This window comes from Haliotis rufescens, unplaced genomic scaffold, assembly GCF_023055435.1.
Source record: "Haliotis rufescens isolate VD_foot unplaced genomic scaffold, xgHalRufe1.0.p SCAF_3, whole genome shotgun sequence".
NCBI classification, from domain to species: Eukaryota; Metazoa; Mollusca; class Gastropoda; order Lepetellida; family Haliotidae; genus Haliotis; species Haliotis rufescens.
Window position 1 is genome coordinate 30,529,094 of NW_025964001.1, and position 124,473 is coordinate 30,653,566.

General features: G+C 39.8%; 3 protein-coding genes across 6 annotated transcripts in view; 1 reads left to right on the forward strand and 2 right to left on the reverse strand.

Annotated features, from left to right (window-relative positions):
- Nucleotides 1-17,830, reverse strand: part of LOC124145708 (potassium channel subfamily K member 1-like) — a 20,553-nt gene extending 2,723 nt beyond the window's left edge. The window contains exons 1-4 of one of the 2 annotated variants that reach the window (XM_046515611.2): nt 17,396-17,830; nt 1,452-1,595; nt 372-770; nt 1-116 (exon numbers count right to left, since the gene is read on the reverse strand). The exon at nt 1-116 is cut by the window's left edge and continues 2,723 nt beyond it. In XM_046515611.2, the coding sequence (XP_046371567.1) occupies nt 1-116; nt 372-770; nt 1,452-1,595; nt 17,396-17,579 (843 nt within the window). In that variant the 5' untranslated portion in view covers nt 17,580-17,830. Of the gene's footprint in view, nt 117-371; nt 771-1,451; nt 1,596-11,452; nt 11,654-17,395 lie in introns of those variants that run through there. The other variant, XM_046515603.2, reaches the window with a different exon arrangement.
- Nucleotides 17,831-31,426: 13,596 nt separating this feature from the next.
- On the forward strand, nt 31,427-38,397 carry LOC124145726 (leucine-rich repeat protein 1-like). The gene is made up of 5 exons (XM_046515623.2): nt 31,427-31,561; nt 33,348-33,560; nt 35,015-35,113; nt 36,520-37,247; nt 37,862-38,397. Exons 2-5 carry the CDS (start codon nt 33,372-33,374, stop codon nt 38,112-38,114), a joined length of 1,269 nt encoding a protein of 422 aa, XP_046371579.2. The 5' UTR covers nt 31,427-31,561; nt 33,348-33,371; the 3' UTR covers nt 38,115-38,397.
- Nucleotides 38,398-44,590: 6,193 nt separating this feature from the next.
- Nucleotides 44,591-121,664, reverse strand: LOC124145737 (baculoviral IAP repeat-containing protein 6-like). 3 transcript variants are annotated; one of them, XM_046515648.2, is made up of 59 exons: nt 121,471-121,664; nt 114,130-114,314; nt 106,031-106,165; nt 101,590-101,840; nt 100,822-100,950; nt 99,812-99,885; nt 98,435-98,484; nt 96,141-96,236; nt 95,221-95,336; nt 94,829-94,935; nt 92,083-93,387; nt 91,368-91,568; nt 90,567-90,786; nt 89,301-89,760; nt 88,321-88,730; nt 87,389-87,514; nt 86,813-87,067; nt 85,233-85,932; nt 83,940-84,150; nt 83,541-83,755; nt 81,945-82,735; nt 81,330-81,478; nt 81,010-81,132; nt 79,889-80,169; nt 77,864-78,040; nt 77,265-77,448; nt 76,466-76,603; nt 75,921-76,173; nt 75,576-75,741; nt 75,327-75,482; nt 74,740-75,174; nt 73,591-73,718; nt 71,764-72,713; nt 70,636-70,818; nt 68,862-69,062; nt 66,651-66,924; nt 65,620-65,870; nt 64,583-64,685; nt 63,334-63,561; nt 62,059-62,594; nt 61,509-61,708; nt 61,121-61,265; nt 60,720-60,956; nt 59,010-59,138; nt 58,586-58,747; nt 56,375-56,545; nt 55,029-55,297; nt 54,191-54,401; nt 53,843-54,057; nt 53,394-53,564; nt 52,867-53,225; nt 51,713-51,867; nt 51,010-51,114; nt 50,377-50,591; nt 50,093-50,254; nt 49,316-49,393; nt 48,899-49,087; nt 48,119-48,253; nt 44,591-47,341 (listed from the first exon to the last, which is right to left on the reverse strand). In XM_046515648.2, exons 1-59 carry the CDS (start codon nt 121,649-121,651, stop codon nt 47,084-47,086), a joined length of 14,700 nt encoding a protein of 4,899 aa, XP_046371604.2. In that variant the 5' UTR covers nt 121,652-121,664; the 3' UTR covers nt 44,591-47,083. The 3 variants fall into 3 exon arrangements, with proteins under 3 accessions (XP_046371604.2, XP_046371597.2, XP_046371590.2); XM_046515641.2 differs by having other exon boundaries at nt 59,055-59,138; nt 77,864-78,091; XM_046515634.2 differs by having other exon boundaries at nt 77,864-78,091.
- Nucleotides 121,665-124,473: the final 2,809 nt, after the last annotated feature.

A 124,473-nucleotide genomic window follows, 5' to 3' on the forward strand; every position in this document is an offset into this window, starting at 1 on the left:
CTCAGATTCAATGCCGTCGCTCTTCAGGTAAAAATGAAAGCCTATATTGAGTTCTGGGATGTCGTAAATAACCGCAACTAGCAGCATCATCATTATAAGTCCAAGGAGGAGGTACCCTGAAACAGCAACACGTGCAGTGTAACATTGACAGTGTGTGTCAATTTCCAGTGGCTTCAGTAACATCAAACTACGGTTATAACGAACTCAAAGGGCCACTAATTTTAGTTCGTCATAACCGTAGTTCGTTATTAGCATACATACAGGATAAACACAGCAAATGCCCGGGAACAAAAAACAGAACGTTATATCCGCCAGTTCGTTATAAGCGTTCTCGTTATAAACGTAGTTTACTGTATATAAGGTGTACCTACCTGTGGTGGCAACTTTGTACAGCGCCCTGTAGTGTTGTTGCCAGTTGTCGCCGGGGATGTAGTCGCCCAGACCGACGGTAGTGAGGGAGATGAAGCAGTAGTAGAAGGCGTCCAGGTAGTTCCAGTCGGGTTCAAGTGCAGTGTAAATACCAGCGGGGATGAGGAAGAAAAACGTGAAGATGAAGGAGAAGACGATGAAGAGGTGGAGGAGCTGGATGTGGAAGACCTTGTAGATGTGCCCCAGCTGCCGGAACAGGAAGTACAGGAACATCTTGGTGGGGAGCATGAGCCGCTCCACCACAGCCGTGAACAGAATGAGTGTCAGGGGAATGCCTATCACAGCGTACACGATACAGAACGCCTTGCCGGCGTCAGAGAGTGGAGTCACTCGACCGTAACCTACAATAGAATACTCATCAGTAACTTATTTGGCAATAAAATTGTATTGTAAGAATCCTTCAAGATGTCACTTGTAGAAATTCAACAGAATGGCAATATATATGTTCAGCTGGCATGAACTGCAAGACAGTTGAAATACCAGTAATCTCCTGGAAACAGCAGATATACTCAGCCAGTAACTGTAGGGTCATCATCGGCACACAGTTGAGATACTCAACCAGCAATTATGAGATCAACATCTAAACACAGTTGAGATACTCAACCAGTAATTATAGGGTAATTACCGTATTTAATATTTTGGCAAGGTGACAATCCCAATTTGCACCCCTTCCGATTGATTAATGTACCCAAGACTGTATAATACGCACTCGCATTTTATATGCACCCATAAATATATATTATGGGCAATTAAATTATGGAAAAATACATCTGTCGTATATAAACATTTCAGGATGTCAGCATAAACCACGAAATGTACGATCTTTCACCAAAATAATTTTCTAATGAGAGCCCCAATTTCTAATTTTGAGAGCGCCCTGGGCGTTTATTACGTCGAATACGGTATATCATATTTTTCTCAACTCTGAGGTAATAACAATTAGCAACACGTCGCTTGTCTGAGTAAAGCACAATCCTTTTAGCACATTGTCTCCAAAGCACTTGAGAGGAGTCAAGTCTTACCTATGGTCGTGAGCACAGTCCCAGCAAAGAACATTGATTGGCCGAAACTCCAGTTGGGTTCAGACATGGACACATTGCGAGCTGCCGAGACTCCCCTGTTAGCAGCCTCAACGACCTCAACAATGAAGGCCTCTAGAGCTTGCTCTGAAACAACAATACAGACAAGTGCTGAAGAACCTTGACGTCACTGTCGCCGTCAACAAAGGCGGGTGATGTTTGTGCGGGGGATGGTGCCACCACCACAACCACCTTTTGACATTTTTTTTACATTTTAAGTTATCAAGTTACTCGCTGAAGCGGGAGATATTGTTGTTCAAAGGGATAAAGCGACGTATGTGGTGAAACAGTTCAGAGTATGTCAAGTGTTTTCGTTTAGGACGTAAAACGAGTGCTAGGTATATATATATTCAACTACATGGGAAATGGCAATATGTACCTGGCATTCATACTCGATTCTAAGTTAGACGATCTTTTTGGCGTCTGCATCACTGTGTTGCGAATATTCATCGCCTTTATTACGATAAGTTCAGCAGGATGTAGACTCGATCATGTCTGTTGTTTGTAGGGAACCTATTTAATGTTGTGTTATCTTATTTTGTATGACCTTTGTTCAAAGCTCAATGTATGCAGTCAAACCATACATTTCAATCACGTGTACAACTAAGTTCAATATCGATGACATGCATGAACCAAGTCAGCGAGCCTGACCACCCGATCCCGTTACGACAAGCATAGTCGCCTTTTATGGAAAGCATGGGTTGCTGAAGACCTATTCTACCCCGGATCTTCACGGGCCAGAGAGACAGATGAGAACTACTTGCTGGAAAGTCATTGTCAGAAGCATCTAATATCCCTGATGCTAAAGATGAGGTACAACGTCGCGTTCAGTATGGTTGCTAGATATATGGCGACGTGCTCAAAGGTCATATCAGGGTGCTATGGTGAGACAAGTGGTGTTGGAGGTGTGGTAGGCTTGCTTAGGGTTAGGTGAATGATGTTTAGGGTGAGGTAAGTGGTGTGTATGGGAAGGTAGGTGGTGCTGGGTGTGAGGTAAGTGGTGTGTATGGGAAGGTGGGTGGTGCTGGGGTTGAGGTAAGTGGTGTGTATGGGAAGGTAGGTGGTGCTGGGGTTGAGGTAAGTGTTGTGTATGGGAAGGTAGGTGGTGCTGGGGGTGAGGTAAGTGGTGTGTATGGGAAGGTAGGTGGTGCTGGGGGTGAGGTAAGTGGTGTGTATGGGAAGGTAGGTGGTGCTGGGGGTGAGGTAAGTGGTGTGTATGGGAAGGTAGGTGGTGCTGGGGTTGAGGTAAGTGGTGTGTATTGGAAGGTAGGTGGTGGTGGGGCTGAGGTAAGTGGTGTTTTTGATGAGGTAGGTGGTGCTGGGGGTGAGGTAAGTGTTGTGTATTGGAAGGTAGGTGGTGCTGGGGGTGAGGTAAGTGGTGTTTTTGATGAGGTAGGTGGTGCTGGGGGTGAGGTAAGTGGTGTGTATGGGAAGGTAGGTGGTGCTGGGGGTGAGGTAAGTGGTGAGTATGGGAAGGTAGGTGGTGCTGGGGTTGAGGTAAGTGGTGTGTATGGGAAGGTAGGTGGTGCTGGGGGTGAGGTAAGTGGTGTGTATGGGAAGGTAGGTGGTGCTGGGGGTGAGGTAAGTGGTGTGTATGGGAAGGTAGGTGGTGCTTGGGGTGAGGTAAGTGGTGTGTATGGGAAGGTAGGTGGTGCTGGGGTTGAGGTAAGTGGTGTGTATGGGAAGGTAGGTGGTGCTAGGGGTGAGGTAAGTGTTGTGTATGGGAAGGTAGGTGGTGCTTGGGTTTGACGTAAGTGGTGTGTATGGGAAGGTAGGTGGTGTTGGGTGTGTAGTAGGTTATGCTTGGTGAGAGGTAGTTGGTATTGGGTGTCGGGTAAGTGGTGTTGGGTGTGGGGGTGGTAGGTGATGCTGGGTTAGGGATAGGTGGGTTGGGTGGGAAGTAGGTGGTGTTGGGCGTGTGGGGGGCCGGTGCTTGGTGTGTAGTAGGTGACGCTGGGTGGGGGATAGGTGGTGTTTGGTGTGATGTATTTGTTGCTGGGGGTGAGGTTGGTTCCGTTCGAGGGAAGAAGGTGATACCGTTATGGATACCGAAAAGGACATTAAACTACATAAACTACAGAAAAATATGTCGAGCTCACTTCCTATTTATCATGTTTTTTCTAAAACAATTTTCAACAAATCGCGAAAAAAACACCGTCAGTTGACTCACGGTCATTCAACTCAGTTGTGACCTTTCAAGCCAGAAATCAGTTGCCCTTTGGTTACATGAACGTCAGCTAATACTAGTTGTCTAACAGAGTAAATTGTCAATTAACACATTTTGTTATAATTGCGTATACATATGATTTGTTTGTTTGTTGACGCCGCGCTCAGCAGTATTCCAGCTATATGACGGCGGTCTGTAAATAATTGAATCTCGACCAGACAATCCAGTGATTGATATCATAAGCATCGATGCACGTTATTATAATACGATGACATGTATCAACCAAGTCAGCGAGCCTGACCACCCAATCCCGTTAGTCGCCTCTTACGACAAGTATGGGTTGCTGAAGACCTATTCTAACCCGGATCTTCAAGGGGCGTATAAGTATGGTGACGAGTTGCATTCAAAATGTCTTCCATAGTCTCCAACCTGAACAAAATCGGTGGCAGAAGTCACACGGGATACAAAAACCGACACTATTATGGCTATTGGACTGTTTCCTTCTCTACCGCATGCACCTTTCGTAAGGATAACATGGTGACATGCATCTAATGTGGGCGCATCGACCTATGTAAGGAAACAGTTGCACAAATACAGCTGAATTTTCAATAAGCATATGTTGTTCTATACACTACCGATTACAAAGCCAGGCCGTTACAACACAGATGTCAGCGAACGGCTACAACAAATCAATTGATTTCATCTGTGCGAGTTAATTCAGGGTCTCCTCTCACTGTAATGCTACAGTCACTAACCGTGAGTAATCAAAATATAAATTGTCAATGCAAGAGAATAACCAGCCTTAGATTTTCTGCAGAAACAGATTCCACTTGGTGTAAAGGGAAAAAAATGTGGAAATTATACGAATGAACCACTGAAAATCAGTGATGAAACCAGGTGTTCGCGAAAAGGGTAAGCATGTCCTAAGCTGAGGGTTAGCCTTCCTTCTTTCGTCTCTAGGAGAAAGCTTATAATAGCCACGGAGTCATATACACTTACCGACGAAAAACGATACATGTTGGTTAATATATAAAGATATACTCATATTCTAGATATATTAGATTAGTTCGACGAACTAACGAACATACTGGTTTTTCGCGAAAAGGGTTAACATGTCCTTCCCTCCCGGTAGCACCCGCCATTAATACAATTTGCATAAAAAACGTAGGTATTTATTGCCTGACGCAGCACAACAGTAATCCTGCCATGCGTCGTCAGCCTGTAAACAAACCAGGAAATCAAGTGATCTATGTCACAGAAAATCCTGTGACCCGAGAGTACCGTTACTGATTTTGTTGGAACCAATACAAACGGTACGTTAATTTTGAATTACGTCTGTTGTGTACAAGACCTGAGAGTTTGCTGCTTATAAGTAAAGGAAAGCGCTAAGAAATTTATTCTTTATTTAAAGTCTCGGTTGATTTGTTTGTCTTAACGACAGAAGCTGTTTCAGTTTGGACATGGTCCCACGAGGTTCATATTTGCCTTGCAACCAGTCCTGCTTGCACCCATCCACATAGTCAGTCCTGCTTGCACCCGCCCACATAGTCAGTCCTGCTTGCACCCACCCACATAGTCAGTCCTGCTTGCACCCACCCACATAGTCAGTCCTGCTTGCACCCACCAACATAGTCAGTCCTGCTTGCACCCACCCACATAGTCAGTCCTGCTTGCACCCACCAACATAGTCAGTCCTGCTTGCACCCATCCACATAGTCAGTCCTGCTTGCAACCACCCACATAGTCAGTCCTGCTTGCAACCACCAACATAGTCAGTCCTGCTTGCAACCACCCACATAGTCAGTCCTGCTTGCACCCACCCACATAGTCAGTCCTGCTTGCACCCACCAACATAGTCAGTCCTGCCTGCACACACCAACATAGTCAGTCCTGCTTGCAACCACCCACATAGTCAGTCCTGCTTGCAACCACCAACATAGTCAGTCCTGCTTGCAACCACCGACATAGTCAGTCATGCTTGCAACCAACCACATAGTCAGTCCTGCTTGCAACGAACCACATAGTCAGTCCTGCTTGCAACCAACCAACATAGTCAGTCCTGCACCCACCCACATAGTCAGTCCTTCTAGCAACCACCGACATAGTCAGTCTTGCTTGCAACCACCCACATAGTCAGTCCTGCTTGCACCTACCAACATAGTCAGTCCTGCTTGCAACCACCTACATAGTCAGTCTTGCTTGCAACCACCCACATAGTCAGTCCTGCTTGCAACCACCAACATAGTCAGTCCTGCTTGCACCCACCAACATAGTCAGTCCTGCTTGCACCCACCAACATAGTCAGTCCTGCTTGCAACCACCAACATAGTCAGTCCTGCTTGCACCTACCAACATAGTCAGTCCTGCTTGCACCCACCAACATAGTCAGTCCTGCTTGCACCCACCAACATAGTCAGTCCTGCTTGCAACCACCAACATAGTCAGTCCTGCTTGCACCCACCAACATAGTCAGTCCTGCTTGCAACCACCCACATAGTCAGTCCTGCTTGCACCCACCAACATAGTCAGTCCTGCTTGCAACCACCGACATAGTCAGTCCTGCTTGCAACCACCAACATAGTCAGTCCTGCTTGCAACCACCAACATAGTCAGTCCTGCTTGCACCCAGCAACATAGTCAGTCCTGCTTGCAACCACCTACATAGTCAGTCCTGCTTGCAACCACCCACATAGTCAGTCCTGCTTGCACCCACCAACATAGTCAGTCCTGCTTGCAACCACCATCATAGTCAGTCCTGCTTGCAACCACCCACATAGTCAGTCCTGCTTGCACCCACCAACATAGTCAGTCCTGCTTGCACCCACCAACATAGTCAGTCCTGCTTGCAACCACCAACATAGTCAGTCCTGCCTGCAGCCACCGACATAGTCAGTCCTGCTTGCAACCACCAACATAGTCAGTCCTGCTTGCAACCACCAACATAGTCAGTCCTGCTTGCAACCACCAACATAGTCAGTCCTGCCTGCAGCCACCGACATAGTCAGTCCTGCTTGCAACCACCAACATAGTCAGTCCTGCTTGCAACCACCCACATAGTTAGTCCTGCTTGAGTATTACACTCTCAATAACCAGTTGACAATTATCTGCACCCCATAGTACCTATAAAACAACGGGTTAGAGACAACACGACAAAGACCCAAAGTGTATGACAAGAACATTGCGTATGATGTTCTCGACCTGTTATTTTGGCCAATTGGTGGAAAGATATCAAATTGAACAAGGCACATATAATTTACCCTCACTGATACAGTGGACATATTCCTTGGGACAGACATTTCATTTCATGGGGCGGGATGGTCTCGGTGGCCGGGGAGTCCTTTTCAAAGTTTTTTCCACAAAAAGAAGAAATTCTATGTTTTTCTTAACAGATGTGTGTTCTGTCTCACACCGGACATAATGGGTGTTCTTAACAGATGTGTATCCTGTCTCACACCGGACATAATGGGTGTTCTTAACAGATGTGTATCCTGTCTCACACGGGACATAATGGGTTTTCTTAACAGATGTGTATCCTGTCTCACACCGGACATAATGGGTGTTCTTAACAGATATGTATTCTGTCTCACAAGGGACATAATGGGTGTTCTTAACAGATGTGTTTTCTATCTCACACCGGACATAATGGGTGTTCTTGACAGATTGTATTCTGTCTCACAAGGGACATAATGGGTGTTCTTAACAGATGTGTATTCTGTCTCACACGGGACATAATGGGTGTTCTTAACAGATATGTATTCTATCTCACACAGGACATAATGGGTGTTCTTCACAGATTGTATTCTATCTCACACGGGACATAATGGGTGTTCTTGACAGATGTGTATTCTGTCTCACACCGGACATAATGGTGTTCTTAACAGATGTGTATCCTATCTCTCACGGGACATAATGGGTGTTCTTAACAGATGTGTATTCTGTCTCACACGGGACATAATGGGTGTTCTTGACAGATGTGTATTCTGTCCCACACGGGACATAATGGGTGTTCTTAACAGATGTGTGTTCTGTCTCACACCGGACATAATGGGTGTTCTTAACAGATGTGTATCCTGTCTCACACGGGACATAATGGGTTTTCTTAACAGATGTGTATCCTGTCTCACACCGGACATAATGGGTGTTCTTAACAGATATGTATTCTGTCTCACAAGGGACATAAAGGGTGTTCTTTACAGATGTGTATTCTGTCTCACACAGGACATAATGGGTGTTCTTAACAGATGTTTATTCTGTCTCACACCGGACATAATGGGTGTTCTTAACAGATGTGTATCCTGTCTCACACCGGGCAAAATGGTGTTCTTAACAGATGTGTATTCTATCTCACACAGGACATAATGGGTGTTCTTGACAGATTGTATTCTGTCCCACACCGGACATAATGGGTGTTCTTAACAGATATGTATTCTGTCCCACACCGGACATAATGGGTGTTCTTAACAGATATGTATTCTGTCTCACACCGTACATAATGGGTGTTCTTAACAGATGTGTATCCTGTCTCACACCGGGCAAAATGGTGTTCTTAACAGATGTGTATTCTGTCTCACACAGGACATAATGGGTGTTCTTAACAGATATGTATTCTGTCTCACACCGGACATAATGGGTGTTCTTAACAGATGTGTATCCTGTCTCACACCGGACATAATGGGTGTTCTTAACAGATGTGTATCCTGTCTCACACCGGACATAATGGGTGTTCTTAACAGATTGTATTCTGTCTTACACAGGACAAAATGGGTGTTCTTCTCAGTGAGAACATACGTTGCCAAAAAGATATTATCAGATATACATCACATGATGAACATGTGTCATATTGGATAACACGACCGTATTGATATTCAAAACAAATTATGAATTGGGAATATTATGAATGTCTACAAGCATCTCATGAAAGTATAATGTCATTATTTTGTAATGTGATGTAAACGTACACATGCGTTATGCAGTATGCTGGTACCAGTCGCCATGGTAATTATCACTATGGCAGTTTTCAATATAAGGAAAGAGTGTCCGTCATGAAATATTAGAATGTTTTTTGCATCACTGACTGTACGTAATGTTCATTATATTGCATATGAAATTACATTCATTCAATCAAACAGCTTGAATTCCGAAGCAAAAACCTATTTTTATTAATTCAGGAACTAAACACCCATATATACAGTGAGGTTTCAAGTCTGTCTCCATCTGATATAGGTTTCAGTGTTCTGCTGGGTATTCCTAACATGTCGGTCGGGTTACAGTACTGTTACGGTTTTGTTACCATCTACAGTACAGTACAGTACAATATTCCCATCTGCCTTATAGGCTATGAATGTTGCAGCAATATTCCCATCTGCCTTATAGTCTATGAATGTTGCAAAAATATTCCAATCTGCTATATAGTCTATGAATGTTGCAACAATATTCCCATCTGCCTTATAGTCTATGAATGTTGCAGCAATATCCCCATCTGCCTTATAATCTATGAATGTTTCAGCAATATTCCCATCTGCCTTATAGTCTATGAATGTTTCAACAATATTCTCATCTGCCTTATAATCTATGAATGTTGCAACAATATTCCCATCTGCCTTATAGTCTATGAATGTTTCAGCAATATTCCCATCTGCCTTTTAGTCTATGAATGTTGCAACAATATTCCCATCTGCATTATCGTCTATGAATGTTTCAGCAAAATTCCCATCTGCCTAATAGTCTATGAATATTTCAGCAATATTCCCATCTGCCTTATAGGCTATGAATGTTGCAACAATATTCTCATCTGCCTTATAGTCTATGAATGTTTCAGCAATATTCCCATCTGCCTGATAATCTATAAATGTTTCAGAAATATTCCCATCTGCTATAAGGTATATGAACGTATCAGTGTACGTATCTGCCATATAGTCCATGTGTGCTGCGGCAATGTACCCATCTGCTATATAATCATCTGTTATATAGTCTATGAATGTTGCAACAATATTCCCATCTGCCTTATAGTCTATGAATGTTTCAGCAATATTCCCATCTGCCTTTTAGTCTATGAATGTTGCAACAATATTCCCATCTGCATTATCGTCTATGAATGTTTCAGCAAAATTCCCATCTGCCTTATAGTCTATGAATATTTCAGCAATATTCCCATCTGCCTTATAGGCTATGAATGTTGCAACAATATTCTCATCTGCCTTATAGTCTATGAATGTTTCAGCAATATTCCCATCTGCCTGATAATCTATAAATGTTTCAGAAATATTCCCATCTGCTATAAGGTATATGAACGTATCAGTGTACGTATCTGCCATATAGTCCATGTGTGCTGCGGCAATGTACCCATCTGCTATATAATCATCTGTTATATAGTCTATGAATGTTTCAGCAATATTACCATCTGCCTTATAATCTATAAATGTTTCAGAAATATTCCCATCTGCTGTATAGTCTATGAATGTTGCAGCAATATTCCCATCTGCCTTATAATCTATGAATGTTGCAGCAATATTCCCATCTGCCTTATAGTCCATGAATGTTTAAGCAATATTCCCATCTGCTATAAGGTATATGAACGTATCAGTGTACGTATCTGCCATATAGTTCATGTGCCCACCTGCTATATACCACTTCACTTCCACAGTTTTAAAGAGACGTCATCTTTGAATACTATAGTTGAAAGCACTTAAACTCAAGCTCAAAGATGATCCTACATGATCTGTATTTCATGTCTATGTATTGTATTCCCCACACCCCTATTGGATAAGTACTATCCAAGAGAAACCATCGAGTCAGTGAAATACATTTCCTCATTCGCAATCGCATAAACCTTGTTGTACATTAGCCTTGACGTGAATGTCCTCCTATATCCTCCCGCTCCTTTGATGACGGAGTGTAAAGATGCGTTAATAACGCACTGCTGATACGTGTGGATTGTAAGTGTTAATTATATGTCTCCTGGTATTGTTTATGAATCTGTGTTGGTTCCGACCGACTAGACTTGCACATCTGTCTCCTGTACTTCCCTAGCTGTGCACAACGCTAATACACTACACTAGGTCAAACAAGTTCCGTAGCGTCATCATATAAGCATCAACATGTTTTCTACTCGTACATCGAAATATGATCCGTGGTTGTCTGCATGGATGGGATCACCTTCATGTATGGATTAACTGCGCTTTGTGAAGCATGGTTGATTCAGATTGAACTTAAATAAAGGATCTAGTGATGAGTAAAATTGATTTATTCATCAGCAGTCATTAAAACGGTATAACGCGTTAGAGAAAGAGATTGATATTACCATTGAGGAACAGTTATTCATTATTTCGCTGGTTATATTTCACAGCAAAGGATTCAAATATAACTTCATCATTTCAGATACATTCATGTCACGTTTTAAGTCGATGCAACAGTAAAGATTATCTACAGGCGGTAAATGATTCGGATAATTCACATCCTTATCCTGACTAAATGCTCAACAAAGGCATTATCTCAGTTGGAAACGAGAGCACATTATCACAGTTGTGTGACAAAAACAAAATCACGCATTTATACTGATAATCGTAAACAAACCCCAAAGCAGTTTCTCCCGAAAGCTCCTCGTTGCAACTAACCAATGCGTTATCTGCTGTTGCTTCGACCTGACAATTGACCACGAAGCTACAGGATTAATTACAGTTTATATTCACAACACCTTTATGCGCGACATATGGTGAACCGCCTCTCCAGAATTGTCAGTTATGTACATATGTTGTTTAAATCCCATGCTGATACTTACCAGATAAACAGGAATTTTCCTTAAGAAACTTTTTCCTCTCAAATTTCAGGTTTTTGACTATGTCATCTTCCAGCGGACGCTCTAGCACTTGGAAGATTGCTGCCCCAAAGCAGATGTAAAGTACGAGAAACAGACAGAGTGAAATAAACTTGATAGTCGGTATGGCACAGCGGCGCTGCAAGCTGTCATCCATGTTGGAGTGCATACCATATGAAATGTCACCAGATATAATCACCAACAACTACATCATTTCGGAGAGTCTACTCAGTAGAAGGGGCGTCAGGTTGTAATCGATGCTAGGTTATTTATTATAACACCTGTTTCTCCATTAACAAGAGACTGTCATGTGACACATATTGAGGAGAGGGTGTGATCTATTGCAGTTTACCTGCCATTGTCGATGTTAATGGAACATGAATGCAAAATTTTAGCTGAGGCATACTGTTGTAATTACTCAGTCGGCCGAGTGCATCTATTATCTGACACACACCACGTAAATAACAGAGAGAAAAAGGAATTCCAAAATCAGTTGATTTTCGCGTTTACCGTCGTTTAGCAACTGTTCCATTGGAGATTCATCATGCCTTCTCACGTTCAGGTTTACTAGCTAAATGAAAGTGTCCCGCACACCCGTGTCATGCTACACAATAACACTGTCCCACACACTCGTGTCATGCTACACAATAACACTGTCCCACACACTCGTGTCATGCTATGCAATAACACTGTCCCACACACTCGTGTCATGCTATGCAATAACACTGTCCCACACACTCGTGGCATGCTACACAATAACACTGTCCCACACACATGTGTCATGCTATGGAATAACACTGTCCCACACACTCGTGTCATGCTACACAATAACACTGTCCCACACACTCGTGTCATGCTATGCAATAACACTGTACCACACACTCGTGTCATGCTACACAATAACACTGTCCCACACACTCGTGTCATGCTATACAATAACACTGTCTCACACACCCGTGTCATGCTACACAATAACACTGTCTCACACACTCGTGCCATGCTATACAATAACACTGTCTCACACACCCGTGTCATGCTACACAATAACACTGTACCAAACACTCGTGTCATAATACACAATAACACCGTCTGTCACACTCGTTTCATGCTATACAATAACAATGCCTCACACACTCGTGTCATGCTACACAATAACACCGTACCACACACTCGTGTCATAATACACAATAACACTGTCTCACACTTGTGTCATGTTATACAACAACGCGGTCTCACACACTCGTGTCATGCTACACAATAACACTGTACCACACACTCGTGTCATGCTATACAATAACGCGGTCTCACACACTCGTGTCATACTACACAATAACTCTATCTCACACATTCGTGTCATGCCATACAAAAACACTGTCTCAAACAATCGTGCCATGCTATACAATAACACTGCCCCACACACTCGTGTCATGCTATGCAATAAGACTGTTCCACACACTCGTGGCATGCTATGCAATAACACTGTACCACACACTCGTGTCAAGCTATACAATAACACTGTCTCACACACTCGTGTCATGCTACACAATAACACTGTACCACACACTCGTATCATAATACACAATAACACCGTCTCACACACTCGTGTCATGCTATACAATAACACTGTCCCACACATTCGTGACATGCTATACAGTAACACTGTCTCACACACTCGTGTCATGCTATACAATAACACTGTCTCACACGCTCGTGTCATGCTATACAATAACACTGTCTCACACACTCGTGTCATGCTATGCAATAACACTGTCCCACACACTCGTGTCATGCTATATAATAACACTGTCTCACACACCCGTGTCATGCTATGCAATAAGACTGTTCCACAAACTCGTGGCATGCTATGCAATAACACTGTACCACACACTCGTGCCATGCTATACAATAACACTGTCTCACACACTCGTGTCATGCTATGCAATAAGACTGTCCCACACACTCGTGGCATGCTATGCAATAACAATATCCCACAAACTCGTGTCATGCTATGAAATAACAATGTCCCACACACTCGTGTCATGCTATACAATAACACTGTCTCACACACTCGTGCCATGCTATACAAAAACACTGTCTCACACATTCGTATCATGCTATACAATAACACTGTCTCACACATTTGTGTATGCTACACAATAACACTGTCTCATACACTCGTGTCATACTATACAATAACAATGTCCCACACACTCGTGTCATGCTATACAATAACAATGTCCCATACACTCGTGTCATGCTACACAATAACACTGTCTCACACACTCGTGTCATGCTACACAATAACACTGTCTCATACACTCGTGTCATGCTACTCAATGGTACTGTCCCACAAACTCGAGTGAAACTGCACCACGCAGTTAAGTAGTGCTTCACAGTCGTATTGACAGGGGCTAGATGACTCCGTTGCAGGGATGTTTAGTGCACATATAGACAGATGCTAGATGCCAGACTTGCTGGGATATATAGTGCACATATTGACAGGGGATATTCAGCTGGGCAGAAGGCTGATTTACTCCACATATTGACCAGAGATAGATGCCTCGGTTGCTGGGAGATCTAGTGCATATAGTGACAGGGGATAGATATCTGGCCTGCTGGGTGATCAAGTTCACATATTGACAAGGGCTAGATGCCAGACTTGCTGGGAGATCTAGTGCATATAGTGACAGGGGCTAGATATCCGGCCTGCTAGGTGATCAAGTTCACATATTGACAAGGGCTGGATGCCAGACTTGCTGGGAGATCTAGTGCATATAGTGACAGGGGCTAGATATCCGGCCTGCTGAGTGATCAACTTCACATAATGACAAGGGCTAGATGCCAGACTTGCTGGGAGATCTAGTGCATATAGTGACAGGGGCTAGATATCCGGCCTGCTGAGTGATCAAGTTCACATATTGACAAGGGCTAGATGCCAGACTTGCTGGGAGATCTAGTGCATATAGTGACAGGGGCTAGATATCCGGCCTGCTAGGTGATCAAGTTCACATATTGACAAGGGCTGGATGCCAGACTTGCTGGGAGATCTAGTGCATATAGTGACAGGGGCTAGATATCCGGCCTGTTGGGTGATCAAGTTCACATATTGACAAGGGCTAGATGCCAGACTTGCTGGGAGATCTAGTGCATATAGTGACAGGGGCTAGATATCCGGCCTGCTGAGTGATCAAGTTCACATATTGACAAGGGCTAGATGCCAGACTTGCTGGGAGATCTAGTGCATATAGTGATAGGGGCTAGATATCTGATCTGCTGGGTGATCAAGTTCACATTATGACAAGGGCTCTCACAGACTAGACAGACAGGTCCATGCAGCCACGAGGCCACTCTCACAGACTAGACAGACAGGTCCATGCAGCCACGAGGCCACTCTCACAGACTAGACAGACAGGTCCATGCAGCCACGAGGCCACTCTCACAGACTAGACAGACAGGTCCATGCACCTACGAGGCCACTCTCACAGACTAGACAGACAGGTCCATGCAGCCACGAGGCCACTCTCACAGACTAGACAGACAGGTCCATGCACCTACGAGGCCACTCTCACAGACTAGACAGACAGGTCCATGCAGCCACGAGGCCACTCTCACAGACTAGACAGACAGGTCCATGCACCTACGAGGCCACTCTCACAGACTAGACAGACAGGTCCATGCAGCCACGAGGCCACTCTCACAGACTAGACAGACAGGTCCATGCACCTACGAGGCCACTCTCACAGACTAGACAGACAGGTCCATGCAGCCACGAGGCCACTCTCACAGAGAAGACAGACAGGTCCATGCAGCCACGAGGCCACTCTCACAGACTAGACAGACAGGTCCATGCAGCCACGAGGCCACTCTCACAGACTAGACAGACAGGTCCATGCAGCTATGAGGCCATTCTCACAGACAAGACAGACAGGTCCACGCAGCTATGAGGCCACCCTTACAGACAAGACAGAGAGTTCAATGCAGCCACGAGGCCACCCTTACAAACAAGACAGACAGGTCCATGCACCTACGAGGTCACTCACATACACAAGACAAACGTCGATTAGTCGTTCCTTTTCCCTTGTCTCTGTCTTAGCATAGACGTATCTTGATGGCTTACCTTAGATCTGTTGCCATCCCCAAATTCTTCAGTCAAATTGCAGTCTCTCAGTCAAAATATTCAGCGAAACCATACAATACTAACTAGTTATTATGCTCAGCTGGACCTTTCACGGCCAAGTAGTTCAGCAAAGAAGTAAGTCAAACGAAATTTAACATTTTATGAACGCATCTACAAGAAGATGAACAGAAGTACACATCCTGGTACCATTAACATGTATCTGAAATAGCGGATACCGGTATGTGCGAGCGTACATGTTCCTTCATTGCCTGGTATCATACATGTATATGTTACACCCAATGTGTGCAACTGCCCATTGCGTGTCATGGGCAGGCCCTTTGCCCAGCTTGCCCAATGCTTTCAATTGACAGTGACGTGTATGAGTTTTAAACTCTTATTCACAAAAGTCAAAAGGACAAAGTTATTTTATAAGGATCTATTCACCGAGTCTTAAGATCACATATTTGTTTGGATGTTATTTATTACAGTTTATTCACTTAATAACAGAGTTTACTTTATTTAAAACCAAACATGTAAAACAATACCAATTTCAATTGCTGCTTTGGACAGAACAATTACCTGCCTATTGCGTGAAATGAGCAAGCTGGTTGCCCATATTGTGAACTATTTGGATAATTACTTTTCATTCACAGCTATTGCTCATTGCATGCAATACGCAGATAATTGTTTGCCCATTGCACGCATTGGGCAAACGGCCTGCCCAATGCACGCAATGTGCAGTTGCACAGATTAGGTGTAACATATACATATGAACAATATGATTCGTGTTGTATATGTATCTGATATCAGATGGTATCGTATATAACATCATAGTGTAGGATTCAAATGTATCGCGCATTTCCTGAAAATACTTTCATTGTCAGTATGTGGCTAATATTAATAATAACAATTTGCGCGGTTCAAACATGACTGTGGCAAGGATACCCTGGAGAATACAAACGGAACACAGGCCGGGGTGGAATACAACCCCATCGGCCACGCCCGTCCCTTCCTCGCGCCACAGTTACCCTTGGCATTAACTAAATCGATTGTTCCCATGCAATAACACAAATCTCTTTGACATGAGAATAAATCGTCTTTTTTATGATAACGCCATTGTGAACTTTAGACTCGTTTCTATTGAATCATTACCAATTGGTACAACAATTGGTAAATACCCCGGGGACACAGAGAATGGATGACTGCTACAGAAAACTGTTAATCCCGGGACATCACAGCTACAGCTGATATCGGTAATTCGGTAATTACCTAACCATAAACTATATACTTCAATGAGTCGGGGACATTTAGCCGACACCTTCCACAGTTTGACGTCTGCGCCAGAAGCTGGTGAATATACTTTCCGTCTGTTATTTTACCATTGATTATGAAATGACCGAATAATGACTGCCTAATCGCTACGAATATAGTGCTGACATTTCTCCAACATAAAAAGGAGAGCCAGCTAGTTTGATAGTCTAGGAAACAGTGTTTCGCCATAGTAAGTGTTGCCACGGCCTTACAGATGCCCACAAATGTCCAATAAACAAGATAATGCAAACAGAAGCTGACACAAGTCATGCAGAGACAGGCACCGTCAGACTGAATCACCAATCACCAGTCTGCTAGACCTGGTCGAGGACTGCTGCTGGCCGTTCTCATTGACCTTCCACCAGCCCACCATATGGTAGCATCATGTGCCGCTGTTTTCAAGCGTAACCTCTTTTGGAGGTGTCTGTGTTGTGTGAGAATGATTTAATAACATGGAATCTGAAATGAGAGAGTGTTACCTGACAGGCAGTGTTGATAGGACGCACGGAATGTGTTTCTGACAGTCTGGAGATGCTTGACCAGGCTTGATTCTCGAGGGCCTTCTATTGCTGCGAATATCGCTGCTCCGATGATAAGGAACAGAACATAGAATACGCACAAGGCAATCAGTCGCACGTTACTACGTCTCAGTTCGGTGAGCATGTTGCTTACTGTATGTCGGGTCCGTTCCCTCTCAGCACCGACGTGCACAACACGAGCAGACGACGCTAGCGGGATCAGTGTAGTGTTCCTGCAAGGAAACTGGGTGCTGTATTGATCGCGAAAGACAGGCCTTGACGCAGCTACGTCCAGTGATCAGGGATTCCTTCAAGGTCAAGCTTTGGGAAATCCCACTAATGGCGTCATACAATATCTGTCAGCGTACTATTGAGTTGTGCATGTGGACTAGTGTTTGGGATGGTATCACCGTCTGGGGAGGTCGATGGTGGCAGTAGGGATTGGGCGAAGACACCGGCGGTATAGTGTTGGTCTGGTGACACTGGCAGTATAGTGTTGGTCTAGTGACACTGGCAGTATAGTGTTGGTCTGGTGACACTGGCAGTATAGTGTTGCTCTAGTGACACTGGCAGTATAGTGTTGGTCTGGTGACACTGGCAGTATAGTGTTGGTCTAGTGACACTGGCAGTATAGTGTTGGTCTGGTGACACTGGCAGTATAGTGTTGGTCTAGTGACACCGGCGGTATAGTGTTGGTCTGGTGACACTTGCAGTATAGTGTTGCTCTAGTGACACTGGCAGTATAGTGTTGGTCCAGTGACACTGGCAGTATAGTGTTGGTCTGGTGACACTGGCAGTATAGTGTTGGTCTAGTGACATCGGCGGTATAGTGTTGGTCTGGTGACACTGGTAGTATAGTGTTGGTCTAGTGACACTGGCAGTATAGTGTTGGTCTGGTGACACTGGCAGTATAGTGTTGGCCTGGTGACACTGGCAGTATAGTGTTGGTCTGGTGACACTGGCAGTATAGTGTTGGTCTGGTGACACTGGCAGTATAGTGTTGGTCTAGTGACACTGGCAGTATAGTGTTGGTCTGGTGACACTGGCAGTATAGTGTTGCTCTAGTGACACTGGCAGTATAGTGTTGGTCTGGTGACGCTGGCAGTATAGTGTTGGTCTAGTGACGCTGGCAGTATAGTGTTGGTCTGGTGACGCTGGCAGTATAGTGTTGGTCTGGTGACGCTGGCAGTATAGTGTTGGTCTGGTGACGCAGGCAGTATAGTGTTGGTCTGGTGACGCTGGCAGTATAGTGTTGGTCTAGTGACACTGGCAGTATAGTATTGGTATAGTGACACTGGCAGTATAGTGTTGGTCTAGTGACGCTGGCAGTATAGTGTTGGTCTGGTGACACTGGCAGTATAGTATTGGTATAGTGACACTGGCAGTATAGTGTTGGTCTAGTGACACTGGCAGTATAGTGTTGGTCTGGTGACACTGGCAGTATAGTGTTGGTCTGGTGACACTGGCAGTATAGTATTGGTATAATGACACTGGCAGTATAGTGTTGGTCTAGTGACACTGGCAGTATAGTGTTGGTCTGGTGACACTGGCAGTATAGTGTTGGTCTGGTGACACTGGCAGTATAGTGTTGGTCTGGTGACACTGGCAGTATAGTGTTGGTCTGGTGACACTGGCAGTAAAGTGTTGGTCTAGTGACACTGGCAGTATAGTGTTGGTCTAGTGACACTGGCAGTATGGTGTTAGTCTAGTGACACTGGCAGTATAGTGTTGGTCCAGTGACAATGGCAGTATAGTGTTGGTCAAATGACACTGGCAGTATAGTGTTGGTCCAGTGACACTGGCAGTATAGTGTTGGTCCAGTGACACTGGCAGTATAGTGTTGGTCTTGTGACACTGGCAGTATAGTATTGGTCTAGTGACACTGGCAGTATAGTATTGGTCTAGTGACACTGGCAGTATAGTGTTGGTCTGGTGACACTGGCAGTATAGTGTTGGTCTAGTGACACTGGCAGTATAGTGTGGGTCTAGTGACACTGGCAGTATAGTGTTAGTCTAGTGACACTGGCAGTATAGTGTTGGTCCAGTGACAATGGCAGTATAGTGTTAGTCTAGTGACACTGGCAGTATAGTGTTGGTCTTGTGACACTAGCAGTATAGTATTGGTCTAGTGACACTGGCAGTATAGTATTGGTCTAGTGACACTGACAGTATAGTATTAGTCTAGTGACACTGGCAGTATAGTGTTAGTCTAGTGACACTGGCAGTATAGTGTTAGTCTTGTGACACTGGCAGTATAGTATTGGTCTAGTGACACTGGCAGTATAGTGTTGGTCTAGTGACACTGGCAGTATAGTATTGGTCTAGTGACACTGGCAGTATAGTATTAGTCTAGTGACACTGGCAGTATAGTGTTGGTCTAGTGACACTGGCAGTATAGTGTTTGTCTAGTGACACTGGCAGTATAGTGTTGGTCTAGTGACACTGGCAGTATAGTGTTGGTCTAGTGACACTGGCAGTATAGTGTTAGTCTAGTGACACTGGCAGTATAGTGTTGGTCTGGTGACACTGGCAGTATAGTGTTGGTCTAGTGACACCGGCGGTATAGGGTTGGTCTGGTGACACTGGCAGTATAGTGTTGGTCTAGTGACACTGGCAGTATAGTGTTGGTCTTGTGACACTGGCAGTATAGTATTGGTCTAGTGACACTGGCAGTATAGTGTTGGTCTAGTGACACTGACAGTATAGTGTTGGTCTGGTTACAATGGCAGTATAGTGTTAGTCTGGTGACACTGGCAGTATAGTGTTGGTCTAGTGACACTGGCAGTATAGTATTGGTCTAGTGACACTGGCAGTATAGTGTTGGTCTAGTGACACTGGCAGTATAGTATTGGTCTAGTGACACTGGCAGTATAGTATTGGTCCAGTGACACTGGCAGTATAGTATTGGTCAGGTGACACTGGCAGTATAGTGTTGGTCTAATGACACTGGCTCGTTAAACATGTTATTTTATACATCGTCGGAATAGATATAAATTTTCAGAAACATCCCAACATGTATTTGTTTACGTCTTTTTAAAATCGATTTTGAAGTCGGGTATTGCATTTGTTCAGCCTCTTCCCCGTTAGGAGCATATTTCGTACTTTATACCAGTTATCGCTAGTTTCAGAAAACCTTAGACACTAATCAATGAAGGTGAGTATTCGTGTCTTTTTGCTAATTAATACTTAATATATTTTCTATTATAAGCGCTTTCCATGGAAACGTGATTAACTTGAATATGTGTAAGGGTGTTCTTGTCTGGGATTATATCTTCTAAACTATACTTTCTAGTTTACTTTACTTTACTTTATAATCACCAGTTAGTGTTGAGTACTGATTACTTCGCTATAAAATGATTTTCCACGGTATTTCCCACAAATTTTCACGGATGTGTCAGTCTGATGGCTCTTCATTAAGACAGTGGCATCGAAGATCTTTTTTTTAATTTAGTAAAAATTAATGTTTTAGCCATCAAAATCTTGTAACACCGAAATTGCTGATATCCTTAATAATGTCATTTTACCCGTTCTGAAATTGGATGTCATTTTAAAGAAAGAATAACAGTTAACAAAACTAACATGGCAAAAATAAACTAGCCGAGGGCATCTTTGACAAATACCACAGGGGTATTCCCGACATGCAAATCCTTATCTGGATTTGTTGGCGAAGTGTTCATCAAAGTTTTCCCAATCACCTAAAATGTTTAACATATTTGGATGCATTTCCTTTGCATACGCTTCCATTCCTCTGATCATGTAGGGGACCAGTGAACCGTGTTACCAGTGTCCTGTTGAATGATCCGTTTTGTTCAAGAATAGCCTCGTCGTGGTGGTTGTCAAGAAGTGCAGCGTCTAGTGTTCCAGGTGAAACCAGATTCCTGTACGTACAAGGAACGTAAGTGCTCCTGGATTCGGAGGTATGGTTTTCGACCGAAAGAAGCGATCTTTGCACTCCGATTTGAAGTTCTGGCTCGAAATGAGAATACGGATTCTGGATGTACAGTAAACTACGGTTATAACGAACTCAAAGGGACCACTGAGTTTAATTCGTTATAACCGTAGTTCGTTAAAAGCATATTTTCAACATAAAAACAGCGAATGGACGGGACCAAAAACCAGTTCGTTATATCCCTCAGTTCGTCATAAGCGTGTTCGTTATAAACGTAGTTTACTGTAAATGCATTAATCTGAGTCATGACTGGGTGATTGTAGCAGCTTGTTTAAAGCCATGGAAGCTGCAAATATCCAGGTTGGTTTTCGCCGTGGGTGGCAAGATTGGATGTATTTCGGGGAACACAGAGGAAAAACCTACCAGCTCTGTGCTGTAAATTGCTGCTTCACGATGACCGTATATCCCCCATGTAGAGTCACAATATAGAAGGACAGCTTGTACGCAGCGCTCCTACAGTTTTATGTAAACATTATAGGTCATGTCACCATTCTGTATTTGACGTTTAAAAGGTGACAACGCTCTACTTGCACTTTTTGCAAATTCCCCTACATATTTAATATGTAATGTTAAATGAACCAGTGTTCTAGGTACTTGTAGGATTCTACAAAGTTAAGGTCACATTGCTACAGACGAACTGTACATATGAACGATCAGTACCCTCCTTTCTCAAGTGCACAAGTCACGATATGGCTGCAATACTGCCGATGTGACTTTAAATATTAACTCACTCACTCAAGTGCACAATACTGGACTTGTCAGCGTTAAGGCAAAGTTGTCATTTATTCATTGAGCTTTTCTTCTGATCGAGCAATTAAAACAATGACATCAATGTCACGATGACATCAACTGGACAGGGCGAGAGCCTTGACATTGACAAACCAACTGATTGATTAAGGATTTATTAACACGAGGCAAACAATCAAGGTAATACTTATGACAAGGTAAAAGAGTAATACTCAATCAAGGCGATGATGAGCATACAACTGACCAAAGTCGGACACAAATACTGTTATCAGTATTAAGGATTTAAGTAAACAATTAACAGTAAGACTTGTCAGTTCTAATACACGGATGACCTGAGCTAAAGAGGGTATTGAATCAAAAGGGGGTATTAATAATCTACAGAGGTATAAGTTGCCGAGACTAAATAATTTTAGTAAACATCGGAACGCCACCACCTGTCTGTAACCAGTTGACTGTAGGTGCGACTGGACGCCCTCGAATGAGGCCTGGTCTAAAAGTTCTAAGCCTGACTAACTATCAAATAAACAAAGTGAACTAGTCAATGTAGTACATTGTTTGTGTAGTTCATTGCAAGTATATTTAGTCTGTTGACGCCGTTTGTATTTTAGTGACAGCCAGTTGAATGTAATAGGGGTCCAAATAGACACAGAAATGGAAAAGAATGAGTACCGTGCAGAGTACCGTACTCCCCAAGAAATTCATGACCGCATGTCAAAAGTGTATGGGTATAAGTGCTCTACCTATTCCACTGTTAAACGCTGGGTAGCTATGTTTAAGGCTGGGAGAACAAGCCTTGATGATGACCCTAGGTCTGGACGTCCCTCAACTTCCATCAATGAAGATTCAGTCACGATGATAGAAACATGTATACTGTCAGATAGACGTATTACCATTGCTTGAGCTGAGGAGGACACAGGTCTAAGCCATGAAACTATTGAAACTATTGTTCATGACTACTTACAGATGAATAACATAGTTGCTAGTTGGGTACCAAAGTTTCTAAATTCTGATCTTAAGGAAAAAGGAACTGACATTGCCAGAGAAAATGTAGAGCTAAGTGAGGAGGATTTCGTCAAAATCATAAAAAGATTAGTAACGGGTGATGACGAATGGGTCTACCACAATGCTTCCGAGTTAAAACGTCAATCCATGCAATGGCACCATTCCACTTCTCCGGCACGAAAGAAATTTAAGTCTTTAAGATAAGTGAAGAAAGTTGTGGCCACTGTATTCAGGGATGCAAAGGGTGTTACTTGTTGATTACTTACAAAGATTACTTACAAGGTAAAAGACGATTACCGGTGCCAGCTATGCTGATTTGCTTCATCGCCTGAGAAATTCTATAAAAGAAAAGTGGTGAGGAATTGTGATTACTAATTATGACAATGCCTCTCCTCACACCTCTCGACAAAGGCTGTTGTGCAACAATGTGGGTTCGAAAAGCTTCCTCACCCTCCATATAATCATAATAATAATAAGTGCATTTATATGCGCCAGATTCCGTCATGCACATAGCGCTACGCTATTATTACCCCGGTCAATGGATCAGTGAGCACTCTTACATTCCCTGGTGAGTATACAACCAAAGCTGCCTGTGAGGCGCTAGAAGATTAACAGACACCGGGTACCCACGTAACAAAGTCACTTGCCAAAGGAGACACCACATGTTGTATGTGCTTAGGTGTGGGTCAGGACCGAAGCCCCAGATACTGTGGTTTCGAAGCTGGAGTCAAGCTGCTTAACGTGGTCACCCATCCAACTACTCTCCGAGGCCGGCGTTGCTTAACTTCACCTGATTTATGATCTGTACGCTGTGCACAGGACCACGTGCCACCACGTAAGCCAGACGTGGCACCAAGTCATTTCGACCCGTTTCCTAAGCTGAAAGAACACCATGGAAAGGGCTAAGACGACAACGATGACCTCAATTGCCAAGCTGCCTTGAATGGGTTTTTCAGGGGGGCTTCAGAAATCTTCTTCCTGACTGGAATTGAAAACCTTCTTCACTATCGATATGAGGAGTTTATTAAAAAACAGGGAGATTATGTTGAAAAATAAAAATATAAACACTTTCACAATTGTTGGTTTTGTTTGTTAGCCTTGGAACTTTTTGACCATCTCTCCTAGAGGGTTGTTTTTGTTGTTGATTTAAATGTTTCAGAGGTCGCCTTCTTTGTCAGCAACTTCGGCTGACCTGTCCCTCTTTGGGACTCATGTGTTTGAGTAGGGTACACATATCTATTGTGAGTTTTAGTATTGATAAAATTTCTGTTTTTGTATTGATAATTATTTTTTTCGTATGGATATGTTTTCATTCTTTATTTTTAGAAATTGATAGAATTTCTTTGGCTACTCAGTGAATATATATAAAAAATAGACTTCGTTTGGCCTTCGCTATTGAATCTCTTGGCCCCGGGCTGAGGCATGATCTTGACATTCCAGTAACAGGTTCAGTAATGGATTCAGGTTGATTGCAAGATGGGTATACCTTGTCTTTGTGCTTTTTGTGATGGAGTCTGAGGCGTGAGATGGCTGCTTCAACTTTCTTTTCATTTGAGTATGAGTATTGCTTTTTGTGGGGTTTTTTTTGGTTGAAATTTGTGTAGCCATCTACTGTTCTTACTTGCGTCCCATTGGGCTTGCTATGGAGACTTTGATTTTGCCTTTTATCTCTAGTTGGCTGAACTTGTCCTACACTAGAGATGTAACATGCTAAAGGAGATTATAAAAAATTGAATTTGAGAGATTCTTTACTTTCTCTAGATTTCAGACCGAAGATTACAAACGCAATCTTTACAAATTTACAAATATACAAACACATACTAAGAGCATCAGTGAAGCGTAACATTGAGATCAGGTTTAAATATAGAACACTGAGGTAGAAATAATAATCCAGTTGTGGTTTGAGAGAAAACAAGTAGTCAGCAAAGTTGAGAAATACTTCAGATTTGGTTTACCCATCAATTGTTTGACTATATGTGGTACTACCCCCGAGCAAGAATGACACCTGTCCTCTTCAACAAGTTTACCATCGTACTCATATCAAGAGCATCACTATGTATTGAAAAGAAACTGTAGAGAAATCCACAATGTAATATGGCACGTTTGTCATAGGCCTTTGTAGAATAGGTCTGCAGCAACCCATGCTTGCCGTAAAAGGCGACTATGCTTGTCGTAAAAGGCGATTAAAAGGCTGGCTTACTTGGTTGATGAATGTCATCATATCCCAATTGCATGGATCGATGCTAATGATGTCAATCACTGGACTGTCTGGTCCAGACTCGATTATTTACAGACCGGCGTCATAAAGCTGGAATATTGCTGAGTGCGGCGTTAAAAACCAACCAAACAAACAAACATAGGCCTTAGCGTGCTTGTGACAGAAGTTACTCTCTGTAAACTGTTTGGGTCGCGAGGGGAGTTTCACAAACAGTTGAAGTTTTGTTCGATATTTGGGATAGTCAAAAGCCAGAAGCCAGTACACATGAAAGGTTAGCCTTGTATGAATATTTTTGTAGCGGGACAACTTAAATTAACTGAAACATTGTGAGCCCATTGCTTTTCTTCGCAGCTAAAGGCTCCTCTGTTAACTATAGTTCCCCACGTTGATTTGTTTGGAAACACTCCACAAGTAAGATAAGAACACAAGTAGTTATTTAGATTACATCTGACATAAGATCTACAGCAATGTTTTTATTTTTATGGGTAGCAGATGCAGTTAGTGCACAAAATATGTTCAGTTGGGCTAGAACGCAGCTCATTCTGAGCAGTCGGCCGAGAAACTTAAGTTTGCGTGTATAAATATAACCCATCATTGTAATTAATCCAAGGTTAGCAAAATTGTGCATTCTCTCGAAGATCTTTTTTTCAAATTCTTGAATAGTTCTAACCAAATACCTTTGGGTCGTTTCTGATAAGACGAGGTCTTTTCGTATGACATTGTTGATAGTTCACAGCCATAGAAAAGAATCAAGAAATTGAATAAAAAGGCAGTACGAACTAATAGGAATCAAGATATGTTGACATATCGTAAACAGAGAAATAAAGTAAATAATATAGAAGTATTATGCAAAATTTATATATTTATTATGTGTAAGGAAAACAAGCCCTATAAGTGGAAAATCTTAGGTCATCTTGTTAAAAGTTCTGGAACATCAAACTCTTTTCTTTCACTTAATCTAGTGAACACAATGATCACCCGACGGTGTTTTCGGATATAGGCAAGGGGAAAACAGGTATCGTTAAACGAATATGCTGCCTCTATCTGTAATACAAATGTAGATAAGGAAACGTGACCTTACTTTGAGCCATGTACACCTTGCTTCTGATATACAATTACAGTTACGGAAACAGATATACTGATGTAACTAAGAGTCTCCATGCATGTGAGCCAGACAGAATAAGTCACAGTCTATCAAAATACATGTATATTGCAGATTCAATTATCAAACCACTTTGTCTATTGTTTAATAAATCACGGTCAACTTGCCGGTACCCTACTTGTGGACTGAGGCACATATCACGCCGCTTTACAAGAAAGGCAATAGAATGATTGCATCAAATATCACTAATTAGTTGTGTTGGCAACATTTTTGAAAGGGTAATTTTTAAGTAAAAACTATATGTCTAATTATTTTTTTGATAATAAAATATCAGTCAGGCTTCCAAATTGGACTTTCAGCTGTTCATCAACTTATTGAAATCTACCAAGGCCGTTGTTATGATTTAGATAAGCAGAGGTTTATTGTATTATATGTTGCGATGTGTCAAAGACCTCTGAACGTGTTTGGCACAGAGGACAGTTGTGAAAACTTAAAAGATATGGATAACTTGTTCAACTGGCTAGAACGTTATTTGGGTAATTGACATGGAAACATATATTTAAATGGGACATTGTCCAGTAAGAGGCAGCTCCAATAGCTACCAAGTCATCATAATATGCTCCCCGAGAGGCTGTCTATTTCGAACCTGGTTGGAATACACTGGAAACAGAAACTTGAAGTTAACACACTTACACACAAAGAAAAATATATAACATTAACAACAATGTAACCCCTCCCTTCTTGCGTGTTACCAAATAATGTTAATGATATTCGTACAACTTAAGGAATGCACGAAATATATCAATAACATTCAGCAGAACACGATTATTTTATGTTTGTCGCTTAATTCCGCACTCAGCAATATTCCAGCTATATGACGGCGGTCTGTAAATAACTTAGTCTGGACAAGACAATCCAGTGATTGGCATCATGAGCATCGATCTACACAATTATGATACGATGACATGCATCAACCAAGTCAGCGAGCCTGACCACCCGATCCCGTTAGTCGCAAGCATGGGTTGCTGAAGACATATTCTCTTCCCGGACCTTCACGGGTCTTCTGATGAAAAGAACTAGTGTAGACGAATAACTTGATATGTAAAAAAATGTCCCAACATGTATACTTTTTGTTGTTGCGTGTATACTATTTGTCTTTGAAAATCCCTCAATAGATTAGTTCGATGTGGTTGTCTTTTCTCATGCAACACCTAACACCCGTCTATCAAACATGGCGCAAAGTTTACAGCAAGGTGACAAAGTGTATTCTAAATTCTGCCGCTAATTTTCAAAAGATGTCACAGCCTCATGTTCGTGAGGCAGCTCTGCTGTGTATTTGCTCTGGGAGTGGTAGCCATTGCGATATTTTACTGCAGCTTCAAACACTAGGATTCGGTAACTCGACTGAGAAATATGCGCTCAGAATCCTCAGATGATTGTTAACTTATGAATGAAGGAACTACCTGGTCACAATTTAATGTAGAACTACCGAGTGACGAAGAATTTTGACTCCTCGTCGCTGACTCCACGCCAGTAAGACCAGGGCGTTCACTCAAACACAGTGCACTGAAACACGGTGAATGATACCAAGCTCCTCACAGCGACAGTCCGTTCGCGGAGCTCTCTATATCACAAACGAGTGACGACTGCCGTGAAGCCGATACTCTTACCCCTGCTTAATAATTTTCTTTGTTTGTCAATTTCTATTTCTATTTTATTTCAGTAAGAATGAAAGGGGGAAGTTGTCATTCGATCGAGTGTCATGGTGAATCGGGGTACAGGGTATCCGAGCACGCCAACCGTACTATCGAATGACATTGACGCCACAACACCCATATAAGACGTTGATATGGGCCGGGCAGGTTCGGCGTTGGCGGGTTCGAGACTGGAGACGAGTCCAGTTCGAGTTGATGGTCAGTGGCGTATTAAAGACGTCAAGGTTGATGCCTAGGGCTGACCTGTGTCATTAAGTTCAGCAATTTGGAGGCGGAGTCGTGATCTGGAGAGGAATATCTGTGTAGGTTTGAAGACGAAGCTGGTTATCTTTCAAAGCAACATTACTGCACAGAGCTATCGGAATGAAGTTTTGCGATCCGCAAACAGACACGCAGTATTGTCTTTCAGCATAATAATGCTAGACCCGTTACTGCAAGGATGACACGGAACTTCCTCAACAAAATGAACGTTCATGTGTTTCCATGGCTGGCATGTTCTCCTGACATGAACCCCATCGATCATTTGAGGGATCATCTTGACAGGTCTTGCCAGTCTACCTTCAGGACCTGGAGCTATGTCTCATCGACCACAGGGGCTTGTAACGCAAAAAATAGCAGCTACAAGATATATGGTCATATATGATATATGCTATATGAAAGGATATGGTATACTGACACTGGGTGTGACCATATATCTTGCAGCTGCTATTGTTTGTGTTACAGCCCCTGTGTCACGAGGTGGACATACTCAATATTACACCTGTGATTTATGACTTTGCAGTGACTTGTCTGTTGTCACACACATGTTTTGACAATGACGAAGTGAATGATCTTGACCCCCTGTATCTTTGTGCCATTGTCATGATTGTCATGAGACAGTATCTCAATGAACAGACAAAATGGCGAATTGTGGACACGGTAGAGGGGGAAGGGACATCAATGTCCCAAGTTGCCCGAATGTTTGACAAATCAAAAGGTTTAGTTTCTCGACTGTGGGACATATACTGTCAGAGGACTGGGGTTGCAGTGACACCTGGGAGTGGCAGGCCTAAAAAGGATACCGAGACAAGATCGTCTCATTACATTAATTACACTATGTAATAGATTCAAATCTGCTCCTGTTATCAATGGAGAACTCCATACAATAACAGGAAAGTGAATGTCAACATCTACCGTTAAAAACCAGTTCTATGCAGCCAGCCTGAAAGCATGGGGTCCTGTGAAGGGTGTGACCCCAACAGCATACCATAGGTGGCAATAATTGGGGTGGGCTAGGCAACATCAGGGACGGGCTTTGTGCCAATGGCGTTTTACCTTCAATTCACAGATGGCAGAAAACGTTGTGGGCGAGGTAGCAGTGAGCCGGTATACCAGGGCAACCATTCTTGACCATGATCGGTATGGGGGCGGTAGTGTCATGGTGTGGGGTGGTATTACACATGACGGGCGAACTGATTTGGTTATGTGAATGGACATTTGTCTGGTCAGCGATGTGATGTCGACATTTTGCGTCATGTCACTGTTCTATTCACTAGAATTATTGGCAGAAAATTTGGACTGCAAGATGTCAATGCCAGACCACATAGTGGCCAGGTCATCAATGATTATCTCTGACGAGAAGACATACGGACATTGGACTGGCCCGCTAAGCACCCTGACATGTGCCCAGTAGACCCAGTGTAGGATGTTTCCGAGAACGGCCGAGATTTATTTCACAGATATTTTACCTTCATACTATCATTTCATCAGCTCCCTTATTTTTTGTCGGTAGTATATGTAAGTATGTTTTAACTTCCAAGATGCTTGTTTCATTCGTCTCTCGGTGTCTTGGTGTACTGCGGGAAGGGGAGGTCGGAAGACTAATATGGGAACGTTGTTTAGGAACTGAAGGGTTAGTTTGGCTCATGGTATAGCTGTACAATGACGTCACTCAGGGTACCAAGTCGGTTCTTCTTTCATCAGACCGTAGTCATGTAAGTGAGTGAGTTGGGTTTAAACAGTATTCCAGTTATATCACGGCGTGTCAGCTTAATGTGGGAGGAAAGCCCGAGGTGATGCAGGTCTCAGACGTTTACCACTTCAGTGAAACCCACTAGCACGGGTATGGTGCTGACAAACCTAGAAACATAATCGGGGCGAACCCGGATTCGAACCAACAGTCATAGGTTTCTGGCGTGCCCAAGAGACGCAACTCTGCAAAGCAAATTGCGGCGCCTTAGACGACTGGCCCCCGTAGTCCTGTAATTTCCCCTTGGTAGCTGGTAGGTACTGGTCCCTTCCCTAACACGGGTCTTCAGATGGACAAGGAACTTGTTTAATTGGAAGTTTGCATCTTCAGCAACATGTTTATGGGCGGTCTTATAGGTTGGTGTTGAGTGATGCATGGCAGGTCCTCTTACAACAGCTGCAGTACATCCGGAATTTATATCCTCCATACACTAAATTCTCTCTGCCTAATGAACTTATTTATGCATTACCATGGCTAAACCGTAATTAAAATCCTCTGTCAGGCAATACTGAGATTATTTTCTTATCACCTACACCATGAATTTAAAATTACTCATAGGCAAATATTCTCTTTTGATCATATAAATTTTCTCCAGGATTATTCATGCACACGAAAAATTACATGTGTATACCATCCATTTCATGTTTGAAAAATCTATCATTTAGATAAACGTAAATTTATATGTCAGGAAATAGTTAACTTTTATTTTTTTAAATTATATATATATAATTATTTTACTGATGTATCCTTTGTTTAAAATGGCTGTACTGAACCATGTTGTTCACGTGGCACAGAAGTTTAAAATAAGACAGATACTCAGTCAATTATTAGCATACAAAATCGCTTTTTCAAACATAACATTAATTGCACCCGCCATTATCACACTGACCTTTTCAAACCCTTTTCTGTTTCACATCGCGAAAACGCACCCCCGCTGCTTTCATTCGGGATGTATCGGCCTATTCCGATGTTTCCAATGGCGCTCCTTTGTTCCGTTCATAACTCCGAGATATGCGAATCGTTGTCTTGAAATCTGAATTCATTGACAACATAGTTCGTTGAAACATATTGGAAATATTTATCATTAGATTTTGTAAATAAATCTAAAACGTGTCAGCATATTTTCAATACCATATATAGGTTACCAATCAATCCAGGTACTTGGTTTTCTCAAGGACGCTATAATAATATGCTGTAGACTGGTATCCTGTACAGCGGCGATGAGCGCAAGCGCTCTAAGGCAGGCAAACCAGTCTATACATATAGTGCTGCGTAGTGATATTGGTATTTTAAAGTGACAGGTTGCCGCGGAATTTGACTGCACTTCCGCTGTAAACACAGCTGTGCACACTTGATCATTGAGACATTTGAGTTTAATTACAACAGGTAACACTTACCTTCATCTCCCCTTACCCCTTCAATACACTTAATTTATCATGTCCCTTTATTCCGACCAGATTACATACACTTGCTCGGACCACAGGACCATGTAACTAATAATAATAATCAACAAATTCGCAGAAGAGGCCGAATGTAGTTACGACTTACGTTGCTCCCAATACAGATTTAAATCGATTTAAAGCTCTACTTAAGTTAAAATAATAGGAAAGGAAAAAAAATATCTATATGTCTACGTCAATTGGTGGTGTTGGTATATGTGATGGACAACAAAACTTGATAGTTCCTAAATACATGTAATATACCTTTGTGAATGAAAATCGGTGTACATGTCACTTTTAATTTGGAAAAGAATTATGAAGTAGGTAGATAAAAAATAATTGAATGATCTCAATGCAAATAGCTTCTTATTATATTTGTGTCTGTTGATTAGTGACGAAAGATATTGGATGACATTTTGACACTTGTGGGTGTGCTGTTTCCTGAACAATTTTTGTTTTGTGTGTTTTCGAGTAACCTATAATGTTGGTGTTTTCACCACTAGACCACTAACAAAACAAACTTAACAGCTTGACATTTTGACACATGTGGGTGTGCTGTTTCCTGAACAATTTTTGTTTTTTTTGTTTTCGAGTATAATGTTGTTGTTTTCACCACTAGACCACATAGGCGGTCTCAGTATACATAAGACTTGAACACATATCTTGAATGCTGAATGTCTGCTGTTCGATCAAAGGTATCATAATTTTCATTGGAATAACGTCCCATACTTTTGCTCTTCCTTGACTTTGTGCGTGGTGTTTGCCCAAAGTCACTGTGTGTTTGCGAGAGGATTTAAAGGGAAAATAGTGAAGGATCTTTTGGCACATTTTTTCAGTTCTAGGAGCAATAGTGTGGTAACATTACACTTATTAATTATGACATTTCTTGGGTTTGAGAAATGGGAAACACCCCACTTGTTCTATCTCAACACAAATGAGTTCTGTCAGAGCTACGATAGCTATCATAGCTCTGACGATCTGTGATAGGTTTAAGATAGTTTGGAAACTTAAGATATATCTGTACCTAAATTGTTAAGACTAAGTTGTTTAGAAAATCTGGACCAAAAATGTTTTCTGTAAAAGCAGCACTAACCATTGTGTGAGCTCAGAGGAATTCTCTGAGAAGGCTTTACGAAAAAGTTGAGATTACCTATAAGTGTCATATACTACCAAAGTGTGCTAGATATATTCAGATTTTTTTTTAGATGTTGACTCTAGCACACACAGGAAAGAAGTGAGGTTTTCCTGCCTTGCACATGCACTAAAGCACTGATGGAGGAAAACACAACTAATTAGAGTCAGCTGACGGTGAAGAGGACTTCTGTTGAAATTCTAAAAGATTTTTATAGTGTGATGACAGCCAAAATACAGGATTATTGCAATGATGTTATAGTGGTAGTATTCTTAGAATTATTCATTATGATATCTGTTGTTTGATGTTTCTGATGGGAAAGTTTTGGGACATTCAGATTGGGATTGGGCGGTTCCGTTTTTGCATGTAACAAACACTCTTTACAGTTATTGAGTTACCCTTAATCAGTTTATGAGAAAATGACGACAATTGAGTTCAGTGTTGCAATCTATCTGTCACGTTAAATTTCAAATGGGTCCAGCAAAGGCATTAATGGAGCTGGCCCTATTTTGCAATTACCTTTCTTGCTGTTCACATTCTCTTACTGAACATCGAGTCACAGATTATTTGACTTATGCCATCACTGATTTGTGTGTTGCAGCATGTGTGTGACTGGGTGGCCAGCATGAGACTGTCCTGTGAGGTGGATGTCGTTAACAGACTGCTACCCTCGCACAATGTCCGTAAGGCCAAGAGGGGGTGTCATGCCCAGGTGTCTCTTGGGCGAAAGCCAGCTGCCAGTGCCTCTCGATCTGGCAGTCAACTGTTCCTTATGGTGTGTACCGCAAAAGACAGGAATGGTGCAAAGTATGTGGTAGGTATTGCTCAAGTGTGAAAGGCATGGTGTTGTTTTAATCATTGGTTGAACTTTACAGGTCTGTTGTTTTCATATCCTGATACAACATAGTGCAAATGACCTTCTATCTTCAATACTTAAACACACAACCAGAGATGCCAACCATTACACTTTGGTGTAATAATCATGCTTCTCAGCCTACAATTACGCTATTATGCTTATGCTTGTTCTCCCAAATAACCCTTTTTGACAATTCAGTCACAAATAATTTACATTCGTTAAATATCACCGGTCCCATGGTCTATACAAACCAGTCTATTAGTGAAGTGTTTTTTGATGATTTGGGATATTTTTTTTATATTTCATGTTTTTATGACTTGATGAAACCTTTAAATGTTTCTTTGAATAATGTCTTGCTGAAACTTGCTATGCAGATCAGGCTGGTGGTGAACTGGTGCGTTTTGATGATTTGGGAATTGTACTTTTTTTATTTATTCTTTTCATGACGACAAGTTGGACTTCTACTGAAAACAAAGGGAACTCCAAAACCTTTAAATGTTTCTTTGAATATTTCTCAATGAAAGTTGCTAGGCAGATCAGTCTAGTGGTGCGATGATTTGGGTCTTGTATTTTTATATTCTTTCAGGACGACAAGTAGGACTTATACTAAAAATGAGGGTAGTGCTCGTTTCCAGAGCAGAACTCCCAAACCGATGAATAGTTCCTTTTGGATCTTGCTAGGTAGATCAGTCTAGTGATGAACTGGTGCCTTTTGATGATTTGGGATTTTTTTTAAACTGGACAGCATAATTATTTTTTCCACTTAACTTGGCATGTAGGCAAATAAGGCAGCTTGCACTTTGCCCAGTCAATTTGTTTAAATAATTCACTTGTAGAAAATATATATGTGTATAAGACTGGAACTGGAATACCGTCTGATCACAAGATAATCTGGATATCTGAGAGGCAGTAACGTAAACATTGACGTCCCTTTATAATTTACATGATAGATACTATAATTATGCAGAGAAGAAAAAATTGTAATAAAAGTACTATTCTTTAATCCTTAGCGAACCATTTCAATGCAGTGTCTCAATACGTATGTTGTCTTGTAGCTGAGTCATGTTGCTTTATTTGCCCCAACTCTATCAAGAGCCTGGGTACTATGTGTGAAGCCCATTTCTGGTGTCTTCCACCGTGAGCTTGCTGGAATATCGCTAAAAGCGGTGTAAAACCATTCTCACTCACTATCAAGGACATGTTGAACAAAGGTATGCAACGGCAATCTCCTAATTGTAGATTGATGGCTCTGAGTGTAGAGTAAAACATTGGTGCATCAAATTATACAGGTTTTCCCCTATCAAACTGTAACACATCCACAAAATAGTGTGCAAAACAGTTATTATGATGCATATCATGACTTAAAAGTGTTTAGTTACTAAGTTACTATCCACTTGCTTTTGTTTCCACAGATAAAGAATAATGTCAGTCAGGTGTTTGCAAAATTTGTGAATGAAGGAAAGGCAACCATTCGATTCAGGGAGCCAGAAGAAGATCTGTGTTTAAGCAGGGTAAGTTCCTCTATGCAATATGCTTAACACATCTTCCCGAGGCAAGCGGGTTAACTGACTCTAAAAGTCCTGTTTCCACCCTTGCTGAACTTGGCTGGAATTATGGAGTTATATTTTCACTAGATTTGTAAGTCTATGCATAGTCCAATCAAAATCCCCATCACGAAATCAAATCTGGTTCGTAAACAACATGGCAACCGCCGTTCCGAATTTGTTCAACTGCAGGACTTGCAGAGCATGTGTACCGTTAATTGGGCGTTGACAGATATTTTCCAAATCTTTTAATGTTTTTAATCAAGGTGCTCAAGTGATTTAATGCACTTCACCAGGTAAACCCCGCTTTATTACAATAAAGAGCTATATTATGGTTTAAAATTGTCTTGACTGGGCACAGCCATTTAGTTTGAAGCAAGTGCAAGAAATATGAGAGGTGGAATCTGGTTGGTCAGTAGTGGGGACATAACTCGTAATAGTAACTGGTCACACTACAATCAAGCCCAGAAATTCGTGCCTAGTTCAGCAAGGGTGGCAAGTTAACTCCCTTGTCTCGGGAAGATGGCTTTAACATGAATTGATATACATTTTCTCAAACCTCAGTCACCTTTGGACGGTGGCTGAAGCTGGCAAAGGCACAGGTTCGATTCCCCACAGAGTACAGTGTGTGAAGCCCATATCTGGTGTCCTCTGCTGTGATATTACTGCAATATTGCTATACTCATCATCTTTGGTTTGGTTTTGGTTTGGTTTGTTGTTTAACGCCGCACTCAGCAATATTCCAGCTTTATTACGGCGATCTGTAAATAATCGAGCCTCAACCAGACAATCCAGTCATTAATATCATGAGCATCGATCCACCCAATTGGGATCGATGACATGCATCAACCAAGTCAGCGAGCCTGACCACCCGATCCTGTTAGTCGCCTTTTACGACAAGCATAGTCGCCTTTTACGGCAAGCATGGGTTTCTGAAGACCAATTCTACCCCGGCATTTTCACAGGTCACTCATCATCACTCTCAACACAACACAAGTGATTTTGTTCTTGATGTCCAGCGATGGTACTTACTTCCATCATTTATGTTATGTTAATCAAACAATAACGACAACTGTAAAAAGACAATACACTTCCATCCCTAGACGTGAAGTGGCTATGTTGTGCATGTTGGAAAACAGTTTTCAAAGGATTATCTGATAAAACTAATCATAGTTATCTACACTTTTCCACCAGTATTCGGAAAGCAAACTTGGCAACCATCAAATGGCTCTTCAATGCGCCAAATCATTTGTTGAATAAAATAAACTTATACTTTTAGTATAAATGGTGCAGCAGATTCTCAGCATTATTATTTGTAGATAATGTTTAAACTTGTTGAAAGCTTGCAGTTTAGCATTACATGTGTGTTACAGGCTGACCCCTTACAACTGAAGAGTTTGTTGTCACTGGTGCGAGCAGGTGCCCAGGGCCAGGATCTAGATAGAGTCACCTTGTCCTCACTTGCACCAGCGTCCACTAAGCAGGTGGAGAAACCAAGGACTGAGCTGACTGTGACGTCCAGGAAGGAGTACCCAGTGACCAGCCGATTCCCGGCCAGCCTGGAGGTGCTCACTGTCCACTCCTGTGGCATGAAGCGCCTCGACCCCCGCATCTTGCATCTGTCCAGAATACACACACTTGACCTGAGTCTGAATGCTCTCACATCCCTCCCAGATGACTGGGGTAGACTCAGCTGTGTGAGCACACTCATCCTCACTGACAACCAACTGTCAGAGATACCCTCTGCTCTGTGGAAGAGCCAGTTGTGTGAGACCATTGCCGTGTTGGATGTTCGTAACAACCATATAGCAACCATTCCCCTTCAGATATGTGAGCTCCACAAACTGGCCTGTCTCAGACTTGATAACAATGGTTTTGATTCACTGCCACCGACTATTGGCAAGCTTACCAACTTGAAAGAACTGGCCGTTGCGCAAAATAAGATAAAGGTCCTTCCAGCAGGATTTGCCCAACTCCGACTTGAAAATCTGGATGTGTCAGACAATCCATTTGACCTGAGTGTGGAAGGTGTGACAGGAGAAGAGCGACTTGTGTTCCCCACCTTGATGGAGTGTGTGGCAAGAGCCATCAGAAAATACAGGTTTGCCACACAGCTTTGTCTTCAGCTCAACCATTTCATGTCCCTACCATTTCAGCCATTTGAATTTTGTTTTGTTTTATAGATGACTTATGTATTCCTTGAGGAGACATTAGAACTTGTGTAATATCAATAGATATTATTGAGATCTAGCTGTTACCTTTTTTTCGTTTGTTGGAAATTTGGATTAAAAAAGTTCTTCGTGAAAGGCACGCACATTAGATAGACAATAATACTCATACATATAAGTAAGCTCAGTGTCGCATGTGGAAAAGTGAAACATGCCTCAGACTTGTTTCTGGATGATGACTTGCACAATATCGGAAGAGGTATTATTGTACCTGAAGCCATTATAAACTTTCTTGTTATGGTAACTGGATGCATAGGACGTTCACCAGAGGCAATGATATCACACTTGAAATGTATGCATATATATTATAAAACATTTTTATTTGGCATGCACTTGGGGGACATTGGTCCAACAATTGTTTTTGTTTTCAGCATAAGAGCAGTTTGACATTAAGGCATTGTCTTAGGTCACTCATAACAGGTGTTATTAGCAATCACTACTAATGTGTTGGAAATAAGTTGAGTATAATGGACTGCTGTTGTTTCAGGATCCCCTACACTGAAGAAGACTTGTTCCCCCAACTGTTCCACTACCTGGCTGCAGCCCGCCAGTGCTGGTGTGGCAACTTCTGTTTCACCTGCAGTGCTCGTTACTTCAGTCATGTCAGTCTGCGTCACTTAGTGAGCAACAGTTACAGTGCCAGCCCAGGAATCACTACTGCTCCAATAGAGGGCTTTCTCTGTTCCCAACATTGTCTGACACGCTTCAAGAACAACCCAAGGGCATACTGGAGGAATTAAAATTAACACTTACATCTTTTATTCGTCAATGTCAAGGTGCTGCTAAGATGCTTCTATCAATAATGTCATTGAAACCTTCATATTTGGTGAGTTGTCAGGCAACATCAGTGAAAGATTTGTTAAACCTCATCATGAAAACCAGAATTTTTTTTAAAAGGACAAACAGATTGCAATTCAAGGTTGTTCAATATTGGCACTCACTTGTAGCATTGTAGGAATTTTTGTTCTTGCAGCAAAATCACAAAAGGGACACAAGCTATAAATAAACAAAAGACTTCCAAAATATTTGTCTTCGCTTCTTTGTTGGAATAATTCAATTCAAATTTGACACGCAGTGGCTGTGGCCTTAGCAATCTTAGCAGCAGTCATGAATTCGGAACCCAGATGTTGGTTTTGTAAAAGATTCTCTGATTGGACTCCACCCGTGAAAATCCAGGTTAGAAGAGGTCTTCAACATGCATGCTGTAAAAGGCGACTTTGCTTGTCGTAAGAGGCGACGAATGAGATCAGGTGGTCAGGCTCTCTGACTTATTTAATTTATGTCATCGTATCCAACTTACATAGAACGATGCTAATGATGTCAATCACTGGATTGTTTGGTCCAGACTCGATTATTTACAGACCACCATCATATTGCTGGAATATTGCTGAGTACGGTGTTAAACAATGAACAAACAAACAAACAAATCTCATATGTGGGCTAGACCTCTCCTAAGCATGCCTGCTTTAGCACATAAAGATGGCTTGAAAGGGCAAGGGTGAAAACTATCCTTTGATATTGGCTCGTTGACATTCTTGCCTTGGGGAAGACATTTGGAGATATGAAGGCTAGAATGCAAACTACAACTGCAAATACCCTACCAATGCAGTTAAGCTGTAATTTGGCTGACATCAGACTATAAAAGTCTTTAGATTTTCAAGAGAAGTTCTCTTCACTGGCAGCTATCCATTATTGGAAGTGTGTATAATCCTCTTCTACTGCCCAATGCTTCAGTACCTGCACAAGGTGGGAACCCTCACTTCTTTCTTGCAATCAATCATGAACCTATAGTTGGACAGGTTGCTGGGATTACTTCTGATGCAGTATTCTTGTAACAATGATAACTATTATTTGCTAATTCCTGTCTCGAGGGCAAAGTAGATTGCTCTCATCCCGAAGCAATTGATATGAAGATCCCTCTCATGAGACTGCCAACTCCACTGAACTGTCAGGCCACCCATGTGATCATGCACAGGGTCTTTAGGTACTTATCCTCTGGAGAACATAAGATTCCCTTTTGGAGCTGGAATCTAGACTTGGTCGGATGAACTAGTATGCCAAGATGCGGCTGTAGTTAGATCAGTAAAGGTGTATGCTCCTTGAGAGTTATTCCTGTCCAGATAAGCTGATAGGAGAGCATCTATACTCACATGCAAAAGAAACGCAAGTGGTTTTAAGCAAATAGGTAACAAACACGGAACCATACATTGATACAAGATTTAGCATGAATACACAATGCCATTTAGAAAATGGTCAAATGTAACGAATGTTATATTTGGGATAACACTTTCTTAGTAAAGTACAGATTCTTGTACTTTTTTGGGTTGAGTCACGTCTGGGATTCGAACCCACGTTTAGCATGTAGTGAAGCCTGATGGTATTATCAATATTTTTGGTTGCATTTTGGAAGCCCCGAGTAAAAACGCAACATAAAAAACGAATCGCCAAAACACACCATTTCAATAAATATATGGGTATCATGCACCCATTTCTCGCGAAATCGAAAATGCACGAACTGTAATGGGTATACTGTGGCCGATTCTTGGACCTACCACTCCTTGGTCAACAATGCCGAGCCTAACTCAAATTCAGAGAAACCAGGCTATCGGACGTTTGGAAGCTGGAGAGTCTGTCCAAGATGTTGCCCGTCATTTCAACGTTAATATAACCACAATTTACCGTCTCCTGCATCGATACAATGCTACACAGACCACAGATGACCTTCCTCGGAGCGGTCGTCCTAGGGTCACCACACCTCGACAAGATCGGCAGATTACCCGTCAACACCAGCGACATCCGTTCCTAACTGCAAGTGAAAGTGCTCGACAGACCATAGGAACACATAATCGACACATTAGCCGGGACACTGTGATCCGACGTCTCCGTTCCAACAACCTCGGATGTCGCCGACCAGCACATCGTCCTGTTCTCCAACAACGGCATCGACAAGTACGACTTCAGTGGGCACAGGGTCATCACAATTGGCGTCATCGTGTGTCTCCCATGCAGACGGAAGAGTCAGAATTTGGCGGCGTCGAGGTGATCCTTTCGCTGACAGAAACGTTGTGGAAAGGGATCCATGGGGTGGACCTAGCGTCATGATATGGGCAGGGATTGGACTTAATGCGAGACTTGGACCCATGTGCTTTCTGAATGTTGTTCAAGGTCGGGGACACGGCGTCACTGCTCAGCGGTATATCGACCAAGTGATCAGACCCCACGTTGTTCCATTTTTTGCACAACATCAACAACACATTTTCCAGCAGGACAACGCTCGTCCCCATGTTGCCAGAGCTACCATGGCCTTTCTGCAACAACACAACATCCGTGTTCTACCGTGGCCAGCCCTCAGCCCTGATCTGAACCCCATCGAACACTTGTGGGATGAGGTTCAAAGGCGTCTGCACAATGTGCGCCCAGTCCCTACAACTGCCGATGAACTACGCACAGCTGCTCTGGATGTGTGCAGGAGGATCCCTAGGGCCTTCACAAATCGTCTGATCCACTCAATGTACAGGAGATGTGTGGCAGTGATCAATGCTAATGGTAGCCACACCAGGTATTGACTGACATTTTTGGTATTGACCCGAAACTGTGTAAGCCCTTAACATTTGAATGGGCATCAGATTCTCGACTAACGGATTTCAACCTAAGTCCCTAAACAAATCCAGGTCTATAGGGCTTTATCCAAGAAACATGATTTCCGGACAGTCTGAGAAGGCGATCACCTCTTGTGCCGGTATGCTGCATATGGGGTCTCAATAACAAGCAATATGAAGCAATTAAATAGTAAACCTCTGTCATCTTTTCGATTATTTACAGACCGCCGTCATATAGCCGGAATATTGCTGAGTGCGGCGTTAAACAACAAACAAACAAACAAACAAACTTTCCCTCTACTTCCTACCATTGACAAAGATTACTACGATCTTGTCCACAAACCCAATACCAGGATGCACGTAGAGATGGCTAGAATTAAAGATCTAGACGACTTCAGCAAACATGTTTATCATTGGCTCTTTCATCAACTGGATTGCTACAGCCAATAGACACGTCATCCAATAGCGCAAGTCTATCCTAGACACCGATGTAGTCACCAACATATCAACATTTTCATGAAAAGTGTAGAAAATAGTTATTGGTGTTATTCGTTATAGTTACCCCTCCCGTTTGCGAGTCAACACGAGGTACGTTTACATACATCTACTGCCGTAACAATCGTTATATCAAGAGTCTAGAAGAGTCGGAAGAGAAATGTCAACCGCCGTGTGATGTCCAGTCGAAACACATTTAGACATTAAATATTTGATTATCTAAATATTTCATCACTTGCATTGATACATATAGCAGCAAGCAAGAGTCGAGCAAAGATTGTAGACATGTACATATTTGAACGGACATTGTAAGCATCGCGGAGCAAGATACACCAACTACCAAAACTGTTTAAACGGTTTTTGAGGTTTAGAGAGAAGGGTGGGTGGGTCGGTGGAGAGTGCCCACTACTAATATAAATACAGAGATTATATTATATGACTAATTATTAGCTGAGATAATGATAATGACAAGATCTTATGAAAATTATTCGAACTCACATTCTCGTTCGATACACAGATTGGGACCCAAGCTTTATTAGCGTAATTGTACTCAGCCGAGATAATCGAGACTGGGTATTCTCTGTTATTTATTTGCAAGTGAAAGGCAGCTGCATGCTGGTAATTGTGATCTAGAAGAAACGTAATATTATTAGGGTGATATCAGGTTATAATTTCAAAGAAGACAGCTTTCTCAACGCTGACACCAGAGACCATATAGTCTCTGCTGACACGTGTTGAAATGTTGAAGAAGTTGTCAGTTGGATTGAACCCCCTAGAAGTGTCCCTAAACTCTGCAGGAGCATTCTTCCTCCTGTTATACTTTGGAACATCCTGGATGACCTAGGCTTTGTCCAGGCTTGCAACACCGACAAGGCAGCTATCATGCTTCCACCTACAGAAGATGCTTTCACATGTTGAGAGCCATGTTGCAGACGACAATATAGCTGCAGATACCTTACTCATATCATCTGCAGTGACAGATCACGTTGACACTTCAAAGTAAGTCAATATGATTAGCAATTATAATATATAACATCGGCGATAATTATCTTATATAATACCATAACATGATACACACATTCAGAAGTGAAGGCGAAATATTGTCTTTTTCCTGTATTGGTGGCCATCTTGTAAGCCATTTTCTCCGCCATACATCAAATTTCTCAGCTTATATGTAAGATACTTACACGATTTATGTGTTCAAATAAAACAATTTGGTGCACAGGAATGACGTTACATTATCTTCAGTTTTGCGATAACTTGAATTTCGACGCATTTTGACTCATAACTCGATTTAAACAATTTTGCTTATTGTTTATTTATTCTATTGTAGGTTTCCCAAGTCAGCACACTGATGTTTGTGATATAATGAACATTTTAATATGCAAACTAGCTTGTTTAAAAACCAATTTATTTGATTTACTTGTGACACAAAATGTGCATTTTACCTCCAAAAAAATTGTCAGACACCAAAAGAAATCACCACAACAAGCATTTTCTAATGGATAAATAACATATTGTGAAGTAAAATGAGGTTGTGCTTTGTTCTACTGCGGGGAGGGGTTACTCCTTATGAAAGCCCCCTTTTATCATACCCAAACCTAGAAGGGTCCCAAGGCCAGAGTCTCCTGTCGGAGGTCTTCTGATGCAGTTCGCAAAAACTTGGGAAGCCTTCACGGATGACGCCTAGCTGCACAAAGTTGTATGGAATAGGTACAAACTCCATTTCCGCCAGGAAAACCGAACGTTTGTTGTTCAGTTTACAGTCTGAATGTGGTAATGTAACCAGAAGCTACCTCCGAACCAGAAGCGACACCCTAACAGACCTCAGAACCGGAGGTGGCGTAGATACGTCAAAATATCACAAAAAGGCAACAAAACTGACATCTTTGAAAGGGAAGTGACGTCATAAAATGCCAATACAAGATCTGGAACAAAATATCAGGCAATGTGTGTGTGTGTGTGTGTGTGTGTGTGTGCGTGCGTGCGCGCGCTTCACTAATGCAAACTATCAAGGAATACTTTAGATGGCTCTGGGGTATACTGGCTATGATGTAATTGAGGTAGGGTATTCAAAGGAATTATCTGACGATAGTCATCCTTATGTATAATTGTAACAATACTACCCCTTATTACATCGGGAATTATACCCCCACTCCTCCCCAAATATCTGCATCTAGTAGTATGAGGGTTATGGGTTGAAAGAAGTGATGGCTTCCCTCTTGTTGCATGCCGTGTTGCATTTCCTGTGGAGGAGAGGGTTTTCCTGAAAACTATTTACCCAGTTTGTGGTGAAGAGGATGTCTGTTGACAATTTAGAATTATGTATGGTGTAATTGTCAGCCTAAACAGGAACTTCTGGGTAGTATTCTTTGAATTATACACAATGATAACTATTGTTTGATTTCTGGTAAATACAATGAAGTGAATGAAAATGATGTTGCAACATGTGTTGCATCTCATTTGGATGTCACAATTCACCAATACATCGATAATATTCTCAGATGATACACACTTCACACATGACAAAATGGTTCCCACTTATGTTTCATATCTACATTATAAAATGTACATTGTTTTAAGAGTTAATTTTGTTCTAATCTTTTTCTAACTGGTAATGATACTCCCGTTGTATCTAAAATACTGTAATGGTTGAATGAAACATTTATTTTCAAAAATGAGATCTGATATTCAGGACATTTTAAGCCTTTTTAATAGTCATTATGCCCTTTAAAAAACTACTCTAAATAAAGCTAAATTAAGTAATGTATCATAAAGGGAGATAGTTGTATCATGACATCCCTATCATTGTAGTGCCATCCTCGATGCCAGAGCCCTGAAATCCTGTGGATTGTGAACCCGAGGAGGATCCAATCCTGTATGTTGCTTTGCTTGCAGGATTGTCACCCTGAGCCATGATGGTGATGCTGGAGTTCTGAGGCACTTTGTATGGTCTTCCAACTCTGGTGTTGTGCTGCTATTCCTGGACCAGGAGGTTGTTAGAACTGAACTGATGGCTACAATGCAAGTCCCTATGGTACCAGTCCATAGAGACTTGCTTTGCAGCTATCAATTCTGACTACTTGTAGTTGTCTTCAAAATACAAGAACAATGCAAAGAAAATCCTTTAAAATTAATTTATTGACATTTTAGCCTTTTGTTTATTTACATGCTGTACAGACTTTACAATTTGTACAGGAAGGTGTTACATGAAAGAAAGGATGGACTCTCATCTGTGTGTACAATCATCAGGTCTTCCAAGTGCAGAGACATGCTTGATCATACAACACTACATCACATCAACAACATCCACATCTCAACTACACAATCCATGTATATAATAAAGCTGAAGTAGCCCAAACATTTCTTACAATATGTCAAATTGTCATCAGTGAATGGTGCAATTAATCCCAAGTAAAGTGAATGGAGGAGAAAAGCAGATTTATGTTTATTAGTAAATGCATTACCACCTGTAAATATGAAACAGAACATGCCTGAGGTGATATCAATAATAAGACAGACATACATGTTGTTACGAAAAAAATCAATGTATCTTTAGAATTCATGTCATGACGCAGAACTGATATACTTAAGATGGTAGCATATGCATCTTAATTGTTCATTTGGTCTTGGACACGTCGTAAGGTACCTGATGACAGACATGAACTAGGTTTGCATTTGCTTGCAAAAATGGATACATCTCCGTCACCTACATTTCCTCAAAGCTTCAAATATTAATGTACCACCATGTACTTCCAGTTCAAACATTACTTAATCATGACAACCTCTTAAGATCCAACAATTATCCGAGTCTAAGGATTGTGCAACAGTAACGGTAATAAAAGATACAACCATGTTTCACGATAACCTTAAAGATGGCCTTTGATAGACACAGCACATGAGATGTGGTAGGATTTGGAAAAACACGAAAACAGTTTATTCCTGTAACAATGATATCCCCATGTTTCACAAAAAGCTGACTTTGACTTATTGTGACATAAACCTTTTATGTAGTTGGATTTTGGAAGAAACATGTAAATATACACTTCCTTAACTGTAGAGGTAACCATGCCTCCGAAACTGACAAACAGCTGATCTTCACCACAACTTTATCAAAACAGGGCCCCATCCAAGGTATATACGAAGCTTAATGTTAATTACATTAAAACTTCTTGTGAGGTTTTATATCTCATGACGAGTGCCAACAGAATTCCCCAGGGCTATTTGGAAAAAGGCTAAGAATAATCTTTGATGTTAACTTTGTGTAGTCATCATTTACAAAATCACTGGTGGCAGTCAAATTCCAATAACAACTAAAAGTGTCCAGTGTCACAGGGTGCTAATTAGAATATATATGAATATATATGGCTCATGAACTTGTTACCCACTGAAAAGACATTTCCGGCATTTATTTAATTCCGTACAGTTCTACATCGTCCAGTTGCCGCTACCACTACCCTTCTTCTATTGTTTCTTCACTATGATATTAAGGTTGGCTTTAATTTGGATGTCTCAGCAAATTGAAGAGTCATCTGTTGAGATAGCATGTGGGGTGGCATAGTACAGTAACAACACATTGTCAACATGGTATGTACACTCAACCCTCATGAGAGGGGCTGAGAAAAGAACACATGAACACAGTAGAAATAAGAGAAAAGAATATCAAGCTGCCATTCTGTATCACATTAACAAATGCGGTTTGATATTTAACATTTGTTTGAAGGATACAATAAATGTACAAAGTATATACTTAGATCAAAATCATTCAATTCTATCATTCACACATAATATAGTAACAACTATACACTTGACATATTTGTCCCTTACTAAATGCACACACACATTATTTACATTCTTGGTCATGTTTAACAGTATGTTATCAAATTTAACAACAAATCCAAATAATAGTCTAAAAAAGCACATACAACCACACTAATTAGGATAACCCTGAGCTATAAAAGCAGAAACTGTTCCATTTCTGTTAAACAGTTCCAAACATTTTCAGTACATTCATTGTTAGTTGTTAAAGTTACAGAATGGTTGTGAAAAGAAAGTTTTTTATGCCTTTAGGACTCATTTGTTACAACCACAGAGCCAGCAGTAGTTACTGTAGCAAGTGTTTTTCCCTGATATTGTCTCTATACCTGTGTGGAATCAAGCACATATCACAGCCATAAGATATGTTCCAGACCAGATATATACAGCTTTGACTTGAGTTTTGGCACATATTGTATGAGGGCGATGCTAGCAGCCTGCCGTGGATCCCGCAGCACTGAGGCCGATGCTGGTGCGGTGAAGGCAGAGCCAGCAGATGGGTCCAGGCTCTGGTGGTCCACTGCTGGGTCCTGGTTACTGGTATGACAGTGTTGCTAGCAGTCTGGTATCTCCATGCCAATGCCAAGTGGATCCAGCAGCATGGAGGCCGTTGCTGGTGCAGTGAAGGCAGAGCCAGCAGTTGGCCTCGGGCTCTGGTTACTGGTATGACAGTGTTGCTAGCAGTCTGGTATCTCCATGCCAATGCCAAGTGGATCCAGCAGCATGGAGGCCGTTGCCGGTGCAGTGAAGGCAGAGCCAGCACTTGGCCCCGGACTCTGGTTACTGGTATGAAGGTGTTGCTAGCAGTCTGGTATCTCTGTGCCAATGCCGAGGGGATCCAGCAGCATGGAGGCCGTTGCTGGTGCGCTGAAAGCAGATGGGCCCGGGCTCTGGTGGTCCACTGCTGGGCCCTGGTTACTGGATGCTGCTGCGGCTGCTGCTGCCATGTCTGTGGAGTAGTGCTTGCCCTGTGGGTCAATACACTCTTCATCTTCATCTTCAAATTCACTTGGAGGTTTCATTTTTGCCAACTCTTCTCGAAGCTGATTGTAGTGTCTCTGCATAAATCAAGCAATGTAAAAACATGTCAGTATTTATAATCCAACGTAAATCCATAATTACTGATCGAGAAACTTTCAGTGTCTAAATTTAAGAGGGGTCCTAGGGTCCTTGAGGTTTGCTTTAAGTTATTGAAATCAAGGGACACCTTAATTCTGAACCATAGCATGTGGTCACTTGACTTTATGGTCTTTCCAACACTATTACCAACAAAAGAAATTAACAAATAAAAGTACCCTATTTTCTTGAGTATAGTGCGCACGCCTCTCTAGGGGTTGCATTATTTGGGGAAAACGATTTTTCACTGAGGTTAGAAAATCAAGAATGAACCCTACACTCACATGCAACCATCACACACATGCAATATTTCGGAATAGTTGGAGCTAGACTTTGGTTGCAAAAGATTTCTATCTCTGGCAGTCAGTTTTCAAAGCTGATCTTCTGACAACCTGTCATAAGATTTCTATTCCCTGATTCCCTGATTTTGTTTGGAGAGTAAAAGTTGAGCCTCAATAGAAACTACATAAGAAACAAACATTTGAAATGGCCAAAAATATTTTTTACATACTGTACTTTGGATATCTCTTGAACAAATTCAGGTGTCATCATTGGTAGGAACAAGATTTTTTTTAGAATACCAAATTTCAGCTTCAGTGGTCCAATGTTTTCTAATGAAAAGATGTTTACAGATGCCAGTGCTGATTGACAAGCAAATCATGATATAAGTTCACTGGATTTGTCAGGTGAACACAAAATCTTTGGCTATAGGCACCTACCTTAAGAGCCAGAGTGTTGTGAGCAATGGATCTGCCTGTCCTCTTGTCACTACTGTAGGCCTCCATCTCAGTGATCCAGTCCTCACATTGCTTCAGCACCTCATGTCTCTTCAGCCAAAAATGACGTTGGATCACCTGCAACAGGTTACATATCACTTAATATTTCTAAAGGAATAGTCCTTGAGTACCTTCATTGTTGTTAAACTTGTCAAAAGACTGTTTAAATAACCATTTTGCAAATCTTAGTATTAAAGCAGCACCTTGAAAGGAGGGATGCTTGATGTTTTTGCTTGAATTTGAGCTCCACTGCCGCCACAATTAATTTTCTCAACCACACACTTATGACACATGTGAGAGACTTCATACCTAATATACATCCTGTATATCACTGAGAACTTTTCTCACATATCACCGGATTATATTGAAGGTAACTGTCACTCATTATAAACAAGGCACACAAAAATCCAGAGGACATTCATACCTTAGGCAGAGGCATTGAACTTTCTGTTTCTAAGTTGTATTGCATTGGTCATGTGAGTGTCACCATTATATTAACCAATACAGTTGTCTATCAAAGTAAACACATCAAATAAAAAAATCTTTTGTCATGAATCAATGCTTACATACCATTGACCAGATGTGGGTGGGGGATGTTTGTAAGACGTAATTTGATGAAACTAGTCATGGTCATGGAAAATTAATCTGTGAAAGTAGAATGGTATGTAATCTAATTGATGTTTCTAGTTAATACAATAGATTATGATATATTGCCATTCTTACATCTCTAAAACATGGTGGAGAGTTGCGGAGCATCTCAAGCATTGCCCATTTGACTGTGGCCTGTCTGATGTTGGCATCATACTCTCTTGAACTGGCTGTGCCTGAAGGTGTTCCTCGAGATCTTTCATATCCTGGTTCATTGAAATATGGCTCATTCACCAGAATCAATGACTGGATAGACACAAGTACCTGAAAACACATGATGAAACCCTTAGTCTTGTTGGTGTCAACACTTAATTCCTTAAAAAACACAACATTAGAGCACTATATATGTAGAATATTCTATATAACAGAGGGATATTCAAAATGCCAAGCTCCATCAACACAATTCCTGTGTTCCAATAGTTGTCAACATGCTTGTGATCAAAATGATGTACTAATAACTCATTGTGCCCCAGATTCCACAGTATGGCTTACCTGCAGGAAGCTTGAAGTCTGAGAATTCCACTTTTCCTCTGGTCGGCCATGCCATGTGTTCAACACACTCAGGCAAACCTTAAAAGAAATCAGGCAATTGTGTTTTATCAGCTCATATTCAGGTATTCCACTCATACAGCAAGATTGAGCTCCACTAATAAATATAATACACCACAAAGCCTCTTTAGGCACATATGCAGACCCTAAAAATGTAGTTCCATGGCACAAAGATTGCCTGTTTAAAACTAGAAAGGTGTTTGAAGCACTTGCAAAAACAGAAGCAGTTCTATCACTGCCTTTCCTGGAAGGCACCAGAAATCATTACACACCATCAGTGAGATACCATCACCTTAGGTTTGGGGAAATGCATGCCAAAAAAACCTTAATTAATTCATCCCAAGCTAACATTGAGGAACCTGAATGCATTTCCACTCTTAAGCCTAATGACATCATTTCTGGCTTGGCAAACACATGTCTAATGCAGTACATTTTTTAAACTAGCCAATCTTGATAAAAATCAGATTACTTCAGTAGCTAAGAAATGGATAAATTAGCATATCTTACATGTAGTCAATAATGCAGCTACATTCTAGGAACTGCCAAACAATATCATCAGGTTAGAGTGAGGAACATGGAATGTAGATACTTTTAGCACACTGGCTGATGGCAAGAGCATGAGTTCAAATAATCTAATCAACCTTTTTCAATAAATATAGTTCAGTTTATGGCGTATTTCTGTACACCAGCAGTTCTGGCATCTGGCATATAAATACCTACCTTGCCATCATTGTATAAGTTGGGGTTGAAGCGTATGGTGTGGTTCCCTGTTGTTTCGAGGTTAATGTATGGAGGAGAGTTAGGATAATCTTGTGGAAAGTAGACATCAAACTCAAAACATCCATTAGTATACGGAGTATCTGAAGGACCAGTTATCAGCACCTGAAACGCAAACATGATTCACAAAATCAGTGAGCAGTATTGCCATTATTGTGGAAATTAAAAAGAAATATGATTACAGATATTTTTTACAGCCTTCATATGAAACCACTGATGCTGCCTACCTTCATGATGTCAAGTCTTTCCTCATCACAGCGGACAAACACACTGCTGCTGGCTGACAAGGGTAGGGAAGTGGATAGAGTGACTGCTTCTTGTGCAAGACGCCGAGTTCTAGATGCACTGTTAATTTCTCCAGCTGCCTTCACATTTGACTCAAAGTGATGAGGAACCAAAAATTTCAGTCCTCCACCTTCTTCAGTAACCATTTCAAAGGTATCTGAATCATAAAAATTTCATCAAGAAAATAGTACAGTCAAAGGTTGTACTGAAGAGAATTTATTGATGTCAACTTTCGGGGTATATGCTTACTCCTTCATCAGGTGAAATTCATCACGTTCCTCATAATAAAGAAGTTGACATCCATAGTTTCTCTTCCTCATGTGTATCACTTCTAAATGCCTTTCAAAGGCTTGAAAGGTTGTGCTTTTTCCAACTATTTGTTACAAATACAGCAATGTCAGTATAGCATTATTGATTCATATTCCAAAATCAATCTCATTCCTTCAGAAGTGTAGAAATGGTAACCATATAACCAGTTGTTCTAGTCAAAAATTGGATTGTTGCTCATAATGGTGTGTGTATATTTTATGGGTTGATGATATTTGCAAATAACAAATAGGATAGAAGATGCATACCAAACTGCAATTCTTTCATAGACATCATGTATTTCTCTTCTAGAGTGTGGAAACATTTAGCACGATCCCGATCACTGGCCTGCGCACTTGAGCTGTCTGTGTCATCTACAAAAACATAACATACCATTTCCATTTACTGATTTAGTCATACATTCTTAGACCATAAGGAACATTTTAGAAGCTGATCCAGGCTTCTTCAAAAGGGTTAGTTGGTTGGTTGGTTGGTTGGTTGGTTGGCTTGTTGTTTAACACCGCACTCAGCAATATTCCAGCTATATGACGATGGTCTGTAAATAATCAAGTCTGGACCAGACAATCCAGTGACAGGTATCAGGAGCATCGATCCTCGCAATTGGGATCAATGACATGCATCAACCAAGTCAGCGAGCCTGACCACCCGATCCCATTAGTCGCCTCTTACGATAAGCAAAGTCACCTTTTATGGCAAGGATGGGTTGCTGAAGACCAGATCTTCACAGGTCTCCTCAAAAGGGATGGTGTTCCAAACAATATTCATGTTTAATCATCAAATGGTTAAAGGGCAAGTCAAGTGAAAAATATGATTGCAATCTGAAAATAATAAATGTGCCCTTATAATTTTCTGTTAACACAACATGTTTAAATATGCAAACAATCTACCTAATCTTAAAGACATCAGAAATTTTTTAAACAAATTACAATATAACAATTTTAAGAAACTAACCAATGGTATCTTTAACTCTGTCCGTGGCTACTCTGACAATGTGAGCTGTGTCCTGAATGTCAGGTATGAGAAGAGCAAGGCCTTCATTTTCTTCCTCCTCCATCTTGGCTGGAGTTGGTGTAGTGGATGAAGAACCATTTTTGCCCTTGTTTGATCTATAACATACAAAACACACATATAATCCTGGCTTAAACTTAAACAACAAAAGTTATTTTGTGGATAACTTAATGCTTCAAAGATGCTTCAAAGGAGTGAAAGCATTTCAAGTGCACACTGAACAATTCTCTGTCCCCCATTGTTGACTGACACTTAGAAAGCTCATACAAAGTTTGTACAGAAATCATTCTGAATGAGTGAGTGAGTTGGGTTTAACGCCGCTTTTAACAGTATTCAAGTTATATCATGTCATGTCAGCTTAATGTGGGAGGAAAGCCCGAAGTGATGCAGGTCTCAGATGTTTACCACTTCGGTAAATACCACGAGCACAGGTACGGTGCTGGCAAACCTAGAAACATAATCGGGGCTAACTGGGATTCGAACCCACAATCATAGGGTTCTGGCATGCCCAAAGGATGCAACTCTGCACAGCGAATCGTGGCACCTTAGACAACTGGGCCACCCGTGTCCCTGAAATCATTCTGAAAGACTATCATAATACTACACAGTTTCTCATTCCCATATTACTTAAGTCAAAGACCTGCCATGAGCTCAGTAACATTGAGGACATTCAACCTAATGAAAGGGAAAATGTAAAACAATAATAATCCCTCCCAACGCCCCAGTCCACCCCACCCAACCCAACCAAACAGGACATGGCAGTACTCCTCCTTTTCTTTACAAGGCCATGCCACAGGCTGTTAGCCTGGTTACTAGGCTGCTTCTTTGCACACAATTCAATTGAATTACAAGAAGAATTCAAAAGTATACTTGGGAATAATTTCAGCTGTTATCACATAACCTTAAGCCAAGAAAATTCCAAATGGCAGGACTTTCTATTGGAAATGCTTCTCCTGGAACTGGAATCTGATAAATGGCTGGTGTTCCGGATAAATAGGAATGTGCTGGTATGTATCCTGTAGGTCCTTGTGTTCAACTGAAGTGACCTGAAGCTTTACAACAAGACCTATACAATGTGTAATAGTATAAGCACTAACCTTAGGCGACTGGCATATGTGTCAACACAGCCTTTCATCTTGTCCAGCAGAACTTCAATGGCAGTGGCTGAGTCTGGGGCACCATCCTTCTCCAGTGGGCGCAGCAGTGGTACAAGAGAAGGACTGACTGCTAAGCCTCGAAGAAGTTCCAACAGTGCTCGGTATAGTGGAACATGACGAGCCATATCCAACACAGAGTCATTCCTCAAGTAGGATGATATAGCTGGCACCAAGCAGGACTGAGAGAGCAGATCCAACATGACTTCTGGAATAAGGCTTTTTTCTGAGGGAGGTGCATAGTTGGCATTATCAAAATCTTTTGGTAACTGACCACCAGCATTGATGTAACTTCCAAGAACCTACAAACACAAGAAAAACAATGAAATGTGACATACAAGATCTCCAACTATATTCCTTGCAAGTACAATCAATCCTATAATCCTTTAACTTACATGGCATAAGACACAGCAGCTTGAACATAATAAATCAGGAAACTTCTAATACCAGAAATTGCCGGCATATGGTACCTGCAAGAGACATGTGACATGTTCCTCTTCACTTCTTTGCCTCAATAACGCCTGTTCAGCATCCCAACTTGACGTTGTCGAACCTGTCCCAAACCCTGTGCCTTTGGCCCAGTAGTGTTGTGTCTTCTCCTCTGTCTGGCTCAGTGGAAGATGGTTGGTTGACGACGTCACCTGCATGGCAGCCAAGATAGCATGGGTCTTGGAGAGAGATAGGGAACTACCATTTCATTACCATTCTCACACTTAACAGCTTTGATCTACAATAGGGTGCCTTGAACTGATCTGCTCTATTACCATTCCTTGATATTTCTACGACTATTTCTTATCATTGAGATATGTAACCATATAAACCAAATTATAAAATATTATTAATTAATATTGTTGATCAGGCCCTTGTAAAGTGCAGGTACAATATCTAGCCACAAAGATATTAATGAGTAACATCCTACCTCCTGCTGGAATGTCCCCGAGGTGATGCGAGGTGCATGATGACTGAGTACGGACAAACATGCCAAGATAAGATGAACTGCACCGATATCAAGAGCCATTCGCCTCAACAGTACACCATCATCTGTTGTCAGTGGTGTGGCATCAAACAGTGACTTCAGCACAGTGAAAGGAAGTGTAGGTAAGGAGTTGGCCAGAGGTGAAGTTAAAATGTGACCTGAAAAAATGCAATGAGTCCAGTATGTAACAATGAAATGAAAAATAATAATATCTTGAGAACTCTTAATATATATGTGGAATCACATGACTATTTTATATTTTAAAGTTTGACTGGCATAAAAGATAACTACCTCCATCCCCATCATCTGTAACTCCAAGGACAAGTCTCAGTAGACACTGTGCCTTTTTCCTCTCTTTTAGCAGGACTTCTGCATAGCCTGGTAGCCGTAGGAACAAGCCAAATGCAATGAGTGAGTGAGGAGGTATGGAAGGCATGCCAGTAGAAGAGTGGCGGGCAGTCCTGGGTGCAGTTGGGGCAGGAGAAACTGGTTCCACATACGGCTGCAAAATAAATACATTCATCAAAAATAGTTACTGGAATAAAATCTCTTTAGGAATTTGCTGGTAAAATATAGGCATGTGCAAGATCCAGTTGAATCTGCCCACCATGTCCATCCAGAAGCAAATATTGCCACCGTCCTGTAGCTCACCTGAATATTTTGTCCACAGCTTAAAATGCCAACAAAGGCACATAACATACCTTGCCATAAGCGGCATTTAGAAAGCTGAAGCATTGATAAAGACAAGGTTGACTTCTGGATTTAAACTTTCAGGATTGAAAGAATAAAAGAAGTTGAAATCCATACGTCAATCCTGTCCTTGTTCGTTGTCTAACGCTGCATTCAACATTATTCCAGCAATATGCAGCGGTCTGTAGATAATGGAGTCTAGACCAGACATCCAGAGATTGACATCATGAGCATTGATCTACACAAATGGGATACAATGACATGCATCAACCAAGTCAGTGAGTCTGACCACCCGATCTGGTTAGTCACCTCTTATGACAAGCATGGGTTGCTAAAGACCAATTCTAACTGGTTCTAGCTAAAAAGGCTAGTAGCTTTCAATCTTCCATACCCATAGTGATACTTTTACTAGCCAGGAGCAACGCCCAGTTTTACTTACATCATAAAATTCATCAGAAGATTCCACTGTAACCCAGTCTTGACCAATGTCAGCTACATTGTTATTATCAGTTGTAGCCTCTGGAGATGCAGCTTGCCGGGTGATCTCTGGGTACAGTAAGGGCAGGTGTTCAGCAAGGAGAGCAAGTCCCCCTACACTCGCAAATACCTGCAGAGCTGAAGGAAAGGTAGCAGAACACAGCAACACCTGATTGGGGACATCCTCCTCCTTCATGTTCCAGTCTTCCATTGGCATTGCACCTCCAACATCTACAAACAAATAGAATCCATGGAATTACAACCTTCAAAATTCCTCTTACAAGCGAAAGACATCGCCTTAATAATAGGACGTTATGCGTGAGCTTGGTGAGTAATTCTACACTGACTTTTATTCTGATTATTAAAAAAAGTACCAAGCCTGAGTTAGCATAGCAGGGTTTCAGATCAGTTCATTCTCTTGGACATTGACTGAGTGTCATCCAAAATGTAGTAGACATGTTTAAACTTTGGTTATGATATGGAAGTATGTCCAAGAACAATTTTGCTAAAATCATTAAATTGTCTTTATAAAATTTATCTTCTGCGAAGTCACTGACATAGTGTGAAACTTTGATGATAAAACATAAAACTTAGTACACCTACAGATTTCCAGATACAGCCATGATTGTTTAATGCCACTAACACAGCAGCACACAACAGCGTCACTAACTTTTATAATAGGATGAAGGAGCTCAAAACAAGGCAAATAAATTACCATTTGTAGGGTTTAAAATGAGTAAGCCTAAAAATTGTATATCAAACATCAACATTTCATAAAACATGGAAAAATGTATATCAACATGAAAATTAGTTCCATGATGGCATGCAGCAACCTCATCAGTGACATCCATTGAGGTCACATTGCTACTGTTTTGTAATACTTCACATCAAGTCAAGCCCCCAAATCCTGTTATTTTAGCGAGGGTGTATTCAGTATTTTAGCTTAAAACTGCATCAGAAAACAATTACAAGTAATCAAAAACTATTAATCAGATGTCATTGAGTGGTTTAGTCACAATACAACGTCCACTAGTGATAAGAAAGAGATTAACCAGGGATATTTACAGAGACAATTAATTGCAACAGAAATGTTATTTGAACATATCAAGTATGAGGTAAGTTTGCACAGATTTGACATGGTTTTTTTTAGATTTGATTAGATTTTTTTTACAACATATGACTGATGAATAGACACATGCCCTTTCAAATCCTTTTCTGGTATGATGACAAAATCTATCAACGCAGCCAACTTCATTTATAGATAATCATAATAATTCATTGCATACACTGCAAGTGTTACATTCCTACCTTGTTCCTGTATGGAAGATGAGAGGCGTGTGTGAGACTGTTGAAAGCGGGCTGACTGTAGGCGCATGGTAAGTTGTAGACATGAACTGGCAGACGAAGCCACAGTTTCACCTCTCTGTTCCACGAGATGCACTAACTGGGACAGTGTCAGCTCCGATGGAAGAGCCTTATCTTATGAAAAAAAACAAAGCTGGCTTAATGTTTGTTCTTTCTTATATGTGTGCTAGATTAAAGATTCTGCAATAAATTCTTACACAACAGATTAATGTTATCAAAGTACAACTGACTTTTTCTGAAAATGTCTTACCAAAATAAGGCTACCAGGCTCTTTTGCTGACTAAAAACTTCTGGATGACTCTACTTGCTCAGAAAGGCCAAACAAAAATAAAGAAGAATCATCTCGACATGTTTATTATTTTTTCACACTGACACATGTTTAACTGGCTATGCAGAGTGTAAAAATTACAACTTGCATCATGAATGCAATTGCACCACTAGCAGCCATAGCAGAACATGGTCAAAAGTTGAAGTTGTGTCAAATATCTGACTGTCAACTATCCATAAACAGTTGTGTAAGCAATAGTATCTTGCTGCCTGAGGCTCTTGCACTAGTGCAAGACGGGAAACCTCACTTCTTTCCTGTGTGTGCTAGTGCCAACAACTACCCCATGAGAACATTCATGGATATGAGAATGATCAGAGTAAAAAATGAACAAGTCAGGTCTAGCCACCCCCTCTCCACTTTAGTATCTAGACTGTAGGGTAGTGAGAGTAGTAATATTGCCCATGGTCCAACAGAGTCAAGCTTTCAGGCAAAGCAAAAGTTCTTGTAGGAGAATGGTTGTCTGCCTTGCACAAGCAATTAGCTTGGTGCACAGTAGCTGCAATGGAAACTGTACTGAGCCCATATGGTTCTTTTGATGATTGATTAAAGCAAGGTGAGGGTCTTATGTAACCGTGGCCTCGTTGGTGATGGTAGCTAGGAAATGCTGGGGACCTTCTCTTCTTCTCCAAGCTTGAATGCAGTGTGGTGACCGTGAAGCATGAATACACCCTGCACACATGATCCTGATGAGCTTGGGCGGTTGAGGCTCAGGAATACGACTCATTCACCTACTGCATGGAGAACATGCTGATCAAGCGGACATCCCCGAATCAGTGACTTCAACAATATCTCCTCAGGGACCCACAGCCAGTGGTCTATCGCTACCATCATGCAGAACCCATACAGCTTTCTCTTCAGTGTTGCTTCGGAATGTGACCCCCGATCCCAAATTCAAATGTCCCCCCCCCCTCTTGACTGGGGGATGCTTCAGGGTCACTGTTTCTTCTACATGTCAGCCACATCTTTTGTAATGACCGTAACTTCTGGTCAAACATGGTCTGCATCGCTTCCTGCAATGTACTCTCTCCGTGTAGATGTACTTCAAGAGATTTTCTTCCTTATGGTTTCTTGGGCAGGCAATGTCAAACCACAGACATAGAGGACACACACCACAATCGTCTATTCCAAATCTTCTTATAGCTGGGAACATTCTTCCGGGGTGTTGACACTAGTACACAGGAAAGAAGTGAGGTTTCCCGCCTTGTGCATGCACAGGAGGCTTGGGGCAGCAAGACACTATTGCTTACACAATTGTTTATGGGCAGTGAAGAGGACTTCTGTTGAAAATCTGAAGATTTTATAGTGACCCAGAAGCATAGGAATCAGGATTTTCAATATGGCAAGCTGTGGCGAATCTCAAGAAGAAAAGCGCACACTGGATGCCAGACAATCAGGCTATGACATAAACTCACTTGACTTTGACGATGTCACATAATACGCTACTTAACAGCAACCTGTTTGAGTCTGTTTACATGTGTTCACCCTGTAGTTGACAGCATGAGAAATGATTGACAAAGTCTGGGCAGATGATCTATATATACTCAACCAGGTGATATGCTCTCAGCAACTGTTCTTTACAATTCAGCGCTAACAACCCATGGCATTGAGATCTGAATTCTGTGGAGTTTTACAGACACCATTGCAACAACTTTTCATTAGTTGTACATACGGCCTTGTGGTTTGACACTACACAAAAGTGACCATACCATAATATATGCCATAAAGGAATTTTTTTATGCGCCTTTAATATTATATCCAATGATTTCTTACTTCAAACAAATATGTTAAGATATAATAATAAGAAGAAAACTGAAGAAAGTGGTTACTTGGGAGGATCTTGTGATGTAACTGGAGTGATGACATGGAAAACTTCAGCTGAGATGACACATCCTCCAGTGTATGTCGGCCTCTCCTTGTTGGAGGTCGAGGAGGAAGGGCAGTCTTTGTCGGAGATGGACTTTTCTCTCGTCGCTCTTTAGCTGAAATACCTGATATGGAAACAATGGATGCTTTCAAACCAAGTGGACATATATGTAAATTCATTCATTAGCAGAGATGATGATTATAATGTTTTACTGAGAAACACATTCATCAGAAGAATTGTTGTTTGTTCGTGTGGACTACATTATGACATGTTAAGCATACAAAATAATGAACAACAGCATATCTATAACCCATTCTACACGCTCACATAGTAAACATTGCAAGCAAAGGGTTCAAAATAGCAAAATGTGGTGATCAGCCAGGTACCTGCAGCATTAGACAGGTATTCCAGCATCTCAAGCCCTAACTCACTGGGGTCTATCTTGTCGTCATTACTGTTACTCTTTGTCTTTTCATCCTTTACATCAAGGAAGGGAGTTGTCAACACTGGAGCATCTGAAATGCAGCCATATAGAGGTCCACATAGTTCAAATGAATACTGAACAACATAGTAAAACCAACTGTGAGTGACGAGAGTCATGCAGTCATGCTCATATTGGTACATGTAATTTCCAAATATGATGTCAGATGGCACATAAATATTTACACTGAATATGAGTCAATTTCACGAAGAGTGTAATTTTCAAAAAAAAAGAAAAACTGAACAAAAAATTGGGGGTGGGGGTGTCTATTCTGTGGCCAAAATGAAATTGTTTATTATGGCTTACCAACCAATGAAAAAATCGGAAACTGTATAGGTCAAGGTCATTAAGTTTCTAGGAATATCTATTGCAGAAGACATTCATGTCATGAGAAGATTTTTCAGTGTTTTTATGAACTTGTTCTAAAAATATTCAGTCAAGAATTTCTAATATTATTGCCATACAAAATATTTCTGTTCTTTTAATTAACAACAGACCTGCACCAATGCATATACATTTGTGCTTTTTGTGCCAGGTTCCATGAAATTGCATGAATGTCAAAGAGCGAAGCCTCACTAAAGCACTGGTTCAGGGACATCATCCTTGGTTTGGGAAAACAGCCCAATGCAGTGACTTCTAAGGAAAAAAAAATGCCATGCTCTTAACATTAACAAGAATATTACATGCACATTTGGCTTAAAAACTGCTCGATCATACGATCTCTCTGAAATGTCCAAGTGCTGCACGGTTTAAAAAAAGAAGTAAAGTGATGAAATTCATATAAATTGATAAAGCATCAACATTTACATGGGGCTGCTTAAACAGTGCCACAGCACTGAAGACAACCTGGATATGTAGTAAACAGTCTAATATGTCAACAAGTACAGCCACTTCAGAAAACTCTCATCCAACTATTCTCAGTGATGATATTCATATACTTTCTGTGAAACACTAACACTAAACTCTAATGACTTGAACAACATATGATGCAACCACAAGGAGAAACATACATTTGTTCAGCTCCATCGGTCTGGCAATTTCAGAGGAGAGAGGGTTTACAGAGCCAAATATACAGTTTGAGAGTATTTAACAGCATGTTCCAGACACAAAGGTCAAAACAAAGTCAAACTTCAAAATATCAAAAGAAAGGTAACAGGTCCCAGGTAACTTGCACACATACATGCTATTTATGGCCATAACTCAGCAATTTATGTTCAAGATGTAATGTAAATTGGTTAGTGTCATGTAGATATAGGCCATATAAAGAGGGATATACATAAAAAAAAAATTCACTTGTGTACATTAGCACACATATAAAGAAATTTCATAAATACACACACACAAAATTACATGATGAACAAAACATGCAGTCATTGCTATAAACAGTTATTTATTCTACACAGCTACTGTTGCTCACATGATCTGTCAGCAGGCACACAGAATATGTTTAGTAAAGCTGTAAAGAGAACAAAATTTTATCTCACACCAGGATTTGGTGAGCTCTGTATCTGTAATAGAGCTATGAACTGCATTGGACTAGACCCTGGCATCAGTCTGTTTTGAACTGGTTTTGTTGGATGTACTTGTTCAGTTATCAAGATGTTGTTATGTATACCTGCAACTTTGTTGAGAGCATCTCCACACGGAGTGTTGATGTTGAGCATGACTGTTCTGTAGCTCCGCCCTGCACCATACTGAGGATGGTGAATCTGGTTGCCCGAAGTGAGAGTTTGCAGTCGGCACTGAAGACTAGTACAGTGAAATGCCACTAAGATACGTTCATCTTCCAGTAACACTTGTAGTAAGATGCGTCGTGTGAAGCCAGAAAGTGGCACAGCACTTACTATTGCCCCTGGAAGAAATCAAAGGTGTCATTACTTACAACAGAAAACTTTTCTTCAACAAAACGATAAACATCACATATTTAAACGTGACATATTATCCAGAGACTTAACAAATCCAATACAGGATATAAATAAAGTTTTGATGAAATACAACACAAGAAATGTAAGCTACCTGTTCTGGCATGACCCTGCTCACGGATGACATCACACAATACTTTGGCAAAATAGAGCTGGTTGATAGAGTGACAAGATATCACTCTTGTGAAGAAATCTACAGCTGATGACTCTAGAACTGACCGTTCCTCCGCAGTCATAACCTGCAAACATCATGTCACATATTCATCATGTAATTGCTCCTTATCAGGCAATATTTACTTCTTATTTTTCTTAGTCTAAAGTTGGCATTGTTTCCAATATGGTTGGTGTAGCTGGTTCAAAAGTCAAAATACATTAAAAAGAGGAGAATAAGCTTTTTCACAAACTATATGCTTGATGTCTATTCAGACTATTTCGACCTAGGAACTATGTGTTACAACACAGATGAAAGTAAGGGTACAAACCTTGACATGTATTTGTGGAGTATGCACTCCAGGATGAGCAGTCTGTGAGTATGTATTGCACAGCATGGTGAGTAGCATCGTCCAAAACACACTGCCCTCTTGGCTCCCAACCCAGTCCTTCATCAATGTTTCTGAGCTCACTTCGGCAAAGAATTCCAATATTGCAGCAACCAGTTGCCCATTCAATGACCACGACTTGTCTGAAACATAAAAGACAATTTAATGTTTCACTGCACAATAGTTTGTTTCTTATTTATTATAAATTGGGAACTATGCCTGAGCAGGACAACGTCAGAGACTCTGATGGATATACGTAGCGTTTCTGACATGTAAATCAAATGTCGACCTTGGGTTTAGGGCAAAAGACTAAAGTAAACTGGTATGAATAATGAAGCTGGCAATGTAGAACATCAATATTGTTTATAGCATTCATGGCCTCCAACCTATATACAAGAAATTATATACATGCATATGTACAACTGTATACAAATATCTATCAATTTGAGCTCAACAGGTTTTATTTTTGTCTTTTGTATGAAGTCAACCTCACCTGTTTCAGCCAAGTCTGGTGTCTCCTCCTTAATGACAGTGATTCCTTCTGACACAACATTTGTTCCACTTCGGCTGCTGCCTGTATCATTGTTCTCTGACATCCTCACAAACTCACTCTTACAGAATTCATACAAGCACTGAGCTAGAACAGCAGGGAAACCAGAGTCCAGGAGTTGCTTGATGGCAACCGGAGATTTACAAACTAAGGCCAAAGTGGCAAGTCTTGATTCATCCAGCATCATGTGACTTAATTCTTGCAGTGTGATAGGTGGTGAGTTTGGAGGTCTTGGCGGCACATGACTGGCTTCTTTTGAATCATCAGTCATTGTCCCTTGATGAAACTGAAAACTGTCTTTGCAGTCATCTGATATAGACGCATTCATACTGTGATCAAAATTGATGATTATTCCCATCCACTCAAGTATCATTGTGAAAAACTCGGGCTGGATGTGGCATGCAGCACAAAGGACATAGTCCAGTGACTTCTTCAGCAGTGAGTCAGATGACAGCATTGTAGACCATTCATATAAACAGCTGTTGACAGAGAAAGGTACATTTTCAATTCCACACACAACTGGGAAAAAACCCCGATATATTTCAATAATTAAACTTATGCTGAACTGAACAGCTAGAAAAGAGAAGGCTGGGATGGAGTGGTCAGTTTGTGGTGGGGTGGGGTGGGGTTAAATTTTGGGTCAGCATCTGATTGAAAACAACAGTGCCACTTAAGCTGAGTACCACCTGACAACTCACAATGCAACTTCACAATACGGGTTGACAATACCTCTGGCATCACAATACACCATAACAAATAGTAACAAATGATGAAATCAGTGAAATATAACTCTGAAACCACTTGCTTCATACATTTATACAACTTCTTTTCTGTTTGCAGACTTTTCAAAAACAAAATTTGCCCAAACTGAAGACGTATATGCAGTGGGCGCATCATATAGCTCACATGATGTTACAACCATACAATGTCAACAGAAAAAGTCACTTAATAAGTTGCTGTCAACATCAAAATACAAATACTTACTGTATGTACCGTATAAATAACACAATTCAACAATGTTTCTTAATCTGCAAAACTGTGTTTCTATTATTAACTTTGAAATTAAGGTGGGTTATGGGGGCCTTGAGGTTGGCTTCTATATTATTTGATTAAACACTGATTGATATAAGGGCACAGTAATCACACAAGAAAACAGGTTATGGCAGAGACTTGAAATCACTTTCGATACCTATAACATTCCATTAGGGGACTACTCACCTAACCAGGTCCATTGTGATGATGTCAGCCAAGCTGTATGGTACTGGTAGTTCTTGGCTCTGCCACAAGACTGCAGCAATACAGTGGACATGAGCTGGTGCTGGGTTAGGCAGGGTGCTGAACCACATGCACCCACCTGCTTCTCTTCCAGGATCACTACCACCTCCAGCATTCTTCTGGACAGCCTGTTGACCACTGTCTCCCAGCCATTGTAATACAGCCTGCACTCTAATAGAATTTGAAAATATATTAATTGTTAAGTTTGGATGTAATGTTCTCAATTAAAAAAATGTGAAGAGATCCCAAACCTTAATCAACAAATAAAGCATACCATATTTCCTCTCATAAATATTCCTGCGTTTGTTTTTAACAAGATTTCAAACCTGGAAGCTAAATGAAGGCTCAGTTGTAATCAAAGATCAGGGACCTGTTGCACAAAGCAATCATTGCACTACAACAGTCGTAAGTGTATGTTAAAGTATGGGAGTTATTATCACGGTAGCGCTGCAACAGTCATAAGTCTATGTTAAAGCATGGGAGTTGTGATCACCTTGGCACTGTGACAGTATTAAGTCTATGTTAAAGCATGAGAGTTAGGATCACCTCAGCACTGTGATTGCTTTGTGGAATGGGTCCCTTGCTCATAATATTTCAACTGGAAGTTCAAATGTGAGCCTTCATTTCTAAGCTATTATATATTCCACGTAGAAGTACCGTATTCGACGTAATAAGCGCCCAGGGCGCTCTCAAAATTAGAAATAGGGGGCTCTTATTAGAATATTATTTTGGTGGAAAAAGAGAGAGTTGAAAGATAAATTTCGTGGTTTATGGTGACAGCCTGAAATGTTTATGTACGACAGAGTGCATATGCGCGAATAAAAAAGTCTTGTGTACATTGATCAATCGGAAGGGGTGCTTATTAGGATTGTTTACTAGCCAATATATCAGCAAATATCGCCGTGGGCGCTTATTAGAGCGGGGCGCTTATTACGTCGAATACGGTAATTAAAATCTGACATACCTCACGCCTATTGTGCCTATTAGAGGCCCAGCACTTACTGGTGGAAATACAGTATTTATGGTTGAAGTTAACATTTTTCAGAAAAAAAAGTTGTATTTATTTCAGAACATAAAATGTCTGTTAGATTCTAAATACAACGGAACAATTATATTAATTTAATCCTGACTATAGTTAATATATATTCAGAAGGGAATATCTTACATGTATAATATGATTATGGTTAAATACCTTGCTTTTGTTCCAGAATCTTGCACCATTCCCAGCTGATAAAGTAATTCCACAGTTGATTCACTGGCAACACCACTAACTTTACCGAGGTAGGGATGGGCATCTGAAAAAAAACACAAAGGAACTCTAAAAACTCTTGCAGTGCAGAGTGCTATCCTGTTTGATCCAGTGTGCAAGAAATGTCCACAAACAGAATTCAGGGGTTGAAAAATCTAGCAAGAGTTTGTTGGTCCTGTATCGAAGGCTGACAAATTACACTGGTACCCAAACTGTAAATCAAAATATTTCTCTGCTTGCTGTCAGTTTCCCCACCATGGGAAAATCTTATGTATTTGTAACAATTATAATTAGACTCTGCCTAGCAACAAAGCAACTTATGTCAAATTTATGTAGAAAACCGAACTGTGGCAAGTACGCCGCTGTGGTCCATCAATATCATTAAATATCTTTAAACTTTTTCATTTTCAACCCCTGGAATTGGATTTAAAAAGTGTTATCTAAAAAGGAATCAAAGCCTTGAGTACTATTGGAATTCAAAGAAAAGTTATTGTATTTGCCCTTCACAAATTAACATTGCATAGCAGTTCTCCTGGACATATCATGAGCAAAGCAAGGTGCCAACCTTACTGTTATTTGAAGAAATGTCATCTTAGTGTTTGGATAAAACCATACTGCAGGAGGAGAATCAATGATATTTTGAGTAGTGTAATATTTCCTGTGTCCCCCCAAAATTCCTTCAATACTGGGTCTCCAGAAAGAGTGCTAACCATCTCTTTGCCTTAACATAGAGCAAATAGCTGATTGATTATATTAGTTTAGTCCTTCACTATTGGACACATGGAATCTCTCCTGACCTCCCAATACAATACAGCCAGAGCACTGTGCCACAAAGCCAACAGTGAACCAATCAGCACAGACAGCCTGCTAGCAACCATGATCAAGAGATATCACTTCTAAGGGGTGTCCCACAACTCTTCCCAAGCCTGCAGTCCTGACTAACAAGCAAGGAACTGAAAAGTAAATCATATTGTACTCACTGTTTCCTCTGGCTAGTGGTGGACTGCTCAATATGTTATCAATGAGTGCAAGTCCCATAGGTAAAGAGTGAAGGCCAATCTTCAGCAGCACTGCCTCAATCTTAGGTGTGTAGATAACAGCAGTTGGTGACACAAGGAGGGAGGCGCAAGTGGTCAGAAGATTTGGTGTAGAGGCTGCTGCTGCAGCCACACGGTCTTCCACATCATCAAACGCTGTTAGACAATGGTGAAGAAGTCGAATCCAACCGATGCTGGAAAGATAATAGCAATTGAAACGACAAATGTAACAGTAAACAAAATTAAATTACAGGAATCTGAGTATTCTGTATATTAAATACTTAGCCTGCTATGACAGTGTGCAGTTTTCACTGATGAAAACAGCTTGCCCAAACACACCATAAAAGTAGGTCACCCACAGAGTTTGGTGCCCCTAATGTTCCTTCTGCTTCAAATGTACAAAGAAGTCGACAATATAAGGGAAGGCTGGGTAGGCCAAGTCTTTGTCACAGGAGGCTACATACTGTACATAATACATGGAATACTCAGATTCCTGTAAATTATTACTATCCTGCTGGGACAGTGTGCAATTATCCCACAACTTGGTGGAGAGGCTAGAGACTGGGTAAAATCAAATCCACAGACAATTTAGAAAGACCAAACACTGAAATTGATGACCCTGAAAATAAAATCAGATATACTAAATTAAATCCAGATGGGTGGGGACATAAAGGTAAGTTTCCAGAAGATCCAGCAAGGCAAAGATGAATGTGAAACCGTAACTGTGCTGATATGAGCATCTGGAATCTGAGAGGCACTACAAGATATCCATGATTGAAGATTTATAAAATTTTGAAGGCCAGACTTGTTTCTAGATCACTATGAGACACAAAATTTGCTTACATGCTTCTATTAACACATACCACATAACTCCTGTATACAAATATAGCAGGGGAGCGAAAGATTACACACTTCAACTTCAAGAATGCACTACAACACTTTCCAAGTTATGTCTTTGAACAATTTATCCCTACCTGGAATGAGAGACTGAATCTTCAGCTGAAAAGGATGCACCAGGTTTAGCACCAGTATCTCTGAAAGCACTGTAGCCCATAAGTAGAATCTGAGAAAGTCCAATGGTCATAGAGTCCCGAGCTTTGTGGAGTCGGATGGTGACAGATGACGTCACCTCCAGCTTCTGTAGTTGAAGTTTGATCACCGCCAGACTTGATGTCATAAGTGGTGGGCACATTGGGGTCACAGTCATCCCATCATGACTTATCTCCAGGGATACAAAGGATGGACAAGCTGAAAATATGGAATCACATAACCATTACATTCAACTGACTCCCAAAACACCAACAACAAAGAAAGAACTCTGTACCACTACTTGACACATAGGCCCTTCCGATTTATATATATTAAATATTGGTCTCTCAAATCTCAACAACGTTCTAAGTCATATAGATGTCACAAACATCTGCAAAGTTCAGCAAAAACATCTTTTACATATTATTTTATTTGTGGGTTTTTTTCCTGATCACAATCTCAAGAACTTTTCAACTACAACTTCTCAACTTCTATTAACTACACCATAAGTTTAGCACCCCCTCCTATTTTGGCCATGATGTCAGAAAACCTATGCGCTGGCCCGAAATCTATGGCAAAGAAAGAGTAATTCATTGTTGATAAAGAAGAACAACCATGATATTTTAGGAAGTATTTATATGATACTGGTGGACATTTCATTATTGCCAAAGTTGGTACCCCTGTACGTGACTTCAGTACGGAGCTGCAGGGTGCCAAAGGCAGTTGTTGCTGGTAAATTGACAGCGTAATTACATCCAGAAAACATTGCTCTCTTCCAAAGCCCATGAAAATTCACAAACAAATCTCAACTCACTGGTCCACTGCACAGGCACTTAGTTACAACAACTTATCAAGGACAAAATCAATTTCAGAACATGCAAAAGTAAGCCAAACATACACAACAACTGTGTGAGGACCACAACAGTCACCTCTTTCAGATGCTGGCATTGAATGCTTAGTCTGTGTAACAGAATTTCTGTTCAGCCTAAATATTTTGTAAGATGTACTGTGCAAGGTCATTTCAGATTAGGGCGATTTTCAATATATATGGGGGAATGGCGCAAGTGCATTCTAGATGCAAACCTGATGCTGTGAAATCATGGAAATGACAGGTCAATACAATGAAGAATCCCTCATGTCATACAATGCAGTAGTCAAGCTTGTCAATAGCAGGGAGACTGTCAACAACTACTTTGGCAGCGAATGATAGTAGTGACGATTAATCGTGAAGTAGGTCAATTTCATCCATGTCAAAGTTCAGGGGTGGAGCGGTATTTATTTGTAATTTGTAATATTTACTGGGGGTAACTGATAACTAATTACAAAATTCAAAGTAAAAAAACCCAGAATGTCATCTCTTAAGTTTGCTGAGAAATAAATTAGTTCGGAGCTATTTATCACTATTTCTGTAACCTGTGACCACCACAATGGAACATGCCATTTTGATTTCCAAGAAACAACTTAATCCATGCAGCACAATTATGCAACAGATGGCAATAGAATTAAAACATACCTTTTGGAGATTATTTGACAACTTCCTTTTGAATAATTATGTGTTTTGAACCATAAATTTGAACTAGTCAAGAATATGAGTATTTTAATCTTCAACTTGAATAATACTGGTTACTTTTTTAACTACTTGTGTCGACACCTTTTCTTTTTAATTCGCAAACCTCTCGCTAAAGGTTCGGTTCCAAATAAAAAAGAAGAGGTGCGACAACTGTAAATTTCGAAACACAGTAGGTTTATCTGCTAATTGGTACAGTTCAGAACAATCAACTGATATGCCTGGTGCATGTGCACATGCTTTGCGCATCATAACCACAAACCTTATAACCAGACATTCACATCTTAGCTGTGGATAACTGTTTGTGTCACTACCATAATTACAGTCAAGTCCCATTTATCCGACATCAATGATTGCATATGATTATGTCGGATTAACGAGTATGTAGGATTAACGAGACTTGACTGTACATTCAAGGTCACTTGGCGCTAAGGTTATTGTAACTCCTATACCTTAACATAGACTAATGACTGTCATTGCGCTACAATTGCTTTGTGGAACGAGGCCCAGGTGTACATATACCAGGGTTATACCCATATGAAGTGAAAGAAGGACAGAAATCCTGGATAAACAACTAAATTGAACATACTTGCTAGAGAAGAACCGTGAGGTTGAATCTGCACTTCTCTCAGTAGAACAGCAAATGGCAGCTGTATTGTAAGATCAACCCAGGCTTCATCAGGATAGAAGTGATAGGACCAGGCTGCAGATCTGGCTCTCCTATGTGGCGGTGACGTTTGGATGAGGACATCAGCTGGACTAGCTGTTGGGCTGCTGGAAGAGACTGTGCCTAAAAATAGAAATGTATCTTACTACTTGGCTTGTAACGTTTATCATACAGTAAACTATGGTTACCGGTATAACAAACTCAAAACATAAAATAACAGAAGTAAATACATGTTATAAATATATTATTGATATAGTTTCATTGACATACAGAGACGTGAGGTCACTTGCCGTCAGTCAGGAAATATGTTATTATGCTTTGAACATTGACCCTTTGTTAATTGAGGGTGTAAATTAAAGACAAGGTGTCAGTACTTAACCCAGGTAATCATTTTCCTTATATTGTTCATTAGCGCTTTAACAGCCTCACGTGGCAGCAGATGTTTTGATAGGCTGATTGGTGACACATGAGCAGCTCAGGGATTAACATTTCGTTATAAACATTCATATATTGCCGTTAAGTACACACAGGACTAGTCTAGTGAGTTTGCTATATCCGTAAATTCGTTTTAAGCGTGTTTGTTATATCCATCAATCTTATATGATATGATAAAACATAAAGTTATTGGCTTGAATAAAGACAAAAACAGTTCGTTAGAACCATCACTTCAGCATAAACATGTTCGTAATAAAAGTAGTTTACTGTACTTCACTACTATATATCAGTGTTCACACACAGTTTTGGAGTAAAGTGGCGATACTTTATACAAGTTCTCACAATGTGTTTGTCACTGTCCAGGTCCTACTGATGGCGTCATCACCTATTTCAGTCACCTCGACACTGTCCATGTTTCACAGTGACGCCTCTCATCCCATTCATTACTTTTGCAACCAGCTCATATCAATTCAAGTACTTATAAGAATAAAATAACACACCATTATTTATTTCAAGTTTCTATTTTCAAAATACTCCTTAGTTTGAATAAACACTAGCCACACCTAAATCTATAAGGGCGAACATTGCCTATCTGTGACACAGGATAATATCCAGACAGTTGTTTATACATCGGTAGCAATGGGGGTAACGTGCAGGTGAATCAAAGCCCTACTAAATACAGTACAAAGCAAAAAAAAACAATCAGAGTCCCAAACTTCTAGTCCCATTCCTCTAACCAGTTGAATCACAAACCTTCCAGTATCAAGTTTCACTGCTCTACAGCATAAATGCTTCTTGAGTTACTGCTTGTTTGTTTGTTAGTTTTGTATGTTGTTAACACCGGACTCAGCAATACTCCAGCTATATGACAGCGGTTACTGTGTTAACGAACACGTGGAAGGGTATGACCTTATGAGTGAGTGAGTGAGTATAGTTTTACGCCGCTTTTAGCAATATTCCAGCAATATCACGGCGGGGGACACCAGAAATGGGCTTCACACATTGTACCCATGTCGGGAATCGAACCCGGATTTTCGGCGTGACGAGCGAACGCTTAAACCACTAGGCCACCCGACCGCCTATGACCTTATGAATGATTAGTATGATTGGTAGAAGAATGTGATGAATGGTAAGATTTAGACAAACATTTTGATGATATACATCAAAACCCATAAGAACAAATACATAAAAAGGTATTACCCAAAAGGGAATCTCTTGAAATTTGCAGCCTATGATAGATATAATGCAAATATCTTATTACCCATGGGAGCAAAGTTCTGCAGTCCATCTGTATTTTCTGAATCTGTGGAGTTAATCTTGTGTCCATTAGCTCCTGCTCTGCCATTGTTCATGTTCTGCATGATGGTAGAGATCAAGCTGGAGTTGGTGCAGATGAGACGGCGGTTACAGCTGACCAGATTGCTGCACACCACCTCAATGCCACCTGAGTACACATCAAATTAACCCATCAGATAACATAGGAAACCAGTGATTCAGGTGAGGTCAAACTTGAATCAATAATCAATTGATAAATACAAGCAGTATTAATGTCTATATGAGTTGTGTACTGCAGTCCTGGGGAAACATACTATCTTGTGTACAACATGAAGCCAAAAACTTCATCATTTCACTGCAGTAGAAATCATGACTGGAGTAAGCAGGAGATCACTAACTGGGTCCAAACATCAACATAAATGTACATATTTGCTATAAATAGTACTAGGTATGGTTATTTCCTATTTTGTACATCCTAAATGAAACACTTTGTTTCTTATGTATTGAACACACTGAGATTGACCAATCAGCAATTGAAGAGGAAACATCCAGACGCCATGCATGCTATTTTGCTATGAAAACATACTAATAACTTACAATACTCAAATAACAACGACCATTTATCATACAATTATTCATTCTCAGACAACTAAGGTTTGTTTCAAAGCATCCATAGCAGTTAACTGATCCTGGATTCTGTAAAGAATGGTGAGTTGGTGAGATGTCCAGATCATTTCACACAATTCCATAATAAATGATATACAAAATATTGAATAAAATATTTATGATACAAATTAGAATAACAAGACTGGAATGTCACTTACAACCTGTTAACATACCTTCTCTGGTGCTAACATGTTTATGTTTTGATTTGTAGGTCAAAATCTCTTGTCTGTGGGAATAACATGCATTATTAATTTAAAAAGTGCACTTTATACACAAGAACAATTGTCCCCTAAAGACAAGTGTGACTTGGTAATGTCCAGAAACAAAGGTTGTGATCCAAGAGCCTAACTAGTTGATGTGATGGCAGAATGTCACATCACTGTAACATGAGTGGTCTATGACTTTCTAATCAAGTAAAAACATTAATAACAGAAGATGATATACTTACCTATATCCAAGAACTGCTTGATATTGTGAGTACTGTTGAGGACACGTAGGGTGAACCATAGCAGCGGCTCCGAGAGCCTACAGAGTGTGCTTCCAGAGAGATAGTGGAAAAGAGAATCCAGCATTGGCTTTGAATCTGAGTTGCAGCTTGCCAGTGTGACAAGGATCTGATATACACAGTCCCCTACAGAGACAACATCTCCACCTGTCAAATTCTCCTGGAGGCTCTGCACTCCAGCATTACCAAGAAGGGTGGCCATGGCATTACTGTTACAGAAACTCAATGTCTGCAGAAAATTTTGCATTATGTATTGATGTGTAAGAATAATTTCTGCAACACAGTTGTTTGTCTCCGAGGGCTGGCGCCAGTCAGAATTATTCATCTCCAATCCTGCTGCTACAGCAGCCGCTGATTCTGTCTTTTGTTCATCTGTTTGGTGTCCCTTTTCATCATCTGAGAGTATTGCCATCACAGGTGCTGCCACTGGGGTTGATGTAGCCAGTACATGACTCAACTTGTCAGCATCTGAAAGTCTATTTGTCAGTGACATGGGAGTCAGTGTTGGATCATTTCTTTCTTGTGAAGGAGCTTCTGGGTTCCTCGAGTTCCTGCTTGGTATATTTACTTGAACAAGTGTATTGACCAATCTAAGTAAACTACACATTAGCCTATCGCGACTGGCATCACCAAGTCCTGATCGAGTGTCCCCACCTCTCAAAAGTCCTGCAAACAATCCACCAAAGCATGACCGTGCACTCACATTGTTCTCGAAGGAGCTACGACAAGTAACCCGTTCTTGGCAGATAATGTGCTGATGAACAAGTGAACTAATGGACTGAATGACACTTATGGCATTGCTGATATCCACTTGGCCATACTGAATGTCCAGAACAAACTCCAGGAACTTACACTGGGCATCCAGAGGACCCATACAGCTGTAGAAGGCACCTCTGTTGAGAAGAAGCATACAAGATTAAGGCTTTCAAATATATGAGGATTGTTTGTTGTAGTAGATGTTTGCATGGATGACATACAATATACTTATAGTAATTTACACTCACTCATATTAAGCCAAAACATCATATACATTGCACAGATCATCATGCCTAGAACATTTGGAGATCTCTTCAGCGGACCTTATAACTCAAAGTATTGATCCCTATCTATCCACCATCAAAATGACATCAACATACCTATGAAGATATTATGTGTTTTGTGGGCTTAACTCGGGGTGCAAGCAATCTCGTCCAACATATCAAGGTAATTGTATTAACATTTCAGAGGTGAGGATATGCTAAGTATATTGTATATCAGACATAACAAACCAGATATTTAGATATTACATTTTGTTAAATAAATCTTAAAAGTTCTTGGAACAAATTACGAAATTTATTCTTAAATATTCTCATATTTTGATTGACTTCGAAAAAACACAACTACGTCATATTCCAGTCAAATTTCCATGATATTTCTGATTCCAGTAAATTCATGTAACAGCCACTCTGAACCATTTCTTTTCTCTCGATAATGATGCATAGGAAAAGATTTTTCTTTCATCATTATGTAGCCAGTATGATGTACCATACAATGGCCAAGAAAAAAGTGTGATAACGTAAAGTTAACAAACACACCCAAATTTTAGACATTTTGAACACAAATGCCTGAGCAATGACCATAAACATTTTTTTTTAATATGCCTGCTTTGGCAGCTTTGTTCATGAAACCTCGAAAGTTACTGTTAAAGTGCTCTTCTGGGCAACAGAAATATTAGGAAGAGAATTTGAGATGAATATATCTAAATATCTTCCTTAATAAAAAACCCCATACCTTTCTGCAGTCAAAGTGAACACCAGCTTGAGCATGAGTTCTCGCAAATTCTGAGTGCTACTCTCTGCTGACTTGATCTGCATTCTTCTGAGAAATTCATCAAAAGCTTTTGTTGCTGATGGTCCTACCTGTACAATCACAATTAAGATATTAGGCAAAGGAGTTGCAAAAAAAAAAAGTTTAATAAATACTGTGTGGTGTTTTTTTAATAACATCATGTACAACAACAGATGCTGACAATTATGATGCCTGTAACTTGTAAATGTTTCTTTCATCAATCTATTTTACGACTTATCTGAGAATCGCCCATCAAATAATTAATGTGTGGACCAGAATTACATACCAAAAAATGACAAGAAGTCTCTTATAACGTTATACAAAGGGTGAATGTCCTGACTGTGAGACGTGACAGTGAATGTCCTGACTGTGAGACGTGACATTGAACCTCACCTGAGATGTGATAGTGACCCTGACCTGAGTGAGAAATGACAGTGAACCTAAATGAGACCTGACAGTGTATCTTACCTGAGACGTGTCAGTGAACCTGACCTGAGACGTGACAGTGAACCTAACCTGAGACGTGTCAGTGAATCTTACCTGAGACGTGTCAGTGAACCTAACCTTAGACATGACAGTGAATCTTACCTTAGACGTGACAGTGAACCTAACCTGAGTTGTGACAGTGAACCTAACCTGAGACTTGACAGTGAACCTAACCTGAGACATGACAGTGAACCTAAATGAGACGCGACAGTGAACCTAAATGAGACGCGACAGTGAACCTAACCTGAGACGTGGCAGTGAACCTAACCTGAGATGTGACAATGAACCTAACCTGAGACGTGGCAGTGAACCTAACCTGTGACGTGGCAGTGAACCTAACCTGAGATGTGACAGTGAACCTAACCTGAGATGTGACAGTGAACCTAACCTGAGACATGACAGTGAACCTAACCTGAAATGTGAAAGTGAACCTAACCTGAGATGTGATAGTGAACCTAACCTGAGATGTGATAGTGAACCTAACCTGAGACGTGACAATGAACCTAACCTGAGATGTGAAGGTGAACCTAACCTGAGTGAGACATGTCAGTCATTTTAGAGAGTGATGTAAACATTTATCCTCTCTATCTGGATTAGCCAGCATACCTGTGAATAGTAGATGCTAGCAGCAGTTGGACCACTAGTAGATACACCAGACAGGAATTTCACCAACAAAGGCATCAAGTTGCTCTCTTTCAGCACAGCATTCACCATGGATACATCTGGTCCAGCCACTTGAGAAGCTGTTCTCTGGTTGGAGAAGAGGCAGAGTGTTTGAAAGACAAATACCCAGCTTCGCACTGGCAAGTTTGGTGTAAGGACCACAGCTTCTAGCAGATGAGCCAATGATGAACCAGTCAATGGAACTGATGGGATGCGAGACGGATCAAAGCTAGTATGAAGTGGAGTGTCATCATGCGAGCTGTCTTCATTCATTGTCAGCCACAACTGCAGGACAGTGTCCAGATTCACACGGCGGTTCAGCAGTTGAGAAAACAGGTGGTTGAAGCACTGACTCAACATCTCACTGGAACTTAGTAGCTGAAACATCAACAAAAGAGAATGGAGTAAGTTCACTTTTATAGAATCTATCAAAGCCTGAAACACCAACATAATTTATCCATCTTCATGTGTTTATTTCCACTTATATTACTTGATATTGTTTATTTCCTTATAACTGGAACTACAGATACCCTGTGATGTGTTGGATGTATGCTTGCTTCAGACAACTCATCATCTGTGGAAGGAGGCTGCAGTGGTGTGCTTGTGCTGCTGGCAAGTGAAAGAGCAGGTGGCAAGGAACTGGAGTAGGCACTGTGAACAGTGTCCATTTGTACAGACAGCATCACCTGAAAACATTAAGGTGATATTACAACATTGTAAAACAGTCCTTTTAAACTTATTGAAGTACTGAAAGCAAACAAATATAAACATTAAAGTACCTTGAGCCTGAGTTCAGCTTGTGTCTCCAGACCGAGCTCCAATCTTGCATCTAATGCTGAGGAGAGACCTTGGCAGCCACTCCCTGACTTGGAGGTGTTAAGATAGTCTGATAACTTGCTTTTAAGGTTCTTCAGCTTCTGCTTCTTGTCATATGAGGTCAAATTTCTGAAGAAGAGAAAAAACAAACCTAATTTAAACACACAACTAACATTTAGAAAACATATTTTGTCACAGACCAAAGAAAACAAAGCACTGCAGCTTCTATGATTAAATTCACATAAAACGTTAAAGCATCCCCATTTACAAGGGGCTATTTAATTAAGATCAAAGCAATTTCTACATACCCTGACATTGCTGACTTAATGTGGTCTGCCAACTCCATGGTTTGGTTTGGACCATCACTAAGTCCCATGTAGACAACATGGAAAGGTCCATCATTAGCAGGAGGCGGCTTGACAGACTCTCCAGTGACATACTCATGGAGCTTATCAGTGGTATCATCATCCAGCTCCGGGTCATCCAGCAGCAAGTCCACCATCATGGAGGAATCCTTGTCCAGTGTTGTACTGACTTCCCCAACCTGGGAATTCTCCACATCTAGGAACAAACAGTCAGATCAGAGTGAGTGAGTGAATATGGTTTTACGCCGCTTTTAGCAATATTCCAGCAATATCACAGCGGGGCACACCAGAAATGGGCTTCCATATTGTATCCATGTCGGGATTAATCATCGAGCGAACACTGTTAATTGAAGTCTTAGATCTCTTCATGAACATCAAAACACAAATATCACATTTCACAACTACATTCAGTAAAACTGCTATTGGTCAAAATATCAACAATAAAAACTTTGAAAAAGATTTTTGTTAGAAGTCTTTCGGTTTGTTACCTGTCATTTCTCCATTGCTATCATCAAATGTTGGGAGACTAACACTCTGAGCAAGACTATCATCTGTTTCTGTCACTGTTGCAGACATCTCGTCAGGTATTGCTGACAAGCCGGACATTGCTGGGTAAAGCCTTTCCCCTGTTAACACAACAATAATAAATCACATCACTATCTTCATGTCTCTAACCCTGTGTGCTATTATCATCCAAGAAGCCAGTGTTTTCATATCAAGGAGCAAGACAATGATCAAGCACATACAGTATCGACCTAAGCTTCTTTCCAGAAAATGACACGTTATTGTATCAAACATGGAATCTCTTAAACAAATACTACCTATTCATTCTGACAATAAAAAATCAACTCTACAAATGAAATCATTTGGCGTGCACATGTATGCAAAGGAATTCTGTCAGCTCATCAACAAAAAGACACTGTGAATATTTTGCACTGTATAATTTTTGTGATTTCAACAACATGACAGGCATAATCTCAAAACTTATTCCTTATAAGGAAGCGTTACTACGTTTCATGAACAAAAGGGACATGGTTTACACAATGATTTTGCTTGTCCAGTCTTTTTATTTGTAGCTATATTAGATGTATGAATTCAGGCAACTAACATCAATAGACCATTTTGATTAATTTTGAACACAGCTGTACAATTGCAACATGAATGCAGGCCCATAATGTTTGTTTGCTGCTTAATGCCGCAATCAACAATATTCCCGCATACCTTTATGACATATTAAACAATAACATTGAGCAAAGCCTGACTAAGAAAATCCAAGTTATTGCTCACCATCTTGCACATCCTGCAGTAGACAAGTGATAGCATGGCTGGCCCATGGTCCACCCCAAGTGATACTGCCATGGTTGAATTCTTGGTTGGCAACAAGCAGAATTAATTTTTCCAGTTGTTCCTGTGTCATGGATTCCGTCAGGCTGATAGCAGGGCGTGTACTGTTACAAATTCTAGCAAACACCTGTAATGTAAGACCATTGTCTCACCTTACTATCCATGACATATATACATTTAATAAATAGTAAATACCTACATGTCAGTATGGGAGAATTTTATCTTAACTGTCAGTGAGAAAAATATAAGCAGCTGTCATCATCAACAGGCATAAAAAAGTATCACAAATTGTTAGATCAGATTTAGATTGAATTTTATCTTCATAACAAACTCAAAACCTAGCATCTTTTCTTAATTTGTTTATCTCCCCAGCTAAGCCTGGAACATCCATAAAACAAGAAACAAAAAAAAGTGCCTGCTCTAACTAATGGCTGTATGAAAATGTTTATTGCTGTCTTAACATCCATATTAACTATCACACCTCGCACCAAAGTTCTATTTATTTTTGACATAGTAATGCCAACATTGGAAGCCATACCAACCTTGCAAGCCACCAAGAACAAGTCGACATGGCATGTGAAGTCCATGCTCAGTAGCAGAGCCATAAGACCTCTAACCACCGCTAGACAACGATCCCGCGGCAACACAAGAGTAGTATCAGCCTCATCTTCCCCTCCATTGGGAGCAGCACCTCCCTCTTCTCGCCATCCAGGCAGCTTCTGCAACATAGCGGCATCGGCCCGTCGGATGTGAACAATGTCTTTTAAGTGCTGCAGGAAGAACATAAATGCTGAAAATTAGTGGTAAATTTCGAATTTGTACCACAAATTATTACCATGGTCTTTTCAGTTAAATACAGTTTCAAAGGCTATGTAGCTCACCTGGCATGAATATGTAAATATTCAGGTACATACATAAATATTGAATTTTTAATCAGGAAATCGAAGGCAGAGTTTGATTAAGTTCTGGCCATACACATGACAGGATGAAAACAATGGTGAAACTGTTGTATGCTTTGAAAAACCTAATTCATGTTATTGTCAAGAACAGCTAAAGCAGGTTGAGGCTCAATCCAAAAAGCAGTTCTGAGAAAAAGTAGAAAATAGTAGTTTTGCAACATTGTCCAAAGATCAACATTAACAAACCTGAAACTGCTCATGCAGTCGGTGCCAAAAACTTTTGAGTCTACTTCACCAAAGATGGCTCCCAGCATCGTTTTCAGTAGAATTAAGTGTTATCATATATGGACTATTTTTAGCTGAGCTTACTGGAGCGATTTTTGTTTAAGCCTTAGACTAGAGGTTCAAGTCACAGACTGCTCATGGTCAATATTCTTCATATCTAGTTCTTGTGGTTTATAAGAAATACATCTAACAATATATAATGACTGAAATACAACTGAAAATAAATTATAAAGTAACTTATCTAAATCAGAAAGATATCTAAACTTATGTATATCAAAGTATTTTCAATTAAATAAATCTAAGCATCCCATCCCCCTGACCTTCATTGTCCTATCTAAATCTGCACAGGCATTCTTAAAACTGCCAGTAATGTCACTTCCCTTTAACTGTCAGTTTTTCAGCCTCATTGGCCCAGTGATCCTAGGATAATGTTCACAGAGCGGGGGAAAATATTTTGAGAGAATTTAAGAATATGGTCAAAGTGCAAAGGTCAAAATAAGGTCAAATCATGGTCATGCCGTGTGTGCATGTGTGGCTGCTTGTACTGGTCCGGACTAATGCTGGTGCTAGCCAACAGAGATACATGTACCATGCTGCATGGATACCCCACTTAGGCAGAGAATACTGACTGAGACGACCAGTCCTTGTTTTATTCATTTGATGCTGAGTGCCAACCAGGGTCACAAGAAGTTACATCTTTTATCATCTTTAGGTTTGACACAGCCAGGGTATCAAACCACCGACCTGAGGAGAAAATGTCTAAAGACAACACCAACACCAACAGCTGCCGGGCAACATACACTAACTTGACTTTCAGTTTCTAACAACTTTAAGGTGACCTTGACCTTTGATAGATATGGCATCAACACTAGATGTGGTAGGATTGGCATATATACATGCAAAGAAAGTTCACTGACTGTAGAGGTAACTATACCTTAGAAACTGACTGATATAACCATGATTAACAAACACTTAAATCCTGACCTTTCCAAACCAAACCCCGACCTTACGTAAGTATTCTGTGTACCAAGTTTACTGATAAATAGCAGTCATTAGAAATATCGCAAGTTTTTTTTCATAGGGCTTCTAATTAGCAGATTAGGAGAATTTGCAAATCACTTAAAAACTTTAAGACAACATTGAAATTGAACATTTTGTCCTTGAGGCAGACAGTCCCAAATTCCCATTCTCAAAAAGGAGCTCTCACTCATAGCATGAATGTTGCATCAACAATCTTTTGCTGTTTACAGAAACATTATATCATATCTATATAGTTATCCCCTAGCCAACACAGACAACTTCCACAAAGATAAGAATAAGTTTGTGCTTGCCAAAGAGAAAAGTTTTTCTTTTTCCAACAGTTCATGATAATGAGCAACTGACCTTGGAAGCATACTGTGACAACTCCTTCTTAAACTGCTGCTCCTGCTGCTTCATGAGGGCCTGAGCCTCCTTCCCCACCACACCCTGACCTCCACTCTTTTCAAGCTGGCTCTCAACAAACTTCTTCTTGGCCAACTCCAGATCATGAAGCCTTTGTTTGTGGTGTAGAATGCGTTTTTGAAGTGACCTCCTGTACAGTTTGCCTGAACGAGATTTGCTTCGAGAAGGATTGTTAGCCACATGACCCTGGATGAAACCCCATCGGTTTGCTTGACATGTTCCTGAAATGAATATCAAATTAAATGAAATAGTGAATATTGAACATTTTCTAAAAAGTTAAAAAACTTAATACAAACACATAACCTTCTTACCAAGGCAACACTTTTTACAGGTTCGACTGGCCTGAGCCAAAATCATACACATGAAAGTAGGGTGTAGGGTGTATATTTATTTGCCAAACCCCACCATCTATATTTTATTAGAAAATATAACTACAAAACTTAAAATTGCAATTAAATTCACCATAATTTTGGTGAGTAGATAACTGATTGAATGCATTGTATGTTGTTTCTAGCCAAAAAACAAACTTCTTGTAAAAAGACTAAAGATCCTTGCAAACCCTTCCATTGGGTCTCATCCTAGCTTCACAGTGAAGAGGACTTATGGACTTTGTAAGAATTATATCAATTACGGTATTCACTCAATAGAGGACTGATATCATGATTAACATTTCTGATGTAACATCTGTGATGTGTTCTTCAAGTTTTTGAAGGGTCAATTGGAATCGCACAGTTTAACAAATGAAATATCAATGTTTGAACATACAGCAGATTATTTGTGTGAAACAGACCCTCTATTGCATGTTATTCTGTTAAATACATACAGGCACAACAATGATCCAGACCCTCGAAATTTTTATTTTAGCTTACAATGATCTCAGCACTGGGACAAAACTTATGGGTGAGAAGTACTTGGATTTTCAGATGTGAGAGGACATGAACCATCAGCTGTGTGTGTCTGAATCGAAGGATTACAAAGTTGAATAAAATTATAGCCTTGAATAGGAGCCCCATGTCACCCAGCATATCAAGATGACGAGTTCTGACAAGAGAGAAACTCACCTGCATCTTTTCTCAGATTTACTTTTTCTGCTTCTTCTACTCCCGGTGTAAGACCAAAAGAGTTGTCGAAGTTTCGACATAAGAAAAGAAGAATCCAACTGACCAGTGATAAGTCCAAACAACCTTGAAAGATAAATGCAACAATGAACACAGATCAGAAATAGTATGTTTGACATATTAATGACAAATATTTAATTGATGCCCTTATCAAATATCACAGTAAAGAGGCACGCTGCATAGAAGTAACCCATGTGACACACTCCCAAACATAAACAAAACTGATTCTCCTGATGTTAAAAGTGAAAGTGCTACGAACATACCTATTGTGTTTCTGTGTGAGGCAGTATCAGGTGCACTTGTAAGTGGGGACAGCACCTTGGCCAACATCGCTAGTAGAGATTCCATAATGCTGACTGAGCTGGGACCACTCAAGGACTTCTGACCAAGGGCACTCAGCAACACAAATACTCTACAAAATAGAAACACATCTTCACAGCATTTGTGATGGATACACGGAATATCATTCAGATGGTGTACACTAATATGAACACAATGTTGTCAAAAGCAACCCTTCTAACACTACCACCAAATTCTTGACATGAAAATGAAATGCTTGAAATACTGTCTCCAATGCTGACTGAAACTACAAGTCCTGCTCATCAGTTAACTACACAATTAGAAAAAAAACATGAACATAAGATAAGCACTTTAGCATCTTAGGTTACACTGGAAAATATGTTAAAATCATCATTAAACAGAGACTGTTACAATAACTTAAAAGATAACAGACCACACAGCTATTCTGTTACCTAAAAGAAACACTGGTTAATGTCCATACTTTTTAAAATAATTTTATCATAACCAGCAAAAAGTGCTTTCACAATATTCAAAGCTTTTTTGGGCATGACATGAATGAAAGAAAAAGTTCAACATACCTGTCTTGAGGAAATATTTGAGTATATTCCGAATGGAAGAATTCCTGAAGCATATTTCCCAAGAAAGTTCCCCACCATGTCTGACTGCCACAGATCCTAGACAGTAGTAAACCTGTGCTGACTTGGATACGCCTGCTTCCCAACAGACATAGGTTCTTGAAGAGAGTCTCACTTGTCTGTGGTGTAAGTGCCATGTACAGAGACAGGGGTGGCTGTGGAATTGTAGGAGTGCAAGTACTCATACTCAGCAGGGTATCAAGCAGGTTCTCCAACATCACCCTCAGCTTGTCTGTTGATGTTTGCCGAAGCAAAGTATTCATATTAATATTTTCTTCATATTCTCTGCCTTTGATACCAAGTGCTCTTTTCAGACGGACAATTGCTCTTTGAGCCAAGTTCAGCTGCAACTGAAGCTGTAGGCAGTCATTATATGTCTGAATGATACTATTATCTTCATCATTTTTCTTGGTTTTCTTCAAATAGTACTCAACGTGTGATGCGGGGAATTGCATACTATCCACTGCACTGAGAAGTGACTCCAGGCGAGTCCGAGTAAGACTGTATCTGCACTGAAGATCCTCTTGAAGTGACATGAAGAGTCCAAGTTGTGACAACAACTGGGACTGGCCCTGAACTTCCAGTTGAGCTGCTGAGTGACTGCAGGAGGGGGCACTCTGGTCCTCCACGTATTCCTTCCATTCCCATGGTAGGATGTAACAATGACCATAGAAAGCACCTATAGGGATCCGCGACCGTGTTGTTCCGGCACCATACCTTCCTACAGTTGTAATCTGGAAACAAGCAACAGTGTCATTATCATAAAACTTAATTTATGGGAGTGGAGTGGAGTGGAGTGGAGTGGAGTGGAGTGGAGAGGAGTGGAGTGGAGCGGAGCGGAGTGGAGTGGAGCGAGGTTTTACGCCGTTTTTAGCAATATCATGGCAGGGGACACCAGAAATGGGCTTCACAACACATTGTACCCATGTCGGGAATCGAACCCGGGTCTTCGGCGTGATGAGCTAACGCTTTAACCACTAGGCTACCCAACCGCCCCGGAGTGGAGTGGGAGTGGAGTGGAGTGGAGTGGAGTGGAGTGGAGTGGAGTGGAGTGGAGTGGAGTGGAGTGGAGTGGAGTGGAGTGGAGTGGAGTGGAGTGGAGCGGAGCGAGGTGTTACGCCGTTTTTAGCAATATCATGGCAGGGGACACCAGAAATGGGCTTCACAACACATTGTACCCATGTCGGGAATCGAACCCGGGTCTTCGGCGTGATGAGCTAACGCTTTAACCACTAGGCTACCCAACCGCCCCGGAGTGGAGTGGGAGTGGAGTGGAGTGGAGTGGAGTGGAGTGGAGTGGAGTGGAGTGGAGTGGAGTGGAGTGGAGTGGAGTGGAGTGGAGTGGGGTGGAGTGGGGTGGAGTGGGGTGGATGTGACAAGTGTTTTTTTAATCATGGGGGAAAAAACACACCTTCAAAACATAAGTAAATTTGCACTTGAAAATCAACCAAAGTATATTGTTTGTATGTTGTTTAACTTTTACAGATATCTTGACATCATAAACTCTGGTATAATAACCTGGTACAAAATGCTGCTTACCTTTAGGTAGCGACAAATGGGTGGAGGCATGATATTGTTCATGACAAGAGTTCTTAATCCTATGTCTGAGGCCACAACTAGTCTCTGTCCATCAACCTCTTCTCCTTGTATCCACACATCAATAGAAAGTGATGCAAGGTCAACACAGGCTGGTATTATCACATCAGTCAGAAGAATTGGCTTTCCAAAGTCAAGAGTCACAAAACGCCTTGCACCTGAATATCAAAACAAAATACAATGACAAGGAGAAAATTGTAACAGAAAGGAAATAAATTGATATTATAGATCAACTCTATGTCCATTTTAGAATAAATGTCGACTGGGATTCAGTTAGATTAGTAGAAGGATGAAGACTAATGGATTGATGCTGGGTGATAATTTGTCAGTAGATATGTTTACCTGAGTGCATCCTTTCAATGACAAGGACCTGGGGTGGAGGTGGCTGCAACAGAGCCTGGTTTTGGGGAAAAGCAAATGAAGCTTTCTGTGTCTGCTGCTGGATCTGGGATGTGGATGGTTGACCGGAACCACCTGCTAGTGAAAGTGGTATTGTTTGTGGGGCAACTGTTTGCTGCTGTTGCTTGCTGATATCACTCTCACCACTCATCAGCTAGAACACAACATTGTTCAGTGAAAAGACAAACAAAGCAAAATGATATATGATAGGAAGTACATTTATCTGTTAGCACTATCATAGGTTTTTGGGGTAAGACAATTACTGTTGACAAATATCAAAATAATACGCTGATGTTAAACTGGGTATGAACTCAACAGCATGTAATAAGCATGGTATACCATGTCAGCCAGGGCCCCTTTTTAGTGTCATCTTGTCACTTTGTCATCAAGAGATCATTATAGATCTTCAGGTTTAATCCAATCATGTCTGAAATTGGTAAAACTTATCTCCAAAGTAATAGATGACATCAACAAGTGCATTGGTTGCATTTTTTCAACAATTACTGAAATAACAATGTTCTTCCTCAAGTGCTTCTAAAATGTTTGATTCTAACATACAGTCAAACCCTGTTATCTCAAACCTAGCTGTGTTGTAACTTCCAGATATACTGACTTTCAAGGCAGGGACATCCAGGTAGATCAAGTAACAGTATTATAGATCCATAGCAACATGATTGCATACATGAGAAATGAAGAACACAACATGTGAATGCAATGACAAACTGGTGTATATTTCACAGACAATGATCAATAACAATACATACAGTGAACATGTGCCACATGTAGGATTGTAAACTGTCAACTTTCCTTTGTGTGTCAAGTAAATAAATTAGATCCAGTTATCCCCAAGACCTCGTAATTGCTCACCACAATGTGAGATGCTTATTTGCACTTCTGAAAACTGTTGATGTGGCAATTGCCAACTTCAAGATAAAAAGTATAAAATACAATAGTAAAGTCAAAGTAGGGACCTAGTCCAAAATCCACGATAGTATTCTGTATTTTTATCTCGAATTCGAGATAAGCAGGCAAATTTACATGCAATTATATAGTGAGGGGTCAAAACCAGGGAATAGGTACAAGATGTCGGTACATTCAAGATAACGGGGAACGAGATAATTGGGTTCAACTGTATCTCTAATTTCATTATTTTACGGTACAGAAATAAACCCACTCAAAAGGTTAAGGCAACAACAAGTAAATATTTCTTATAAATTATTCATGTTGATACATTACCTTGGAAACTGATGGTGGTGCCACAACCTGTACATGCCAAGTTTCATTTGGTGGTGTAACAGATGGAGTCATCAAGTTGGGTGTAGTTTTTGGTGTTGGTGGAAAGAGCTCTGGAGCTTTGGTTACTTTCTTTCCTGGGGTGTGGATAGCATCTGTGATGGCTTGTTCCAGCTGCTTGTAACTTGGATGCAACTGTTTGGCATATATCTGGGCAAGTTTCTTAAGGGAGTCTGCCATTGCCATGCCAGTCATGCCAGAGCCGCCACTGATGATAGGTGGAGGGTTCTCACCAAAGTTTATTGTGCCAGACATGCCTAGGGGTGCAGTGGATGGGAGTGACGTATTACCATTGGCATCCATTCTTTCCACTCTGGTGCCATCACTGGTAGCATGGCAAGTAAAATGAAGTGGCTCAGCCTCTAACAGTCCCAGGACATGATTCCGGGCATAATCCACGGGAGACTTTCCCGACTTGTCTTGTGAAGAATTTAAACACAACATTTCATAAAGATCAGGCTCATCCTGTTGCCGGGTAGCCTCAAGGGCTGACTGTACTGTAGGCGTTGTTGACATAGACTGTGCACTGATATTGTTAGCCTTGGCAATTTGAAATGCACTAGGTTTGACAGTATTCTTCAGGCTCTGAGGGTTCTCAAGGTCAAATAGATCTGGTTCCAAGGGATGACCATACAATCCATATCTGTTAATAAAACACAACATCATAATATACCAAAATCTTCACAAAGTTTACACTAGATTAGAATGATAATATATATGAAAAAGAAGCACCCCTTTGTAGATATGTCATAAAGGATTGTCTTCAAGGCCTGTTGCTTTTGCAATTGTTTCTTGTAGATGGGCATGATGTTATTGTGATGCATTTAAAAGTGTTTTTCATAGTTCCTATTCACATAAAGCATTATGAAGGGTGTTGAAAATAAATGCTTTTAACATTACATTTTAATTATCTTCCATGATTGATCATCTGCTGCTTTTACAAACATTTGACCTTGAAATAAGGAAAACACCATTATTTTATTTTAAACCTGTTATCAAAGTTTTAAAACAAGATATATGTTGTCAGATCAAAGAAGACCTCTTGTCATCCAACATATAAGCGTATACAGTATTTTGGTTATATCATGGCATATCAGCATGTAGGATGAAAGCCTGAAGTGATAAAGGTCCAAGACATTCACCACTTTTGAATGAAAGGCACACACACAGGTTATGTGTGATCAAGACAAGTCTGGGTTTCAAACCCACAATAATGGGATTCTGGAAAGCTCACAGTAAATGACTGAGTCACCTGTGTCCTGCATGATCATAGATGAACCACAAACTGAAAACTGACTGACAAAACTATGTGTCAGACAACATGAACTCACATGAGACCATTTGAGTTAAGACAACTAAAAAAATGTTAAATCCTTAATGCCAAAAGGCATCATTATTCCACTTGGTTATTAAATGTGTGAAAGGTGGTTTCTGAATAATTATCTGAAAATAAAACATTACAAAATGCATTTTACTGTAGAATATTGAGTAACCAAAGTATCAACTATACAGATTTCTCTTACCTTGCCTTCAGCAGAGCATGTAATGGAACTGCTCTCTCTTGATAATGCTTGGCAATTGCACACAAGAGTTCTGTACATGTCTTGGCAACAGTGTTGATATCCATACATTTGACATGGTTTAACACGGTAAAGAACCACTTCATGGCCCCGGCAGATGTGGCACATGGGAGTAAGGGCAGACAGCTGATCATTGCTTGCAGCATGAGGTAACTGAAGGCTGGGGCCAGGTCTGGATCTGATGATACTTTAGCATACCTGACAATCAGTTGCAAACTGTTAGGATTTACCATATAGAACATTTTAATCAATTAACTCTAAGGCTATTGTCAGACAATAACATTTTACAAGATGAAGCAATTTAGAAAGAAAATACATACCTGAAAAAAATCACTGAATAGAAAATTCCTGCAAACTCAAAAGTCTAATTCGAAAAAATAAAATACTTGATGTTCATTGATGTTTTTTTCATGAGTAAAAATATCATTTATACTTATCCTGAATATATCATATTACATTATGTTTACTGACGATTGTGATCTTTTGTACTAAATGAGTTGAAATAAAATTTGTACTCACTCAAGTAGTAGCGCCAGTAAACGTGAACACTTGTGAGCTGTTGTTCTTGTTCCATCTATCAGACATGCCTTCACAATGTCCCTCAGATGTTGTTGCACAACAACAACCAGACAGCGACTGTGCTTCCTGCACATATAGATGTTAAATACAGAAATGGTTCACAATAGTTGAGAATAATTCAGCCAACTTCTTTCTAGCTTTCTTCCAGGTGTCAACCAGAATGACAAACACACCACGGAGAGAGAGGCACGCTGCAAACATCTATCTTCGACTAAAGACAGCGAATCCTTGCAAATTATAATATGATGACTAGCACAAATAGGAAAGAAGTGAGGTCTCCCGCCTTGTGCATGTGCAAGAACTTTGGGTACATGTGTTCATGGATAGTTCACAGTTTACAGTGAGACTTTACAGTTTAAGGACAGCCAACATACAGGGTAAATGGCAATGATGTAAATGAGATACGATATTGGCAGGAACTGACCCTGTAATGTGGGCAGACTGGGACACACCCCAATGCTTAAAAATGTGTAAAAACACTCCAGGGAATTTGTTTTAACCCCAGTGGCAGATTTTTCATTTGGGCGACGATTTACCTTATCATTTGTTTTTGGCAATTTCTGTTTTACAAATTCAGTTTACTTGCCTTTAAAAACTCTATATCCCATACAGCACTCGTTTCAGTTCAATGGGCTGTTCGGTTTTTTTAACGATTGTTAGAAACTGCCTTCATCCACGCAGCCAGGATTGTCTTACAATTTCTGAGATGATGTTAAACAGTAAAAACAAATTGAATTTTATAGCTCAGTGAACATTCTTTGAATGCCACTATTAAGTAGACATGTATTTTGTTTATGTGGGAGCAACTGCTTATGAGAAAACATTAATGAAAATACATCTATCAAAACTACTACAAGTGTACTACAGCATACCTCTTGATAGGATCATTCATCTGAATTGCAGTGACCCACGTCAGCACATCCAGTGCTATGTTCTGAGCATGTTCAGCACCAATTCCACCCAATTCGTTTTCACTCGGAAGAGCAACTAATTTCAACAGTCTTTCATGAAAGCTCTGAATTTCAATCATTGCATTTCTTTGGGGTCTCTCTCGTGGAATGTTTGTTCTTTTCATTTTTCGTACAGTCAATGAAATTTCTTGAATCCAATCACAGCCTTTCACATCAGTGAGTTTTTGTTTATTTGGTGCTGTAGCTGCTAGTCTCTCTGCAACACTGGCTCCAGGCATGTAGGGCACATTCTCAAACAGAGACTTAATTGTCTTCTGCTTTGAGGAGTTAGAGGAGGACGCGACAGGAGTTGACATCTTCTTTTTAGTTTCCTGGGACGGACGAAGGAATTGGTTAAAAAAGTACAACATTTAAATCAATGCTTCAAAGATAAATATTGCATAGGTATTTTCTCACAGGCTCTGGTACTCATTCGTAGTTAAAAGCACAGTTTATCTACTGTCAATGTAAAGTGTCAATCAATAGCCATAATCTAACTGGAAGGGTCCAAATGTTCCAGGCACATAAACTACGTAACTTTTAACATCACATATACATAAATATTGGTAATCATTATTAGCATGATAAACTGTAAGGTTTTGATGAACAAATTCATCTTTTGCATTGCATTTTATCACCCCAATTACTATTTGTTTCTTTGTTGTTTAACGCCACACTCAGCTATATTCCAGATAAATGACGGCAGGCTGTAAACAATGCAATCTGGTCCGACAACCCAGTGATTGACATTCTCCGCACAGACGCTCTCTCTACTTGAGCTTGGAAGCAGTCTCAGAATTGTTACTTTTATTACAACCGTATCTATGGTTACTGATCATGTTAACCGGAGGAAGATATTTCCCATTCCTATCAGTTAGATATATACAATTTACTGAAATTACCTTTGCAAGATTTGAATCCTCTGGTTTGTTTGGGAAACCTTTAATATGCAAGAGAAGTGAGCGTGGTTTGGAGTTAAGCAGCTGGGGGCTAGTAAGAGACACTAGTCCACTATTTCCTGACAGATCTAAGCACGCAGAGATCTGAATCGGTCCACAAAGAATCTCTGCATTGTGACTTTCCAGAAATACTGGATCCAGCACATTGTTGGCGTGCTCCTGCTGCGTCCCCCCGCTGGCAAGGTTACCAAAGTCCACTTTTTCATCCACTTCAACCTGCACTGACCGTGAACCATGAGACTGTTTACGAATGTTTCCTATGTTCTGCTTGAGGAGGGTCACTTCAATGTTTGGTTGCGTTGTGCACATTGGGTGTACAGTGAACTTGAGGTCTACATGGCCAACACAACAAGGACGAGGAAGTACTATCTCCAGAAGATGTTCATCCCATGTGTTGCTAGCACTGAAAATATAATGGTTAACAAATACATTTCCCATGAAAACACAAATTTGCTGGTTTGTTAAATACATAGTTGACTCTCAGTAGTATGTCAAATCCTTTGTGAGAATAACCTAGCTATACAACTATTTTCAACCCCTAAGAAATGTTTTACATTATTTTGTCCTGAAACCAAAAGAACTTTAAGAATCCTGCTATGGTAACAAACATCACTGAAAAGTCATCACATTTGTCACATCAGTTTCTGAAATGTAAAACATGTAATTTTCACAACACTATTAACACAAATGGCCAGTTGTTCAGCATTGTTCAGTGACGAAGATGATAAGTAAAAAAAAAATAATTTAAAAAGAGACCTCAAACTTCCTACCCACAGATAGAGTTCACCTCATTTGGGGGCGTTAAAGTATATTCTGATAGAAGAGAGAAGAAACTTACAATAGTTTGTATCAAGATAAGGAACAATTAAGCTCACATTCTCACACATGACTACAATATTTTTGTATATTAAATTGTACACAGGGCCATGAGGCCATACCACTGAAAACAATCTTGTGTCTTGATAATCAAAGTTTCCGATTTTTTAGCTTTGTGGAATCTGGGAAGAAGATTCTAAAATATTTTCACATAATTTGAATTGTGGGGGCAGTATTGTTTCAGTTTTACTGAGGATCTGCTGACAAAAACCTTTTTAGTATGTTATTAATTTCCTCAAATGTTTTTATCATCATGATCATGTGATTCTGAGGTATAATTTCTTGGATACAGAGCCTGCCTGTTGATTACGTAACTAGTAGCAAGTGTCCTACCTGTCAGGGGCTAGCTTCCATGTGCGAGTATGCTGTGTTGTCTCCCCTTGTTGTTGTAAGTGCTGGGGATGACGTCGTTGCTGTTGCTCTTGCTGTATCTCACTCCAGCATGGAGGTACAGTTGCTGTGTAGCGAGGGAATAGATTCTCAAACTGAGTAAGACTGTGAAGTCCTGACAGTGTCTCAGCTGCCAGAGGTTTCTTTGCTAATAGTTCCATTCCTAAAATAGAAAAGAAGATATAAAGAAATGACACACTCCACATGGGCAAGCTGTCACAAGAATGTACACAGGTACACAGAATGTTCACACCAAATCCCAATGAACATAACCATAGACCTTTACATTTAACAAAATTTGAGAAGCAATCTGTAACCCAGGATGAGACGTCCATCAATTGATCCACAGTAAAAACTTCAGAGCAAAAACCTTTGACCTGATCCTCACCAAAACAGTACAAGCAGATGGTTTCAGTGGACAAAATCATGGCTTCAGTTTTCTGGTATAGAGGGAGAATAACCATGATTGAATATCTGTAACAAGGTGGGACTATCAAAGATTAGTTTAGAGAAACAATCAAAGAAAAACGTTGAGGAGAGCTTTGTTAATGTGTGCTCCGGCCTCCGGAAATTCCTTTCTGAGAAAGTTTGAACATTATTAGAAGTTTTGAGATTATTATTGGCAATTGAAGTCCAATAAACATGCACTACAAGAGCTCATAAGGATTTATACAGAATTTGAGTCACAAAAATTAAGGGTCACATCTCGGTGCCTAATTACTTCAGAAAAAAATTGCTTCTTACCACTACTGGACTTTCCTACTGGGTGGTCAACAACATCTTCAAATTTAGCTTTTTTACATGTTGAAGATTCAGTGTCCGGTGAATGTTTGGTGGCTAAATCTTCCATCTCTATTGCAGAATCCTGTAGCTCCGGACTCTGTTCGGATATCTGGTAGAAGTGGAGTTTCCCAGTGTCTGTACATACACACAGACGTTCAATCCCTGAAAACAAAAATATTTTACATCTCATCTTGTGGTGTTTTACTTCAATATTCATAAGCTATGCAACAAACAAAGATCTCTAATCTCATTCGTGATTCCAATTTGGATTCTCAAGTGAAGTCAATGTTTTATTTCTTCTTCTGGCATGATCAATCTGAATCCCATTGTGTTGATAGAAATATCAGATTTCAGATTCCTAGAACTAGATTCTTAATGATATTTCACCAATTTCATTTTTCACCCTTATATACTTACAAAAAGTTTTACAAAACCCACTCCATAATTGATCTTAACCTAAGGACACTGACATGCTGTCGATTACTCTTTGAGGTCGGTGGTGAAAACCAAAATTAAAGAAAACAAAGCTCAGTCTCCAATGTTTACTCCAAGTCACCTCTACACCTAAATGTCACTTCTAATCGTAATAAAGAGGTTGTTCATCCATATATCTTATCCTTACTTAGTACTCCAATTTCTAAATGCCTCTCAAACAAAGAAGTTAAGTCTTATTTACCTGTACAGTAAGCAACAGAAATAAAATTTTCATCTTCCAGGGGATGCATTTCTGCAAGCAACTGCATGTCTGCCAGGTTAATAAGCCAGACACTACCACACATGAGTGTGAGAGCCACTTGGCCAGGTACACTGCATGGTTTTATATGACTTGTCATAACATTGTCCAGTGTTGAGTCCTGTTCACGTGTGCCACAATCTTCCTCCTCCACTTGGTCTTCCACTTCTTGGGGCAACATAAGTAAGCTACACACAGCATTTTCTTTCTTCTCAATGACATGGACAATAGATGGCGTTTCTTCCACCACGGTATTGCTACCATCAGTTTTGAGTTTATACACTAGGAGCCCACCACCACCACCACCACCACTGTGTTCTGTGCACCCATTAAAACTACCATCAGCAACCCCATTTGAAGTGTTGCTGTTTGATTCTGATGTGTTTAAGTCCTTCTTGGGAGATACAACAACAACTACATACTGCTTGTCTATTGATGGTGTTATTGATGCGATTTCATACTCTTCTCTCTGGAACTGTTTTGGTAAGTCTAAACACTGGATAACTGTCCCAGCTCTCAAAGGCAACTGTGTTTTGACTTCTTTTTTCTCAAAGTCATCAGACATTTTCACTGTTTGCAACACTGGCATGTCAACTCCCAAAGAACTGCTACTGCTATCATTGTTGTTCTTGCTACTACTTTCTGGAATGCTATCTTTGAGTTGTGAGGTTTGCATTGGACTTGGAGTAAAACCTACAATCTGAACATCTGGATCCGCCCAAGGATCATTTTCCAAAAACATAGACCAATCCGGATGCATAGATGATAGTCCAAGAGGGGTGATAACACCATTCTCACCCCCAGTTGGCGGTTTTGCTATCGATTCAGAATCAAACTGTTGTCTTATATGACTAGTATTGATACTAGTTTGTACTGAAACCATCAGTAGGTATGGCAGAAGCTTTGTCTCTGGTAGAATAAAGTCATCTCCATCCTCAGAGTCAGAAATTATCCGAGGAGGAGAGTCACCACTAACCACTTGATTTACTTTATTCATCAACTGTACAGTTTCACTTTTTGCTTCACCAATTGATGACTGCAGCTGATTGTCTTCTATATGTGCACATCTTGTCTGTCGAAGTGATGCACCACAAAGTAGACTAGGTTGTGTAGCACTGTGGGTCTTATCTGAATTTCCTGAATGAAGATCTTTCCCACAACTGTCCTTCAGCTTCTTTAACAAACACAAGGCTGAAACAAAAACATCCTCTGATGGTCTGGTCCTCTCAGTGGAGACTGTAGGGTCATCTGTTGGCAAATAGAAAAACAACCTGTTCACTCATCTCAACACACTATCATGATACTGATTGTACTCAATTACTAAGTTGTACAATACATCAAAAAGGCTCTCTAGCTCATTGCAGTGCCTCGTACACACAAGGCGTAGCTTGTGTGCTACTGATAGTCAGAAGGGCTAGTGACTATTGAGACAGTAACTAGTACTTGAAGGGACAGTACATCGACGGTTTTGGTTTTTTTTAATCATGCAGAAAATAACTTCCAAGTGTGATGTCACACCTTTTGCACAGTTCAATTCTCAAACCAAAACAACAGAGCTCTGCACAGCGTAGCCGACAATACAAGCACTGCACAGAGTAAACTGGCTTCAGCTCATGTGTTTTTCCAACAAATGAGTTTCAAAATAAGAACCCAGTGTTTATCAGAGCCTAGATTACAAAACAAATATGCCTCAGTCGTATGAAGTCAATCACTCTGCTACCCGGAGTTTATTGCGGTCAGCCATGTACCTCTATCACATCTTACACAGTTCATTCATGTGTTTTTCATGTTTCATTTTGTACGAGTCTACACATTTAGATAAACACATGTCCTAAAATGTTTAACTTTCATTGAGAAAATATCCCAAAACATGAAAAACTACTTCCTCCACGTGCCATCATCGAAGCCCTTCGGAGAGAAAGCGATAGTCACTTTGATATGTAAATCTATATCGTCATGCACCTCACCATCGCAATTGTAGTAGTATATCCATATAATTTTGAAAAACAATATGAAAGGCACACCAAAGGCTTGCATTAGGCTCGTCTGTTCTTATTTCAGAATAAGTGTTTGTTTACAAACAAGACAAAAGTCCATTCATGTGATAAATCTACACACATTGTGTGGTCACTGGAGCAGAAACTTCTCTCATGGAATAAGGAAGTTATCAGCTATTGGTATTGTCTACTAACAATGCTTCAGAACAGTTGACATATTGTCCCTTTAAAGGACTATATTTTTACCGCCCATTAAAACACCAAAATGTAATGCATCAGATACTTCAGAATATGTTCAGAATATCTGGTAGGGATTTTTGTGTGATGTAAAAGCATTAACTTGACCTTGTGTATATGCTTGAACAGAATTGACAAGTATAAAATCAAATCATGCAGTGGTAATTCATGACAAGGGTATTATACACAAGCATGTTACTAGTCAACAGGATAGCATAGGTGTTCCATAAATATAAAGAGAAGCTTGAATGTAATTTTAACCTTATTGTCACACTAAAGTTGACAGTCCCTTACACAAAGCTTTGTTACAACCTTTTGACCATAAGTTAAGGTTAAAATCTTGAGGCTGGTCTGACAAAACTTGAATCACAAATGTTGATTCTATGTATGTAGTCACATAATTTCTTCCAATCTATTACTACAGCTATACATACAAATGTTCGTACAATACATACATGCACTTTCATCATGCAGTGGTATTTCTTGTATTTCATCCTCAGAAGATGCCCCAAAACATTCCGAGTTGTGCTGTGTCCTCTCCTCCTCATCAGCTTGCCTTGATCTAAAACACCATCACACTATCACAAGCAAGCACACAAGACAAGGCAAACCTCACTTTCATAAAGGAAGTAGACAAGACAAGGTAAATTCTTATTACTCTTCTGGGTGTAGGATTAATCTGAATATCAAAGACAGACATTATTATTCAGTTGTACAACTGTTTTGAGAAGGAAAAACTTCTTCAACCCTGCTAAGCGAGCAAAGTGTCACATTCTACTAAATGTTAGCCATGTTGGCTCTTCTTCTATAGACATAACATAGTATTTGATAACAAGATCCAACTTACTGTTGTGATCTTGAGACATCAGTGTTTCTGTAGGTTTCTCCAATTTTATCGGTTTGAAATCCTGTTTTCAAAGCCACTTGAGTATCTGAAGGATCTAAGTTGAACTGACAATATTTCTGAAGAAAAGAGAAAAATGTTTGATTTTCACAAATGTCAGTCAGACATATTTGTTTCAAACATGAAAAAAATTGCAAAACAGAAAACACATTGACCATAGTGTGATGACCATGACAAATATAATATAACAGACACTTGTACTTGTATAAAAACCCTCTTGTACTAGAAAGGATGTTACAGAATTTAAAGGAAAATGACTAGACATGATGATTTACCATTTCTCGTTCTGCTAGGCATTGTTTTAAATGCAGAGATTAAGATGACCATGTGTATTGTCTCCAAGATCAACCAGTGATTCAGTTAAGAATACCAAATAAAATAATTTTAAAGAATTTCGACGAAGAAATTGTATCTGAAACTATTTGATTTTACCAGGAATATAATATTCAAATATCATGTTGTTTTAGTTGCAGCTTTTACAAAATATATTTAGAAAAACAAAAATCATAAGCATAGCACTGTTATATTGCTGGACATTGTTTGGAACAGTTTGGAGAGTCACCGTAAGAGTCTTTCCGCGGTCTTGCTATTTCGATCATGAAAACTATATTGACTCTTAAAGAGACCAATTATAGCCTTTAAAATATATGCATCCATTGACTGTCAACTAAGGTTTATTTCAAGGCATCGTAAATAGTTTTGATGGTAAGTTGCTGCAATCTGCCAATCGGTCGATGATGTAAACAATATTGAATAAAGTTATGAATAAAACTAATAAAAACAGATTACAAGTCCAGATAAACAATAATCATTTTTTATAACCAGAGATAAAACCAACTCTGCATCATGCATAGAATGCTTACTTGAAGAACTCGACTTATGTTCCAGACACATATATTTCCATGTTTTGTTGAGGTTGCAAAGAAGTCTTCATCTGATGTTGTTCCAACACAATGAATCTGCAAAATACACAAACCAAAGTTATTATTGAAACCGGAAATCATTTGGAATTTGTGCTCCATCAGATATATATGCTGTGACCTTTGAACCTAGACATTGACCAATTTGATCCAACAAATCTCCTAATTATCAACACTTCCAGGTAATGTATTCGAATCAATGTGCTGTGTAAAAGTGATTCACATTCCAGACTTTTCTGGGAAACTGTAAGTAATACAAACTAGCTAAGGAATGACTGGTGGAGTTGATACTTTCTATTGAAACACAGCATGATCGAGTCCAAAGAGATATATGCTTTATATAAGATATGCATGTGTTTCATTAGAATGTAGTTGTTTCTCTTCATTGTCTGTGTGAGCTGATGTACTTGTGAGACATGATAAATGTCATTTTGTGATGAATTCAGGGTGTATGTATCGCTGCTGAGAGTGAAATAGGTATATGTCATATCATGAGCATCTCAAAACTGGCACGCACAAAATGTAACTTAGTAAACACTATCCACTATGGCATGAATTAACTTTGGAGTTTGTGTTCATTTTTTAACATACAAAACGATTCCAGAGTTATTGGCAACATTTCAGAATGACTAATAGTATCTTGATAAGGTACAGACACTCGTGATCATAAATGTGGTATTTCTGTATTGAATCGTATCAAAATATCGGATATTTAGACTTCAAAACATACATGAAATAATGCTGTGAATGGTTATTTCGTAAAATAGCCCAAAATGATATTTTCATTGTACCTCATCTTCAGAGGTTGTTTACAGTAAAGTGGCTTTGACTGATATGACCACAGGGAATATCACAGATAAAAGAATTTCCTGCAAAGTTGAAAATTGTGAAGAGTTTTTAGGTATGTAGTGTAGTTTGGTTTGTTGATTAACACCATACTCAGCAATAATCCATCTACATGGAGGTGGCCTGTAAATGATCAGGGTCTGGATCAGACAATACAGCACTTGACAATAACGATCCATGCCATAGTCATAGTGATAGTGTGACGTTAACATGTAACCTATCAAGTCACATACATATCGGTAGTTTCAGTTTTATGCAAATTCAAAGTGAGGGTTGAAGAACCTGGACATATTTGTCCCTGTGGCGCCTGTGGCAGCCCAAAATTCAAGACTTTGCAAAGAAGATAAGCATGAGCTTAAAAAATTCAAGAACTTAAAACATACCTGAATTGCCATGTGACCTTTGTTTTCATGTACATATGACATGTCTACTAAGTGAACTTGGTCCATTAAACAGATACACATGCCAACTTTCAAGTTTGTATCTAGCAACCAGCGTGCCTGACACACATTTCACCCTGGTTGCATGAACTTTGACTTGGCTAGTTATTGAAACAAACAACTATTGCCCAAAATGGAGATGGAAAAAGAGAATAGAATCCATGCCATGATATAATTGACAGTTGAGCTAACAACTAACCAGAAATACTTCTGCTCAACTGTGTGGATTCTATCTGTCTTTTAGATATGATGTCTCTACTGATTTTGAAATTGAAGTTGAAATAGTTAAAAGGCAATCAATTCTTTTAAAACTTAACATTCAGAAACCAGTCAAAGGTTTTCTTAGTCAAAGGCAAGTGACTTTGCTTTTGTTGAAAATGACTAATTTGGACAACCACTGAAATAAACTTGATTTTTTACATGTTTCCAATTCACATTTGACCTAAAAATAATAATCAATATTAACTGAATAAAATTGCTTGGAAATGGGTCCATAGTCAATTCCAGTCATTATCATACAAGCTTATAAAAACAAATTAAACTTTTCTGTATTGACTGGCTTACTGGTATTATCAAATTTGACTCATGTATGCAAGGATTTTGTTAAATCCATCAATGTTTAATATTTGTGACCTGCCACAAGAAAACTGAACTTATGGGTGCTAGAATATAATTGTGCTGTGGCGTCATAAAGAAAGACATTTCACTTCAACTTTCTTAAAAATGACCTGAGTGCTGACTGCAGAACAAACGTTATTTTTTTCTTGGTAGTTCGTAATGTAATCAAAACATAACCTTAAAACATTTCAGTATACATTAGATGTCATATCGTCAGTATTTCAGCCATTGCACAATAATCACCACTATGTGGTAAATGTTTATATTCTTCCGGAGATTGCAAGTGTAAATATATGGCCCAAATAGCAATATTGGTCCATGTTAGCTACCTACTTCTTCACCGGGATTTCCATGAAGCTGAGCAGGTTGTGTTGCATAGGTCACTGAAATGAAGTACACACATATATATATATATATCAGTTACAGCAAAAATATAAACTCCTATATAAGATAGCTATGCGATAAATCACAAAGAACAATGAAGAATAAGGCATGGTATATTTCACGATAAAACATTCTTCTATCATGACGTCATTTCTGGAGATTCGAACATATGCTGGCAACTTGATGACATCATAAATTGAATGATGCTATTTTTGAGAGGGTAGTGTGTACGTTTAGAATAAAAGATACATACATTCTCATTATTCCCTGTTGTGAGATTATTCAGGAAATACCAAACTTAAACCCCCTGTTCATAAAATGGACTTATATGATATGGATTATATTCAAGGAATCATCATTACTTAAATACGGATGAATATTTTTAAAGCTTGTTAATTTTATTAACACCCTAAATGAGGCTGTACATTTGCAGTCAACTTGAGTTACTACGGTAATTCAATCAATGGGTATAGAACACTTCGTTATACCATCAGCATGATCAGGAAGTAGATGTTTAGAATTAATATCCATGCCATATAAAATGTCCCATTTACATAAACATGTATAACTGGATCTGGGATACACCCTTGGCATGGAAGTTGCTCCTCTGTGCTCTATTTTCAGCTATTGTTTTTATGAACCTTGTGGTTTCGGAGCAGATGTTGAAAAACAGTAAGGTCATTAACAGTGAAAACACATCAGAAGAAATAGTGCCATAGGGTATGTACACAACGGCATAAAATGTTAGGAAAGACAGCCACTTGCATAATTATTAAGGCAAAAAAACTAATAACAACATTTAACGATTTGAACAAAATATGATGTCATGGTAAGTTTGGCTCCTACACCCTGGTGGTGTTTTCCCATTATGACTACTGTTTCAATACACATATTCCTTGTAGTATTCATTTGAATTATTCATTTATTCATCAATTCATTAATTGAAAACCCACATTCAATGAATAATACAAGCAAGATGACTGGACTGGCAATTATGTTTCAATAGCAACATGTTTAAACTGTACATTAAAATATCAGAAAGATTAAAACAAAATTTCACCTTCAGAGATGAGAACATTTTTCTTTAATTTGTATAAATTTGGCAATTCAAAGATGGCTGTGGGAATGAATTTAATTTGCTGCAGAAATTCGCCTGAAACCATAAATTTAATGTTGATTAACTTGGCTGGTTGGTGTTTCTTTCAAAAGGGATTAAACATTAACAGAACAGTGAGACAGTTGCATGTTGAACAGTGTTGCATAAGTGGTACTAGTCTATGACCAGGACAGCTAAACCTTGTTGATATTACATATCATATTACATACCTGAGAAAGGTACATTTTGAGTGTACTCTCCCTTGACAAAAGGACATGACGGTGAGTGACGTTCATGTTCTGACCTGAAACAGAGTAGCCACCTTGAAGGATTTGTGCATTTAGCTTTGAAGGTTTGTATTAACCAAACCTGTATTCTCACAAGATCCATTTACAAATACAACAATGGGAGTAAGTTCAAATTATCATTTTCAAAAAGTGTGACATCAAACATTAACATTGACTATCAACACAAATGACCAAGATAAACGTAGTTTTCAATATTTATAGTAAAGTGTGACAATATGTTTGGCTCAACAAATTTAGATAAGTTGTTATTTCTGAAGAACTGGATAAACCATGTATACTACTATGTGAGTCTCAATATTTGCCATCATGATTGTCTGGTGAGTAAATGAAAGACAAGGCAGGACATTCTAACATCACTTCTGGGTTTGGAAAAAACACATAATGCCCAATGCATGATAACTTTGAAGCAGTGAGTCTCATTGCCCTATGCTTGTAGCTATCTTAGGAAACAAAATATGAGCATTTTCAATTATAAATGCTCAAGATATGTACACAAGCTTTTGGGGATGTCTACTTTATAGTGAGCGACCTTGACCTTCAACTCCATCCAATCACATGAGAGAACATAACTTGTAAGGTAGTGTTATAAGTCAGAAGTCTCCATACTATACTAACAATGAAAGAAACTATATTTAATTCATGACCTTCAAAACAACCGTGTTATTTGATACAATCATTGAATTCTCTTGAACTGATACTGTTACCAAACCCCTTTGATATTTCATAAATCCATCTGAAATGTCCTGAAATTCTTAACATTTTTCATTGTTCATTATTTGACCTCAAGTGACCTTGACCTCACAGGGATGTCATCCAAAAGTTGATGCCGCTGAGACCCTGCCTTAGAGATCATGTGGTGATCATGTGATGGTGTTGGTGGTTGCAATGTTGGCGCTTATCAATAGGAGTGAGCAATATGCAGTGACACCTACCAGGGTTCATCTGTAGGTTCCCAGCACACCAGGCATACATTGCAGGTGAAGCACATTGCTCGGTCATCTCCTGAAGCATTAGGCTGGTGGTAAAATCCAGCCTGGGCCATGGGATCTGGCAGTGCCCACCTACCATACAAATACAAAATCATACATACAAAATAAACTTATTTAATATGATTTTCTGTCAAGAGAAAGTTCCCTCTTTTCCAGGTAAAATAGTTTGACTGGTATTATATGACTTCATTATGAAGAGAAATATCTTCAGTGTGCCAAAGAAAAAAATGGTGGCAGCCACATTAAATATTGTATCAGGACTCTGTGAGTACTTTTTTCGGACATCATAACTGGGATCATTCATACAAAGTTTCATTTTCATAGGGCTTGTAGTTTTCAGAGGTGTCAAAAATGTGTGAACACAAGTAAAACAGGGGTATTGGAACAAAATATGCCACCAAATGTGTTATATGGAAGAATGTATCCAAAGAACAAAGGATACAATAGTCTGACGTTTCTTCCACTTCCAGTTACAATTAACATATCAAGTGACATTAACATAGAGACAGAGACACAATAGGTTTAGAAATGTCGAAACAGTAAAAGTAAAAGATTCGCAAGCAAACTAGAAATGGAGTTGGTATAAATCCATCAACACATCTCAAAGCTATCATCTGGAAATCAGCTATATTAAAGTCATTATTCTAAAAAGCAAGAATATGTTGAAAGCAAAGCATTACATTATTCAGCGTGATCCTAACGCTTACTTACTTGTAGTTCATATGTGGCCACTTTGTGAATGTTTCCCTACGAGCAGCTTCACTATACATGAGAGCTCTCTCCACATGTCCATTTCCAATATCAGGCAGTGTGCTGGGAAGCAGGTAACACAGGCGGTCACTGATGGCTGATGCAATGGACAGCTCTGGGCTATGCACATTGCTACGTTTTAGCTCATTTACAAGGCCAGAACACACAGACTTCAGTACCATGTGAGGCAGTTTGATACACACTGAAGCCCACTGAAAACAAAAAAAACATCATCAACATGATCAAGTATATAGGAAAATATATTCTGTATCCAAATATTCACACTATCCAAATATTCACAGATTTATCATTCTCATAGATGCTGTGGTAGCCACACATTGAAGATATCAGGGAGATGAATAGCAGAGAGATCCCAATATGGCAGTCACAACTAATAGACTGGTATATTTAAATTATTTTTTTAAATATTTTGTTATTATTATTTTTTGCAATCATTTTACATTTATTTGATAAAATGTGACATTCCAGTACATAGTTGATTAATCATCTAAATAGATGATGGCAAGTTGACCAAAATTTATAGAATAGGCCAATGTCACACTCAATAATCGCTGAACATTTAGTTAGGTTGTAGTAGTTTCTTATTTCGTTCTGAAAGACTTAAAATGATGGGAGTCTCTTATTTAACTTACTTTTAAAAATAAGATCTTTTGTTATCAAAAAGATGATATTTAGAGGGTCATTGCGCTTTTCTGGAAAAACCAATCATCACACGTTTCTTTGTAATTTCGATTTGGATGTTAGCCTTTTGAAGTAGCCAAACTTCAAGTTGACGCCAGATTTGCTGAACCATACTACAGGACCAGAAAAGATGGATTGGGGTCTCGATATCAACTGAACAAAAACTGCAATTTCGACTTTCAACATAACCTAACTTACACAAGAGAACATTAGTAGGAAGTATATGATGAAGTATTTTGTATTGGAGCCATTGCAGTTTAGTGTCTCTCGTACATCGAAAAGGCATTCTATTTTATTGGGACCAGTTATCAATTGAATCATCCTTTAGAATATTCTTTTCCCATTTCGTACAGTCTACATTTTTTGTAATATTTAAATTATGTCATGAAACTGTGACTAGCACCACTTTTATAAATTTTAGTTTCATCATTTGCAGCGTGGCAGCAAAAACATGCATGCCAAGATTCTATTTCAACAGACCAGTGGTACAAAAGGAGACGATAGTCAACAAATAACAATGGACAAGGAAGATAAACACATCATGATATATGCAAAGTTAGGCTTCTAGTTCATGGGAGACAAACTTCAACCACAAATCAATGGCACACTGGAAAAGAATAGCAAAAAGACACTTGCTCAGCACATACATTAAAGTTTGCTGAACGTTTTACAGTGGGGTACTGTGGGGTTAGGGGGCTTCTGTGGTCCCTGAGATTTGCTGCTATAGTATTTGAACATAGGGAGACCATAAATATTAAACTTTTACCATTAGGTTTGTGATCAGGTTTGTGACCCTTGCATTCTATGCTTATTTCAAACAGTATTAGTGAAGTCTTTACCAATCAAGAATTGTGAGGCTGTCAAATGGCTGTATAATGTAATCTGTTTGATGTGACAGTATGATGTCAATGTAATATTCTCTAAACTTCAAGCATTTCTCTTCTTTTGAGTGAGCAAAATGGCCAACCATCCATGCACAGCTTTGACCTACTTGAATTTGTTTCTCTATTTTCTCCAATACCGAAGTTGTTGAATCATGAAACCTTGATGAAGTATCCTACCAACAACTTCGCATGTTGCTTGGACCATTTCTGTTTGAAGTTTGATTTCTTTTTTCCATAGCAATCATATGTGAAAACCTAGTTTTTACCATTGCTCCCCAAAGTATGCTGGTAATTAAATAAAATATGGTGCAGGCTAGAATGTGGTAGAGATATGCTTTTCCAATTTTGCAAGATGTCAGGGTAATGGCCATTACAGCTCAATTTATCCAGCAGGCAGAGCTAAGAAGTGGGAAAACAAATCAGCAGACTAAAGGTTAATGGGTTTTCGATTATGGCTGTCACAGTGCCATGTTTACAATCAGATCAGAATTCTATGATCATTATTTAGAGACACAATTGCAGAGATAATTCATACAAAGCTCCAGGTTCTTAGGACTTGTTTCAGAGTAGATGTTGAAAATGCAGTAACACATAAAATCATGGGTGCATGAAGGTCACAGCTGGAATTATTGACGCAAGGAGGCCTTGTAGGACTGAAAGACAACTGACTGACAACCGAACAAACCAACTGATACAGCATAACAGACAACTTGAGACGACATTATCTCAGTTATCAGGAGATGACATATCCCCCTGCTCTGGTTCAATTTGGAAATGGAGTTTGGCTACTAATACCACACTGTTGGTTCAATGCCATTGGATACCTTCAGTTCAGAGCAGATAAAAAAAATACTGATGTGTATTTTCCAACATCCTAAATCATCAAAAGGCACCAGTTCACCACTAGACTGATCTTATTGGGAGTTCTACTCCAGAAATGAGCACAACCCTCATTTTCAGTAAACTCCAACTTGTCAAGTGTTGTCGGCATGAAAATTTATTAAAAAAAACATTTATAAAAACTTCCAAATCATCAAAAGGCAAAAGTTCACTACTTGACTGATCTGAACACAAAGTTTTACCAAGGAACATTCAACGGTTCTGGATATCTGCTCGTTAAACGAGCACAAGCCTCATTTTCAGTACAAGTCCAACTTGTGTTCATGAATTATAACACAAATCCGAAATCATCAATAGGCATCAGTTCACCACTAGACTGATCTGCATAGCAAGTTTCAACAAAAAATATTTAACGGTTTAGGAGTTATGCTCTGGGAACGGAAAACGGATGGATGGACGGACATCCTGATAGCTATATCCCCGGGTTTTTTTTAACCAGGGTGATAAAAATCAATATTTAGAACACATTGTGGTGTTATCATTGGTGGGAACATGCATGTGGAGTTGTAGCTTCATTGGTCAGTTGGTTTCTCAGAAGAAGATATTTACAGTGCAAAGAAACACATTTTAAAAGAATTTTGTAGCATGGTCAAAGTGTGAAGGTCAAATGAAGGTCCCATCACCAACTAAACACACACACACCTAATTTCATTACATTTTGAACAATACTGACTAAGTTTTGGCCATAAATGGCTTTTTTAATTGGATTTGAGCCTTATGAACAATTCAGGTGCCATCATTGGTGGGAACAAACAGGCATGTGAAGTTTCACCTTTATTGGTGTTGTGGTTTCTGAGGAGAATATGCTTAAGTATTTTCCAAAATTGGCTGCTGACAGACGTATTTGATTTGCAACAAAGGTGCCTCAACACATATTTGATTTGCAATCAAGATGCTCTGAATAGTGAGTTGGGTTAAACGCCGCTTTTAACAGTATTCCAGTTATATCACGGCGTGTCAGCTGAATGTGGGAGGAAAGCCTCAAGTGATGCAGGTCTCAGACGTTTACCACTTTGGTGAAACCCACGAGCACGGGTATGGTGCTGACAAACCTAGAAACATAATCGGGACAAACCGGGATTCGAACCCACAATCATAGGTTTCTGGCGTGCCCAAGGGACGCAACTCTGCACAGCGAATCGCGGCTCCTTAGACAACTGGGCCACCCGGGCCACCAGTGCCCCCCCAAGATGCTCTGAACAAACATGGAACTACATATTGTGACCATCTCAACCATCAAGTTTCAGTCCTCTGGCCCTTTATGTTTCAGAAAAGATGATGTTTGAATTATTTCTTTTTAAATATAAAATGGCTACATGGCAGCCAAATTGAAATTTCACTTTTGATGCCTTTCACAAACTTGAATCCCTTTATCATGTTTATAGTAACAAATATCAACACAACAATTTCAGCTGAATCAATCAAGCTATTCTGGAGACCAACTACTTGCAATGACATAAGCTTTCATGGCTTTTATGGCCAGGTGAACTAAAAAATGGAATATGCTACTCATTGGTAGTAGGTCACTGTAAGCTGTCACGTCTCATACATGTGTATTCAAATTATATAACAAGCAAAATCTTTTGTGAAAATGGCAAACATACTTTATGAATGACCTTCACTGTGACCTTTTTTTGTGGACAACACGCCTTTTACATTTCTCAGCCCCACCCTTAGACAGACCAAGATTCATTGACCTACAGCAAATCCTTCTTGAGGTAAGAACACTTTCTTCATGATATGGCCTTGAGGTGCCAAAAACAATTTCAAAGGCTATAACGAAGATATGACAAATGCATTACACAATATCCCCAAGATGTCCAAGCACTGCATTGTTTCTTGAACAAAGTGTGGTCGTGGTGGTGACCTTAAAGCATCCCTATTTACATTATATATGTTTTAATCACTATACTAACCTTTGATGTTTTGTGGTTTCCTTTGGTGGCCTCGTGGGCAGATTCTACACCTCTCTCTAACTCTTTTAGGACTTCCTCCACACTGTCCACTCCTGGCAGGTCAGCATTCATCAATGCTTTTAACAGCTGTCCTGCCTGAAAAAAATAATAATAGTGAATTTGTGGGTTGAGTTAAATATATATTGCATAAAAGCAAACTTGTACAAACAGTTTAACAATTGAGAAAAAAACCCATTGCAAATACTTGCAAAAACAGAAGCAGACCCTCCACCATTTCTAAGCCAAACAAATACATGCGTACAATCACACATCTCCAGTGTGATACCATCACTTTCTGTTTGGTGAAATGAATATCTACTACAACCTCATACCAGATAAAAGTACCTTGCCTACAGTTAACATGAGGAACCGAACAATGTTGCCACTCTGATGACATCACTTCCAAATGACATTAATTCTGTTTTGCTCCACGCAGCACAACTTTTTTGTCAAATTCAAGTTATAACTGTTTTGGGAACCCCAGTCTTCTGGGTCATTAAGGCACAACCATAGCAGTTGAATCTCATCTCCCTCAACTTCAGCAGTACCCTAGGTGGTAGTGCTGAGGGTAGAAAAGTACAGGTGTGAAGATTTTTTTTTTAAATAATGGGACGTCTGCTGATTTTAATACAGCTGGTCTTGCCCAATATCTATCAGGAAACTACAAAATATAACAACAAACTTCCAGTGTTCATGTCTCCAATCTCAGAACCATTGGCCCGGGAATCACACCATGCTTGCCATTCTGCTGGGAATAGACTGACTGGTGTCGCCTTGACAGGACATCAGCAACAACATTTGTATCGCCTGGGATGTGGCAAGCCTTGGCCACCTGTGGCAACCTGTAGACCTGGTATGGTCTGCCAAACATGTGACTGGAGTGTGTTAACCTCATGTTGTTGATGTAGTGTGCTCTGACGTCAACAGTTCTAGCAGACACTGCCAGCCTTGAACAGACCTGTCCTGACTGAGAATCGATACTCAAGTCAATGCCCATGCATCTTCCCGAGGCAAGTGAGTTAACTGACTATAAAAGTCCAGTTTCCACCCTTGCCAAACTAGGCTGGTATTATGGAGTTACATTTTGGCTGGACTAACGAGTCTATGCATAGTCCAATCAAAATCACGCACCGAAATCGAAATCCGGTTCGTAAAGTGTCATGCAGATTTCGGTCGACTGCAGGATTTGCAAAGCATGTGCACCGCTAACTCGTAGTCAACAGATATTTTCCAAATCTTTTCATGCTTTTAATCAAGGTGCTCACGTGATTTGATGCACTTCGCAATGTAAGACTCGTTCCATCACAATATAGATCTTGATTATCAATCAGATCGTCTTGACTGGGCGCTGCCGTTTTGTTTGAAGCAAATGCAAGTGATACGAGAGGTTGAATCTGATTGGTCAATAGGAGAGGCATAGAAAGGACATAACTCGTAATAGCCACTGAAGGCGCTACGATCGAGCCCAGGAATTCCAGCCTAGTTCGGCAAGGCTGGAAACTGGACTTTTAAAGTCAGTTAACTCTCTTGCCTCGGGAAGATGATGCCCATGTTACTAACGGCCCTCTGGCCAGAGATCATGTTGCAGTCAGTGCTCTCAGGCCTCAACCAGCCCTGATGTTTGTCCTCAAGCTGGCACCTCTTGTGGCACCAGTGCTCATGCTTCACTCTGCGCCACTCTTCATAGAAGACAGGACAAGGTGACACAAAAGAGCTAGCTGTCCTGGAGGGTGGTGACATCTGGGCCAGACAGGAAACAGCATCAAACAGCTACATAATCTTCATGGCTGTTACTGCCAATCTACGCAAATGCGATACGATGACATGCACAACCAAGTCAGCAATATTCCATCTATATGACGGCAGTCTGTAAATAATCAAGTCTGGATCAGACAATCCAGTGATTGACATCATGAGCATTGATGTAGGCAATTGCGATACGATGACATGCACAACCAGCGTGTCTGATCATCCGATCCCGTTTGTTGCCTCTTACGACAAGCAAAGTCGCCTTTCATGGCAAGCATGGGTTGCTGAAGACCTATTCTATCCCAGATCTCCACGGGTCTCATGGGATAGTAACAACAGTTACTTTACTCCTGAACGTCTTTCTGCAAGCCTGTTGAGATTTACTGTTCCTGATACATCAAAGACAGGTTTCATCATGCTCTGGGGATAAAGCATTACATTCTGCACATCAGGCACTGATAGTTAAGAATATTTCTTCCATGATGAAACACATGATACATATAAGCATGGTTAAACATCCCACTGTAAATATAAATCAGTCATAATTGACAATGGTGATGACACAATAGGATATGTAAACCAGTGTTGGCTGAAGAGCGCGTTTTTGCGTCTTGGACACACAAAAATAAGTTTGAACGCACCTGCGTAACATGTGTGGGTCTCGTGGACGCAGTGACTGGGGCTATATTAATTTAATATTGAATTGACACTGTTATCGTAAATCAAAGACGTACGTCTTTGCGTAAAGGTATTTGTTGCCAAACAAGACAGCGAAGCATGTTGATTAACACTTCCGTTTGCTAAACCAAACCAGTTTCATTATTCTCTCCCTTTTTATGACAAATACCCAAACCGGTTTCTTGACCTATATCTATTGTCGGTTTTGCATGTATTAATTTTCGGTATGGTCCGTAGCTTTGCTTCAGCCAATCAGGTGCCACATATTAAGCAAGTCGGATATAGTCGTAATTAATTTAGCTTGCTGATTGGTCGAAAATATCCTGACCTTGTGTCAAACTAAAAATAGCCAGGGTATACTTCAGAACGTGGTAACAGTGACCCGCGAAATCGAGCGACCGTGTAGGATGATACGCTATGTTATCGCGGTAGTTAATTTATAATGGATCGTAGTGGGGCACGCTTACAAACTTATTAAATATGTGATTCACAAAATGTTTGTTGTTCATTGGATTGATTGATGCTGATTTTCTTTACCGAGTTCGGTAAACAAAGTACCTGTCATTGGTGAATCTTACCGCAGTAAGTAAGGCTGTGTGGATTATATGGTATATCACTTCCTGTTTTGAATTTTGCATACGACCGAGGTTTGGTCAAGGGACTTCGTTTGAACAAATGGGTTCTTTTTCTAATCAATTTTGAATGGAGGAAGGGGTAATTCCACTTCAAAAACATCCCAGGAACTGTCATAAAAAAGTTCACGTGTGTACAAGTAGCCGTGACATACCGCAATGAGTCCTGTATTCGATCATGCGATGAAATATATCGTGCTTAGATTTGCATAAGTAAACAGTCGACAGGTTGTGTGGATTACGAGATTTATCAATACCGCGATACTGTATATGATAAAGAATGAATGCGAACACTTGAATGTACAATGATGTAAGCATTGTTTTTATTTAGCGGACTCTGAATATTTAGTTATTCTACAACAGACTTATCAAGCTGATAATAATTCAATATCTTGTGAGTCATATTAAGAATTGCAAAACACATTTTGCCAGGACCGTTATTGGTGTAACTGACATGTTTAAACATTTATAGCACCTGAAACATGTTGACTAGATTTATCAAGGAAATGCTGGATCCTGAACATACTCTTACTAAAAAAACGTTTGATATGCCAATTATATTTTATGACTCATTGATCATTGTCACAGTTACAACATGAACTCAATACTCAGTACAGTAGCATCAGAACAGCCATTGAACTTAACTGAATCCAAAACTTCAAATCATTGGTAGATCTCGGTAAAAACATTCACAAATGTCTGTCACAATGACCCCTTACCAATGGCTGACCCGTGTACTGCCTTTTCATATACGAAGTTAGATATTAACATGGATAATTTTGTGTTATAATATTCATTAATATCAAATGTCCCTTTTAAGAAATTGTTTGTCCCTTAATGTAAACCTCTTGGTTATGAGAGCAGGATGTGCCCTGATGTGAACCTTTCTCTCACTTTGCCTGTTTGTTGATATTTTGCAGTTGCGAAAAGATTTCTTATTTTTCACAACCACTGTGTTCTGTTGTTAATGTTATGTTATAATGCTATAAATTAGACCCCTCCATTTTTGTTTGGGACCCCTAATTTTATGATGAAGGGGTCCAAGTGACCCCAAGAAAATTTAAGCCAGAGCAGACACTGGTAAACAGAACAAAAATTATTTGTCACTTGTCTTGGAAAAAAAATGCTAAATGAAAAATCCCACAAAGTATAACGTAGTAACTTCCAATAAATGTACCTGCAGAAGTTTTATCTATAACATCAAAGGAACACAATAAGGATATAGTTTCTCAGTAGCAAGCACATGTGTATCCCTATGTGCATTGAGAAGGAAAGTGAGGGTTCAAGGACAGATAACTCCCTCTTGGTAACCTGGAGGCAGAAGAGGCATGTTTTGGAGCATGAACCAAAAGACTTTCTGGTTTTAACATCTAATAAGTAAATATATGTTTCCTGAAACCGGAAGTTATTTGATAAGGTCAGACATATAAATGTGTGAATGCTAAGTGAGCTAAAGCCATGAAGAATTTCAGTTCAGTGCTCTTGTTTTCTGGATAGCCAAATGATAGACCATCTATATTGACCACCATCTTTGTTAAACTGGATAATCCAATACACAGAAGTACTGCTTGGAGTTCCAAGTCCTAAAAGCTCCAAGACAGAGCCTCAAGCCCAAAATTAAGAAGGGTGGCTAAAACATTCTGAGACTTACTACGAAGGATGTATAGTATACCCTTAACCGTTTGCATGTATTAAGTACAATACTTCCCATACTTACAGGCAAAATTGAACCAAATACACAACCAGGCAGCATATTTCTGCAGGCATTAAAGTGACTAGTATCCACTGTTGACGAAAAATGGACAAAATTGGCTACCCCGCTATCATCTAAAAGGGCTAACTCCAATAGCCATCCATGCAGACATTGTGTCATCTTTCAGGGATGATGCTCCTTCCTTTGCCACCGCTATGAGAAAAGCAGCAGCGTTCAAGAAGGAAAAAGATAGTCTCTAAGATGATCCAAGATCAAAAAGACCTCCATAAGCCATCACAAAGGAAACTGTGGAAACATGATGTAAATAATACTAAATATGGATGATCGACAGAGGATCAGAAATACTTGAGACTCATCAGCGCTCTTGAGAAATTACTTTGTTTTGAAGGAGACCAAGCTGATTTTGAGCCATTTGTAAACATGGAATAGTCTTGAGTTCACCACTATCAGCCAGTGACTAAACAACAGCCAAAGCAGTGGAAACCGCCATCTCTTCTGAAGACGATGGCAGTCTATTTCATAAGCTGGCAAAGTGATGGATATTGTTTCCTGGGATTACAAAAGAATCCTACTGCCAGTACTGGTGGACTAACTCTCGAAAGGTCAGAACATTAATGGCCAATATCATGCCAAACTGCCTAGGCATCTGCATGAGCATATCAAGGCTAAACATCATGGAAACTCACTAAAGGTGTGTTGTTCCATTAGGACAATGCATCTGTGCACAAGTCTGTTGTAGCCATGGTTGCAATAAGAGTTGTGGCAATACTTTGTTCAAGATATGATACAATACAATAAGAAGGCCTATTGAAATACCCAATTCTCGACAATTTTGCATGAATGTTTACAATTAATAGGACATAAACACTCTTAAAAACGCTTGAAACTTCCTGAATATCATTTTACATCAGTTAAATTTAATAAGACAGCACAAAAATTATCAGCCAATGAAATCACATTGAACTGGTGTGTCACAACTCTCTTAACCAGACCAGTGCTTATTAAATGTGGCTGGATATCAACTTGTTCAAAACAATTGCTGACTGGTTAAAAAAGTGGCCTAACAAAATCAGTATAATCTAAATATGTTTTATATTTGTATACTTATCCTGCATTACTCCTTAATGCATTTACTGCTGATGTTTTACAGAAAGACAAAGCTGTGAGAGGTACAGCTGAAGAAGTTCTTCCAACTAGTTGTGTGACTAATCCCATCACACATCGCCCACGGAAGTGATGAAGTGATCAAACATTACATTACTGCTTGATCGTAACATCTGAAGACAGCGTGCTAAGGCATCGACATAACGAACGTGAGAAGAATTATAAAATCGTAGCTGAATCTAGTAGATATGGCCAGAGCTACAGATACCATTTTGAGCAATTGAGTTCTTACTCTAGGGTTTCTATTTTAATTGGGTTATTATATTTTTCATTGGGTAACCAATATTTTTTCACTCATCTATTCATCAATCTATTGGGTTAGTGAACATTTTAAGATTTTAAAGAAATGAAATAATGTTTTAAATGTATATAACTGTTCTAAATAAATAGGCTTGACCCGCAAAGTAAATAAGCTCGGAAATTAGCTCCTTTTGTATGCATGCTAAAAAAGGTTCATTCGGAATTTACGCAAGTAGTTTATATACATTTGAGTTTTGCATTCAATGCATGCATTTCTGCATGTAAGTTAATTGAAAGAAATTGGGTTTTGAAAATGTTCTGGGGGTATTTTACGCAAATAGGCAGCTTATCTGTAGCTCTGGATAAGGCTGAATATTTGATTTTTGGTCTGAATGATTGTACCGTATGAAGTAAGGTGATTGTTTCCATCCCCTGGGCGTCGCATAAGTGCTCCCATTCTTATATCAAGGTGAAAATGAATGGAGTTGCATGTATTGATGTTTAGCGACAGGCGTCTGATCATGTGGTTGTAGCATTACGTAAAACTAATCATGCCAACCAATCTGTAAAAGTGCACTGCACTACTAGCATTAGGTCAGTTGACCCAATTCTGAAATAGCTGGGTTAGGAGTAACGATGGCCAAGCGGTCAACCATCCAGTCAGGGACTTGGTTATGGCTTACATGAATGTCCATCACAAGGGAAGGCCGTCATACCTAGGCACAAAAGAACCTTCAGACAAGTCCGAGTGGAATCCACATGATCTGCACACAGGAGAAGGGCTCCTGGATAGAAAAGACTTGGAGCTACGCCTAGGGCATCCCCCAGAAATGAGAGACCTATGTTGGTGAATATGACATCCCTAACTGCAATGCACGACTGTGGCTTTCACACATTGAACTTCATCCATTTAAATAATAGATAAATAAAATATAAATACAAAAAAATCATCAAAAGACACCACTTTATCACCTGAATGATCTATATAGCATATTTTAAGAAGAAATATTCAATGATACGGAAAACAGACAGAAAGACTGCTGATCTCTGTATCTCCCCTGTTTGAAAACATGGGGGGAAATTAGAACTGTCTGGCAAGCATAATGCAAACGATGAGGAGATTACTTCTGCTGTGGAGGACTTTTTACACCACAAGGAGGAAGTCTTCTACACAAGTTTGATCCAGGCATCATTGGCAGAGGTGCGTTGACTTCGGAGGGATTATGTATATGTCTTAAGTATCAAGATTGTTAAAGACTAGTGCATAAGTAGCTGATGATCAACCATACTTCCACTTTGTCAAAGTCTTTACAAAAGCCTTCATCTTTCACAGACAAGCCATAGATATTTTACATGGTTGAACTTCAGACACATGCATGCAATTACAATGTTTCATGTCAATATAGGTAACAGGGCCATGGAAACCATGGTACCATTTATAAGTACCCAGGGGTATATATTCTCTGTATAAATACTGAGGCCAAACATATTAACCAATGTGAAACAAGTATCTACATTTCAACTAAGTTTCCAAATCTGCAAGAATGATAGTACTGTTTTTCAACATAAGAACGTCAGGTAGATTTTCTTTCTCGTGACCTTGACCCTTTCATCACCTCATGAGAAAGGGATATGTGAAAGATGTGTACATATCAATATCATTGCATGGTAAACAACGGTGGGGATAGTTAATGTAAATGATGATAAAACCTCAAAGCGGTCCCATTTCACGATGTTGCTTAATATTGGTCAAAAAGCAAAAGATCTTAGTGTACAACAACAAAACCATAAGTTAATATTGCAACAATCATTCATGGAATATGAGGTCTTTATTTGTTGAAATATAGAGGCATCCTCTACTGGGAATGCCAACTTGAACGTACCTCAACTAGCGGTAATTCACACTTGACAATATCTTCAGAGTGCTTGACAGGAATCTGTAGAGCAGTGTCAAGGAGCAGCACCCCCCTGAGATCCTTCCTGACCCCCAGGGCCTGGACATCCCAAAATACAGTTTTCTCTTTTTCTGATAAGTAAACACACTGCAGATTTCCATGTTTCTGTCCAACTGCAATAAAGCATACCAAACATACAAAATGTGAAGAGCTATATACTTGAAATTGATATGTACCTGAATTACAATGATTACTGTATGAGATGCATTGCTACAAAGAGAGATGCTACAAACTGATAAAGTATACCAACACTGAAAATACCCTTTACCATCAGTTTCAAGAAGAAACAATGTGAAAAACTTTTCTTGAATCAAACGGTCATTCCGAGATAATGCAAGGCTCACCAGATGCAGTTGAAACAGCGTCATGATGTCAGCCCATCATTATGTAACTCAAAAGTATACTTCATCACCTAATAAAGTACTGCCAGCACCTTTGATATTTTAGCAAAGCATCTTGCAATCTAAAATATATCCCATTGATTGTCTGATAGCATGTTCAGCGATAGAAAGTAACATTTTTAGTTCACTAGTCCTCATAATAACAAAACTCTTAAAAATGGCAAATTTCTACAAGTCCTTACTATATCTTAACTATTGGACAATTTGGCAAGGACTATAGGACCAATTTCTACCGCTGATGTTTAAGGACAACCATATTCCTGACAAACCATGGAGAAGGCACACACATCCATGAAATACATATTTTAGACAAATAAGCGTCTTGTTTTTACTTTTCCAGACAGTAAAAGAATTGTAAACACATCGTGGCATGGTAGTGGCACTCAAGTAATACATATAATTCAATTTAGGTTTAGGTGTTACACTTGGAGACATCTGCCCAAAACAAGGTAGTTAACTGACTGTAAAAGTCCAGTTTCCACTTTTGCCGAACTAGCCTGGAATTTCTGGGCTCCACTGTACTGCACCATTGGCACCTGCGAGCTATGCTCCTTCTACTGACCAATCAGATTCCACTTCTCATATCATTTGCATTTGCTTCAAACAAAATGACGGCACCGAATCAAGATGATCTGATCAATAATGAAAATCTATTTTGTAACATAAAGGGTCTTATTTCGAGAAGTGCATCCAATCACATGAGCACCTTGAACAAAAACATGAAAAGATTTGGAAAATATTCCTTGACGCCAAGTTGGCAGTACACATGCGTTGCAAATCCTGCAATCGACCGAATTCTGTATGCCAGTTTACAAACCAGAAGTCGATTTCATTATGCAATTTGGATTGGACTATGTATAGACCCGTCCAGCGAAAAATATAACTCCATAATTCCAGCCTAGTCAGTAAACTCCCTTGCCTCGGGAAGATGACATTTTGTATTTTAAGAGGTAAAGTTAGTAAATGTAATTATTAAGTAAACACCTAATATGTGGCCTAGTTAATCTGTTTACTGAGGAGAAAACAATGTGACCTATAGGATCAATATTAAATTATCTATATTCAGTGTCTGAAATAGCTGCCTGCCGCTATGTAACATTTCTGTCATGATAGGGGAAATTTATTCCCACCTGCCTGACTGTCCAGTAGAATATGTCAATACTTATTATTAGGGCTTCAAGCCTAAAAGGCTAAGATCCCTATTGTAATCATTGTAATCATTCTGTTTATTAATTATTATCATCTATTATTTCTTATTCCGCCATTTTTTGTACCAGAGATAACTCAACAACCAATGATAAGCACTCCAAAACAATCATCAGCAAGAATCTGAAGACTGCTCCCCTAACAATCTCATGGCTCTAGACTCAAGGACAAAGTGCAGATATTTCAAAGTTAACTCACTGAAATCAACTTTTACCAGCAACTATCTCAGAAACCAATAGTCTGATGGCCTCCAAATTCTGGATACGGAAGTGGCTTCAGAAACCTATCACTGTTACCTTGATATCCCATCCGCTAAATGGCATCATTTGGCAGCCATATTGGACTTAAGTTTTGGCCATGTATTTTACCATTTTTCTCAGTACTTGTCAGCCAAAATCTGCTCAAATGAAAGTATCCAATCAAATGCTTCCAAATTCTACATACTTTGTATCCAAGTCACCAAGAGACTTAAATGACTATAAAAGTCCAGTTCCCACCCTTGCTGAACTAGGCTGGTATTATGGAGTTACATTTTGGCTGGACTAACAAGTCTATGCATAGTCCAATCAAAATCGCGCACCGAAATTGAAATCCGGTTTGTAAACTGTCGTGCAGATTTTGGTCAAATGCAGGATTTGCAAAGCATGTGCACCACCAACTCGTTGTCAGCAGATATTTTCCAAATCTTCTCATGTTTTTAATCAAGGTGCTCACGTGATTTGATGCATTTCGCGATGTAAGACCTGTTTTATCACAATATAGATATTGATTATCAATCCGATTGTCCTGACCGGGCGCAACCATTTTGTGTGAACCAAACGCAAGTGATACGAGAGGTAGAATCTGATTGGTCCTTAGGAGAGGCATAGAAGGGACACAATTGGTAATAGCCACTGGTGGCGCTACGATCGAGCCCAGCAATTCCAGCCTCGTTCGGCAAGGGTGGAAACTGGACTTTTAAAGTCAGTTAAATCTCTTGCCTCAGGAAGATGGTACAGACCTTATTTGACAATTTTGTAGGGAAGACATCTTCCGCAATATTTTCCTCTGAATACAGCAGCTGCATTAGTTACACAATTTGCAGAGATTGTCTCTCACCACTCTTAGATATCTCATTTGGTTGCCACCATCTTGGATTTTACTTCTTGTTTTAACTTTTTCATAAAGTTTGCTATAAAAAATCTGCAAATTTGCAGTACATAGCAACATTATAAAGGTGAGGTGAGTCGAAATAACGTTGCATCCTAGATTATTGCACTTATATAGCACGTGTGTGTGGCTGCTTGTACTTGTCCAGACTAATGCCGATTTTATAGTGCCAGCCAAATGAGATACCATGTCGCAGTTTAACATGAATACCCCACTCAGACACAGTCAACGGACGACCAGTCCTTGTTTGTATGTCCTTTGTGTGGCGTCCATTTGGATTCTACTAGTTCCTAAATAGAAAGCTTTGCAAATTGGCATGATGCATAAATCAATAGACACTGGACCAAAAATGTTCTTTGACGCTTGTTAAAAGTTGTGTCGTTTGGCAGCCAATTTGGACTGAATGCATTAATAAATAGAAACGGCATAAAATGTCATAAAGCTCATACTCTACTGGCCAAACAGCTTCTAGATTTGGCATGTGGCACCATCATATTAAACAAAATAAGATTTGGTTTGACTTTACACCAGTTCCTCCGTCAATGTAAAAGCAGCGAATAGTGGTGTTTTTTTATGCAATTTATAGACGTTTCTTTCAACACAAGGACAAAACGCCAATAAAATATGGGCAATACCCCCATTTACTGCCTTCAATGACGGACATTCAGGTAAAAGTATAACAATAACCTTGGAATTATCAATCTTGCTGACTGTGCTTTTGATTTGAGGTTCATAAGTTTTCCTAAACTTCATGTGGTATATCTGTACTTAAATCCAGAAATATAAGCTTTGATATAACTTGAGCTAAAATCATAGGACCAATCTCATTCAAACTAGATCTTAGGTCTCGCTACCTCAAAACAAAGATCTGAAGACATCCCATTACCAATTACAGGTCTCACCAGAACAACCTTTCCCATACTTTGGCCGGCCGAAAGAACACTACAAAAAGTTAACATTAGCCAATCAGAAAGCAGCTTTCTCTACCTTTATGGCACAAGGTTCAAACTGGCGACTTCCTTTCTGGACTATGCTTTGAAAAAGAAATTGATTAAAACTTGAAAACTAATAAATGACCGAGAGATAGACCATGATTTTGACGAAATCAGTGATACAGCCCATAACTGTCATTCGGAATACGATGTGTTAACCATTTCCAGTTTGCATGATTAGAAAACACATTCCAATTGAACTTTCCCAATCTGGTAAGCAACTTCCTGATTGGTCGGATGAAAGATCGCTCTGACATGACCCATAATGGTAAGACCTAGAGATCTTTGTTTAGCGCTAGCAAGAACTAAGATCTGATTTTAATGAGATTGTTATAGGACTTTCAGTCGAAAAGTGTTTGGCAGGCCGCCTTTTTTTCAATACTGGAAGTGACATAATCAAAGCAGGAAGTCAGCATCTGTTTTCAGAAACCACAAATGACATAATCCAAACCAGAAGTACTGAACACTTTGTTACAAGCTAAGCTAGTACCATGAGAATTCCATATCAAAATCCTAATTAAATGATGTGTTTACCAAACCTGGAAGTGACTTAATCTAACCAAGAACTGCCAAAACCTTTTTCTGAGATAGAAACCAGGTAACTTTCAGATTTAAGTGAGTGAGTGAGTTTGGTTTTACGCCGTTTTTAACAGTATTCCAGTTATATCACAGCGTGTCAGCTTAATGTGGGAGGAAAGCCCGAAGTGATGCAGGTCTCAGACGTTTACCACTTCGGTGAAACCCATGAGCACGGGTATGGTGCTGACAAACCTAGAAACATAATGGGGGCGAACCGGGATTCGAACCCACAATCATAGGTTTCTGGCGTGCCCAAGGGACGCAACTCTGCACAGCGAATCGCGGCGCTTTAGACGACTGGGCCACCCGTGCCCCCTCAGATTTAAGGCTTTAATGCAGTATGAATGAATTTTCTGAAACCAGAAGTTATTTATAGCTAACTAAAAGTAAACACTAATAGCCTTGTTGCAATACAAGCTACAAGTACAACCATGGAACTTTCTCTAAAGAAACAAGAGCTACAGAATATTTTTTTTTTTCTGTTTCTAAGTACAATGACAGATGGTATCTGTTGACTTTCATAAGACTTTTTAAGACCAGACAAATTTACACCTTAAAAACTACCTAAGTGAACTAAAATGATGAAGAACATAGATACGTAAGTCCTTTCTGATTCGCCAAAGGTGTGGGGATGCGACTGGGCAAGTACCTCAACCTTGATAAAGCAGTAAGAGTGGTGTCCTTTGAGACCAACATTGCCGCTCAGTCATATTTGTATTTATTTTTGCAGTTATTTTAAATTTACTGTATTAAAAAGAATCTCTTTACATCACTCCAAATCACAACTGAATTTTTTCTGAGTCATGTCAACATTGCCTGGTTATCAGCTTCAGTGTTTGTGAACATTTGAACCAAATATTTGAGTGGTTCATCTCAGGAAGCGGACCAATCGAGTGGAGTTTCTATGAACCAAAGTGGAAATATATATTTAGTGATTTCACAACCTCACACTGAAGTGTCAAAATCAAAAATGACCTACCCAACCCACGTAAACGGAGGAATTACAAGGACCACATGCTAGATTTTTTTGTCTACTGGGGTTTTAGGTTTTGGTTCAAAGCTGATCTTTCTTCTGACAACCGATCATAACATCCATATTTCATTATCCATCTCAGATGAGATGTTTAAATGCAAAAGTTTTCCAATAAAAAGACGCAGAAGCAGATGAGTTGCAATCGTATTCACACTAGCTATAACAGGGTGATGACGATAACAGAAATAACTGTATATTACAAATCAATAATACAATTTTTCAAAATTGCATTGTACCAGATACCTTCGTCCATTTCTAAGTTTTTCAGCTGCCATTTTTAGCCGTTTCACTAAATTAGTAGGGGCTTTGGAGACTTCCCCACCACACGAGATCATTGTAATAAAAGCTTTTGTAAGTAAATGTCATCTTCAGTCACCAAAGACAATTAAAAATACTACACGTTTGTTGAAAAGTGGCCCTGCTGCAGAAAACTGATGACCTTGTTCCACGCCATTATGGAGCTTCTATTTTCGAGAAAGTTTTCATTGTTAATGCCTGATGTTTATGAATTGCTTTGGTTTTCAGTTTTGTGGCTTAATCATATAAAACCATACAAATGCACACGTGGTCATTTTCTGCTTATTTTCAGCTTTATCCCCCTATTTTTCAAAAAGAAACACTATCACATGCCCGTGTGTTCGAAGCATCAAATGCATATGGCCAACATGTATCCCGTCTAATGCAAATGTAGGATGGTACACTATATCTTGCGGTAGTTAATTAATAATGGATAGTAATGGCGCACGCTTACAGACCTATTAAATATGTCATACACAAAGTGTTTCTTATTCTTTGTTCAACTTTTATGACACATCAATCAGGACTGATCGATGCTGATTTTCTTTACCGAGTTTGGTAAACAAAGTACCTGTCATTAGCGACTCAAGGGCAAGCAACTCCATATTATCGCGGTATGGCTATGTTGTGGTGTGATATGTGTAGATTATGTGGCTTGCATCACTTACTGTTTTGAATTGTGCATAATAAGTATGCATACGAACTAGGCTGGATCAAGGGACTTCCGTCTAAACAAATGGGTTCTATTGTAATCAATTTCGAATGGAGGTATGGTTTATTCCACTTCACAAACATTCCAGAAACTATCATAAATAAAGTTAACATGTATATTTACGAGGAGCCATGACATACTGCAACCAGTCTTGTATTGATCAAGTGATGAAACATTGAGCTTAGATTTGCATAAGTAAACAGTCGACAGGGGGTGTGGTATTATAAGATTAACTAATACTGTGAAAATATGGAGAACGTGATAATATAGAGCCTACGATATACTAGAGTCATACCATACCATATATTTTCATTTTTTTCACTGGGAATAGACTATTCTTAGTCGTAAACTGGAACATATACGCTAGTATCTACAGAGTGCATTTTCCTCAGGTTTTGCCATGTTATATTACGACCAAAATTTATATTTCAAGGTTACTGTTGCTGTGTTCAAGTTACACCTACCTATTTTAGAATTGGAATGCAAGATAAACATCAAACCATGTACAAACAAATCAGAAAATTCTGACTCAAACTGAATAAACATGCATATATGTTGGATTTTACACACTAGTATAACACCTATATAATACAATGTTAAAACAACATAAGAATTAAGAGTTAATTAGACCTGTCGAAATTTGGATGAAAGGGTATCAGCTGGTTTCGAACAGGATATATAACCTTACGAAACACTAATGCACCAATAGTCATTTGGATAGGCAAAACAATACTAATGTTTTCACGTAATATACTTTTAAACATGGAACAGATATATCCGGAGCCGAGTACATGGAACAATCGACTCGTACAAAACGTTTTAACAATATTTCATAACGCATTATTTGACTTATGCCTGTACACAGAACTAGGCCTACCGCAGGCGTTCCTAAAACCTTACCCGATAGGTCAGATTTCTGTAAAACTATCCCTGATGTTGCATCCAATATCTTCAAAGATGGTTCTTTTGTAGTTAAAATGATGGAATTAAGAGACGAATGATACGTTACACCTGTAACTGTTTCCCCAACGGATAAACATCCGTCTTCCCCGACGAACCACTGCTTGTCAGTGGCCGCCATGCTACCATCTAAACTCTCGTCCTCAACATGACATCACGACTAATTTCGGAACTTGATTTTTTCTACGCTATTATTATTGTTTGGTGATCCGTTTGTTAAATTTTACCGAGAATATACGTGTATAGCATGAGCACACGCGTTTTCTATAAAAAGATCACTTTATTGCATTTTTTCACAGGTGACGTCACGTGATGGTTTCGAATGATGTTACCCACAATACAAATGCTCGTAAATAAACTAGACTGGGTTCCTGTCTACCTGAACTAGTAGACAGGCGGTGGATTTGTCGTAGGCTGCGATTGGATGACACTAAACATAGCGTTCATTGGTCCTCGGTATCGAAAACAAATAGTTGACGACGTGAAGGTTGTTAGCGAAGGAAAGGTGCTGCCAACAAAATTAACATTAACAGAGCAGTTTGTCGTAATCATTTTCACTCAAAACGATCTTTTGTGGTGAGCGCATGTCTCCAAGTTTATTCGCATTCGTTAATAATAAACCTCTCGATTCTGGAAGTTAGAACATATATATATATGTCCCCTTCAACCCTCACCAAGTCTTCAATGAGTAGCAAAACTCAAAATACATCACGAACACTTATACAGTGCACAGTTGTGAACTCTTCGTGACATTCTCTGTTCTGTGGTATCATTCACAGTCCTTCTACGCAAAACAAAATTACTGTAAACGACTTCTGAAAGCTAAGTAGGCCTACATAGTGTCAATATCGCAATTTGTTACATTAAATACTAAATTACCATTCACAGCATCATTTCATCTTTTGAAATCAAAATATATTATACTTACTCAGAGAATTTAATTACAAAAGCATATATATATATATATATATATATATATATATATATATATATATATATATATATTCCTCATACATTTTAAACTCAGTTGTCAAACAATCAAACCAATGATCTAGGCCTAGATGGAAACAAGCAAAACAAAACAGGTGTAGAAAAGGAAAGCTGTGCTCTGAAAACCGTACTTTTTTGAAAATGTAAAAAAGCCGAATCCAGATCATTGATTTGCAGCGTTTTCTACTAATTGGAGAAATCCATTCATCTATTCGTCATATTATTTGGTCATATTATTAAATTATTAAAGAATTAGGGGATTGGGTAGGTAGATTACAGTGATTTGGTAAATACAAAGGAAAGTGTCAATAAAGTTCCACGTGACGCCATGACTGACGCAAACTCGCCCACAAGGTCGACAGTATAAATTTATTTTCATGTTCCACCGAGTCTTTCGGTTGGAATGAAAAGCATAAAAACACAAAACAATACGCAGATTGTCCTAATCTTCCTGATTACTTATAGGATTCATCTATGTTATACGATCCCCGAATCAGGGAAAATCCTCCCGAATGTTTGGCGTATTCCTATCATTGAACACGCAATGTTCTGAAAGAATGTCACTGATGGTGATGTCATTTAAGAATTGACTTTGACTTTTTGTGAGTTTATTGGAGTATGAACCTGCCTAACCTTCATATCTCTCGGGGGCGGTCGGGTAGCCTGGTGGTTAAAGCGTTCGCTCGTCACGCCGAAGACCCGGGTTCGATTCCCGACATGGGTACAATATGCGAAGCCCATTTCTGGTGTCCCCCGCCGTGATGTTGATGGAATATTGCTAAAAGCGGCGTAAAACCATACTCACTCACTCATATCTCTCGTGTGGGCCAAACTGTATGAACGTTGGAGCTTGTGACAACGTCCAAACAATCTTTGACTATCACTCCATGAAGGTTCATTCTTCAATGAACTCAGACAAAGTGAAAGTCATTTCTTATAATTTTGTATATCACTATTTCATACATCGAGGAATGTAGCGATAGATCTAAACCACAGGAAAATAAATAAATATAATAAATATATAATTTTTTATTCACTCAGCCATAACGAATTCCTGTGATCTGAACGTGTGACTTCATGTTCATACTGACAGCCATACACAACCAACCGTGGAATAAAATAGTTCCCCTAAAAGAGAAGTCACATGTGCGTATGCATGCACAACTTGCTCTACAGGAACATCTGTTAGTTTGTTTACAAAAAATGTGTTCAAATAATATCATCATAATTCATTGGATGAGAGAGGTCTGTTGAGAACAACCTCAGTAAGTCAGTCACAATGACGTCGGGATCCATAGTAAATTATCATCAAGAGATGGCCAAGTTACGCAGCGTGGAGCTATGCCCCGATTTCTCTGTGCGTGTGTATATCACCCACTCGTCCTTTGATGTCATAGTGGAAAATGGATTTTCGTATTGAATGTGTAACTTTATACGAAGGCATACAAATGCATTTGATATCTCATTGTCGTTCAAATAACAGGTTGAAGTTTGTCAATTTAAAAAGAATCGTCCCATAGTACTTTTAGCGGTCTACGATAAAGAGAGGCGAAAAAAATATCCCGAACAACACCATAACCGGATTTGGTACAACTTTTTACCACTTTATTTGGACGCCGCCCTTTGGTTTAATCGCGCTAAGCTTGCGTCGCGTACCAACAGTGGAACCAGTTTAGTAAATAAACTAGACTGGTACCCTGTCCTATTATCGGCGATTAAATACAAATACAAATGGACTCGCCTATTTGGTCATACGGGCCCATACTTCAGCGCTTCAATTTTTTAAATTATGACTTTATTTGTTTGTTTGTTGTTTAACGCCGACCTCAGCAATATTCCAGCTATATGACAATGGTCTGTAAATAATCGAGTCTGGACCAAACAATCCACTGATTGATGTCATGAGCATCGATCCACGCAAATGAGACACGATGACATGCATCAACCAAGTCA

Excerpts from the sequence above, each read along its gene's own strand:
- LOC124145726 (XM_046515623.2), top strand. The coding sequence starts at position 33,372 with ATGAGACTGTCCTGTGAGGTGGATGTCGTTAACAGACTGCTACCCTCG. Across the intron at positions 33,561-35,014 it reads GGAATGGTGCAAAGTATGTG|ATAAAGAATAATGTCAGTCA; the intron begins GTAGGTATTGCT and ends TTGTTTCCACAG. Across the intron at positions 35,114-36,519 it reads AAGATCTGTGTTTAAGCAGG|GCTGACCCCTTACAACTGAA; the intron begins GTAAGTTCCTCT and ends TGTGTGTTACAG.
- LOC124145737 (XM_046515634.2), bottom strand. The coding sequence starts at position 121,651 with ATGGCGGCCACTGACAAGCAGTGGTTCGTCGGGGAAGACGGATGTTTA. Across the intron at positions 75,175-75,326 it reads TACATCCAACACATCACAGG|CTACTAAGTTCCAGTGAGAT; the intron begins GTATCTGTAGTT and ends TTGATGTTTCAG. Across the intron at positions 56,546-58,585 it reads ACATCACAAGATCCTCCCAA|ATAAGGCTCTTCCATCGGAG; the intron begins GTAACCACTTTC and ends TTTTTTCATAAG.